The sequence below is a fragment of the Tachypleus tridentatus genome, chromosome 10 (assembly GCF_004210375.1).
Source record: "Tachypleus tridentatus isolate NWPU-2018 chromosome 10, ASM421037v1, whole genome shotgun sequence".
NCBI lineage: Eukaryota > Metazoa > Arthropoda > Merostomata > Xiphosura > Limulidae > Tachypleus > Tachypleus tridentatus.
In genome coordinates this window covers 137,638,225-137,760,120 of record NC_134834.1, presented here as the reverse complement: position 1 = coordinate 137,760,120, position 121,896 = coordinate 137,638,225, and the positions used below count along the sequence as shown (strand labels likewise).

Here is a 121,896-nt window from a genome sequence, read left to right as displayed (position 1 = left end):
TTTTTGTTTTTGTTTTAGAAATTGATACCACTAACAGAGAAATCGGTTTCAACCGTGAATATCATAATTGTATTAGTGATCTGGGTCACTTGACCTTCCTGTTCTGATGTCTTTATTTTATTATTTGGTGTGTACGCTGTCAGTAGATCACAATAATGACAGTGTGTATTCTTCTGAAAGTGATTACAATGTATTTAACCCATTAAAAGCAAATTTAGATACTAAAGGAAAAGCTCTTAACGTAATTTCGCTACGTAGATCCGTTCTCTAGTTTCGTGGGCGGTTGAAGTGATCGAGAGTGTGAATGAATTAACAAAATAAATAAATAAGAAGCTTTTATTAAACATTTTCCATTACAAATGTTTGTTTGTTATTAAGCATAAACTACACAAGGGGCTATTTGTGCTCTGACTACTTCGAGTATTGAAACCTGAATTTCAGCACGCACTGAACAACTTGGGGACGTATTATAAGTTTAAAGTTTTGTTGATTTTTAAGTTAGTAATCTATTTGGACGTGTCCGACACTAGTGGCTCAATGGTTGATGTGTATAAGAAGTTACACCGCTGAAAACCACGTTTTAATCATTGTGGTAGGAAGAGCACAGATAGATAGCCCATTATGTAGCTTTGCACATAACTAAAAACAAACAAACTTTCTGGACGTAATGGTATGAATATTTTGAATAATTATTTGATCAGAGGCATATGAATTCCTGTTAGGGATGTCAAGTAGACTACTGTATTAATTTTGTAATTATATGCATATTTACATTTCTACAGACCCTTGCATTAACTTAAAAAAAGAAAAAGAAATAGAGTTACATAAATACACGATAATTGTTTTCGTTTCCTTTATTATTTTTCTTTCTTTCATATATTTGCTCAATCACGATTGGTTGAAACCTGAACACAGTGCCTAAAACATTATTTGAGAATAGACCAACAGTGTGTAGACTGTGTACGTTATCGTAATAAATTTTCGCGTTTTGTTAAATATTATTATAATATTAGGCTTAGTACTCGCGTGATGAAGCGAAACTTTTTTCCTGGTTGTAGTGTTTTCTTAGCGTGTGAAATCTATAGTATACTTCGATAAATGGTAAGTGAGCTGTAAAAGTTTTTTTTTTTTTGCAAGATATAAATCTAAAACGGTAAATACAGTCTTCGTTATTGTTACAATCTACGATAGGTGCAGAGAAGTTCCCAATCCTAGTTTTCTTGTAGTACGATTATGACAATATTGGAAGTGAAATTAAAAGTTAATATATTATCGGTTATATCCAATTCTGGGATTTTTCAAGCCGATTTGTCGCTAAAATTTTTTTCTCTGATCAACTTTTATGAGCAGGATAAGAGTTTGCAAATAACTTTAGTCAATATACTTGTACAGCATTATACTTTGCAAATCATAGACGCCAAATTCTAGTTTCTACCTCTCGTTCAAATTGTATTTGTGTCCCATCTTAATTTTCGTTAAAGTGTAAATGGTGTTTTTTAAGTTGTATTCATTTAGCTTTGTTTTCAACGAAGTTGTTTAACTTTCGGTTATTCAACTTATTGATTGAAATGAAATGACCAGCTTGTTATTTCATTGTGTGGTTAATAATTTAGTTGTATATACTAGCATTTGTCAAAGAAAACATAAAAACGAACGTTTAACGATTGTTAGTTTATCGCACTGAGAGTAAGTACTGCTACAAGTAATAGTAATACTTGTATTATATACAAGTTATACTATATCGTGCCAGTGCTACTGAATATTATTACTAGGTCACTAGTACTAGTTATTAATCTTAACAAAGGGAATGTTGTAGGTAGCAGCATCAATTGATAATGGCCGCCGTTAAGGGTTAATGTAATTGGGATGCGTCACAGTTCACTGCTAGTGTTAAGATCTTTACTCATTTTGATTAACGCGAATGATACAGGTGAAGAAATGCTTAATAATTTATTTAAATTTACTGACGATATTAAGGTTTTTGGGTGTTAATAGTACTAGCTGTGACTGCGAGGAAGAGGAGGGTGCTTCACAAAAGGATTTGCATTATTTGGTGAGTTAGGTGAATAAATGGTAGATGGTTTTTGATTATAACAAATGCAAGGTATTTCTTCTGGGATATCATATTTTGAATATTATGTCGGTAGGGATAATCTTAATGGTGTTATGAAAGAAAAAGATTTTGGTGTTTTAGTCGATCATTTTGAAGCCATTTAAGCAATGTGCTGTTGCTAGTGATACTCATAAGGCAAATGGAGCTTTGGATTGTGTCTCCAGAAATATTGAATATAATATCATAAGTCTAAAGAGGTTATAATATCATGTGTAAAACACTGGTTAGGCCACATTTTGAATGTTGCATTCAGTATTGGGTTCCTTATTTCAGGAAAGACAGAATTATTTGAAAGGGTTCAGAGTATTGCTACTAGTATGATACCTGGGAAAGAAAAGTTGTCATACAAGGATAGTTTGTGTTCTTTGAAAATGTCTTGTCTTAAAAGAAGTAAAGATCTAATTGTAAATGGAATTGATAGTGTTTATGCACAATCTTTTTACACAAATGAATAGTGAAAATGGTAAGACTATTCAAATAAAGTGCAATAAAATAGAAAATCGGATGCCCTCTTTCCATGCTTACTTGTTATATCCTCTCTTTCAGAAATTGCTAATAGTTTTGTGACATTCAATACTATATTTATAATCAATAAGAAGCTAATACTTTCATCTATCAAATGTATTGTTTTCTCTACAGAGAATTGTTCGTGTTGCTTTCAGTCAATCTTGATTCTCTTAGGAAAATGCTTTGACTAATTTAGTTGAATTTGTAACAGCTCTTGTTGATTAGTTAGAAAGCTGGACAAATTGTGATACTAATGAGATATTTCTCTTTTTGGATGTTGTTATTCCTTGTTCTTTGGTGCCTTTAGTCAAAAATTAATTTAGTGCAGTACTATTATTAGTAGGAAAAAGAATTAAGTATCATTGACAGTTGAGAGGAAAAAAAAAGGATGTCCAGGTAAGGACTTTTATTTCTTGTTTTTCAGTTGTATTCTTTGTAAAAGTAACTGACTATAAAATGTAAAAATAGGATTTGTGTGCATATTGACAAATTACACTGGCTTAAAAGTAACTTTGCTACGTGATCGAAGTTAATGAAATCCTCATATTTGCTGAACTGATTATAGTATCTTTTATTTTTTTCAAATTTGTTCCTGAAATTTTAAGGACTGCTGTTATTTAAGCAAATAACTTGCACAAATATTTGTTATTACAGAGGCCTCTATATCACACCTTAACCATATGATTATGATCCACTTACATTGTAAGTAGGTATGCAGTTCTCATGAAAATTCTTTATAAAAATGAAAGCAGTTGATAAAATAGTTTTAAATTTGTCTTGCACAATCCTAAGACTGTTGTTTTAAAAAATAAAACAATTAAATTTCATTTTTTCTATTTATGATAAAATGTTATTTAATATAGTTATATGTACTCGGAATCAGAATAGATCACAAGCACTGTGATTTTCATTTCAAGGACAAAAACGCCATTTATTATAAAACAGTTTTTGAATTTCATTTGCATAATCTAAAATTTCTTAAATGAATATCCCCTTGGGGTGGATTCCTGTACATGGTGAATGGACCTCCCAGGGAAGGTTCTTTCAGGTTACCTCCTCTGGGATCTAAACATCCATCCACGTGTTTGCCGTGCATGGCAACCCATGAAGGGGAGGAGAAGATCCTGGTGGTTGAGGGGTCCAACCCTAACACACCATTTTGGACTCGAATTCCTGTAGATGGGTGGCCTTGGGATGGCCACCCTTAGGTCAATAGGCTGGTCCACTTGGGCTAGGGTCGACCAAGTACCAGTGTTGGATGTTCTCAACAGGTGTTGTGGACATTGTATCTGATGCTGGTGTTTGGGTATAGTGCTCATGATACCCTGGCATTGCTGCAGTGTCCTTGCTTGACATTGTAGTACATCCTCTCGTAGGGCTTCATGGTGGGTGGGGTCAGTGGGCACCAAAATCTTCACTTTCCTATGGTTCCTCCTAATAAAAAATTTAAATAAAATAGTGAAAAACAGTCAACAGGTAAACGACCATGTCTTGAAGTCTTTGATCAGCAATCTTCAACATCTGTACCACCAGTTTTCCCATCCTACATTCTCTTTCAGAAAATCCTTTTAGGGCAAAGGCCCCTCTTTTTTATTCAGAAGGGACTGGAGGGACTTGCTGGCTCTCCAAAGTCAGTAAAGAAGCTTCAATCTGGAGACATATTGGTTGAAACATCCACATCCCAACACAGTGAACTCCTCTTGAATTCAAAGGCAATTGGGGATGAACCTATTGAGGTTACCCCTCATGCTATCTTGAATTTATCACAAGGAGTTGTTGTTGAGAGGGATTTGAAGAATGTCCCCGAGTCGGAGATTCTTGCTGGTTTCTCCACTTAAGGAGTTTCTGCAGTTAGGTGCATCTCCACTCGCAAAGATGGAGTTACACTGCTGACACATATCCTCATTTTGACATTTACATCACCACGTGCTCCTGCCACCATCAAGGCAGGTTATCTAAATTGCAGGGTATGGTCGTACATTCCAAACCCTTTCCGATGTTTCCAATGTCAGAGGTTCGGCCACTCAAAGATGTCATTTTGTGGTTCCCTGACATGCGCTCGTTATGGTGGCAAGGACCATGATTCCTATGAGTGTGACATGGACCCACATTGTGTCAACTGCAATGGTTCTCACCCTTCCTACTTTTGTTCTTGTCCTAAATGGTTGGAGGAAAAAGAGGTGCAGCATTTGAAAATGACTCATAACATTAGTTATCCTGAGGCTCGGAAATTGCTGCTGCACTTCATTCCACAACTACAGTGGGAGTGCAGACAGATCTCTGTGTGCCTCCAAGAGAATCATTCTCTAAACAAATGAAAAGCCTTATGATCTCCATGGTTAAAAAAGTTGATGAATCAACTTCTACTCCCATCTATGTTCCTATACATTCCAACAAACACCAAGATCCACATCCTTTGGTTTCAAATACAGGCATTTCTTCACATACATCTTTTTCTCCCACCCCAAGATGCAAAACAATCATTCATTCACGTCCTCAGACACTGGAATCCCCTTCCAACAACAAAGACCTGCCCAATCGACCCAGGACAGGATCCATGGAGGTCAATAGACCTCCTCCGAATAAGGACAGTAAGGAAAAAAAGACGTGGTCATAAACGGAAGGGTTTTTCCAGCCACTTCACCTATGCATCATTAAAAATTGCCACCTTGATACAATTGAACTGTCGAGGTTTACTTTCTAATCTGGATGACATCAAAACACTGATTGCTTCCTACCATCCTGTATGTCTTTCCTTACAAGAAACATTTCTGAAACCTGCCGATTTCTGTACAGAAATGACAGGTTGTGTGACAGACGTGTACATGGAGGGGTGGCACTGTTGGTTGATCAGCATGTGCTTACCCTGTCTTTGTCACTCAACACACCCTTGGAGTCCGTAGCCATCCGTGTTTCCTTGGGTCATACCCTTGCTGTTTGTTCTCTCTACCTGTCACCTGGAGAGACATAGCATCAGTCAGATCTTGATGCTCTCGTTGAACAGTTGCTGTCTCCCTTTCTAATCCTGGGGGACTTTAATGGACATCATCCCCTCTGGGGAAGTGCTGTTATCAATAGTAGGGGTCGTTCTGTAGAGTGTATGCTATCTAATCACACCCTTTCTCTTTTTAATACTGGTTCTTCCACTTACTTTCATGCACCTAGTCAGTCCTTTACCACTATTGATCTCTCAGTTTGCTCCCCTTCATTATTCTCCCAATTTTCATGGAGGATTGACAATAACCCCCTAGGCAGTGATCATTTTCCTATACTTTTGAGAGAGACTGGCCGTGGTCAATGCTTCCCTACATGTCTGCCCCTGTGGAAGCTGGATCATGCAGATTGGTCCACTTTCACTGCTCCCCCAGAACTTGATTGTGCCATCGTCTGTCAGCCATTAGTAGATGACTGTGTGGTGGCAGTGACTGACTACATTATACAAGCAGATGCTCAGTGTATTCCTAAAACCTCGACACGTTTTCCACTATATCCTCGTCTGTGGTGGAATTCTGCCTGCCACATGGCATGGAAGGCTCAAAAATGGGCCTGGGATACTTTCCGTAGATATCCCACACTTTCAAATAGCAACGCTTTCCAGTGGGCCCGTGCACATGCTAGGTGGGTAAGACGTCAAAGCCAGAAAGAATCTTGGATTAAGTTCACAACTAACATATTTTCTACTACCAGTTCCAAGGTCATATGGGACAGGGTTCAAAAGGTCAGCGGGTATGACAATTTTGTTCCCCTCTCGATCTTACTCTCTGATGGCCAAGAAGTAGCTGATACCCAGAGCATCACCGATACTCTAGGTGAAAACCTTTGCTGGGTATCTTGCACTTCTGCTTGTTCCTTCACCTTGACCATCAAGACTCAGGCAAGACTCACCTCTTTCCTTTCGAACTGTCTCTTTGACTATAATCATCCCTTCACACTGGTGGAACTGAAAATGGCCCTTCATTGGTCTGGCAGTACATCTGTTGGATCAGATGATTTACACTATGACATGCTGCGCCATCTATCTCCTGCTTCTCTTGATATTCTTCTAATTGTTTTTAATCGGATCTGGCAGGAGAATGTTCTTCCTAATGCCTGGCTCCAGTCTATTATCTTATCTTTCTCTAAGCCTGGGAAAGATCCCAAGATTCCTTGAAACTACTGTCCAATTGCTTTGACGAGCTGTCTCTGTAAGACCTTAGATAGGATGGTTAATACTCCTCTTGTTTGGTTCCTTGACTCAAACAACCTCCTCTTGCCCACCCAGTGTGGGTTCCGATGGCAGCACTCCACCATGGACCATTTAATTCAACTTGAAACATCAATCAGAGAAGCCTTCCTCAAACGACAACATCTTGTATCAATATTCTTTGACATAGAGAAGGCTTATGACACAACATGGAGGTATGGCATTTTGCGAGACCTCTATACATATGGGTTACGTGGCCATTTACCTATGTTTATTAAAAATTTTTAACAGACAGGAGATTCCAAGTTCGTGTGGGTTCAACACTTTCCCGTTCTTTTCTACAGGAACTTGGGGTTCCTCAGGGCTGTGTTTTGAGTTTCACACTTTTCAGAAAAAAGATTAATGCCATAATTGAACAACTCCCTCTCACTGTTGCAAAGGGGCTCTATGTGGACGACTTTCACATCTCATGTCATTCATTGAATATGAGATATATTGAACAGCAACTACAAACTACTTTCAGTCATGTACTGAAGTGGACCATGGCAAATGGCTTTACTTTCTCTCTCTAAAATCTTTTGCATGCACTTTTGCTGCCAACGGGGTATTCACCCTGATCCTGAAATCCGTATCGGTGAAATTTCGCTGCCTGTGGTTTCTGAGACCAAGTTCTTGGGGCTTATCTTAGACCATAAGCTGACCTTTATACCACACTTAAAGCAGCTACAGGTCAAATGCACAAGAGCACTGAACATTCTCTGTGTCCTCTCCACCACCAGTTTGGGAGCAGATTTATGTTCTATGTTAAAGACATATTGTGCTCTTATTCAGTCGGAACTCGACTATTGATCACTGGTCTATGGCTCTGCCAGACCCTTGGCCTTAATGATGCTAAACCCTGTTCATCATCAAAAACTTTGACTCTGCACTGGGGCTTTCCACACCTCCCTAGTTCAGGGCTTATATGTAGAATCTCGTGAACCTTCTTTGCACCTTTGCCTCTTGCAACTGTCTTTACTATTTTCTTCAAAACTTTGTTCCTTACCAAAGCATTCCACCTGGGTTATGTTTTCCTTCCTCAGTGGGCCATACTTTTTCAGAACAGATGATCTGCCATTGCTCCTTTTGGCATTCGCATCCAGGAACAATTGGATGAATTGGGTTTGTCCTTGGATAACATTGCAGAATCCACTGGTCAGCCCATTCCACCATGGCTTCTTACAGTCTCCAAATGTGACTTTTCTTTAAGTCATCTGAGAAAAGCAGATACTCCCAATTGGAAGTACCGTCTTTTATTTACTGAACATCTTTCGAACAATCTTTCCGTTCCAATATATATGGATGGTTCCAAATCAGGTGACTCTGTGGGCTCTGCCATGGCTTGTTGCGGTTTGGTGTTTGTGCGCAGAATCCCCTCTTCAGCTTCTGTGTTCACTGCTGAACTGAGTGCCATTTCTCTTGCCGTGGATCATATTGAAGCTAAGCAGTACTCCAACTGCACTACTTATACTGACTTGCATAGTTTTCTACTGGCCTTGGAATCGCTTCACGTTGGTTCACACCCTGTTCTCACTGATATTCAAAATCGACTGGCCCATTTGTCATTAACATCTACTTCTATCCACTTTTTCTGGATACCAGGCCACGTAGGTATTTGTGGGAACAAGCTTGCAGACACAGCAGCTAAATCTGTCTGCTCTGGCACTATCACCACTTAACCTATTCCATACATGGACTATGGTCCTGTATTGAAGGCTCGGCTCCATGCCAGCTGGCAGTCAACTTGGAGTGAGCAAAGCAACAACAAGCTGTTCCAAATAAAACCCTATATTGGACTTTGGCCGTTTTGCTTCCATAAGGATCGGAAGGTGGAAGTTGTTCTGACTAGACTACACATTGGTAACAATTTTTTAACTCATAGTTTTCTTTCATCTGGAACTGATGCACCAATGTGTAGTTTGTGTAGCACTCAGACCACTATAAGCCACATTTTACTTTCTTGTCATCGTTACGATGCTCAACGACGAGCCTATTTTGAACATGTTCTGTCCCACGGTTTGTCCATAACATTAGACAGTGTTATTGGTGACAGTAACACTGTCCACCTTGATAAAGTTTTTTAGTTTTTAATGGCCATTAATCTTTTTAATGTCATTTAAGTGTTTTATATTTTTTCATTAAACCTTTTTTATTGTGGTTCCCTTTTAAGAGTTACAGTTCGATTTGAAATTAGAACATGGCTGTAACATTAAATAATTCAACACCAGGACTGGAAAGGCCAATTTCAGGTGACTGACGCTGCTGTTTGAACTACCTGTTAGTGGTCCTGATGAGTTATTATTACAATTTTGCTGCATGTCTTTTAAAACTTTTATTACTTTACCTTTTGATAATGGACGTAATGACACATAACCCTGAACCAGGACTGGAAAGGCCAACTTCAGGTGACTGACTGACTGTTCTTGTACTTACCTGTTAGTCTTCCTGGCAGGTTATGATAATTACCATTGTGCTACAGAAAGTTCTTTACAACTTCTATTACTGTACTTTCTCTCTTAACATTGTAGACTAGATGTCAATATTGGTTTTATGGTATTTATGTTTTTCAATGCTGTTTTGTTTTACTTTCATTTCCTTTTATGAGTTTTACTACATTTACTTTTACCTTTTTACTGGAAGTTTGGTACAGATAGCCTAGCTGCTTTGTGCCATAAAACACTGAATCAACAAATCAACCAACCTAAATGAATATCAAATCTTTTTAAAAGTAAATGTTTGTATTTTGTTTTCCATTTTCTCTATTATATTATTAAGTTTATGTATTTTAATCAATACATAGTGCAACAAAATGATTAAATTTAAGAAATAGAAATGTGTACATTCCTTTTTAAATTTTTTTACAGATTGTTTTGTGATCTTCATTTTTCTCATAAGCACAATTTTACATCTTCATCTTTTCACTTAGCTTATTTTTAATTTACCTTTCCAGTTCTTTATCTTTTATTTTTGATTCAGGTATGCCAACCTGTTCCTGCCAACATGATCCTGTGGTTGTAATAATTATTACAGGGCAATGGTAGTCCACAAACTTTCACTAACACTTGAACATGCAAATGATGCTATCTTGTTTAGATATTTCCACAAGTCAAACTTCATTGAGTTAAATGTATACAATCATAAAATTTTCAAATATGCATTTATATGTGTATAAAAAAATTATACATAATTAATTAAAATAAAAATGTAAAACTTAAATACAATGTGTTTAGCAAACTAACAAATATAAGGCAAGAAACATTTGCCAAACACAAGGTACCCTTTAAAAGAAAACAGTGGACTAAGCTTCTTTTCTATTTCATGCTATAAATCCATTCACTAGTAGAACTTTTCTTTAGGCTATAATTGAATAGTGGAAAATCTCTTTTCTTATTTGTAACAATCATGTCATTCAACTTCAAACTGTCCTCAAGAAACATTGCTTTGACTTTTCAAGTGGGTATGGCTGATGTTTAGCTTAGAAGTATTAGAATGTTAAACCTCTGTTGAGAAACCATTGGAAATTTTCCAGATGCTAGTACAAGATAGGTTTGACTTCAAACTTCAGTTTGACCTCATATGCCAACAGTCTTTATTTTGTATTCAGTATTTTATAATAGGTCATAAAGTTTAGACTTGTAACTACAATCAGATCAAGTGACAGGAAAACCTATAGCTTTAAATCTTTATTTTTAATATAAAGAAATAAAACATAGATAATATAAAACTAATAATACTCAATAATAGTAATTTCATTAAAATACATTCATATTAAAGTGGTTTAATTAATTTTGAATATAATTCAGTAAATACATACAGAAGGGGTTTAAAAATGGCAACATTGACAAAGGAGTTAAAACCACCCTCTCCATGTTCTTGAAGTTTGCAGCTCTTATGATGAGCTAATAAACACTTTAAAACCATATTGATTATAAATATTCTTTGAAAGAAAAAAAAATTTAAACATCATACAGGCCTCAGATTTCTCTTGTCTGCTTCTTTTTTTTTTATGCAGAATGAGTTAAAATTATCAGTCGGTTGTGTAACAGGATGAGTGCATTTTTCCAAAGGAAATATAAATATTCAAGGTAAGAATATGTGCTCGAGTGAATGTAGTAGATTGTAAGTGTAAAATGTTAGTGTGAGAGAAAAATAACTAGATGATTATGTATTGCTTCAAAACAAAAACTTAACTCGTGAGTGAGTTGTTGCTGTGAACAAATGTGCTTTTTTTGCATTGGCCATACTTTATGTAGCAATAAAGTCAGTAAAACGAGTGCAAGGTTGGTTGTAATTTATTTTCTCCAGTAAATGAAATATTTTAGATGTAACTTGATTAAAAAAAAAAAATTAAAATGCCATGTTCTTTACTGTAAAAATATCAGACATCTGAAAATATATTTAGGGTGGTGGTGACAGTAAGCAAAGAAACAAGACAAAAGACTAAAGTGGAAAAAAAATTTAACTCACCGTAAAATGTATTGTAAGAATAGAGATTAGTCCAAAGATAATTGTTTAGAAAAATTACCAGTGGGAAAAACTGAAAATGATGAATTGTTCTGTTAAGAGTGTCAACAATTTTCAGAACTTTCAGATTTATACTTGTCCTTAGCTAAAGACATTATTGTAAAATACAGAAAAGAATTTTTGAAATACTGCAATAAGTGTGACAAACACATGAAATGTATTGAAAGTATAGATGGTTTAGACAAACCCATTGAAATGCAGCTTGAAAAAAGCGTAAAGAGGCCAGATGATGGGGGGGGATGTATATAAATGTTTATCACAGCTTACTATATGAGGTGTGATAAAAAATTCTAAGACTTCTCTTTTATTCTGAAGAATAATCTACATACATCAGTATTATATGCTATCCCCTTCAAAGTAATCTCCCCCAGATAATAGACGCTTGTTTCAGCATTCCTTCCATTTTCAGAAGCAATGCTGGAAGTCTTCAGCTGTTAAACAGAAAGTTCTGCTTTCACATTATTATGGATGGTTGGAATGTTATCAAATCTTTCCTTTAATGTCAAAGGAATGTATTTTATACCAATAATTCTTAAATGCAAAGGTGCATTGTCATGAAGAAACCAGTGACCATTCTCCCATAACTTGTGGCAGTTTCTTCTAGCTTTCTCCCTCAAGTAAATTAAGGCCTTTTTATAGTTAATTGTTGATCACTTCAAATTTTTTCTTTCTCCTCGGTGAATATTTCATCAGTGGATGATGTTGACAGTCGCCTAGAACATGGGTTATATTTGACCGATTCCCAGCCATCTTAGAAGCGTTCTATCCACTGGTACTTAAGCAGTCATCACCAAAGGCAGTTCTTAACATTTTGAGGACTTCTGTCCTATTTTTCACCCAAAACATTGCTCTTCTTTTTTGTCCATTTTTATTATGACAGGGGCAAGAGATATGTCTGTCTTTGAACATGTTTTTCTCAACACAACATAAGGTCTGGAGAAATGGCTTTTGTGGGGTAGATCACTGTTTGTACTTTGTACACATCTCAGCAAAGCTCACTGCCTCTGTACTGGCACCTGTAATAGAAAAAGCTTTAGAATTTTTTTAATCGGACCTTGTATAGCAAGAGGAAATAATTCATTCGGAAAGTTTTTTTTATTTCTAACTACAAAGCAAAAATAATAAAGTTGGGACAAACCATTTGAGTGACAAGGCATGTAAAAATTTTTATATAAGCACTATTTGGGATTTTAAATATGGAACAACAGAAAAATGTAAGAAAGGCCAAATTTATTAGTATCATCATGGATGGATCTCAAAGTAATGGTTAAACAGAAGTCAGTTTATGTATGCTATGTACAACAAATGGAGAATTGAAAACCAAATTAGTTTGCATGGTGGCATCTGATCATGGAAATGTAGCTGGAGTAAAAGAGGGAGTTTTGGAAAGGCTTAAATCTGGAAATTACACTAGTAAGTCTTAGTGTAAAGCTTGTTGGAATGAATATAGGTGGGGTGTTTGTGAATCTTTGTGAAACATTATTACTTAATTATAAATTACAGTAAGTGAAATTTAGAAGAAATGAGTAATGTGTCAATTTATTTGGACTTCACACAATTTAAAGTTAGATGTTTGAGTCTAAAAAGATTGTTGGTATCTAGGTAAAGTTAAGAATGTCTTGAAAGGCATTTGTTAGTTATTTCCTAAAACAAAGTGAGAACTACACTAAGTTGCAGATGCATAGGATAAATTAAAGCACTGTGATGGTGTTCAACAAATATGTTGGGTAGTAAACAATACCAGAGCACTGAGAGCTGTCCTAAACAACTGTCAGTTAATACTTTATAATTGGCTAGACAATTTTGCTATCTGATGGTACAGTTAGTTCTTTTTTAACAGAAGAAAAGGCTGACTGCTGAAGTAGAAAACAAGGTGAACAAACTAAAGGAAAAGTTTGTAAGTATGAAAAAAAGGTAAAGCAAAATATTGAAAAAGTCTACATGAAGCTTAAATGGTGAACCTAGAGGGCCAGAAATAATTATGCTCAGACAAGAGACATCATATTGGTACAGAGCAAATAAATGTTGGCATTTATGAGTTTTTATTAGCAGTAAATTTCATCTGGAATATAAATTTTTAAAACACTTTGAAAGAGAATCACACTCATCATCATGAATCATGCTCTTTGTTCAACATATTTAATTTTGTTAATTTTTCGAGGCACTTATGGTTTCCATCTTTCAGTACATGATTTTCATCTTTGAAGTGAGGGTAATAGTGTAAAATGGGTAATGTAATGGATAGTGTAATGCTAGAAATGGTAAAATTATTAATTAAGACTATTACTCTTGTCAGTGCATAATATTTGCTGGAAGAGTAGTTGGACTTAAATGTACATTGCTAGAAATCTCAACAGACCTGTTGTAGATGCATATGAAACACCTTGATTAATGAGGGTCCTGAGTATTTCAAACATATTTTAATCCTAGTAAACATTAGGTTGACAATTTCTTCATTAAAGGCAGAATATGAAAAGAAACTTACCAAACTTAATAACGTTAAGACAAGGACAAGAATATCTAAATCAAGAAATTTTTGCCTGTACTAGTAAGAATTAAGATTAATTGGCTTACATCAGAATATTATAACCCAACGAAAAGGCATTGTGGAATGGTTAAACAGTTGCCATGAAATAAGATGCACCAAAAGCCACATATGCTCTGGTTCTAGGTAAATGTGGCAAACAAACAGCAGACAGCCTCTAATGAAAATGAGTCTGAGTAAATGGTGGAAAATTAAGTTAGATATATTTAAAACTTAAAATATTATAAGGATAACAGTTGGATTAAAGTAAGACTAAACCAAGAAAATAGAAGTAAAAAGTGTTGAACCTATACAAATTAAACTAGTGTTCAAGGTGTATTTAGTATTTACAAAATTATCTACATTAATAAGAATAGAAATATTGTTATACATAATCTTTGTTTTAGTCACTTTGTTGGTACTTTGCTTAATTACTTGTACTGCTTTTACACAGTATTCACAATATTATAGTTTTCTATATTATAAACAATTGAAAAATGTAGGACAAGTTGACAAAGGAAACAAGTTTGAGTCCTGGTTTTAGTATTATAACATTTTGATTATAGTAACTGGAGGATAGTTATTAAATGTTTCAGTAAGAAAGCATGTTGAATAAGTGAGTGATTGTCAAATAATAAAGACTTTACTATAGGTACAATTAATTAAACTTATTTTGTGAGCTAATATTTCATGATTGTTTAGTTTTTTCATAATAAGTGTTAAAAGCATATGATTATAGATAAGTTATTCATGTCAAGGCTACTGAGATTTCTAGAAGGCTTTAGTAAGAGATATAAATAGCAGTGACAACATTAAAGAGAAGAGTCTAAAGTAAAACAGATGAAAGAAAAGTTAGTAAAAATAAGGTTAACTTCCATAAGAGTGAATAGCCTAATGGTTGATATATTAAAATGAGATTAACAGTTTTATGATGTTTTAAGATAAAAAAAATTTGTGTTGCAAAGTGTTTGTTTAGTGTAGTTGAACCTGTCTGTGTGGACTTTTGACAAAATCCAGACAATTACATACAGTTACGACAGAAAGTGTTCATACCCCTGCGTCCTGAGTGGTTTTTTGCTCATAACTCTAAAGGTATCACGAGTAGGCTAATAGAAGTATTTTATATTATAAATATTATACTAAAACACATTTACATAAATTTTTATGTAAATTAAGAGAAAAATAAACTGTTTATAAACAAATAACCAAAAACAGAAGGAGCAGAACGTGTGAAAAAACTGATATTCCCGTAACAATTCTGTTTGGTGAATAAACTACATTATACCATTCCAGAACTAGACACTTGGTTCATAATTATCGGAATTTAGCCAGCAAAAATTGTACATCCAGCAATTTAGTGCCATCTCCGTCATTATCTGCTTGGTCATCATGGCATACAGGAAATAACTGTCCAGTGATTTAAAAAAAACCGAATTATTGTAAAATACAAGTCTCGTGTGTCTCTTTCCGGTATTGCTATACAACTTAATGTGCTGAAATCTACTGTTCAAAGCATAATTGCCAAGTTTAAGCTTACAGGATCAACTGCTCACCTCCCTTGTTCTGGACGCCCCACCAACATTCCAAAGAGAACCAAGAGGAAGGTTCTCCGAGAAGTTAGTAGGAACTCTCGTTTAACACATAACGACATACAGAAACTGGGGTTGAAGTAAGCACCTCTACAGTTCTGGATTCAAAGCATGCTGTCCACGTAAAACTCCATATTTAAAGCCTGTTTATTTAGAAGTACGATTGAGGTATGCAAGAATGCATGTAGATAAACCCTTTACCTATTGGAGGAGTATTCTTTGGTCAGACGAGACTAAAATTGAGCTTTTCGGCCACAATGATGTTTGCTATATTTTACATAAGAATGGGGGAATGAAATCTTCCAAAGAACACTGTCCCTACAGTTAAACATGGAGGTGGCTCAATCATGCTATGGGGTTCCTTCAGCTCTTCTGGTGTAGGCAGCCTTTACCGCATCAACAGAATCGTGAAAAAAGAATAGTACATTGATATATTATGCACTTATATCAAGAATGATGCTTGGAACTTGCTGCTTGGGTGTCGTTGGATCTTCTAGCATGACAATGACCCTAAGCACACATCGAAATATGTGCAATCCTGGTTGCAGAGGAACCATAGAAGCGTTCTGGAGTCCCCATCGCAGTCACCCGATCTCAACCCAGTTGGAAATGTTGGGCATGAGTTAAAGACCAGGGTTCATCAACATCATTTGAAAAACTTGCAAGAGTTGGAGGCTTTCTGTAAAGAAAAGTGGGGAAAAAAATACCAGTCGAGTACTGTCAAATGATCATGGAGGGCTATGAGGAGGGATTGTGCCAAGTAATTCACGTGAAAGGCTACACAACTGACCATTAAAGTAGACGCACAAACACTTTCTGCCCCTTCTATGTTTGGTTATTTGTTTATAAACAGTTTATTTGTCGTTCAATTTAGATAAAAAATTTATGTAGATGAGTGTTAGTACAATATTTATAATATACTCTACTTTCATTATCCTAATCATGATACATTTTAAGTTATGTAGAAAAAACTACTCACGATGCAGGGACATGAACACTTTCTGTCGTAATTGTAGAAATATGCTTGTATACAAAATGCACACATTTATTGGAAGTATGCCTAAATATGAAAAAGGAGATGAATATAGGATGTTCAGGATATAATTTCAGTAACTCATGAGGCAGTGTAAGTGAGATATGCTCTGATAGTGTTGTGATTGAAAAGAAAAAGAGAGAAGGAAAGGAATAGTTCAGCTTGCAAATGAATTTTGAAGCAATTGGCCTAAGTGGAGTTTAGACAAGAAGAATACAGTATAGTATTTTGAGATACAACTATAAAAAAAGTGTAAAGAGTTTTTGTATATACGGTGAACTTGTTTTGAACGTATTAGTTTAAAAAACGGGTGGAGTGCACACTGTTCGTTTATTGTTAAATTTATTGCCAAATCACAGATTCCAATTGTAAAATAATTTTTAGCCCAACACACCCATTTAACTTACTGTATATACTATAATAAAGTAAGTTTATCTGACAGTAATACACATTTCCTTGAATATATAATTTTTGTATGTTTTAACATGTTGAATGATTTCACTTTTTACACTGTGAATTGTCACCTAAATTAGATTTTCCATAAATAATGAAATTCAATGAAATTATTCTTTTTCTGTCTTGTGAAATACTAAATGATTAATCATAGTTTGAACCTAGTAATTGATTTTATAGATGAAAGCGAGATCTTGTTTACAGAAAGTAGTGAGATCCTATGTAATGACTGTTCATAAGAAGGATTTATTTATTGACTCTTAATAGTTTTGACAGGTTAACCACATCAAAACAGGTCAGTGGTCAAAGGCCATGTCATTGCAATTATTGATTTGTGTTTAAAATTTTATTAGACTATGTTATTAATTTATGTCAATATGTTTGGTATCAAATTGTAGATTATAATTCAAATATTAATACTCTCTCTTAGTTAATTTTTTAATTTAAGAGTAAATATTATAAGAACACATCTAAATATTGACTTTCGTGAGGCTCATGTTATGTTGAATGCAACACTGGTTCAGATTAGATGTTTGTGATGTCAAAATACTAAATCTATAGTTTTATATGAATTATGAACTCAAATTACCAAAACTGGCAAGCTAGAATATAAGATAAGCTCCTATCATTCCTATATACTAAGATTTGCTTAGGTACTGAATGAGACATGATGATCTTGCCATTCTCTTTCTGTGTTTGAAAATGGTCCCTTATATACACTTACGTCAATGCATGTAATGTGAATAACCAATCAAAAGCTCAGAATGTTCATGTAGTTGCTTTTAAGATGTTTTGAAGCCACTTTATACTTTCAGACCTATATTTTATATTTCAAGTATGTAGGTTGTCTCTTTAGTCTGCTTGATATTACATATTTTTTTTGACAATATGACAATTACTAATCTGATAAATTACAGTGGAATTCTAAGGTACCATTATAGTTATTTATTTTTGTTATTTCAAATGTATGTATAAAACCTAAGAAGGAATTTTTTTTTTTATGTCCACATGTGAAACATGAATAGGTTTAGTAACTTACAATAAGCAGCAGATGAGTACAAAGGTCATTATAACTAGAAAATATAGTTGTTTGTTACACTTACTTATTTACTGTTCTGTTTTAAGAAAAATAAAGTTATTTGTAAGTAGTAGTAGTAATATATGAGCATATATAATGTGTGATAATTGAAATATTAATGTATTTTAACAAATACTGGTTCACTAAAGTACAGCTAAAACAAGTCACTTGTTTTTAAAGGCTAAAGGTCAGTTTTATAATATTTTATATGGTAACACATGTGTATGTGTGGTTTGTAATGTTAGCCAAGCACAACTGGAAGGTAAATATAAAAAGAAGAAAAGAAAAAAGGTGTGTGTGTGTATATACCGTGTTTCTCCGATAATAAGACCTACCCATAAAATAAGTCCTAGTGTGATTTTTTGGGGATAGTTTTAATATAAGCCCTACCCTTAAAATAAGCCCTAGTTAAGAGTGGCAGGAAGAGGAAAGAAATAAAAAAAAATTAATTTATTAATTAGTTTAATAGTTAGTTAATTTGTTTAAGTATTAATCAGTTAGTTTAATAGTTTAATAATAGTTTATTTTAAATGGTTAGTTTAATAGTTTTACTTTGTAACTTCATTTTTTTAATATATCTAAATAAGACATCCCCCAAAAATAAGCCCTAGTGTCATATTTTGGAGTGAAAATTAATATAAGCCCTGTCTTATTTTCGGAAAACATGGTATCTATCTATATATGTATGTATGTAATTTTATGAGATTTAAGTTATTTAGACTAAACATTTTTATTTTTGTGTTAACTTGTAGTCATTCTACAATGAAAAAAGCACAATTTATATTTATTTCCTAATTTCCTGTGGTGTTTATGATACTGGTCAAATGTTCAGAACCCACAGGGTTAAGGTAGAGAGCAAATAAATTCTAACTTAAACAAATGTTTGAAATGTATTAAGGGAGGTTTCAGAGATAAATAATTTTTCATCATTTTGGGAAAAAAAACAAAGTTTCATAATAACATAAACCCCTTCCTGCTCTGACTAGTAATGAAAGAGACTTAACAAACAGTGAGTAAAAATACTTCATTAAGAAACCATGTTTTCTTTTTACAAAAAAAACTTAATTTTTACTAAAAGTCTACCAAATTTTGTGAGGGTGCATATACTGCATTAAATGTTATAGCATAAATATTTGTGTATATTACACAAAGCCTGTTGCAAAAGGATTAACTGGTTGTAGTGTGCTTTTTTTTTCTAACTATATGGATATGGTAGGAAAAAGCACATTAAAATTTCATTAAAATTTTATTATCAATCTGTGTCAATAAATGTAATATCAATATATAGTTAATAAATCATTTTAATAATTTTTTTTAAGTTTTAGTTTCTTAACTTCTAAAAGAAATTTTAAGTAAATTCTCAAATTTTACTTTTTGTAACAAGCAGCACTAGATTATCTTAAGATACACATTTGAATCATCACTTCACTACTATGTATGCTTCTTAGTTTTAATGTATAGTATAGACTTATACATTTTGTTAAGGTATAATTTGATTTGTTAATTTACAAACTTGTTTTACTTGTATATAAACAAATAAGCCTAATCCATATGCCATGATCTGTTCTTACATACTGTATTTTATTAAATATCAATAATTCTTTGTTATTTGCTATTACAATATTTATAACCTAAAGAAATAGGTTTTAATTTGATTTATGAATAATCCTAGGTTATTCTCATGATAACTTTCAATTATTCAGAATACAAATTCAAAGCTGTTATTGCAGAGTTCAACTTTACCAGCTAAAGGAAATATTTTAATGTACTTGTAGTTTTGTTGAAAAGCCACTTAAGTTGTAATCACTAAGACATATGCTTGTTAATTTAAATATTTGAAATAAATATCCAGTAAAGTACTAACAACAACCCTGGCAAAAGTAATTGTCAACATTTTGAGTCTTCATTTGCACCAAATTTTATTTCTATATGTATTTATTGTTATAAACAACTAAATCAGTGGTTCTTAACCTGGGTTCAATCTAACCCAAAGGGTTCAATGAGTCAGTCTCAGGGGTTCGGCATAAGTCAAGACACACATTGTGCGTGTGTGTCAGTTCCATTCACCCCACTCGTATGATTTGTGATATCATGCTTCACTTGGCCATCATTGGCTGCGGCTGATCACGTCACATCAGTTGGCTTTAATGTCTGTGTTGTAGGGAAGTTTGTGTGCTTAGCAGTCAACTTATGACTGTAGTAATCGTGCATCATTTGTGATTTTTTTTTCCTAATCTTTCAATCCCTTCATACTAACTATGCCAAGCAAAAATAGAAAGTGGTCGGACGAATACGTACGATATGGATTCACGTGTATAACAGAACGTGATTGGAGTCAGCGTCCTCAATGCATGATTTGCAATGCTAAGTTGAGCAATTCTAGTCTAGCACCAGCAAAACTGAGAGAACACTCCCTAAAGCTGCATGGAAATGGGAAATACAAGAACACAATGCTTGCTGAATTCAAGGTAAAGAGAGCCAGGTTCGATGAAAAGGCTACTTTGCCTGTTCTCGGCTTTGTACCCATCGACAAACCGATCCTCACAGCATCGTATGAAGTTGCATACTTGATCACAAAGCAGGGCAAATCACACACCATTGGTGAATCACTCGTAAAACCAGCTGCATTGAAGATGGTGAATATGGTACTGGGAAAAGCTACTGAAAATAAGTTATCCCAAATTCCTCTTTGAAATGACACCATCAGCAGCAGAATAGATGATATGAATGATGACATCTTGGCTCAAGTAGTTGCAGATCTGATTTCAAGCCCAGCAAAGTTCAGCCTTCAACTCCATGAGATCACCAACGTTTCCAATCTAAGCCAGCTTGTTGTATTCATGCGCTATGTGAAGAAAGATGAGATAAAAGATTTTATTATTTTGTAAGTCTCTTACAACAATAACTAAGGCAGCCGACGTGAAGAAACCTGTGAATGTCTTCTTGAAAGACGACGATTTTTCATGGGATATGGATTTTACAGTTTGTTCGGACACAGCTCCAGTCATGCTGGGACAAAACTCTGGTTTTGGTGTGCTGGTGAAAGCCGATGCACCACACATCATTGTAATGCACTGTGTTTTGCATAGGTATACATTGGCAACAAAATCCTTGCCTTCAAAACTGGCAGAAGTATTCAAAATTGTAGTGGAATGTGTGAACTTTGTGTGAAATAGTACCCTGAAGCACTGCATCTTCAAAAAGCTGTGTAATGACATGGGCTCTGAATTCGAGGTACTTCTGTACCATTCTAATGTTCAGTGGTTATCCTGGGGAAAGGTGCTGAATCATATTTTTGCCATGCGTGTGGAATTAGCCTTGTTTTTGTGAGAGCACCAATATTGTCATTCAGATTGCTTTGAAAAACCTGAGTTCATTCTCATTTTAGCATACATGGCTGATATCTTCAATGCTCTCAATCATCTCAATCAACAGATGTAGGGCAGTGGAGTCAACATAATCAAAGCGGAAGAAAACCTGAAGGCTTTTCAAAAAAAGCTACCGTTATGGAAATGACGAACAGAGAATGATAACTTTGCAAAATTTCCCTTGCTGGATGACTGTGTAAGATTGAAGATGTCTGAAATCGGAGACGTTTCTGTACTCGGGGAACTTAGATGAGCTCGCAAAGTCTCTCGACGGATACTTCCCCACTAAAGAGTCATATCCAGTATGGGTGAGACAGCTGTTTACGTTTAGTGTTGTGACAACAGATGTCAATGATGAATACCTCAACGAAATCATTAAACTTCAGCAGAGCCAGGTTCAACAGCAACTTTTCAGAAGAACAATGCTCTCAATGTTTTGGGGTCACCAAATTGTAGTGTACCCTCTTATTGCTAAGAAAGCCCTTGAGATACTCATACCGTTTGTTACAACGCATCTTTGTGAGCAATCCTTTTCGAGGATGATAAACATAAAAATGAAGAAAAGGAACAGACTTTGTTGCTAAAATGACATGAGAGTGGCACTTGCCAAGGTGAAGCCGTGCATTTCTGAACTTGTTTCTGAAAGGCAACAGCAAAAGTCACATTGATTTGCAGTAAATATTCATTGAGTTATGTTTTTGTTTTTGTGTGAAATTCATGTTTTGTTCTTTAAACACAGTGATATTGTGTGCAACTGATGCATGGTTCATTTTGTGCACTAGTAAAATATCTACTTATGTTTTGAATTTGAAAAAATCATATTTTATTTTTCTAATTACGAAGGGTTCAGTGAATGCAAGTATGAAACTTCTGGGGTTCAGTACCTCCAACAAGGTTAAGAACCACTGAATTAAAGTGTAAAATTTAGGAATTTGTTAGATAAGAAAACAAAAATTATTCTGTAAAGTATACATGGTAGAAGCTATGTGTTTACTAAGTGATTTTTTTACTTTATGTAGATTTAGTAATTACATATGGTTTAGAGAGCAAGAAAACAATGAAATTGAATAAAAGCAGATGTAAACTGTCAGGAGCCTTATGCTGTTCAGGATATATAATTGTAATTTTCTCTTACAATCTATTGTCATTCTACTTTTTTTTTTTATATGTTGGTTACAAGGTCAGTTAAATGCACCAAACTTGTACAGTGTTAGAGTAGAGAAAGTAATATGAAGATGTATGAAAACAAAATGTCATTCATTAAGGAGGTTCCTGAGATTATACAAATAAAATTTGAAAACTGAGGTGAAAAATGTATTTTTAATTCTAAGATGAAAATCACCTTGCACTAAAACTAGTCAGATTCTGATTCTGTACATTCATTGACAAAATTTTAGTAAAAAATACTTTATTAAAAATTTGATTTGTTTTTTTCTCCAGATAAACTTGTTTGTAAAATTGTTTGAAGATACACTTAATTTTTAACTTATAGTATATAGTTTCTTGGTTACATATTGATTGCATGGTTGGTCAAAATGACCAGTTGTATGTAGAGAACGTTAAGAAACAATGAGATCATCTTTTTCATTTACTTTATTGTGTTTAGAGTGGAATTCAGAATTATTTTCCTAAGCTGTTTTATGAATTTGGCATCAGTTATGATAATAATTCACCATGTTATGCTGCAAATAGCAAATATTTAAAATTTGAAACAAATGACATGTAATTTTCACATTTCATAGGTATTAAAATATAGAAGATTTGGTTATAAATATTCAATAACAGCAGTGGGAACTTGTAATAAAATGATTACTTGTATAGGTACATTCTATAATTTTTTAGTTTAGCATGCTTTTTTTGTTTTTTTAATAATACTGCATAGATTATGGATAAAGTAGATCTAACTAACAGAAATGTTACTTTCTTGTGTTTTATCTTAAAATCCATTCTTAAATAGTTAAGTAGGGTAATTAGATCACACTGCAGAAAAATGAAAAATGTTAAGCTAACAAGAATGAAATCTTACTTGTAAGTAGGAATCTGTAGGGTGCATGATTTATTGAAATAACAAGAGTTAAAAATATTGTGAAGGCTTATGTGAGAATCTGCTACACAAAATAAATGTATTGAGATTTTGTGTTGACTGTTTAGATGATGTTAAGAAGTAAAGTATGAATCACAGTTTAGTTTGCTTTCTTTAGCAGGTAGTTTATCAGTGTTGTTCATTTAACTGTGTGAATTAAGTCATTCATGTTTAGTTTAATTATGAGAATATTTTATGCAAACACTAAAAGTAAGCTAAAAATTGTTGATTCATCTTAATTACAGGGGAATTTTGTATAAAAACTAAATGTAGGAATCTATTAGTTGTGCCTCTTTTTGTCTTGCAGGTAGCCTGTATGATGAGTGACTCACCTCTTTCTTTTAATATGGTTATCCACTTAAAATTCTGAATGCTCGCAAAGAAAAAGAATCGGGGAGCCAGATCTTGGGCTAATGGCAGCAGAGTCTGGAGGAACATGCCAACCAGTACAGTTAGAACCATTTATTCATCAGGTTGGCTTTTATCAGTTAAACTCAAAGATTAAATATTTTGTGAATTAAAAAAAAAAAAAAATTTTGTTAACCAATCTTTTGTATAAATTAATGGTAGGGGTAAAAGTATATCTGTGTGCTGTTTTTTTTGTTGTTGGTGGTGGTTTGTGAAAGTAAGACTTTTTATACTGTTTTCAAAATGTTTATTCTTTTCAAACTTAAATTTTATTATATGTAAAAAAATGGCAAAATTAGAAATATTATTAGATATGCCTTATTTATATATAGGTAATTTTGTTGTTTTTACTACTATGTAAATGTGTGTACAGGGATATAGCCATTACTTTTTTGTTAAGTTGATGACAGCCTTTTGGAATTTGTTTTAGTCAGAACATCTGATTTAATTAGTCTTAATCTAGTTGACTAAAATGGTTAAACATTTTTTCTAATCTCAATCTGTGTATAATGTCTTCATAACAATCATAATTAAGTCAGTTAAAAAGGTTAAATGTTTTACTTGATAAAATAGTGAAATAGTTTAGTTCTGTCTTAATTTTGTGTGTGTTATTTTTAGGTAGAGCCTTCAGATTGGTGGTGTTCCATACAAACAGTCATATAATTAATCAAGTCATGAAACAAAATTTACTGCAGTAAAACTTTTCTCATATTTTTGCAGGTTGTGTAATAGTGTTAGTAATAGCTTGCTATATGTATGTTATGTCTTGTACAGTTTCTATTTCTAGTTATTTTGACCTATCAAATCGTGATAATACAACCTTACCAGTAATAAGGTAATAAAGAAGTAAAAATAATGTATTTGTGTTTAGAGAATTACGGTGCATATTAATTTGTAACAATACAATAGGATGTGTAAGGAATTTTAACATAAACCTAAATATCTTCTCCAAAGTCTCGAGGTCAGTTAACCTGCTCAGGCTATATTTCGGGTTATTGGGAATTTCAATCTTGACTATCAGCCGAATTCCCAGTATAGCGGGAATAAAAAAAGCCAACATTTAAACGAGATCAAACTAAAAATAAATCAGCCAATCAAAATAAAGGTAGGTTGTGAGTGCAGTATTAATATTATTTTGCAAATGGCAGCCTTCTGTTAGCACCAATTTCATTGTTTTTGTGAAGATATTTGCTAGTTTTTTACCATGAAGCATAGCTCTCTGAAATCGAGCACCTTGAGTGAGAAAAGATAAAGGCCTAGGATGTATACAATTGCTGAGGTATTGCAAAAATTAGATGAATCAGATAAAGATGAACAGGAATTCAGTTAAACGTATCCTGAGGATGATTTGGAATCAATTGAAGACGAAGAATCTGAAAGTGACGATGATATGCCTCAAGCCAGGGGGCATGGTCCTCAATCAGCTGATGGTAGGGATGATGCAGATTTTCCAGATGCAGGTTGGAGTAATATTTTTTCTGAACCAGAGATTGATTTACAGTTTGATGGTAACAATGCAGGCATGTCTGAAAATTGTGTGTTGTGTGCAGTGAAAAACATTTCAGGTATAAAAGAAACCACCCTGGATTACCATACAAGAACATTTCTTTCAAACTGGTCAAGAACTCAGTTTGGTGCTTCCTCTGCAAGAAATATCTTTGCATAAAATGCAGGTCAACATGCTGGGAGATTGGCACACCAAGTTTCAGTATTAGTACTAGATTAAAGGTAAACCTGTTACAGATAATATCCTAAAATTTTATGTTTTTGTGTAGTAGTTTTCAGGTAATTGCTGCTTCTTTGACACTTGTTTTTATGCATCTTTTCTGTGGAGCTCAGGCCAAGGGGACAATTTGGCTTCCTTGGGTTGGGGCTATTAGGGTTAAATAAATAAGTTGAAACAAATACATGTAAATAACAATAGTTAAAAAAAAACTATTTTTTGCTTACAAATTCAGAGAATTTCGTATTTTAATCATTAGATATCAGAACCTAAAGAGAAAACAGCTTTAGGCAGTAATTAAAGTGTACTAAAGCTAATTATAGGACTTGGCTTCAGGGATGGGATAAATATTTCAACATTTGGGAATTCCAGTGACTATGAACAGATAATGAAGCTTTCCTACACAATGTTTTAGAACTTCTTGCTACTCAGAGGGTGATGTCCCAAGGTCTAGAATTATTAAAGGGAAAAAGTTATCATGCTTCGATAATTCCAGGATGCCTTACCTTTTACATCAAGAAGGCGCTCAGTCCAGGTCTCTTTGTTGTTGAATGCTGGAGCTTCTTTACTGGGTCCACTCCCATCATATCAACATATTAACTTGCCATGTGCTGGGGGTGATGAATTTTGTGGCTGATAAATTGTCTTGACTCAACAACATTCTTCAGATAGAATGGGTATTGCATCACAAGGTTTTCTGTTGGATTTGCTGTTGATTTGGGATATTGATGATTGAGGTGTTTGGAACCCATTGGAACACTCAACTATGGGCATTTTGGTCTTTGGTACTTTACCTTTGAGCATGGTTAATAGATGGATTCAGTCAGTATTGAGCATGATTACACTGCTATACATTTTCACCAGTTCCTTTGTTATCTAGCAGTGCTTGTTATGATTCATTTAATTCCCTTTCATGTTCTGTTGATAGCACTAAATTGGGTGGCATAACCCTGGTTTTCACTTCTGTGGTACCTTCAGGTGTGCCTATCTCTTCTGCTTTCTCTTTGGCCATCTCTGTTGCAACAGCCACAATCTGACACTGAAACTCAAACTTCATGTACTGAGGTTATGCAGTCCTTCCCACAGCATTGCAGTTTAACTTCTAAGGTTGCCATGTATCTGTCTCAGTCTTTGCATAATTTCATGATGGAAATTTTTCTTTGGAAATAACACATATTCACAATGGTATGTTGCAAGGTAAAACCCACTTTATTCAGACGTGCCAACCACAATGAAAAATATTCAATTCCCAGTTTTCACTGTCCTCCTAAAGTCATTTAGGGTCTTTTGTCCAAAATGACCATTTAAGTTAACTAATTGGGATAGTGAGGCAATATCACATGCTCTTTCTCAACACTGCACTGTGTGAGCCCTTAGTTTCATGTGCCATGTATTACCTTTCATTAAAAGTTAATTTTTGTTCTACTGGCATGAAGAGCTTGCTGGTCAGAGTTGTTTGAACTGTATATGCACAGGATGCTTTATCATTCTACTGACATTTTCATGTACCCAGACAGGTCCTTATTTATATTACTCAAGATACTGGCAGCCAGGAAAGGGGATAAATACTATTCAACAATTAATCTTACTGCTATTTCCCACATCTGTGACTGATTAATTCCTTATTGTTATGTTTAGTTATGTTCTTGTGAAGTGTTAAGTTGCATTTGGAGGTGTTAGACAACAACTTTTTATTCAATAGGCTCCTTCAGTTCCTGGGGATTTATCCCTGGTTACTTGTCAAGGTGGGTGTGAAAACTGATCCATATCACTTATCCTATTAGAGGTAAGGAAAATAATTTGTCAAAAGGTGTCCTAAAGTAATTGAGCCTTTTTGTATGGATTTTGAAAAGAGAATTATTTGAAACTTACAATACAACTGTGGTAACTCGCAGGATAATGTAAGTGAATTATTTACTGATACTTTTGTGATAAGAGAGAGAATAATAGTTTGACTTGTCAATTGGATTCTAAAGTCATTGAGTTATCATGAGTGTGCTTTTTACAATAAAAGATAATTGTTTATAGTTTAAGATACAACTGTAATATCCATATGTAAAGAATTTTTTACACCTTTGACTTGTTTTGAATTTATTTTAAAATAAGTGGAGTGTATCCAATCTGTTTACTGTGAATTTCTTGCAAACAAGTCAGACATTTACTGTAGAAAGAAATTGATAGTTCAGTTATATTTAAAACTTTGACATTTAGTGATCTACCTAAGATTATGCAGTGGTGAACAGCAGTGAAAAAAGATGTGAATGACCCACACACACACACACACACACACAAAACAACAACAATGGTGAAAGTAGTGTGTAAATGACAGTTACACTGTTACCATGTCAGAGTATGATAAATGGGTAGAAAGAAGTGAACATCTTGATTTAACAAAACAGTGAATTATGAGAGTTTGTTAAAAACAACAAGAGAGAGAGAGAAGAAAGAAAGACTTAAGATGAAAAACTAGAAATAGAGAAAATAAGTGCACAACTTGAGAAAGAAGAAAAGGAGGGACTGCAAATAGAAAGTATAAGAATGCAAATTGAGATTAAGCTCATTTTACAGATAAAAGGACACTAAAATGACAATGGTGTGAGGGCCACTCAACCCAAGCTGCTTAGACGTAATGAACAGAAAGATTACATGGATGCTTTCCTAGATAGATGTGAATGATTTACACAAAATCAGAATGGCAACAGAGGTGACTGGGTAGTCTGTCTCGGTTCATTTCTCACAGGAAAAGGTCTATGTGTATATGCAGGCATCGGAAGATGTCATGGATTATATTAAATTAAAAGTGGCTTTTCTAAAATCATATGAATGTATAGAAGAAGGGTTTTCATCAGAAGTTTAGAGAAGTCAAACCTGACACTGGAGAAACTGTATTTCAGTTTGTGCAGGTTTTTAAGGAGATATAGTTTACAAGCTGGATTGACAATGCTAAGTATGAAAATAATTTTGATGGACTGGCAGATCTACTACTATGTGAATAGTTCATGACCGTGTGCTTAACTGGCATATAACTGTTCCTAAAGAAGAGAGCACCAAAATATGTAGACTAGATGGTCAAGCTTGCACAGCAGTATATAAAAGCCGCTGGAGGGGAGTATAACTGACAAATCCAAGAATATCCAGTTAAGTTGAAACCAATGGGTTGACCAGAAGTCTGTGAAAGGTGACAGGAGGATAACAAACAGATGGGAGAAGAGATACCAGTCTAGTATATGATGACCAAATTATAAAGTACATCTGTGTGTGCTAATTGATGGGACAGTGAGAAGTTTTTCATATAAAAAATAAAGGATAACCATATTAAGTGGGTAACCTGGGGACTATGGGTATAAAAATGCCCATCTGTAACATGGTGATTGGAAATATACCAGGTAGTAGATATTTGGAGGAATCAGACATAAGAAGACTGATAAAGCATCTGCAGGCTGCACTAGAGCTCAAAAGAAGAGCAAACAAAACATCAAGCTCCTACAAGTGGCAAAAAGTAACATCCTGAATATACAGGAACTGAAGGTAGCGCAGAAGGAAGACCCTTCACTGCAGAAATTTTAGAACAATGCCCTAGAGAGTGTTGAGCTCAAGACAAAATTGAAAGGTACTGAGAGAATAGATGATCAGAAGAGAGTGCTGCACCATATATATCAAAGCTTTTATACTGGGGAAGTTAAACAGATTGTAGTACCATCAGAATATTATTGCATTAAAGTGAGGAATTTGGCTAATGAATTGATTGTGGGAAGACACCTAGGAGCAAAGAAGATGACAGACTGAATCACCAGCAAATTTCATTGGCTTAAAGTCATTGGAGATGTGAGCAGATTCTGCAAGTCATGACTTCTGCTAAAGAACAATATCCTTTAAGAGGAGATACCTTTCATAGAAGAGCCATGCATAAGAGTAGCTGTGGACGTGATTGGAACAATAGTGCCTGTCTCTAACAAGGGCAGCTGGTATGTGCTGATAGTTGCCCACTCTGAAATCTTATCCAAAAGCCAGTGCACTTTTAAAGATAGAGTTGGAGAGAGTAGCAGAAGCCATCCTTGAAGTGTTTTGCAAAGTAAGCTTTTTGAAAGAAGTCTTGAGTGACAGATGGACCTAGTTTACTTGCAAACTAATGCAGGAGGTTTTACCTCATTATTTGCATGATCTGATAGTGTCTTCCTCTGAGTGTTTTCAACTACCCCCTGTAGCATTTTTAACCACATCTATTAGATTAAAGTATATATATTTATGACCTATTATTGTTTCTCCTTTTTTGTCCAGGTTCCATCACCTTATTTTTTTTGTAGAGGATCCTACTCTATTGCAACTGTTGCCCAAGCAAGTGTGCTTTTTTCAAACCAATTCCACCGTAGTGATTCTTTAGTAAAATATACTTTGTGTTTCAACAGGCTTTGAAGAGGGGAGGAATTTCATAAGACCATCTAGAGACAGACTGATTGGTATTATTGTACTATGCTAGACCTTTACTCATAGACTTTCATGAGTAAAGTGCATATCATTGAATTGAATAAACTGCAGTTGGCTTGCTTTTAAAAATTCAGGGAATTTGATTCGACTATTGCTCTGTTTCTGTATACTTGTTTCTCGGGGTTTTCTGCTTCCCCCATATTCTACTAGTGGAGTTAGGGAGTCTTTACCACACACACTTTCCAGTCCTTAGGCAGTGTACAGAAGTTACTCCTCTAGAGTGTTAGAGCAAAATTCCTTCACTCTTGGAGAAGTTGGTAAAGTTGGGTGCCCTTCTTCCTGGACCCTGGATGTTTTTTTCTCAGATATTGAGAGGAGAAGTACAAACTCAAGTGGGAACTTGCTCATAATACTACTTCAAATTTAATGCTACGCTGTTTGGTTGGGTTGAACATGGCCCTTTTTTTGTTCAATATTGGTTCAGTACACCAATCATGAAAGTAGGTTCATTGTCTCCTCATAATTTTGAATGCAGAATGCTCCCATCCTGGATCCTCAGTTGAGCACAGTTTATTCCATGTCCTCCTCATAATTCTGGGGATAAATGGAATTTACCTCACCCAAATGGTGAGAATGAATGTTAATTATTCCACACTGTATGAGTTCTGTTTCCTCAGGTTGAGTATGGCATACTGGATTCTGTCATTTTGTCTTTTGAGGTGTTACCTTTTGAACTTCTTCAAGTTAAAGACAAGATTTCTCCACTTCATTGTTGCTTACCATCTCCTTATGATTCCAGTGGTTGGGAACACATCACTATATAGCTACAGGTTGGGATCTACTCACAAGTGTGTGTACTGCAGTCCAAATTCTCTAGCCACCATCATGGGATTTAGAGATCATGGCCTTATAATTCCCACTCATGTGCAGGGAAACCTTGGCTATCTGGTTGGGGGCTGGCCAGTACCCACTCCCCACTTGTATCATCCTGTGAACACCAGATAGTTATGTAAAATAAGAGTTTTTGGTAAAGCAAGTAAGATTGTTTTCAGATAGTTGTCATGTTGGACTAGAAATGTTTAAGCTTTGGGAAATTCTTATAGAACAAAAGTACCTTGCACAGTGAGATTAATGCATTTGAAAAAAAAAACTACAGCATTGATTGAATTAGCACTGAATGGGGAATAGTTTCAATTGGAAAAATAATGATACATGGGTATCATAAGGAATTTTTTCATGGTAGAAATAACTATGAGTTAGATTAGTTAGAGAAAAAAATAAGCACAAATAGTTATGAGGTAAACTAAAAACAAAATTAATTGATAAACTTTATTTTGAAAAATTAAAACAAAGGAAATTTTATTTTTAAAACATGAAAACTAAAAAATTTACTAATTAAAGAAAAATTATGTAATCTAAGTTGCACCATTTTTCTTTTCTTTTTTCTTTGTGTAGTCCTTGGTAACATCGAATGGCATTTTCTAACACTCATTGGGCATTAATCCTGAGTTCTATGTCTGGATCGTGATTTATAATTAAGTCTGAAGCAGTTTCCACTGTCCTAAACATTTTTTCAAGTTCCTGTAAGGGAAATTCTTTTTACTGCTCTCACTAGCACCTTCATTACACTCTGGACTTTCTTTTTAATGATGTCTTTGGAAACATCCCTAATTTCAGACCCAAATCTGCAGGAATTGCTTGTGTAATGAGGTGTAATGTTACTCTCGGTAACTTCGAGCCACTTTTCACTGATGTTTTTATGGCATTTCTGATGTTGTAATTTTTCCAGAATTCAGTCAAAGATAGTGCAGTTTCTCTAGTTGTAGCCTTTATTGCTTGAGAAAAGTTTTGCCTCAAATAATAAGCTTTAAATATTGCAATGACACCTTGATCCATAAGTTGCAGTAGAGATGTTGTATTGGGTGGAAGAAAATTTAATTTTGACATTTTCATTAAATTCGCAGTGCATTATCTAATAACAACAAAGCTTTAAAGTCTAAATTGTTTTCTTTGCAGTAACGTTCAACTGCAGGAAGAAAATAACTTGTGTTTGTGACCTATGCTTTTTTATTTGATTGTCAAACAACCGAGTCTAAGGGGGGGTTTCTGCAAGGTACACAAGCATGGGTTTTAGTTTAAAATTGTCAGATGCATTTCCACTTAACAAAAAAGTCAAACAATCTTTTGATGCTTTGTAATCTGGCTGAGTTTTTTCATTATCTGATAGAAAAGTTATAGAAGGCATTTTTTCAAAAAATAAACCTGTTTCATCAACATTAAAAATTTGGTTATCTTTGTATCCACCTTTTTCAATTTCTGTAAATTTATTAGGAAATTTTTCAGCAGCATCTTTGTTTTAACTTGCAATTTTGTCTGATGCAAACATATAATGATTCCTGAGAGTTTATTTGAAATGAAAGAACCAACCACGACTTGCAAAAAATGTTTTATTAGTTGTCCGTTCTCCATTGTTTTCTTTAAGGGTATTGAAAAGGCTCATAGCTTTTTTTGAATTTCCATCTAACTTGAAGGAATTCACTTCTGATTGCAATCTTCTGTCCACATTGATAGCAGATGTTCCATATTCACCGTTACAGAGCTCCTTTTCTTTATTATTGTTTTTGAGGCAAAAGAGTTGATAGCCATTCCATACTCTGTACTGATTCTTTTCTTTTACAATTTTTCTTGCAGATGATTCTTTTTTGTCTCGTGAGGTTTTGTCAATTGAAGCACCTTTTTCATTGCATTGATCATTTCAAGTTTCTGTTCTTGTGTCAGCCATTTACGTTCCTTTTGGCTCAATATCATCACACTTTATTTTTCTACTCATAATAAAGGGATCTCTGTAAAAAAGATCACAAAAAGGATACACTCATGCTTAAGAAGTAAAAGGTGAACTAAAACTGCCACTGGAAGCAAGTGATGTTCAGATTTATACCATATTCTACTAGTGGAGTTAGGGAGTCTTTACCACACCCACTTTCTCTTTCTGTTAGTTATTAGGACTTATATTTATATAAATATAGCTGCATGATAGTGAATCATTCAGTACTAATAGAATCAGCAGTTGCAAATTATAAACCACACTGTAATGAATCCCGTACTGATTGAAGCAGCAAAGTGTGAGGTATTGCTCTAAATTTATATGTTTGTGGATGGTAAATGTACATACTACACACTATGTTTTACATTATTAGTGTCAAAGTTTAACACCTTTCTAACTTTCTATATTTCAGGTTGGTGGCAGCTCATCAATGCTTCGGCTTGATGATTATACTTTATGTAAGCCACTGATTCCAAGGGAATTGGACTTTTTATGAGAGTTTACCAGAAAAGTTAAAAAAATTCACCCCAGAATATAAAGGTAAGGGACAGGTATTAGTCTTTGTGTATAATGTGAATATTTACAATGTGTTATTTTCTTGTGTAACAGTAAAAGATTTGAAAAACATAATTTCAGAGTAAATAACATCCCTACTTCTGTTATGTTTGTGTAAGGTGTATACGTAGCAGTTTAAATTTTACTCGTACTTTTAACCACTTAAATTTCAAGTCTAATACTTTGTTGTGACATATTATTGAGGAGTAATGAGTTGTTTAACTTTGAAACCTAAGCTGTTTTGTGGTTAATTTATATATCAAATCTGTAAATTTGTGGAATGTTCTTACTTAATGTTATTTATTTGCTGGAAAATTTACTTAAAATATTTACAGTGTAGGTTTGTGATTGAGAGTAGTTATATATAGTTTTGAATTTGATGTCTTAGCTGTTTGTTGTGGTATAGGAAAGAGCAGTCTATCACTGGATTTTTTAATTATTTTTTTATATTCCTTTTGTAATTATGTTTTAACTTACCACAGGTTTTTCATTTGAGTGTCAAGTAACTTGATAGTAGCAAGCAAATATTCTTAAAGGTTTGGTCAGTTATGAAAAGGTATTAATATTTTCTTCAAAGCTAATAACTTGTAGGTTTATGAGCAGCAACAAAGAGTTTGGTTAGGAGGAGAAAAAAATTACCTCATTTTACAGACAGGAAACACAAAAATGACTATCCATAGGATATCCTATTGAAAATTTCTGACCTAATTATAAACTAGCTAGAAAACTAAACAAACAAAATGATAAATATTATGCTTTATTCAACAAAATAATACTGTCCATTATCATAACAAACCTAACTTGTTAAATGTCAACAAAAACACTCCTGGTGATAGATGAACAAGCAAACAAAAAAAGCAAGTCTATTATAGGAATTACGAGAAGTTGTTAATTAGCAGTTTCAGGTAATTTCAAGGTGATGCCAGATTATGGTTCTGTTAGTTGTAGAAATTTATTAGAAATAAACAATTCAAATATAATACTATGCAAAAGCAGTAGGATAGATCCAAAAATTAATTTCAGGGTAATTTCAGAGAATAATATCAAAATTTTATTAATCTTTATACTTAGTACAACAGAAACTCAGTGGAAGTACTTGAGTGCAAACAGTTGATATTTTGTGTCCTCCTTTAGCTTTAATAACTGCAAACAGTCTTTAAAGCATTGTTGCATCATATTTAAAGTGTCCTTTGCTGTTTTACTACAGATGTTTCTAATACACTTTCATAAAGTTTCTTTGGAAGTAACCTTTTGATTTGTCAAGTTTTTGATGTATCAAATCCCAGATCTGTTCATTTGGGCTGAGATCGGGGCTCTTGATCTCTTGATCAGTGCAGTTTTTGTACATTTTAGCTAATTATAGTCTCTTGACAGTATTTTGCAATTAAAGCAAAGGTTTAACTGCTACACAACCAAATATTCCATTCTTGTTTTGTCTTTTTTATACTGTAGATCTGGATACATTTGTGTCATTTGGTGCATAGTCTTTTTATCTTATGCTTGAGATAAGTTGCAGTCTTTCTTCTGTTCCTAAGGCTGCATAAATGAAGATACCTAACATCAGTATTATTGAGTTTTTAGGTGCTCTGCCTTTTCCTTTCTTATTTTCAAATTTACCTGTTTTGGTCTTACAGTCTGGAGTGTACTTGATAGTGTTTGGGGAGTATTTCAACTCTGCAGCAATTTGTCAGAGACTCCAACCAGCATCACATAAAGCTTTTATGTAAACTCTCTGCTCTACTGAAAATTCTCTGTGCTTTCTAGATCTTAGCATGGAAACAAAACTGTGTGTGAGTGTGTGTGTGTGTGTGTATATATATAATGTTAAACACTTTTTATTAGGGTTTTATTTGTGATTTCTTCTAGTTCCTTACTAATTTTTTTCCTATAAAGTTAAAATATTTCATGGGGTACCATAACCATTATTTTTGTTCCTAAATTTGATCACCATGTTCATTCAAGCAGAACCATTATGACATGCCTTTGGTACAAGTATATGGGAATTCTAAAGAATATGTATTCTTACCCTGCCTCATTCAGTTGTCAACATGGATCAGTGAAGCATTACCATGGTGTTGAAATTTACATTCTATAATGGCATGGAAGACCTAGCCCCATAAAGTGGAAAGAATGACAACATAAATATTTCTTGTCCCAACACTTTTGCACAGTACTGTACATGGGCTGTGCTTAATGTGATTTAAATAACACCACATTCATTACTGAAATTATCTATACAATGTTTATAGTTCATATTTGTTCTTTACTGGTTTTTTTGTGTGGATGGAATACAGCCAGATGAAAAACAGGACTGACAATACTCCACTTTTCATGAAGCTGCAGGGTGTTACCATTTGGTACTACTAGGTTATCAGCCACAACAGACATACTTCATTAAATACATTAATACATTGAGAATTAATTTTTGAATTATTGAAGTTACATTGAAGGCAGTACAAAATAGAAATTGTATATTAATTTCAAGAAAATATATACTGGAAGTTTATCAAACTACAGAAAGACAATCATACCTAATGACATAATAAGTGGTTTTAGGGGTGAGTCACTGTAAATGCTCTATTGTATAACTAAGGTGTCATCATGAATGAACATATTAGAGCCATTTGTGTGCAACAACTCTTTCTAGATAAATCTGATAAGTATAGACTTTCTGAGTTAACTGTTCTGAAAACGTGCATGACCTCTTGCTCCTACCTTCACAACAGATAACATTAATGTCTGAATTTTATCTGAAATTAGTGTTTTCAAGATGTTACAAAAATTTAAAAATGGAGTTTTGCAGAATGTTAAGAATTGTTCAAGTATAATATATGTTAGGAAAAAAATTCATGTGTTGTCAAATTCTTTGTGAAGCTCTTCATGATTATTTTGCACTAATTGTAATGATTTATAAAGGTATGATATGATTTTAGTATATAAATTAGAGAAAAGGTTGTAAAGGAAGAGAAGTTAGTTGAAATACAAATCAGCAGCCAGAATAGAATTATTGGCTCTGTCACTCCATTGAAACTGCTTTTAACTGTAAATAGTTTTGTAAAATAGTTTTTTCTCCAGTCTCCAAGAGTAGAATTCAGCATCCAGTGCATTCTGTCAGAGACATCTTTTGGAGCATAAGGCAGGCTTAGGACACAGCATGAACAATTGTTCTTTTTGCACAATATAACTGGCCTGGTAAAAAAAAAAAAAAAAAAACTATATGGCAGACTTCTAATATATTTATCCATTACCATTCATATGTACATACATTTATATACACTGCTGGCCAAAATCTTAAGGCCAATGAACATAAAGAAAAAATGTGCATTTTGTGTTGTTAGACTCAACCACTTATTTGAGTAGAGCTTTGAAAGATGAAAATAAGAAAAGGGAAGATAAAACACTTTTTTAGCATTTAACAGGGAAAATGTGAACACTATGAAATTAGCCTAAATACTAGCTGGTCAAAAGTTTAAGACCATGCTGAAACAAAGTGTTAATCGGTAAACACGTAACAAAATTTAGTCATTTGTGTTCAAACATTAGCGTTGTCAACATCTCGTGTGGTACATTGAGTAAAAACATGGCAAAGGCTAAAAAGTTGACAGAATTTAAACGTGGCAGAATTGTCAAGCTGCAAAAGCAACGTCTCTTTCAACATGCCATCTAACACAGGAAAATCTGTAGGTTTGGGATACATGAACTGTTTCATTATCAAGATCTGTTGATGTATTTGTGTCTAGATTTAGACTTTTTTCTGCTGTTATTTTCTACCATAATATTGGCAAATCCAAGTCCTCGTGTTCATGAGCAATGTAACAATTTTTCCTATCAGGGTCTTTCACAGAAACCAATTGTTTAATGAAAGATTTTGTTTTCAATTTCACCTCAATGTGAAAGAATGCCAAGATGTTTGATTGTGTGACAGAGAATTGGCCCCAGATGCAAAACATCTTCAAACTGTACATTAATTGAGTGCATGCAAGGTCATTGTCATAAAAAGAAAGAAAGAAGGGGGTTTGCAAATCATGGTGGGGAAATAAAATTAAAATTCGAACAAACTTTTTTCTATTATGGCACAATTTGAAATCAGCAGGCACATAATCTTTAAAAAAATAAATTGTAGCCTTAGTGAGCAGAACGCTTTAAGTAAATTGTTGTCAATCAAGTACCATATCTGCAACACTTTTCCTCCTGTTCAAACTCAGTTTAGATGAAATTGTACAATTTTTTTCAACATTGTAAGGGGATTCCTGATAAAGTTTCATTACAGATTATTTGGTGCATGTACCTACTTTTTTTAAGAAATAAGTCAAAAACAGTTTCACATCACGCCAAAATGAGAAATGTTATAACATAAATTCTTGCTAAAATTAAAAGTTGTATGGCCTTATTTGATAACATCTTTTCCTTAAAAATGTACATTGTTTTTTCTACATTTATTATTCTCAAAGAACTGTTGTAAAGTGAGTTTAAAACAGAATTTCAAAGTGAGTCTTTCTAGTGAAAAATCATTCATTTTTTAGAAAAAGTGACTTTTGCTGCTATCAAATTTGAACTATATATTATGAATTGAATTGTTTTCTGACAAGGAATTGGAAGCCCTTTTAACAAAGTTTGTTACATACAAACTTGCAGAATTTTTGTAGTAACTCAATCTTTATATTCATACTCAAGTAAAACAAAACTTGTGCAAGTTATAAAGTAATCAAAAACATCTAAAATCATGATGCCAAGAATTACAAAATAGAAAAGTAACTTATTTTAAAGAGTATGAAACAGTGAAATAAAAAATGTCAGGATGCAAGTTATAGCAAGAAAGAGGTAGACTTACCAAGTTATGAGGCAAGATCCACGGAGAAGAAATCAGGAATACACTCAAGACACAGAAGCATGTCAAATTGCTTACCAACATTCTGTTAGAAGTTGAGAGTAAGTTTATGAAACAGAAACATATCTTTCAGTTTGTCAAGATCCTGACTGAACAGCCACTCTGCTAGTACTAACACAAAAGTGTTCCAAAAAAAGGTGAAAAAATGTCATATTAACCAGAAAATTGAAGTGTTTCAATAAAAAGAAATACTACCTGGTATAGAAATAAAATTGCTGAATCAAAAATTATGAAAAAATTATGCATGCTGTTACAACAAAAAGATTCATTTGTGGTAAAATACAGTAACAGATGACAAGTGAAAATTTGGATACTGAGATAAAATGCTCCCCTTGCATTTATTATCTAGGGTCCATGAAATTGCTAATTTGTATGTCTTTATGATTTGTGAGGTAAAAAAAACAACAAAAAAACTGTTAAATAGTTTTCATGTATGTGGAATTTAATCCACAGTATATTTGTAAAAACAGAAAAGTAACCATAAGAAAAGAATTTCAACATTTCTTGAATGTCATTAATATACTTAAAATTCATTTACAGTTTTTCAATATGAAAGGTCTCTATATTACAGCTATTTCCATTTTCTATCTTGGCACAATATATATCTTCATGTAAATGCCTGTACATATGGAAGAGACCTCCTAGCATAGGTTCTACCTGTGAACTTTTTTCTTGTAATTCAATTATTCATCATGCATTTGCAGTACACATACTCCCTTGCAAGGGAATAACCTAGTAGTGGAGTGGTGTCTGTGTTACAACAACATATTGTTGTGGCCTTGAAGAATGCTTGTAGACAGGTGGTCCTTTGGATGCACCACTTTCCTAGAGTCAATCATTTTGTCATGTGGAGCTAGAGTCAACAGAATTCTAGTGTTTGACATTTTCAAATGGTGTTGTGGACATTGTCTGGTGGTGGTATATGGGTATGGTGTACATGAAATCCTGGCATTTCTACATTATTCTTTTGACAGTGTAATAGACCTTATTTTTTGGTCTGCTTGTTGAATGATTTTAGTGTGTATTGAATATTTTTGTCTAAATGATACTAAAAATTTAAAAAAAATCATTGATAAACAACAAAGAATGGAAGACTATAACCACTCTGATTTCATCTCATGTTATTCCTGTACATCATTTTCTGATATTATATTCTCTATTAGAAAAAACTATTGCAAATATTTCTCTTTTTTTCATTCAAAAGTGCTTAGAGGGGCTTGCTATTTTTTCCAAATTAAGATTTGAGGGAATTTTAGTCAAAACAACATAGGACATGATGGTAAACTCTTAAAATAAATATGTATTTAGGATATATCTATTGAGATTACTTCCTATACTACTATGAATTCATCTGGAGAAACTATTCCTGAGAGGATTCTACATTGAATCTCTTGAGCATTGAAATGCACTATGCATGCAAAAATGGAATACCTGATCTGGTTAGAGTACTGATTTTGACATTTACTACACCTTATAATCTTCCTGCTGTTAAGGCAAGGTATTTGAACTGTATGGTCATGCTATGTATTCTTAACCTTTTCTGTTTTCACTACCAGTTGTTTGAACACTCAAATACTTGGTTATTTAAATAATGCTCTTTGTGTAGGAAAAGACCACAGTAGTAATGAATGCCAGTTAGTCTCATTGTGTTAAATGCTTTGGTTTCCACCCCTCAAATTTTTAATTGTGAACTAAATAGATTGAAGAAAGAGGTACAATAAATTAAAACCTTCACCCTCTTGCTATGGGTAGGTCAAAGTGTGTATGTCAATCTTTTACATAGTTACATTCAATTTTCAATTAATCTACTTTATTATTGATACATGTGAATAAACTTTGCATTAAAACAGTTAAGGAACCAAAATTTAATACTGTATAAAGTTTTAATTAATCTAATTTGCTCTGTAGGTCTTCCCTCTTTTTTACTTTAACACCCCTTTGAGAAACACAAAATTTAATGTAAATTACTCATTATAATATAGTTATTACACAGGCAAAGCATAATTTTTATAGCCTTTAATTTTGTTTATGGAGCCACAAACTAGAAAAATTGAACCTGATTGCCATGTCCATATTTCATATTCTCTCTTTCACAATTTGCTAACAGTTTTCTAGAATGTTTTACTCTCTATTATTTATAACTAATAGAAAGCCAGAGTTTTAGTATGTCAAATGATGTATTATATCATGTTTTTTCTGTACAGGCCATTGTCTATTTTGTCATTCAGTTTCAAATTTGCTCTTGGTGCATTCACACGACAAACTTTTCTGATTTTTAATAGCTCTTATCATGGGGTTTAGAAAGCCAGGAAAACTTTGATTAGTTATAGAACATTGTTTGCTTTCTGTGTGTTATTCTGTGTTCTTATGTGCAATATGTAATTACATAAAAAGAATGTAGTATGGTAGTACCATCAGTATAAAGAACTAGGTTGAAGTCTTGACAGTCAAAAAAAAAAAAAAACAGGAAGACCAAGGTGTGTTTTTATTTATATTTCATGTTTCTTATGTGTATTCATTATTTATTATTACAAAAGTAACTAAAATCTTTTAAAATTAGAAACTAGTATGTTAGATCATGTCAGATAATGGAAAAAAGCATTATAAAAAATTTTTCATGATGTATACTTGCAGGCAGTAATATATTAAGTAATTTAATACAGTAATGTAAGTTGCACATTGGCCAAGTGATTTACAACCTGGTGGGATTATTAGTTAGACATGTTTCAAAGGGCAGTAAAACAATAAAATTAGATACAATCTGATGTATACTGCTACAAGCTCTAAATCATTTATGGTAAACAGTTGTAGTTTCATTTCATAATTTGCAGTAATTGTAAAAAGAAAAAAAATGGATAATTTGGACTAATTTTTTATTTTTTCATGGTAGTTTCAAAGTCGATCAAACTGACTGAATGGTATAGGTTTAGGATAGAGAAAATAAAAGATAAAATATAAAGTTCTACTTAAAACAAATGTTGGTTATTTAATTGGGAGGTTTTAGAGATTAAAGAAATGAAATTTGACAGTTTTGGGATGAATAAAAACATCTCTAATCATAAAATGAGAAAATCACTTTGCACTCAGATCAGTCAACACTGAATCCATGTATTCATGAACAAATGTTTAGTAATTGTAAAAAATTCAAAATTCTAATATTTGGTCTGCAAAAGATTTGTAATGCTTACCCAGAGCATTTAAAGTTATGGTATTGAAACTGATCTTCATTTTTGGGTCACGTAATGAAACAAAAGTTAAATATTTCTTATCCTGACGCTTGTTCTACTGTCTCTGGGAGTGCAGACAGGTTTCAGTTTCTCTGACAGTCTTTCTCCATATTAAAGGTTTTCTTCCTTCCACAGATAAGCTAGCTGAACAGTCCTCATATACACAAAATCCCACCCCACCTCTGACAATGGTGAATGGCCAGGTACACCTTTATCAGCCCCAGGGTACAGGAGCATTATGTGGACACTTCATTCAGTGCAGTCATGTTCAGTTGATTAGAACCTATGTCATCAATCCATGGCAATCAGTCAACCTCTCACAAATAAGAAAAAACTGTAGTCATTATCACAGATGAAAGGTTCTCCACCTAGATCACCACCATATTCTAGAAAAAATAAGTACAGTGGAATTATCAAGGTGTACACTCCAATTTAGATGAAATTAAGGTTTTGATCAGTTCTTATCATTCTGTATGTATTTCCTTACAAGAGAGAATCCTGTAAAATGGTGGTACTGTCACCATTTCAGTGTTTCTTCTACAGGAAAGACTGGTTATGTGGTTCATGAATGTGTGATGCTGGCTTGCTGTCTAACAAATACTCTCTGACTGTATTTACTTTGTACACAGCTCTGAGGCTGTTGCTGTCTTTGTCTCCATTGGTCATGTTACCTGTCACCAGAAGATGATTACAATTGGGGAAAACTTGAGGATCTTAATGAGTAATTATCTCCCTTTTGCATTGTAGGAAGTTAATGGGCACAATTCCCTTTGTGGAAGAGATTGAGTTATGGAGTGTCTTTCTTCAACATGGAATAATTTGCTTATTTTAATGCCCCAGGTTGGATATTTATTGCCATTGATATATCCACATATTTCCTTCTTTCTTTCTTATTTCCCCTCGGTGTGGATTCGTGTACGTGGTGAGGGGACCTCCCAGGGAAGGTTCTGTTCTATCTGGTTACCTTCTCTGGGATCTAAACGTCCACCCACGTGTTTGCCGTGCGTGGCGACCCGTGAAGGGGAGGAGAGGATCCTGGTGGTTGAGGGGTCCAACCCTAACACACCACTTTGGCCTCAAATTCCTGTAGACGGGCGGCCTTTGGGTGGCCCCCCTTGGGTCAGTCGGCTGGTCCACTTGGGCTAGAGTCAACCAAGTACCAGTGTTGGAAGTTTTCAATGGGTGTTGTGGACATTGTGCCTGATGCTGGTGTTTGGGTATAGTGCTCACGAAACCCTGGCGTTGCTGCATTGTCCTTACATGACTTTGTAGTGCGTTCCCTTGTAGGGCTCCATGGTGGGTGGGGTCAGTGGGTACCGAAATTTTTTCTTTTTCCTATGGATCCTCTAAAAAACTTAAATAAAATTGTAAAAAAATAGTAAATGGATAAACGACCACGTCTTGAATACTCAGAACAGCAATCTTCAACATCAGTAACACACGTACCTCATTTTCTTATATTACATTCTCTTTCGGAAAAACCTTTAGGGCAAATGTCCCCTTTTTTTATTCAAAAGGGACTAGAGGGACTTGCTGGCTCTCCAAAGTCAGTAAAGAAACTTCAATCTGGTGACATACTGGTTGAAACATCCACATCCCAACACAGTGAACTCCTCTTGAATTCAAAGGCAATTGGGGACATACCTATTGAGGTTACACCCCATGCTACCTTGAATTCTTCACGAGGAGTTATTGTTGAAAGGGATTTGAAGAACGTTCCTGAGTCAGAGATTCTCGCTGGTCTCTCCACTCAAGGAGTTTCTGCAGTGAGGTGCATCTCCACTCGCAAAGATGGAGTTACACTGCCAACAAATACCCTTGTTTTAACATTTACCTCACCACGTGCACCTGCCACCGTCAAGGCAGGTTATCTCATTTGCAGGGTTCGCCATACATACCAAACCCTCTTCGATGTTTCCAATGTCAGAGATTCGCCACTCAAAGACATCTTGTCGGGTTCCCTGACATGTGCTCATTGTGGAGGCAAGGACCACGATGCCTATGACTGTGACATGAACCCACATTGCGTAAACTGCAATGGTTCTCACCCTCTTACTTTCATTCTTGCCCAAAATGGTTGGAGGAAAAGAGGTGCAGCGTTTGAAAACGACACATAACATTAGTTATCCTGAGGCTCGGAAATTGCTGTTCACAACTCCATCTCGGACATATGCTGCTGCACTTCATTCCACAACTACAGTGGGAGTGCAGACAGATCTCTCTGTGCCTCCAAGAGAATCATTTTCAAAACAAATGAAAAGCCTTTTGACCTCCGTGGTTAAAAAGGTTGATGAATCGACTTCCACACCCATCTCTGTTCCTCCCATACCTTCCAACAAACCTCAAGATCCACGTCCTTCAGTTTCAAATACAGGCATTTCTTCTGATACATCTTTTTCTCCCACCACAAGAGACAAAACAATTATTCGTTCATGTCCTCAGTCACTGGATTCCCCTTCCAATAACAAAAACCTGCCCACCCAACCCAGAGCAGGATCCATGGAGGTTGATAGACCTCCTCCGACTAAAGACAGTAAAGAAAAAAGACATGGTCTTAAACCGAAGGGTTTTCCAGCCACTTCACCTACCCGTTCTCAAAAATGGCCACCTTGATACAATGGAACTGTCGAGCTTTATGTTCTAATCTGGATGATATCAAAACGCTGATTGCTTCCCTCCATCCTGTTTGTCTTTTTTTACAAGAAACATTTCTCAAAACTGCTGATACTGTCTCCATTCGGCAGTTTTCTCTGTACAGAAATGACAGGTTGTGTGAAGGTCGAGTACATGGAGGGGTGGCACTGTTGGTTGATCAACATGTGCCCACCCTGTCTTTGTCACTCAACACACCCTTGGAGGCTGTAGCCATCCGTGTTTCCTTGGGTCATACCATCACTGTTTGTTCTCTGTACCTGTCCCCTGGAGAGACATATGATCAATCAGATCTTGATGCTCTTGTTGAACAATTGCCATCTCCATTTCTAATCCTAGGGGATTTTAATGGATATCATCCCCTCTGGGGAAGTGCTATTATTGATGGGAGGGGCTGATCTGTAGAGCGGATACTCTCTGATCACAATCTTTCTCTTTTCAGTACTGGTTCTTCCACTTACTTTCATGCACCTAGTCAGTCCTTTACTGCTATTGATCTCTCAGTTTGCTCCCTTTCATTATTCTCCCATTTTTCATGGAGGGTTGACAGTAATCCACTAGGCAGTGATCATTTTCCGATCCTTTTGAGAGAGACTGGCCATGGTTGATGCCACCCTACCCATGTGCCCCAGTGAAAGCTGGATCAGGCAGACTGGTCCACTTTCACTGCTCCCCCAGAACTTGATCGTGCCATCGTCTGTCAGCCATTAGTAGATGACTGTGTGGTGGCAGTGACTGACTACATTATACAAGCAGATGCTCAGTGTATTCCTAAAACCTCGACACGTTTTCCACGATATCCTCGTCCGTGGTGGAATCCTGCTTGCCACTTAGCACGGAAGGCTCAAAAGCGGGCCTGGGATACTTTTCGTAGATATCCCACACTTTCAAACCGGGTTGCTTTCCAACGGGCCCGTGCACATGCTAGGTGGGTAAGACGTCAAAACCAGAAGGAATCTTGGATTAAGTTCACAACCAGCATATCTTCTACCACCAGTTCCAAGATCATATGGGACAGGATTCGAAAGGTTAATGGGCACTACAATTCTGTCCCCTCTCGATCTTACTCTCTGATGGTCAGGAGGTGACTGATGTTTAGAACATCGCTAACACTAGGTGAAAGCTTTTGCCGGGTATCTAGCACTTCTGCTTGTTCCTCCACCTTCCTGGCCATCAAGATTCGGGCAGAGCGATCACCTCTTTCCTTCGAACTGACTGTTTCTTTGACTATAATTGTCCCTTTACCCTGGTGGAACTAAAATGGCTCTTCATCGGTCTGACAGTACATCTGGTTGGACCTGATGATATTCATTATGACATGCTGCACCATCTATCTCCTGCTTCTCTTGATGTCCTTCTGATTGTTTTCAACCGGATCTGGCAGGAGAATGTTTTTCCTGATGCCTGGCACCAGGCTATTATTTTACCTTTCTCTAAGCCAGGGAAAGATCCCAAGATTCCTTCAAACTACCGTCCAATTGCTTTGACGAGTTGTCTCTGTAAGACATTAGAAAGGATGGTTAATGCTCGTCTTGTTTGGTTCCTTGAATCAAACAACCTCCTCTCACCCACCCAGTGTGGGTTCCGTCGACAGCACTCCACCACAGACCACCTAATTTGTCTTGAAACATCTATCAGAGAAGCCTTTCTCAACCGCCAACATCTTGTATCAATATTCTTTGACATAGAGAAGGCTTATGACACAACATGGAGGTATGGCATTTTGCGAGACCTCTATACATATGGGTTACGTGGCCATCTACCCATGTTTATTAAAAATTTTTAATGGACAGGAGATTCCAAGTTCGTGTGGGTTCAACACTTTCCCGTTCTTTTGTACAGGAACTTGGAGTCCCTCAAGGCTGTGTATTGAGTGTTACACTCTTCAGTATAAAGATAAATGCCATCACTGAACAACTCCCTCTCGCTGTTGCGAATGGGCTGTATGTTGACGACTTTCACATCTCATGTCAGTCGTCAAACATGAGATATATTGAGCGGCAACTACAAACCGCCCTCAATTGTGTATGGAAGTGGACTCTGGCGAACGGCTTTAATTTCTCTCTCTCCAAAACTGTATGCATGCACTTTTGCCATCGACGGGGTATTCACCCTGATCCTGAACTTCATATCGGTGAAGTTTTGCTGCCAGTGGTCCCGGAGACCAAGTTCTTGGGGTTTATCATTTGATCGTAAACTGACCTTTATACCACACTTAAAGCAGCTTCTGGTTAAATGCACAAGAGCACTGAACATCCTCCGTGTTCTCTCTTCTTCCAGTTGTGGGGCAGATCGCTGTTCAATGTTAAAGGTATATCGTGCTCTTATTAGATCAAAACTCGATTATGGATCAATGGTCTATGGCTCTGCCAGACCCTCGGCCTTAAAGATGCTGGACCCCATTCATCACCAAGGACTTCGACTCTGCACTGGGGCTTTCCGTACCTCTCCAGTTCAAAGTAAATACATTGAATCTCATGAACCTTCTCTACACCTTTGCCATTTGCAACTATCTTTACAATATACTTTGAAACTTCATTCCTTACCAAAGCATCCCACCTGGAAATGTGTTTTCCTTCTTCGGTGGGCAGTACTTTTTCAGAACAGACGATCTGTTATTGCTCCATTTGGCCTTCGCATCCGGGCGCAATTGGATGAATTGGGTCTGTCCTTGGATAACATTGCAGATTCTACAGGTTGGCCCATCCCACCATGGCTTATTACAGCCCCCAAATGTGACCTTTCTTTCAGTCACCTAAAAAAGGCAGATACTCCAGATTGGAAGTACCGTCTTTTATTCAATAAATATCTTTCAAACAATCATTCAGTTCCCATTTATACAGATGGTTCCAAATCAGGTAATTCAGTGGTCTCTGCTATGGTTTGCTATGGGTCAGTAGTTGCATGCAGAATCCCTTCTACAGCTTCTGTGTTCACTGCTGAACTGTATGCCATATCTCTTGCCCTGGATCATATTGCAGCTGAGCAGTACTCCAACTGCACTATTTATACTGATTCGCTTAGTTCTATACTTGCCTTGGAATCGCTACACGTTAGCTCACATCCTATTCTTGCTGATATTCGAAATCGACTGGCCCATTTCTCATTAGCAGCTACTTCAATCCAGTTTTTCTGGATTTACCAACAGGCCATGTTGGTATTTGTGGGAACGAGCTTGCAGACATGGCAGCTAAATATGTCTGCTTCAGCACCATCACTCCTGTGCCTATTCCGTACATGGACTATGGTGTTGTCTTCAAGGCTCGGCTCCGTGCCAGCTGGCAGTCCACTTGGAGTGAGCAACGTGACAATAAACTTTTTCGAATCAAACCCAAAATTGGACTTTGGCCATCTAGCTTTCATAAAATTCGGAAGGAGGAAGTTGTTCTCACTAGGCTATGCATTGGTCACAGTTTTTAACTCATCATTTTCTTTTATCTGGAACTGATGCACCAATGTGTAGTTTGTGTAACACTCAAATCACTATCAGCCACATTTTACTTTCTTGCCATCGTTACAATTCTCAACGACGGCAATATTTTAAACATATTTTTTCCCAGGATCAGTCTGTAACATTGGACAGAGTTATTGGTGATGGTGACTGTCCACCTTGATAATGTTTTTAATTTTTTAATGGCCATTAATCTGTTTAATCTCATTTAAGTGTTGCATATTTATTCATTACACCTTTTTAATTGTGGTTCCTTTTTTACAGTTTTAATCTCTCTCCTTCAATTTGACATTGGACAATGGCCAGAACATTAAATTAACTCGACACCAGGACTGGAAAGGCCAACTTCAGGTGACTAACGCTACTGTTTGAACTATCGTTTGAACTACTCGTTAGTCGTCCTGGCGAAGTTGTTATTATACTTTTGCTGCATATCATTTCACACTTTTACTACTTAACTTTTTAGTACTGGCCATATTGACTCATAACCCGGAACCAGGACTGGAAAGACCAACTTCAGGTGACTGATGGTGGTTTTTATACTTACCTGTTTGTCTTCCTGGCGGGTTATGATCATTACCATTCTGCTACAGGTAGTCCTTTACAACTTTGTTGACTGGATGTCAACATTGGTTTTTACGCCATTTTCTGTTTTAATTGCCATTTTGCTTTTATCTTCAATTACTTTTACAAATTTTACTCCATTTACTTGACTTTTATCTTTTTACTGGACATTTGGCTACTCATTATTACGATTTTGCTATGTATCTTTTAAAACTTTTATTCTTTTACATTTTGATAATAGCTGCTATGACACATAACCTGGAACCAGAACTGGAAAGGCCAACTTCAGGTGATTGACGGTGGTTCTTGAACTTACCTGTTAGTCTTCCTGGCGGGTTATGATCATTACCTTTTTGCTAGAGTAAATACCTTACAACTTCTTATACTCTGCCTTCTATCTTAACATTGTAGACTAGGTGTCAACATTGGTTTTATACTTTTTTGTTTTACATTCATTTCCATTTATGTCTATTACTACATTTATTTATTTTTTATTTATTTTTATTTTTTTACATTTTTACCGAATGTCTGGTGTAGATAGCCTCGCTGCTTTGTGCCATAAAACACTAAATCAATCAATCAATCAATCTTTCTTATTTCTCTGGGTAGTTGAGAACTGAATTTTCCCATCATTCCAAGGAATATTGGCTGCTTTTAGTACCATCTGACTGGGGTAATAAGGTAGAAGCTGGAGAACTAACTGGTTCTCCTTTACAATTTTCTGAAAACTTGATCTATTGTTGTTAACTTGCCCTTTTTTAACCTGTGTGGAAGCAGTAACTTATTGTACTGTTTGAGCAGCTGTTTGCATTATCTCTGAAACCTCAACATGTTTCTTGCAGTATCCTTGTCCATGGTAGACTCCTGACTGTCAAGAGGTATGGAAGGCTTAGGAATAGACCTGAGACATCTTCTATGGGCTGAGTTAAACTGATTTATGAAGGATAACAAGTCAAACACAGAAGATAAACTTTCTGAAGTTTTTAAAGAAGGATGGCACTCAATCACTTAAGAATATCTGTACAAACTCATTGGATGCTTGCCATATTTATGTGAAACAGTACTGAAATCTAAGGGAATGCAAACTAAATATTATCATCCCAGAAATCATTGATTTCTGTTATTTTGGGTTTCATTTTATTGTTCGATTATTCCAGAGAAAGTTATTTGATCATTTTGTAGACCAATTGTAATAGGAAGATCTAAGAAACTACAGCAGGTGCACGACACTTTTTATGAGAATATGTAACTAAAATAAATAATAGTTAAGGTATTTAAGAAAGCTGGTGTTAAAAATAGGAGGATTTGAGGTCATATTCGAATAATCTCCTTGAGTGTGTTCTAAAAATGTAGTTTTACATATTTTTCTGTTACTTAATAAAAGATATAACAAATTCACAGCATTTTAAAGGAGGGTCACTTTTTTGTCTACTCTGTAAAATCACTCTAAACTGATGTGTCAATACATCAGTTTATCTAAATTGCTTTGAGATCTCTGCCTTGTGTCTCTTGATCTTTTGGTTTTTATTTTAGGATTTGGAAAAAGTAGGATTTTTCCAGATACATTGCATAGAACTCTTATCTTTTTTAAACCTGGGAGAGTGTGTTTTATGTTTTTTTATAGCAAAGCCACAAAGGGCTATATGTTTATCCCACTGAGGGGAATTGAACCCCTGATTTTAGCATTGTAAATCTGGTGACGTACCACTTAAACCTGGGAGAGATTCCAAGATTCCTTTTATTATATAACTATAGCAATCTATGTAGTTTAAGAAATTTTTGTGTTTCACTTCTTGAATAAAACAATCTCCTCTCCCCCATCCAGTGTTATTTCTGCAGATGGAAATTAAATGTAGACAATAAAGATTTGACTTGAAACATCAGAGAAATCTTCCTTTGGATGGAGCATTTTGTTTCTATCTTTTCTTATTTTGAGAAGGCATATGACATAATTTGGTATCTAATGGGACCTCAATTCATATGTGTTGCACAATGATTTAGTGATTTTTATTCATAATTTTAGCGCAATTATTATTTGGAGTCTGTGTATGATCAACGTTATTCCAATCGTTCATACAGAACCTTAGAATCCTTCAGAGTTGTGTTTTGGGTGTTGAACTTTTCAGCATTAAGATCAATGCCATCTTTGAACAAACTTCATTATATAGTTGTAAACAACCAGTATCTCAATAGATTTTGTGTTTATTTCATTAAATATGAACCATACTTAATGGCAGCTTCAAATTGCATTCACTTGATTTTGTTTTAGTTTGTAAACAGTTTTACATTTCTCTATTGGTGTTTGCACCCTGATTCTGAATTCCTCCTTAGGTGTACCATAATTCATATGGAGTCTGAGACAAAGTTCTTGGGACATTTTTTGTTTTTCTGTAAGTTGACATTTATTCTGGACATTCTGCAGCTTAGAGTCAATTGTACAGTTGACTCTATCATGCCTTTATTTAATTTAAGCTGGGTTATGGTTCTTTTGGTGTATGATTCAGTCATGGACTCTATTTTGAAGTTATTAAACCCTTAGCATCATCAGGGGCTTTCTGTACTTCTTCACTCCAGAGTTTGTATACTGAATCCTATGGAACTTCATCTCTGGTGTTTGCAACTTTTTTGCAATATTCTGCAGTGCTATGATTTTTATTCCAACATCTCATCCATTGTTGCACCTCCATATCTCATTTGGCTGTATTTTTTTTGCAAATAGATAGTTTATTCCTGTCTTTACTTTTCATCATCAAGCACAGTTTGACTGCAAGGGTCTAATGTTGGATGATATTTTCACCATCTGATGATTTTTCTATCCCACCATAGCTTGTTACCATCCCCACCTTTATTTGAGTCATATAAATAACTTGGAAATTTCATATTGAATGTACTGGCTTGATTTTGTGAGTAGCCTTAATTTTTCTTCTGTTCCCATTTTTATATGATAAGAAATCAAATGATTGTGTTGCACTAGAATAATTTGCTGTGGCTCTGTAGTTGCTTATAGGATTCCCTGTAATTCTGTTCATACTGTTGAGTTTTTTCCTGGATCATGTAGAAGCAGAGCAGTATATTATTTGTACAATCTATACTGACACTTAGCTCTTTGAAGTCCTGGAATCACTTAATGTCGATTCTAATTATTTTGGACATTTGAAAATTATATACCTAATTTTCTTTGTCATCCATCTGTTTAGTTTTTCTGGATTCCTTGCCATATTAGTATTTGTGTGAATGAACACAGTCTACTCTGGTAGTGTCAACTGTTGACGGTTGATACGAGGTCAGAAACATCACAAGGTTTTCCAGATAATGCCTACTGCAGTTGTATGGGAGTCTAACTTCTATGGGAACCTCAAGGAAGAAACCCATCTTAACAGGGCTCAACATTACCCAGTCTTCTTGCACATCAGTTTCTTGTACAGAGAGTAATTTGGTAACATGTAGGTTTCATGACAAGGAAATTAAAGTTATCCATGCTTTACTTTCATGTTATCATTGTAAACATATTTTAACTCATGGTTTTTATTGACCTTTTCAGCTTTTTATGGAATATAGGTTTTTTGATTGGATTTGAGGTTTTAATCTTGTTTCACAAAAAAAGGGGGGAGTTGTTTTTGTTGCATTTTTATTCCAGACTGTTTTGTAAGTTTTAGTCTGTTTTCTTTGTTTTCTAACTCAACATTTTTAGTATAGATAGCCCTTGTGCTTTGTCATAAAATCATATCAACCAATCAACACAGCTTCATTTTAGTATTTTGCAATATTAGTGTATTTGTTTATAATATCAAAGAAATTGAATGCTGTAATAAAATCTGTTATAACAAGTTAAAATTCAGTTTTTAGCCTTGCATAGTATAGAAACAAACAGTTTGAGTATATTCAGTTATACGACATAAAATTCATATGGGTTTCTTTACACATAAACTAAATCCAAATAAGTTTATGAGTATCTTTTTTGATAGATTGTTTAGGCAGAGTATTTATGATGAAACTTTGTAGAATGGACAGTGACTACTTGTGGAGAGACAAGTGTAGAGGATGACATTTCAAAAGTCTTCTGTTTTTTATCTTCAAGTCTATCTTGTTTTGTCAAAAAAAAAAAAGCATTTGTAATATTATGATCATCTTCAAGAATTTGAAAAGTTACCAAATTGTTAGCAATATTTTCTAGTGGAAAAATGCTTACACTATTATATGAATAAAGGCAGGATAGAACTGTATATTTATGAATTGAACAAGTTTGATATTGAAGCATGTAATAAAATTATAATTTGTGTGTGTATTAGATGTAAAGATAGAGGTATATAAGATTTAATAATGAAGCATGTAATATAGAAAAATCTTTATTTTGTACCTAAGTTTTAAGTTCCACCTAAACCACCCTCAGGCAACAATCATCTAAGTTTAAAGAAGCAAGGATGAAGTTGTTTGGTTTGTTAAATTAGATGCACTTTATATATCTACAATCTTTTGTACAGAGCATCTTTTCCTTGGCTACATTTCCAAAGATGAATTTATTGACAGTAATTCTAATGTTAGTCTTGTGAACAATGGTCAGGAATAGGAGACTCATTATAATGGAGTATTTTGCTCATGCTCTTTATTTATTGAGCTGAAATAATGAATTTTACACCACACATAGCCTTGTGAATGATGTAAGAATCATTTGGTTTAGAATCTTACCTTTAAATATAAAATAATTACTAAAATATTGATTTGAAAACAATTCTCAACTAAATTTGCAGATAAACTTTATTGTTCAAAATCATTTTGATATTTTTATTCATTTCTATAGTATGTTTCCCCTTAAAAGTAAAATACAATAAACTTTTTTTTAGTTTAACACATTTACTGATTTTCAAAATGTACAATGCTTTTGAATATTTCTTAATACCATCAAACAACTGTAAGGAAAACAATTCTTTTGCAAGAAAATCTTTGTATTTTGTACTTAAACTTTTAGTTCTGTTTAAAGCATCCTTGGGAAATTATAAAATCATATATTCAGAGGCAAAGATAAAGTTGTGTGGCTTACATCCAACATAAGATTCCTAAAATGCTTCACTCTCATGTTTTTTCCATACATTTACATGCTCTAGTTGTAACCATGGTGATGTGGGATCTACAGTGTGACTGATATTACAAATACTTGTAAACTAAAACATAGCCAAGACTGGGTCAGTTTTGTATGTTGGATATATAATGTGAGTGTATGTGCATACACACATCAATTCAAATTGTGATGTTAGCCAGGCATGACTGGAAGTCAATATAATGGGAAATAAGAAAAATATATAGTTCTATGAGATTTAAGGTACTTAAGACTAAACATTTGTATTTTTGTGTTATATAGTAATTTTATCATAAAAAAATTCATAATTTGTATTTATTTCCTAGTTTTTTTTATTGTTACAAGGTTGGTTAAGTGTCAGACCCTACACAGAGTATAGAAAATAACAAGATATGAAGTATTGCTGAAAACAAACCTTTGAAATGTATTTAGGAGGTTTGAGATTACACAAAAAGTATTTTTAATCATAATATGAAATCACTTTGCACTCACACTAGTAAGAAAACAGACTATTCTCACAAAAAAAAATATTTAGTAAAAATATTTCTTTTAAAAGATCTGATTTTTTTTGTAAACAAAATACTTGTAATCTTTACTAAAAGTCTACCACATTTTCTGAAGATGCACATAATGTTTTAAAAATTATAGTGCAAATAGTTTACATGTGCTAAAGAGTTAAAATAACATTTCTAAGGCTACCTGCTGCTATCACTAATTTTGAACTGCCCACCAGGCAATTTGCCTTCAGCACTGGTAGTAAACTGTTGCGCTACTTGAGTGTTAAATAAAGTGTAAATATACTGTTTGTTATGTTTTTAATATTTAATTGCATAACTATTTAATGTTGAAGATGTAAAATCACTTTATATATTGTGTTACATTGTAGTTTGTAACTTGCTTCAGTGTTTTCTCATATTTTAAATTTTAAATTTACTTTTCTGCATTGTGCATGTGTTAGATTTGTAACAGTACCTCTCTCTCATTTTCCTGAAGTTCTGACAGGCACTTGAATGCCTTGAACCTACAACTCTGTTCATTGGAAAAATGGTTGCTAAAAAGTATTCTTTATCAACTGACTTAAAGCCACCCTTTTAATAGTGTGATAACTTGCAAATGTAAATATTCTAGTTGAATATCAGTATATAGTAACAAATATTAATAATTTATTGCAGTATCCAAAGTTAGCAAGTATCAGATTTTTATTTAAAAAAAATACAAACTTGCTTATACATTGTACTTTTTATGGCATTGCATAGCATTTTAAAACGTGATTAATCATGTATAAACAGACTGCAATTGCAATATAGTCTAAGTGAAGCCAATAGGAGAAAAATTGTTTTCACAGTAACTCTACTGAATCTGTTATGTACCTTGGACATTTTTGTGTTTAAGTAATATTATCAACAAGTTTTGAAATGAACCCATCCATAGTATGTACCCTTGTTCAGAACAAACCTAAAATTGTTATAGGGTAAAACAGCCAATATCATAATGTGTTTTTTGTATGGTGAATTCAAAAGTTTAGCTGGAAACATCAAGTGGATCAGTTTAGCTTTATGAAGCTAAGCTAACTATAATAAATACAGTAAGTATACATTAATAATTACACATATGTATTCTTAAATGTACTTTCCTCCTTTCAATCATAGAGGTATTACTTGACTGCAAGGACTTCTTCCTTTGCTCATCTATGTATTGATATGATTTTTGTTGCTTTCTTCAGTCTAATACTTAATTGCCATTGGTGCTAATTATGTAGTGACACTTTCCATTTACATCAGTGTGCTCTCTGTATTGGTACTATGTATAAAATGCCTCATTCAGGTTATGTTGTCATTTTTTTCTCAACAAAATGTCACTGATGGGGTTCCCAGTACTATGATCATTTGGAGATGCTTTGAATGTTCTCTGTGTTAGTATCTAGTTGATTTTTGTTATTTACATGGGGCCATGAGGCTTCAGTTGAAGATGATTCTTGACATTTTGGAGGGAATTTAGATTTTTTTTCCTGCACTTTATTTTAGTCTGTTGACCTTTCAATCACTCTGTCAGATAGTCATGAGTTTATGGACTTGCAGTGCTGGAATCATGGGTTTAACTTTCTATAGTGGACACAACAGATACACTAAGGTTACTTTGCTATAACAAAACAAACTTATCTCACCAAATGTTGTTCTAATCAGTGGTAATCAACACAGCATTTAAATGACATATAGAAGCAAAATAGGAGGCCATTTTGGGATAAGGTGCCTTTGATTTGTTTCCTTCAGTTGGTTTATTTAAGGATGTGATGTTTTGGGTCTTTCCTCAGTTACTTTTGAGCCTACACCTTACTTGATGGTTGAAACGTGTGGGAGTGAATGTTTAGTTTTCTCTCCATCCACAAACATTGTTGTTCATATAAGGAGGTTTACTTCTTAGTTGTGTAACAGGACAGTTTTGTCTTATTCAACATGTTTGTCAGAACTTCTTGCTTACCCACCACAAGGTGGAAGCATTTGCTGACCCTCAAATAATACAACTGCTCATCACATTTTAGGATTCTATAGTTAACTTAGATAGTTCAATATCCTCTGGTAGTGCAGGCTTAGTCTATGGATGTCAAACTCTAAACTCAAGCTTTGTTTTTCCTTCACACTTGTGGAAGATTTTCAGGATCACCAACTTTGGAAATGATCAGTTAGAACCATTGTTAGCATTTACCTTGGTTCAATCATCAGCTTCTACATTTATCCAGACTGTAGTTTTGAATTGCAATAGCTTTTAGGGAGGGTCATAGTTCTATCCCTCTTTGTGGTTCTGACCCCATCACCAGCTCATTGGTACCCGGAATAAATTGTGTCCAAAAGTTCCACTGCTTGATTGGATCTCTGCTAAAGACACAGTGATTATTGTATGTCTTCTAGGTCTGAGAGCTCTGCTTTTAGAATTTCTGGTTACATGGTAAACTTAATCATAAATTTTTGATACAAGATTAGTCCTTCAGTTCACCTCTTCACCACTATCCACCCAATCTGTAGGGTTTCTAACAGATCTTTGGGATTTGGAATTTTGTTCTGGGGTTAGTAAGAGGGTCATACTAATTATTCCAGGGTTTTATTCTTTTCCATTGATGGGCTTAAAAAGACAGGAGATTAGTGTCCACTCATTGATCTTTCTCATCTATATCAATGCTTAGATTCTCCAAGATTTGCAAGTTGCACATTTCTCAATGTGTGTTGACATGTTTTTACTGCAGTTGTTGGTGTCAAAGCTAATTTTATTTAACTACTGTCTACACATTGCCATAGCAGTGGTTTCCTTAGTCTGAATCATTCTTTGATCTTGGAGGCTGTTAAGTTGGGACAATACTAAGGTACAAGTTTTCTACTTGTCTCTTATCCAGAGTTCCATCTCTTCTGGGGTGGGATGCATATACCAATAGTAAAGAATTCTAGGTTCTGAGCACCAATGACAAGGCTTCCCTCCACAATATTCTTTTTGCTCTTCAAAAGGCAGTGGATGAGGGTCTAACATTTAGAGAGGAAAATCACCAGGCTTTACTCTGATAATTCCGTAGTGATGTCCAGGGTTCTGCATTTTTGAATCTTGAACCTCTTTTTTTCTGGATCACTTCTATCATATCCCCCTACTTACTTGCCATGTTCCACAGGTAATGCCTGTGGTCACAAATCAATTATCTCAAGTTAAACAGATTTTTGCAACTCTTATTGGTGAGTTGGTCTGGTGCTGGAAGAACAAACTACTGGCAATTTGGTTTCCACTACCCCACCTTCAGGCTTTGGCAATGGATGCATTCTGTCAGGACAGGCTTCAACTTTAGGCCTTCCCTCCAATTCATATGCTACCCATGGCACTAAATATGATTTTTTCCAACCCATTTGTCTTGTTGATAGCATCAAATTGGCAGCTACAGCCTAGTTTATGCTTCTGCATCACCTTCTTTAGTGTCTACTTCTTCATAAGAAGCTCAAGCAGGTTATGCAATTTTTTTTGTACAGTATCAAAATTTTATTTCTAAAGTCACAATGTATATGTTTCAGTCTTTTCTTAGTTCCACATTGAACATTTATCAATGGAAATGACACAGGTATCAACAATGGAGTTTTGAGAGGAAGATGAACCCTTTTCAACCAGAAGTGCCAACTGTAACTCATTTTTGACCTGGTTCTTTGGCAAGGGTTTTTGCATCTTCCACAATAGCCCTTTATAAGACAACCTTATCACCTACAGTTCCATACTCACAACAAAATATTCTTCAAGTCCCCAGTACTCTCTGAATTCCTTAAGTTGCTTTGGATCTTTGGTTCCAGTTACCTAATTGATAAATTAAGATTGTTACATTCCCTTTTTCAGCACTTGTTTGTGACCTGATTCTCATTTGTCATGTATCACCTTTACTTGAAGGTTTATTTTTTGTAGCTATCGATCTACAGACATTGCCGATTAGAATGGTTTGTTCCATTTGTCCACAGACTGCTTTCTCATTCTGTCTGTCCTGATATCAGTTCTTATTCAAGATGCTGTCAGGCAGGAAAGGGAATAAACACTTTTACCAATTCACATGATCACTATTTCTGACTTCATTGTCCAATCAGATTTTGATCGTTGTCATACTCATTGTGAGTCTTTAAGGCTTTGTTGCCTGCAATAATGGCTTTAGAGATGCTAGATAATGACCTTTCATTGAAGGTAAAAAATCTTATGCAAGTCATGTCTAATCATATTTATCTCATTTCTTTGTCCATAGTAGCCCAGTTGAATTGCCCATTGGAGGACATTGTGTGTACTGAGATGTGGACTTCCCCCCAATATTTTTAGATCACATTATTTGCAAGATCTGGCAGAATCTTCACTAGAGTGTTTTTGCCTATTTCCTGTAGCTATCTTAGCCTCTTAGGGATGAGTAATTTCTTTATTACATTTTAAGAGTCCCTTATCTCATTTTTACAGGATCCCACTGTGCAGTGAGTGTTGCCCATGTAGATGTGCTTTTATCAAACCAATTCTATACCAGTAGCCACTGATTCAGTAGATGTTAGACAGGTTGCAACAGGCTCTGCATAAATGAAGTGTTTCATAATATCACCTAGAGGCTGTGTATAGTATGTTGGACTACTACTAGTAGACTATCAAGAATAAAGCTTAAGGGGATCCTGCCTATCCCTGCTGATTGTTGGATTCTATTAGCAAAACTAGGGAGTCATCACTGGTTTCCATTCATTTGGCTTGAGCATGGCCCTACTTTTTGGTTAATATTGGTTCAGTAACACTGTTCATGGAACAGGGCCCATTAACTTATCTATTTCCTCAACTTTAGTTAGGATAGCCTGCAGCTTTTTCTCTACCGTGCAAACTCTACTTATGAATTGAGCATCCTCACTTTCAGCTTCCTTAAATATGCATAGTATTCCAGGGTTCTCAAATAAAACCCATTTGTAACATCCATCACACCTAACAAACTGTGAATTTTTAACCCCTGAACTAAATTTTTGTATTACTTGCATAATTAAAATCAATACCTTCATACTATGATTCAATACAAGTAGCTTGTTGATAACACTGTTAAGTCTGAATTTGACAGTTAAATGGTTTTTAGACTATATTTATTACATAAAAACAATGTATTTGTCTTACAATTTCACTGCAAGTTAAATTATAACTCAGCCTAAAGAACTATCATGCCTACTAAGCTGAATCTAATGTTATACTGTGTGTTACACTACTATAATCTAAATTAAAAGCTTATACCTGCTATTTTATTCCATAATCTTACTAAATCTCCTTTTTTGTTGTTCAACTCTGATTTATATAAAAATAATAAAACCAAATAACATTAAAAAATCCACAATATTACTAAAACCTAGTTTTGTAATGTCTTTTCAAATAGCACCCTCTATCTCCATTTCAATCATTGCTTTATTATACTATCGACACATTAAAGTTTATCTTTGGAACAATTACCTGGTGATCTGTGCTCATGGACAGAGTTAAAATGGTTTTAACATCAGTCCTCAGATTTTTATGCTGATTATGAATGAGTAAGTTAGGCTCGGTATGGCCAGGTGGGTTAAGGCATTCAGCTTGTAAACTGAGGGTTGCAAGTTTGAATCCCTATTGCACCAAATATGATTGCCCTTTCAGCCATCTGGACGTTATAATGTGACGGTCAATCCCATTATTGATAAAAGAATAGCCCAAGAGTTGGCATTAGGTGGTGGTGATTAGCTGCCTTTCTTCTAGGCAAAATTAGGGATGGCTAGTGCAAATAGTCCTTGAGGCTTTGCATGAAATTTTATATGTACCTTTCCAATTCCTATTTTTCATGTACCATGTACATTTATGAAATTTTTCATGGTAGTAGAAAGTATAAAACTCTGTAAAATTCCACTTTATATTCTTCCTACCTGCTTTAATGAGGAGCATACACTTTTACTAAATTCAAACTCTGTTCTCTTTGCACTACCAATCCCGTAATTGTTTCATTAACAAATTGAACTTGGTTACCATTTCCAAGCCTTTGAAGATAATGGGAGGGCAACACGATGACAAGAGTTTGCTACTCCTTCGTACAACCAATCTTCATATACTCTCTATCTCTCTTCACCCTTGAGTCTTGTTTTAGAAATGCATACTGTATCCAGCCATCTTTTCTTCATTAGGTTCACAAGCTCTTCAATTTTGCCTTGTAGAATTCCTGTGTTTATACTTGTAATCCTTACTCATCTTTAACTTTTGATCCTTATCTGTTTCTGTGGGAGCTGTCTTGTTGTGGTCTTTCTGCACACATTTTTAGTAGTATGTTAGTCACCAGCTTGCTAGGCTTCTCCTAACTTCACCAGAGCTCTATTTGCCACTTCATTGTCAAGGTTTCTGATAGGCCATTACAGTAATTGTAATGACCACTAGGTACAGAAAGTCTCCATCAAATCCCCTACTGGAATTATTACAATAGTCCCAAATAATCATGCATGTACAGTTATTTATTTTCAGGCACTTTTCCCCTTGGTGTGGATTCCTGTACGTGGTGAGGGGACCTCCCAGGGAAGGTTCTGTTCTTTCAGTTTACCTCCTCTGGGATCTAAACATCCACCCATGTGTTTGCTGTGTGTGGCAACCCATGAAGGGGAGGAGAGGATCCTGGTGGTTGAGGGGTCCAACCCTAACGCACCACTTTGGCCTTAAATTCCTGTAGGTGGGCAGCCTTGGGGTGGTCCCCCTTGGGTCAGTTGGCTGGTCAACCAAGTACCAGTGTTGGATGTTCTCGGCGGATGTTGTGGACATTATATCTGATGCTGGTGTTTGAGTATAGTGCTTATGAAACCCTGGTGTTGCTGCAGTGTCCTTGTTTCACATTGTAGTACCTCCCCTCATAGGGCTCCATGGTGGGTGGAGTCGGTGGGCACCGAAATTTCCCTTTCTTTATTATGGATATTCCAATTCAAAATCTTAGTAAATAAATAGTGAAAAAACAGTCTATAGGTAAACGACCACATCTTTTGAGCAGCAATCCTCACCATCCATACCACCTGTTGTACCTCATTTTCTTATATTGCACTCACTTTCAGGGCAAATGTCTCCATTTTTCATTCAGAAGGGACTAGAGGGACTTGCTGGCTCTCCAAAGTCAGTGAAAAACTTTGATCTGGTAAATATTGGTGGAAACATCCACATCTCAACACTGAACTCCTGTTGCATTCAGAGGTAATTGAGGATACATCTATAGAGGTTACACCTCGTGCTATCTTGAATTTATCACAAGGAGGTATTGTTGAGAGGGATTTGAAGAACATCCCAGAGTCGGAGATTCTCGCTGGTTTCTCCACCCAAGGAGTTTCTCCAGTGAGGCGTATCTCCACTCACAAAGATGGACTTACGCTGTCTACCAATGTCCTCATTCTCACTACAACGAGCACACATCAAGGAACCACTACATGACATCTTCGGGTGACCGAACTGTTGACACTGGAAACATTAGAGGGTTTGGAATGTATGGCTGTACTCTGCAATTAAGATAATCTGCTTAGATGGTGGCAGGTAGACATGGTTTCTTGACGTGTGCTTGTTATAGTGGCAAGGACCATGAGTGTGAAATGGACCCTCGTTGCATCAACTTCAATGGCTCTCACCCATCCTACATTTGTTCTTGCCCTAAATGGTTGAAAGTAAAAGAGGTGTAGCATTGAAAATGATTCGTAACATTACCTATCCTGAGGCTCAAATTGCTGTCCATCACCTATCTCTGTCCCTGAGATACATTCCACCAAACTGCAAGATCCACATCCTTTGGTTCCAGGTATAGGCATTTTCTTGGATTCATCTTCCTCTCTCACCCCAATATACAAAACAATCACTCATTTGCATTCTCAGTCACTGGAATCCCCTTCCACCAACAAAGACCTGCACACTCATCCCAGGGCAGGATACACTCAAGTCGATAGACCTTCTCCGAGTAAGGACAGTAAGGAAAAAAGATGTGGTCATAAAAGAAGGGTTCTCCAGCCACTTCCCCTATGCGTCATTAAAAATGGCCAACTTGATACAATGGAACTGTCAAGGTTTACGTTCTAATCTGGTTGACATCAAAACACTGATTGGTTCCTACCATACTGTATGTCTTTCCTTACAAGAAACATTTCTGAAACTTGTAGATACAGTCACCTTCAGCAGTTTTCTCTGTACAGAAATGACAGGCTGTGTGATGAATGAGTACATGGAGGGATGGCACTGTTGGTTGATCAACATGTGCCTACCCTGTCTTTGTCACTCAACATACTCTTGGAGGCCGTAGCCATTTGTATTTCCTTGGGTCATACCATCACTATTTGTTCTCACTACCTGTCACTTGGATAGATGTATGATCAATCAGATTTTGATGCTCTCATTGGTTAGTTTCCATCTCCCTTTTAAATCCTGGGGGACTTTAATGGACATCATCCCCTCTATCAATAACAGCACTTCCCAGAGTTCTACAAAAGCAGTGAAAGAGGGCCAGTCTGCCTGATCCAGCTTCCACCAGGGCACACAGGTAGGGTGGCATCGACCACGCAGACTGGCCCTCTTTCACTGCTTTTGTAGAACTTGACTGTGTGGCAGCAGTAACTGACTATTATACAAGCAGCTGCTCAATGCATTTCTAAAACCTTGATACGTTTTCCACTATATCCTCGTTCATGGTGGAATCCTGCCTGCTACATGGCACGGAAAGCTAAAAAATGAGCCTGGGATACTTTCCGTAGATATCCTACACTTTTGAACTGCATGGCTTTCCAGCAAACTCTTGCATATCCTTGATGGGTAAGACATCAAAGCCAGAAGGAATCTTGGATTAAGTTCACAACCAGCATATCCTCTACCACCAAAGTCATTTTGGACGAGATTCGAAAGGTCAGTGGACAATATCACTCTGTCCCTCTCTTTATCTTGCTCTCTGATGGCCAGGAAGTAACTGATATCCAGAGCATTGCCAACACTCTAGGTGAAAGCTTTTGTCAGGTATCTTGCACTTCTTCCACTTTATTAGCCATCAAGACTTGGATTAACGAGATTCCCACTGTCCATATCTACTGTCTAGTGAAACCACAGCCAAGGGAATGGGCTTGGAGAAATCACTGGTGGGCCATACTTTTTTAGAACAGATGACCTGCCATTGCTCCTTTTGGCCTTCGCGTCCAGGCAAAATTGGAAAATTGGGTTTGTCCTTGGATAACATTGCAGAATCCACTGGTCAGCCCATCCCACCATGGCTTATTATACAGATGGTTCCAAATCAGGTGACTCTGTGGGCTCTGCCATGATTTGTTGCAGTTTGGTGGTTGCTCGTAGAATCCCTCTACAGCTTCTGTGTTCATTGCTGAACTGTATGCCATTTCTCTTGCCCTGGATCATATTGAATCTAAGCAGTACTCCAACTGCACTATTTATACTGACTCGCTTAGTTCTCTACTGACCCTGGAATCGCTTCACGTTGGCTTACACCCTATTCTCGCTGATATTCAAAACCAACTGGCCCATTTGTCATTAACATCTACTTCTATCCAGTTTTTCTGGATACCAGGCCATGTTGGTATTTGTGGGAACGAGCTTGCAGACACGGCAGCTAAATCTATCTGCTCTGGCACTATCATCACTATGCTTATTCCATACATGGACTATGGTCCTGTATTGAAGGCTCGGCTCGTGCCAGCTGGCAGTCAACTTGAAGTGAGCAACCCAACAACAAGCTTTTCCAAATAAAACCTTATATTGGACTTTGGCCGGTTTGCTTCCATAAGGATCGGAAGGTGGAAGTTGTTCTGACTAGACTACGCATTGGTAACAATTTTTTAACTCATTGTTTTCTTTTATCTGGAACTGATGCACCAGTGTGTAGTTTGTGTAATGTTACACTCAGATCACTGTAAGCCACATTTTACAATGTTGCCATCATTACAACTCTCAACGACGGCACTATTTTAAACGTGTTCTGGCCTGTCCCAAGGTTTGTGCATAACATCATGAGACATTGTTATTGGTGACAGTGACACTGTCCACTTTGATAAAGTTTTTTGTTTTTTAATGGCCATTAATCTTTTTAATGTTGTTTAAGTATTTGATATTTATTCATTACATCTTTTTAATTGTGGTTCCCTTTTAAGATTCACAATCTATCTAGTTTGATTTCAAATTGGAAAATGGCCATGACATTAAATTATTCGACACCAGGACTGGAAGGGCCAACTTCAGGTGGCTAACGCTGCTGTTTGAACTACCCGTTAGTCATCCTGGCGAGTTATTATTACAATTTTGCTGCACGTCTTTTAACACTTTTATTACTTTACTTTTTGATACTGGCCATAATGACCTAAACCTGGAACCAGGACTGGAAAGGCCAATTTCAGGTGACTGACAGTGGATCTTGTACTTACCTGTTAGTCTTCCTGGCAGGTTATGATGATTACCATTTTGCTACAGAAAGTCATTTACATACTTCTATTACTGTAGTTTCTCTCAACATTGTAGACTGGATGTCAACATTGGTTTTGTGCTTTTTCTGTTTTTAATTGCTGTTTTGTTTTTACCTTAATTTCCTTTTATGAATTTTACTACATTTACTTTATTTTTAACGGACATTTGGCGTAAATAGCCTAGCTGTTTTGTGCCATAAAACACAAAATCAACCCAACCTTTATGTAAACTTGTATAATGTGAATAACCAGTCAAAAGCTCAGAATGTCCACTTAGTGGTTTTCTTAGTCATTTCCAAATATAAGATTGTTCTTTCTTTCAAGACGAGCCTTCTTGGTGCTGAGCTCTTAGGCTGTTTGATTTTTTTTTATACATATATACAAATACAGGTTGTTAAATTATAATGGAATACTATGGTATGGGTGAAGTAATTTATTATTTTTTTTGGATATTCAAATGTATATGTGAAATCAAACAAATGTTTTGCATCCTCTGTGTGAAATGTTTCAAGTCTTGGCAAGCTTTGAGATACATATACAAAGATTGTAACTAGAAGAGATAATTTGATTTACTTTTGTATTTACTATTCTATGTTTTAAGAAAAATAAGTTTAAGAACTTGTATGTAAATATTAATTACACACACACACACACACACACACACCATATGTTTGAAATGTTTGTATTTTGCAAAATACTAGTCCACTAAATCACAACCAAGCTTGGTCACTTTGTAAAGACTGAAGGTCAGTTTTTTATTTAGATATAGTAACACAAATGCATGTGTTTCATTTCATTAATTTCTGGATTATTAACCTTGCATGGCTGAAATGTCAATATAATAAAAAATAATAAATGTATAATGTAATGAGATGTAAGCTGTTTAATCTAATGCTCCTGTCTTTGTTATAATCTGTTGTCATTCTGTAACAAAAAAAAAAGCTCAATTGATATATGTTTTTCATTTTATATGGTGATTACAAGATCAGTCAAATTGACTAAATTTTTATTTTCACTAATGAATGTCTGTACAAGTTCAAAGTGTTTTCTTTAGACACATTTCATAAAACTATTGGACATTATAAGGATTTCTCATGTGAAATTAGAAAATTTTCTGATATATAAGTGTTTCTAATTTTAAAATGAAAATTACACTACATGTTGGATAGACAACATGGGAAAATAAATGAGAAAAACACTGCTTAACAAACTTTACAACTTAATTTAAAAAAATCTTAGTTTGTGAAACCATTGTAATGTTTACTGTTGTTCTGCCACATTTCATGACCATACTCTTACTTATTTAAAAGTAATTAATCAGAACTGATTACAAAAGATTTTGCCAAATGATGCTAACACTTACAATTTACGTCAGATTTCATCTTGCCAAATAATGGTAACGTTTACAGTTTACATCAGATTTTATACACCATGCAACACTAAATGCATAGTGCTCTCTGTTCAGGACCACTTAAAAAACAAATAATTGTAATTCAAAATGTTTTCAACAAGCAGTAGTAACATAATTCAGATACAAAATGCATTATTTTAATGATTCACAAATACAATTTAACAAACTTTTTATCAAATGAAAACTTCTAAAAGAAAACAATGAAAAAGTTCCCAGATATGTGGTTTTGTGCTTAAGTATTCTGAACATTTCATTTTATTCCTTTGTTCATCCCTTCAAGAGCTCCGTCTAGTCATTTTAACTAAAAACCATAAGTTACTGCTCACATCAGTTTGTTCACTGTACACTGATATTGGATAAAGTAGGTTATAATTTACATTTATCTTTGCCAGTAGCCATTTTCAAAACTGGGCTTCATTAAAATTATTCTGCTCATGACATTGTAAATGGGAACAAAACCTCAACTAGAAAAAAGTCGTATGAGAGACAAGATATGGCTAAATGTGTTATGAAGGGATGATATTTTATTAAACAAGCCTACACTTTGGAATACTCAGGAAAATTCTGAGTAAAATTTATAAGTGCATTATTTACAGGGAAAACTCCTTACAGCAGCATATAATTTCATTTCTCTGAAAAGTGATCTGCTGTTCTGAAATGGTTAAATTATTGTTTGAATTAATTTTCTCATGAAAAAAAGTGAATGTTTAATTTGATAACTCTCTGAACATTCCTGCACATTTGAAAGATAATGGTTAAAACTTATTATATGAGGATTTGATTTTTTTTTTCAAATAAAAAGAAATCAACATTAAAAAAATCCATAGGATACAGTACTTTGTGTAACTGGATTTTATTAATAGAAAACAACTTGCACTGAGTTTTAAGTCAAGTTTCTTGTGTTTAATAATTGTACAGCATATGTGATTTCATTAATTTTCTTTTTTAATCTTTACAATATTCAGTTTTTGTTTCAAATAGGTATCATTGAAGTAAAGTTTACAGAAGATAGTGATGGTTATGTGACTCTCGCAGCTTATCCACCACAAAAGGTTTATCATCAGGGACTTTCGTTAAGTGATGGTGAGCTGTATCGAGAAAAGCATGGAAAGAATCGATTGCGGCACAGGTATGTTTTGTGGTGTCATGGAATCATAAATATTCATTTATTTAAAATTAATTAAAATACTTGATCATTTGTAAGATAGTTTGCTCTATAACAAAAATAAACTGTATTTTTAGGCACAGGTAAAACTGTATTTTTAAAGAATAGTAAAATACATCTTAGGCATTTTCTTTTTTTATAACTATGTAGAGAAAAAAAAAAAGAAAACCTAGATGAATATATTTTCAGTTTGTAATGAATGTCCACTTACTAAAGTCTTGTAACTTTAGTAAGAGCTGTTTACAAAATTTCTCAGAACAAAGTTGATAACTATCTTATCAATAATCAGTGTGAAAGGTTTTTATAAATCTGCTGAAGCACATTACAGTCCATATGCTTCCTTATGCTTTAACCTATTTAGCTTGAGTAGTCTATGTCAATGGATATTGTTTAAAATACCTACATTTGCATGTTCCTGTACTTTAGTAATTTTTTTGTTTTAACTAATCAGTTGCTACTGTTATTTTCAGGCTGCGTTGAAATGAGCTTCTGTTGTGGCACATTAAATAGGTACCTTACTCTGTAAGTTAAATAGGTTGGACAGTCAGAAGGTAAAATAAGCAATACTATCAAAGTGTGTTAATTTGACCCACCTTTGAAGTGTAAAAGTATACATATTAGAACTCTGAATTTATAAAGTGTATTTTTTCAACATTTAGCAGGCTTTTTTTAACATTAACTTTTTCAAAATGTACTTCTTCTAAAGATTTTTGTGTGAATTTATGGAACCTTTACTTATTTCATTTGACTGAAAGATGATTTTTCCTGCAAAGAATAAAAATTCTTATTTTGCATCTTATAATTTTCAAGTTTTATAAGAATAACCTCTAGATCTCTTCCATGAATTTCATAATTTTTGTTAAAAATAGGGATCTTGTTATTTTTTCTTCTTTAACACAGTTATGAAATTCATCAATAGAGTGAAATGAAAAATTGAACAAAATTAAGTTAACATTTATATCAAGTTTTATAAGGCTGGATTCTTTGCAGTAAGTATCAGCAGTTTGTTGGTGATCAATTTCAATTATAAAAGAACAACACTACCTACTTGTTTAAAATATAATATATTTAAAAACAAATCAGATATATGGACAAACATTCTTTTATGCTAGTAGTTACCATAGTTGTATCCAGGGCTCTTAATTTAAATATTTCTTCCTTTTTTTAATTTTATTTATCAAGGTCCACCGAGGTTGGTTCAGTTACTTCGGAACACAATTGAGGAGACAAACTTTAAACTTCATCACAATATACTATGTATCATTAAATTCACGATCGTACAATCTAAAACTAGAACTCTTTAATGATATTTAGACAAGTTTGATACCTCAACAGAAGTCCAGAGCATTCCAAACAATACTAGATATTCTGTTGCAATAATAGTCAGTTCAACCAATGAGAACTCAAAGTTTTGGCAACATGACAAATAATCTTAGTATTGTAAATATATAACAATTGAACTTATCACAAAATAACACTTCATAAAATGACTAAATATGGCATTTGCACAATGAAAACTATCTAAATCATGATGCTTGAATTAAACTTAAATAAAACAGTTGTGTATATCTAACAGTAAACCCCTCTTCAAGAAAAATAATTTTTTTAGTATATTTTGTTCATGCTCACAATCTATTCCTACAATCTACACCAACATTTACAGTCACTTTGATGGCCTCAATGCAGAGCTGGTAGTCCTGGAGGTATAATGCCCACCCCATTATTCTTGCACTTTTAATTTTGCATCTCTGGATGTACACAAGGGGATAATGGTCCATCTGGATGATGAACTCGTATTCCTGTAGAGGTGGTTATGGATAGAAGATGTGATGACTAGAAGCTCATTCAATCACAGAGTAGTTCCAACTAATCAACATCTTTTTACTGATGTACTTTATGGAAATAGTCCATCTTTATATTGTTGTAAAAGTATTGCTCCAATTCCAATGTCTCGTGCATCAACCTAAATGATAAATGGTTTGCTATAGTCTAGGATCTAAGGATTGGCAAACCTCCTGACTTAGACTTTTTAGCTTTTGGAATACCATCTGCTGTGGTTGTACCCAATTCACTTTATTAGGTTGAATTTTCCTCGTCAGGTCAGTCAGTGGTGCAATGGCTTCAGTGTGGTTTTGAATGAAGTTTTTATAGTATCCTGCTAGAGCATATTGTATGCATCTTAGCTTCTCTTTCATGAGTGTCTGTTGATTCCCCAATTTGGGTCTGACCTGTTATCTTTATTTTTCCTTACAACTCTCTTGAGTTTTTTTCAGGTAGTCTTCCTGTATAGCTGGTCAGAATGTCATCCATATAATGCTGAATGTTGGTGCTTTTGGGTAAAATCTTTCTCATTGTAAAGTTGAATGTTGCTGCTGAGTTGACTAACCCAAAGAGCATCATTTTGAACTGATATTATCTGTCTGGTGTCACAAATATTGTCATCTTTTCATATCATGTCTCCATCAGGATCTGCTAATATCCTTTACTTAGGTTGACCTTGGTAAAGAATTTGGCCCCATTTAGCTTTGCCATGATAGTCTTTGGGTTACCGATAGGTTCAGGATCAAACTTCATTACAAGGTTCAACTTTTGTAAATTTATGCAGAAGCAGTGTGAGTCATCCCCTTTCCTCATGATTATCACTAATAAACAGTAGACTAAATTCAAAGGCTCAGTAATTCTTGTTTCTAACATACCCTCAATTTTTTGCTTGACTGGGTCTCTTACCACATAGAGCATCTGGTAAAGCTTAGCCTTGACTGTATCCCTGGTTATGATCTCAATTTTGTATTGTGTAAGGTATCTCTTGCTCGGTCAATCTTTGAAGATATCTGTATACTAACACAGTAGATCATGTAGCTATTTCTTCTGCTTACCAATAAGTTTTTTTACTGCTGTTGATGTTTTTGCACTGTCTCATCCACACCACATGGTCTTAGGTCTAGTAGGTCTTCATATTCTATGCATCTCTTTATGAAAGCCACACTTGCAATGTCCATTTTTGCCTCAATCATTACACCCATTAGGGCTCCTCCTGTTTTGAAGTATCACTTCAAATGATTGGTGTGATGGATATTTTGGTCTTCACATCCTTTTCACTTTTCAGTCCATTCTGTTGATTAATTCCTGCACTTCAAAATTATCCTTTTACATGATGGCAAATTTTTTGTTGTGTGGCCTTCTTGTCATAGAAGTGTTTTTGACTGCTTTAAACTTCATACAAACTCACAAGCTAATTAACAGGTGTCCTCTACTCAGTATCTGAGGTCTAACACATACTAATTTGTGTTCCTCAATTCTGATTCTTCTCCTCCTATCCACAGTTCTTTCAGTACTTGAACTAAGCCTTATACTGTCTTCCATACACTAAATCAAAGGATGAAAATTTTTTACTTGTCTGTAGGACTTTGCTGTAAGCATATAATATTGCCTGTGAGTAGTTATTCCAGTCACATGGTCTCTCCTGGCACATCTTCAGCATGCTCATTAAGACTTAATTCTCTCACAAAGCCCATTATATATGAAGTTGTGTAGGGTGTCAAAAAGCTGCCTGGTGATGAGTTTGCACACCTCTTGCTTCAGTTCTTTTGTAAACTGGGTCTGTCTGTCACTCACTTTTTCAGGAAAGCCAGCTGTACAGAACACTTTCAGGACAGCTTCTGAATAACATGTCACATGGTCATCTACTGTCAACAGTAGAGATTGGCATTGTTTATATGTATTTTGGTCCAATCAAATGTACAACTAGTTTTTGAATAGCTTTTCTATGAGAGGCATCACATCTAGTGGTGCATTGGCCACCTTCACTCTAGGTATTATGTTTGGCAGATGTCACATGACCTGCAGAATCTGGTCACATCTTCAGTGACTTCTGGCCAGTGGGAGTTGCTGGTGATTCTGTATACAGTTTACATTTCTTCTACATGTCCTCAAGACACTGTCCTAAAGTTTCTGTATTGAAGGGCCTTTCTTTTATGCTTTCTTTAATACCCTTTGAGAATTGTAGGGACTTCTCCTGCATGGTTTTCTTATTTTGAGTTCTAGTGGTGACTGCAGTTGTCTCATCAATCGTCTGTTTCTGGTTCTTCCAGATTTCTACTGCTTGGTATATTAACAATTAGCAGTGTAGATGGATACCTTCATACACACATGGCCTTAAGATCTCCCACATAGTTTGGAATATCCACCTTTTAGAAATATTACCCAAAGAGAGAATACTGTCCCAAGAGTCAGTACATACAGATGTACTTTGCCTGTCATCTGGTCACCAGATACTAGACTGGTTCTCACAATATTTCTTAACACTAACTTTCTTGTCCCTGACATCATCTTCACCTGTAACTATGTTGTGATTTGTTGGTACCTCTTTATGTTTATCACATACTCCAGTCACTACTGATGGTGTTGACCCATTTGCTAACATGATAATAGTATTTCCTTCTTGTGATGAATCTAAAAAGTTGTTTACATTTCATTTCTTATGGTAGCAACACCCATTGTGACATCCACTCTTTTATTGTTTCTTGACAACACCAATTTTGTGGGTAGCCTCAGCTGCTTTATATTGAAATTTCTGCTACTTCAGAATTGCACTTCTCACAATTTTTCCATGACAAGCATAGTGTTTCTTTATTTTTCTGTTGACTTCTTGTGGTCTTTGGTGGCATTCCTGGTTTAGACTTGTTATTCTTGGACTTGCCAATAATATTTCCTCCATAGGCTTGCATATACTGTTCTGATAGTTTGGTGATCTTGTATTTTTCTCTTAGTACTCTCTCATTTAGGAACAGTAACATGTGAATGGAGTATGAGATCATGAACTGTTCACATATTAGTTGATCTGCTAGTCCTTCTAAACTATCTTCACACTTGCTTACATCAGTCCATTTTGTGAATTATTACAAATTGAAATATAGTTTTACCAGTGTCAGGTTTGACTTCTCTGTACTTTCAGTGGTAAGTTCGTAGTGCTTCAATAAGGCCATTTTTTAAATTCTCATATACTGTGGCATCTCCTGATGTCATGTCTGCATATATTTGGAACTTTTTCCTCTGAAAATGGGGGTGAGACATACTGCCCAATTCTCTTTTTCCCAGTTCTGACTTTTAGTAATTCCTTCATGCCTCTCCAGCAAAATATCTATGACATCTTTCTGTTCAGCAAATTTTGGACAGCTTGTGTTGACTAGCCATGATCCTGTTATAATTCTTAGGCCCTTCATCTTTTTGTTGGATGAACTTGGCAATTTCAGTTTATACTCTGATTCTCTCTATCTCCAGTCTCTCTTCTCTTTTCAGTTCTTTTTCTTTTTGGGCTTGCATTTCATGCTTATGTTCTTTCAGTCCTTCTTGTTCTTCCTCTCTTCTCTGCCTTTCCTTCTCTCTCTTTCTAGGGCTTGTTTTTTTAACAAGCTCTAATAGATTGCCATCTTTTGAGCTCAAGTTACTCACCCCTCTATTCACTTGTCAAAGCTAGCTGGCATGGTTATATAGCGTGGTTGACTTCTGGAATATTTTCTCCATCAGTAAATCTGTGTATATAGACTTCTTTGCTGTTGTATACATCTTCTACTGCCATAAGTCCCTGGTGATCATGACTGTCAGGTTTTCTAAGGTCAGATTCTTCACAGTAGGTGTCTGTGACTTGTTGGCAATGCATTTCAACTATAAACAAATAGTAACACAGTTCACTTGTTTTTTTAAAATAAAATATTAAAAACAAATCAAATATACATATATATATACAAATGTTTGTTACACTTTTCATTACTATAGTTGTATCCAGAGTTTTAATTAATTATCTTCTGTCATCAGAGTCCATACAGGCAGATCCAGTTACTTTATAACACAACTGATGTGACAAATTCTTCTCATCTTTGTTAGTACAATACAGTCTGTGATAATTTCACTTTAAATGTGACTGATGTACAGTTATACACTCTTTATTAGTAAATTTGTGATTACTCTGACTAAAACTAGAACTAATGACTTTTGGATAAGTATTTATGATCCATTAGAAGTCTAGAACATTCCATGCAATACTAGATATTCTGATACAATAACATTAAATTAAACCAATAAGAAAATCAAAGTTTTAGCAACATGATGCAGTAATTTCACTATTGGAAACAATGTTTATTCATAATAATAGAATTACGCAAATGATTCATGAAAACCAAACAAACCAAAATTTATTGCTTTTACAAATAATAAATATGCCATTTGCACTATATAAATTATCTAAATTGTAATGCTAATATTAAACTTAAAGAATTGTATGTATCAAACAGTGAATAATACTTTTTTAATGAATAATTTCCTTTTCAAAATAAGAAATTAAAACTTAGTTAATATTAAAACTTAAATTATAATCTACATTTTGCTGGTAAGTTTATTGAAGTACACTTATAATAAAATGTTTAACTGGTTTTTATTCCTTAATAAGACGTATCAGTCCTCATCTTTGGTTGAACTCCTTTTCCTGTAACCCATTCTCAGCTAACGTTTTATATTACAACTTGAGTTTATTTTTTCTTGTGATAGTTTTCCTTCAGGATTGCTTAACAGTATGCAAGTTGTATAACATAATCTTTTGAGACAGTGTAGAACCTAATGGTCTATCTTGGCTGATCCATCCTCTAAATTGAACTAAAACTATTAAATAAATAAATAAGAATCTTAAAGTCAATCCTTATCAGTCATATAGATTTTGAGTTTTCCTTTAAACTTACTCTTACTGCCTTCAAAACATCAAAAGGCAACCCATTCCAAAGGCCAAGCACCTTATTAGAAAGCTGTCTTAGCTGAAGATGATTCCTACACCAAAATTTATACTTCTGCCCCCTAGTCGTATTCTTAATGTTAAGTATAAAAAAAGATGATACATTAACACTATCATTTCTCTTTACAATCTTAAATATTTCAGTCAGAACCCACCACCACCACTTTTCTTTCTTCAAGAGAACCAATTTGAGAGATATCAGCCATTATATCATAGGTACCATTCTAGTGACAGTTATCTGAAATGTTTCCAACATTTCAATGCCTTTCTTAAGATAAAGCCAAAGACAGAACACAACATTCCAAATGTGTCTTAACAAGTAACTTGTACAATGAAATTATAACTTGTATTTAATATTTCTGTAAATACAGTCTTAAATCCTATTTGCCCTGCCACTAGCAATACCACACTTTCTTTCATAACACTCTTAAGGTTATTCTCATCTAAATTTTACTTAAATTTAAATTATGATAACCTGCATGTATTATACTGCAGTTATTGTAATTGAAACCTATTTAGCCTGTTCACTAAATGGTCTAAATCCTTTTGTAAATCAGCAGCAACATCTTCACAGCTAGCAACATCAAGACCTTAATATCTGCAAATATAAGTAATTTACTCACCATTCCTTCATCTATGTCTACATCAAAAAGAGTAAAGACCCTGAGACTGAGCCATAAGATATTCCATTACAGCCATTAATCCAGTATGACTGAACTCCATGTGTAACAGTTCTCTGCTTTCTTCTGTTAAGCTACTCTTGTCCAATTTACTTACTTATCTGCAACACCTATAGAGATTTTTTTTTTACAGGCCTTTTATATAGCACCTTGTCAAATGCTTTCTGAAAATTCAGATACACCAAATCTACACTCTTACCCTCATCTACATATGTAGTAACCTTTTGTAAATAATGTCAAAAGATTTGTAAGGCAAAAATTTCCCTGGGTTAAACCATATTGACTATTCAATAAAATTGTGAACTTTGTTGAAGACTTTGCAAAAACATATTTTACCAGAATTTTCAAAACTTTTTCCACAACTGATGTAAGACTAATGGATCTATAATAACTGGGACAATTTTTATCATTCCTTTGAAAAGAGTAGTTACATTAGCTAACTTCCAATCCTCTCTTACTTGCCCATTATTCAAGGACTGATATAAAATGTAGCAGGTGGTCCACATATCCAATCCTTAACCTTTCCCGAAACCCTTGGAGAAATTTTATCTGCCTCAGGAGATTTATCGTTCTTTAAACTTCCAAATTTTTTTCCCTAATCAGATTAGAATTAATGTAGTCATCTTGTTTGATCTTGTTTCTGTCCATCAACTGTTCAAGATGTGGAATACTGCTTAAATCTTCATTAATTAAATCTGAAGAAAAAAAATTGATAACCCAGTCATCTCATAATCATCAGATACAAACCTTTTTTTTATCATCTCTTAGGGGTCCTACCCCATCCTAACATTTTGTTTACCCTTAGTGTATTTAAAGAAATCCTAACTGTTAATTTTTGTTTTCAGACAACCTTTTCTTGTGCATCCTTTTTGATGTTCTAATTTCCTGTTTCAGCAACTTTCCTTATTCTCTTTAATCTTCTAAGTCTCTTGTAACACCAGTCAATTTAAGTTTCTTACATTTGTGATTTTGTTTAGTTTTACCTCTTATCTTTTTGAGCCAATTTGTTTTTACTTGCAGCTACCATTTTCTTTCTGAGAAATGTCTGCCTTGAATATTTAAAAATTTACCACATCAGTATTTCCAAGTAATTCTTGTTGCATCCTGTCGGAGTTTGTCTTTTTAAAATTTGTAATTAACATGTCTTTATTCCTTATCTCCTTATGCAGCACAACACTGAACCTGACAGAGAAATATCTTATACCCAGATACTTTCCAATATTCACTTTCTCAATCATTTCCACATTTGGAGTCAACAATAAATCTAAAATAGGTTCCTTACTAATTGGTGAAAAAAGCCATCCTGAACAGTTTAAAAAACCTTTTGACCTCATGATTTGACTCTAGCATTTCCCAATCTGTAAGCCTGAAATTAAAATTACCCATATTTATGATTTCATTAACAGCTGGAATCATAATCTCATTGTAAAGTTTGTCACTAATTTCATCAGTATCATTCGATGGTCTGTAACAAGTTTTCATTAAAACATTTTTCCTTTCTGATAGAAACCCATTTGGATATGATCTTCTTGTTATTATCTTTACCCTCAACATCAACAGGATGTAACTCAGTGATGTCGAGAAACCCCACTTGTAGAGAAATATATATGTAAAAAGGGCTCGCTTGGGTTGAGAAAATATTTTATGTAGAGGAGTAAACAAAGTTTCGACCTTCTTCGGTCATCGTCAGGTTCACAAAGAAAGAAAGAGGTAACTGATCGGAAGCTGACCACATGTTTGAAAGGGGTTGTGTAACTGAGTGTCGGAATGTAGAGGGCAGGCTTAGATGTTTGAATATATAATTTTATATTATTTATTATATTATTTTTTAATATAGGTATAAAGGTGTTCCTTTGTATTGGTTTATTTTGGGCTTAAGTTGTATAAGTAAGGCTTCTTTAATTCTGCATTTGTTTGTTTGTTTCTTTATTTAGTATTTGAGTGTTTTCTATGGTTATGTTTATTTGACTTGCAGTGTTCAAAAACATGTGAAGGTAAATTTTTATGTTCTTTAAATATGGTTTCCATTTTTCTACTTGTTTCTCCAATATAGAAGTCGTAGCAGTTATCACATTGTATTTTATAAATAATGTTGATGTGGTGTTTGTCAGTGTAATTTTTGCACAGTATAGACCTCAGTTTTATGCCTAGTTTTTGAATAAATTTGGTATTAACTGGAATGTCATGTTTTGTTACTAGTTTTTGCCAAATGTCAAAGGAATACATCCAAAAAGTTCCCCTTTATATATTTTCTGCTCTGTCAGTTATATTCTCTGCCTATGCAAAACATAATCTAATTATTTTCTCACTATTTACCCTATAGACTGTCCTATCCATATGTATTGTCAAGGAATCATCCACTGCTATAACCTTCTTATCATCCACATTCTTTTCTAACCCTTTTGTTTTCCTTCCCTCCAGTAGTTTGTTTAGAGAAACTTTCCAAGAGCTGAAATATGTTGCTGAATAGAATAGGCTCATTACAATTAAATTTATAACTTATTGCCCTAATAGTATTTTTCTAACTATGTGAAAATAATTTAGCTGATATATTCATTATGTGTAAATGCTTAAGCTACTCTTGAAATCCTGCTTTTATTTCCCACAGTCAGTATACACATCTCTATCTGTTGCCTCTAATCTAACTATGATGGCCTCCAGCCCACAAACTCTACATACAAATTGCACATCTTCATTACTAGCTTCCTTAAAGTACATGCTAGTTCTGGATTTCCAGATAAAATCCATTCCTTGCAACCCATTACATCTAACAAACTGTAAATGCTTAATTTCTACACCAGTTATAACCATTGTTTTTATACTTACAGCCTGAAAATAGATAATATCAAACACCAATAGTCTATTTTTAACATTGTTACTATTAAGGCTGACACATAAGAACAAATCATTAATTTTTTGTATCACTCTGATGTAATAGTTTAGCTTCAATTATGTAGAACTTAGAAATATAACTTTATTAGAAGTAACAGTAAGTTGTCTTTGTATATGTAATGTTAATAATATAATATATTTAGCCTTATAATTATAGGCTGAATTTAAAAAAAAAGGATCTAAGTTAAGAGTAAACAAGTTACCCCTTAAAATATGAGACAATAAACTAGTTTTTAGATTGTGTACTAAAACAGTGCATTTAACCTATTTTAAGATCTACCATCAAGGTTAAATATACCCAAGCCTAAGTTATTACACATATTAAGCCTATTTTAATGTTGTAATAAAATTTACACCACCAAATTATAACACTGAGTTGAAACTTTGACTGTCTTACTTTTATTTACCAATCTTACTACATCTAATTATTCTTGTGTTATTTAACTCAGATTACTACAAATTATAATATTAATATTAAATAACCTTTGAAAATCTATAAGAATGTAATTTTTCCTTTTCTTCTGTCTTGTGTATTTCACTTGATTTATTGCACAATATTTCGACATGTGTATCGGTAAAGCTGTAAGACATCCAAAAATGATTGTAGGCACAGACTTGTAATCCCAGCATAAATCATCCAAGTTTTCTGAAAATATATTTACACACAATCCCTGTAACTTTATTGTACATCTTTTAATTCTTCTTAAGACTGTAGATATAAACTACAATTGTCACAATACTGTAATTAGTTCTCATGGACAGTAGGCAAGAACCATTTAACTTTTTAACACTCCATGTTTTTCATGTAGAACTTTTGAGTTTATTCCTACAAGTTTTGGGTATAAGATATAAAGCCTGTGACTGATATATAACTGTGAACACAAGCTCTGAGTTTTCTGCATTGGGCTATGTCACAAATCCTGTCATTTCTTCTTCTTGTGACAGGCATCTATTTTCTTTTTTTTTCCTTCTAACATTTGTGCAACCCTTTGACATGCAATAGCAGGTATAAGTCATGCAAGTCTTTCGTCTAAGACTGTTGACACTTTATTTATAATTGTTTCATAGTTTTTTTGTCTATTTTCTGTTTTTTCTTTTAAGGTCCATTTGGAAGTATTAGATATGAAAAACTGCCACAACATTGTATATGTGGGTTACTGAAAATGCACATGACATTACTAAAGCCCTCTAGTGGCACAACTCTATGTCTGGAGACTTGTAATGCTAGAAACTGGGTTTTAATACCAAAGGTGGACAGAGCACGGATAGCCCGTTGTGTAGCTTTGTGCTTAACTATAAACAAACAAGCAGTATTGAAATTATTTAACTATCATTAATTAATCACACTAATATCGAATTCACTGCTGAAGAAACTAGTACTCCTGTTATGTATTTTTATTTTTGAAAATCTCATTTTTTGATCCTATAATTCTTTCAGGTATTATACAAATTTGCATAAAATTTATATATATATATATGTGTGTGTGTGTTTTAAGTACAAGTTCAAACACTTTTTGGAAATCAGTGAATATTTGGGAATTTTATATAACAAATTCTAAATTTTGTGAAGATAGAAAAAATACCATAAGGAATGATTAGCAAGTTGTTTACATTATTTAGAAACATAGAATCTCATCTTTTGAAAGGTTTTTAACTTGAGAGGGACTTATCTGTTTTCAAACCTGCAAATGATGATCATTTGTTAAGACCCAACAGGAGCTAAATATATGTAAGGTGACTATAAATAAAATTGTAATTAAGCATATATAGCTTTCAGAAGCTTTAGGAGTACATCATTATGTTCCCACAACTTTGTGCAGCAGAGCTGTACATGTTGGTTTGCTCCTGTCTGTTCTTTCATCTGTTTTGGTCTTGTGGACAAGATATCAGGATTAGAAGGTGGATTTTCACCACTCTTATAGAATAGGTACTAAATAGGATGTTCTGCATCTGATCAACATGAGCCAAAGGCCAAGTATTAGTGGTGTGGGAAAAATTTTCATACTTGTGGACATAATATTTTGATACAAGGTTAATGGATATTTATCATACTTTATGCAACAACTACAACATTCAAATTTTTAGACTTTTTTTAAAACTTCTGAAAAACATGGGTTAATATTCAAAGTCAAAACATTACTGTTGTATAAAACATTCCCCAACCTTCTAGATAATATTTTAATAAAAGAATTATGTAGTTCCTCTTTTGTTGGTTTCACTGATATTCATTAAGTTCTGTACCTGTTTAACTGTAGGAGGTCATGACTCACTTGTTATGGTTGAAGGCACATTCACTCTTTGACACTGTTTGTGTTTTGGATAGTGTTTTTATCTTCACATAATTAGTTTGCAAAATCTCACTAAAGATTATTTAAGAAATGCCAGGAGACCTGGTGCATGTGGAAATCTACCTCCTTAACATGTCAGGCAATAGTCATTGTCTCCTTGCCAGTTTGCTTGTTGTTCATTTAACAAATGTGCCATCACATCTAGTTTTAAAGTACTAGCACATCCTGGCCCTCCTAAAATCTTATCTGGCACTTCACATTAAAGATTAGCATACCATCTTGAACTTCACACTATTAATGAACAAATATAATTCAAGGAAAGTGTTCCACAGGATTGCAATGTATATTAATAACTCCCTAACAGGCTCTGCATTCATTGTAGATATTCTTAGCCAATACACACCACTTTACACAATTATCTTCCCTGTGCATTTGCTTCAGAGATTTGCATACCACAAACACTTCTGCATAATAATGATGTTATGGAGTGAAAGCTTTCACCAATAGGATAACAACAAACCTCTTTATGCAGTGGGGTCCAGGTGGGTTAAGGCATTCAACTTGTAATCTGAGGGTCGTGGGTTCGAATCCCTGTTGCACCAAATGTGCGTGCCCTTTCAGCTGTGGGGGCATTATAATGTTACGGTCAATCCAATTATTCATTGGTAAAAGAGTAGCACAAGAGTTGGCAGTGGGTGGTGATGACTAGCTGCCTTCCCTCTAGTCTTGCACTGCTAAATTAGGGATGGCTAGCCCTAGAGTAGCTTTGCACAAAAAACAAAAACAAACCTTATGCAGTAACTACTTCTATGCATTTATCTATTTTCATTCTTTTTTTCAACACTGAACACATCAGATACGTTTCTTTTTCAGTTTGGGATTTGCAGTGTTAAGGAACTTAATTTCACTCTCTTTTTTTCAATAAACTCTGGACACACTAATTTATGTAACATCTAATATTTATTGGAATCAATTATGTCCTTACCCATGTTATACAATAGGTATGGCTTATGGAGGGATTTTATCTGGGAGTAACATAACAGTCATTGTGAATAGGGTAGTGGTTTCCCTTTTGTATCCAGGATCTTCAGTTACAGTCCTTTCTTCAGGAATTATTTCTTTGTTTTAAGGGAACAATGAGGAGGCCAAATGTGATTGTTGTTGTCCCATACTTCTTAAACCAAACCTTTGCTAATTTCATTTGCCCTTTTCTTGACCAGTTACATTCATCCAATTTCGAACCTCACCCTACCTCTCTATCTGATTTTTATATCCTTGATTATAGTCTTTGTGAATGAATTGAAAATTTGGTTTTGCCCTCCAGTACCCAATGCTTTTGTCTTTTCCTGATCCATTGTACCATACTTCTTTATATCTTCTTTTCTCTGTATCATAAGTCTGAGGTACTCTACTATGCCTCATAATTTTGTAGGCAATTTTCATTCTCTTCATGTCTCCACTGGGATCCATTCCATTTTTACTTTTCTGTCAACACAGGGGTCACTCTATGTTTTACTTATGGATTTTCTCTCCAGTATTTCTCTTTCCCTCAATTTTTATTGTTTCCTTTTCCTCATCCTGATTCTAAAATACATCTAAAGGAGGCAGGGTTTGTCAACAATTACAAAATTTCCCTCACTCCCATACTTATGGCCTGGGAGTATTATTATTATTAAACTCATTTTTGAGCTGTACTCAGCCTTTTATCAGCCTGCAAGGTAGGGAACTACTAGTCATCATCAGTCCATTCATTGCTACCTCCCCACTGTCAGTCATTTCTCTTACTTTTACCTGGCTGTTTGACTAGTGGACCAACTCTTTCCACCTTTACTGGTTATTGGGTGGTCTTGTGTGCAACATTGCATCTTTATCAATACTGTAGGGTGTTTTTCTTCTCAGTTCTTTCTACCTTTATTCAGTCCTTCCTTATCTATAGACCATCTCACCCTGTTTCCATATGTGACAGGGATCTCAATTTAATTTTGTATGCTCTTTTCTTATGCCCTCTTCTAGCCATTGGCAACCTGCAACATATACCACCTTTCTCCTAAGATATATTTTCTCTTCTTGCTTTTGATTGCTGTCTTTTTATATGATTTTCTATCCTGTTCAGTTTTCCTCCTTTAATTCTCCAGCTGCTTGGAAAGGAGACCTGGTTCTTTCTTCCTATATTGCTTCTTTCTGTTTCACACCTATATGACTGAGCAGATCCATCACAAAATGATGATTTGAAAGTGCAAAAACATTGGTGGAGAGCCTATGCTGCATAATAATGACATGGTGCAATCGTCCAATTCACAAGTTACCTAAAGGCTAGTAGTGTACAAATCTAAGATGGACACATGGGAAAGATAGGTTAAATATGTAAGAAGGTCAGTATGCATGAGAAATACAGTTTTAGGTCAGGAAAATGTTAACTTCTGTGTCAGTATTTTTGACAGTTCTTCCTCCTTAAACACAATTGTTTTACTGTACCAGTTTTCAACTATATCTTGGAAAACATTACTGTCTGACATTCTGCATCTACAACATCCATTCATCACTGGCTGTGTCATTATGAGAGACATCCAGTGTTTGATGGCTTATCCCAATCTTACTCTGCACTGAAGAAATTCATGGACAACATCCATTTTAAGCAGGTAGTCACTCAGTGTTCTTACAAATCGTGATATTGTGTGTGTAGACTATATCTGTGTATCATTCCAGTCAACTATTCTAACAATCTCTTTATACACACCCAAATTTAACCTCAAGAATTAAATACTCTATCAACAGGTACAACATCATCAAATTGGAGAGGGATTTAAACATACAATATGACATTAGTGAGGTCATAATATAAACACAACTTTTATTTGTAATTTATATAACATGTCTATGGGGCATGCAACTCCAATATCTATGAACATTTTTTGAATTTTTAAATAATATTTTAATATTATCGTGTCATGATTATTTAAAACAAAATTATTCAGATAGATTATTTTATTTTTAACCTTTTCATGACTGGTACAATACCCCATATAATTTCTCCTCATCATGGAAATAGTTAACCACCTGGCATGAAACTTAGAACAAACTTACTAAATAGTTGGGTTTAAAGCATTCATATAACATGTGTGCCATTTTTCCGCTGAAACGCGGATTTCCGTGGTTTTCAGACGGGCAACGATCACCCACGAGATTCGTGTAAATTCGAGGAGAAAATATGAGCAATTTGGGGGCCGGGTAGGTGGTTTTTGAGAAGAAATCGTATTTTTTCAATGTTTATTGCAGAAAAAAAAAAAATCTGACCGCCATCTTGGAGGCAGTTTCGTTTCGTCTCATTGCAGGTCTCGTGGGCTGATATCATGTGCATACCAAACGATAAAATATTCTCTATGCTCCAAAGAAACAACAGCGATTGAAATGTTTAAAAGAAAAGATGTTCATTTTGATCCTGTAGACAAGAGAATGTGTAAGGACATTAGATCAGCAGCTTCAAAGTATACCTCAAAGCTGAGGGAGAATCAGAATAAAAGGGCAGAAAGGCTTGAGGCCTATGGTTCTGTGAAATCTGGCCCAGCCACCTTGGCTAAAGAAAAAGTCCAGAAAGCTGCAGAGGCACAGAGAGCTACCCATTTAGAGAAGGAGAGAAAAAAAGCTTGGAAGAGAGCACTGGAAACCCTTGTCTCAAAAAAGAGGAAAGTAGCCAAGATTGATTAAAGGAAATTAAGTGATTTGAAATTTGACTGTAATTTATGCAGCAGAGCAGAAGTTGATATCAGTGACTGAAAAACATTTTATTATTATCTGCAGCATATAGTGCCAGTGGTTTATTTTAAAGCATATCATTAATTTTATTTTGAAGCAATGTCAAAGCTTTCCTTGATTTGCTGTTTCAGTTTGTATTGTGAAAGAATGAAAAATATACTGATATTGAGGTACCAGTAATTTACTGACAAGATTGTATAGATGAACAAGTTTTACTGTAGGTAGTCATGTAGAGTAATTTTAAGTAATTTGAAATTTTAATGGAATACATGCAGCAGAGCAGTAGTTGTTGATGTCAGTGACTGTACAAAATTTAATTTCTGAGGCATATCACTGATATCAGTAGTTTAATATTGAACCATATCAGTAGTTGAATTTTTAAGCAATGTCATAGCTTTCCTTCATATGCTGTTTTAGTTTGTATTGTCAATTTGTGAAAGAATGGAAAATTCACTGACATTAAGGTACCAGTAGTATAATGACAAGATTGCATAGATGAACAATTTGAACTGTAGGTAGTCATGATTAGTCAAAAGAGTAATTTTATGTGATTTGAAAATTGTATGGAATATATGCAGCAGAGAAGTAGTTATTGGCAATGACTGTAAAACATTTAATTGGCAGCATACCAGTAGTTGATGATGATGTTATTGATGACAAAAAGGATAATAATGAAATGATTTGTTTATGAAATATTTACTGAGTTATTTTGACTTTATTAACTCATATTACTAATATATTTTGATTTAGAAAAAAATTAAACTGAATAAATAGCAAATAATCTTAAATTTCATTTATCTACTTTTTATTTTATTTGTTAATTTTAGATATTTTGATATATCTTCTAAAAAATGAATGCAAATTCAAAGAATAAATCAATCTGCTAAAAACTGTAAATGAAAGTTTACACTTTTATTTAAAAAGTTTTCATTTAAAGTGTTTAGTCTGGCACCAGACTATATACCTTTTCCTCTTTTTTTCATAAATGTCATTGGCATGCCTGATATAATTTAATTAAGTTTTTGATTTTTTAAAGTTTTGTGTTGGAAAATTTTCAAAACATTTTTTGTGAGATGTTTAAAAATATTAAGAATATATTGTTGCATTTTAGAATTAAATTATTTTTAATGTTGATCAGAAAGATTCATTTTATATACACTGCTGGCCAAAATCTTGAGGCCAATGAATGTAAAGAAAAAATATGCATTTTGCACTGTTAGACCCAACCACTTATTTGAGTAGAGCTTTGAAAGATGAAAATAAGAAAAGGGAAAATAAAAATAAAAACTTTTTTAGCATTTAGTAGGGAAAATGTGAACACTATGAAATTAGCCAAAATACTAGCTGGTCAAAATTTTAAGACCACACTAAAATGTGTTTAATTAGTAAACATGTGATGAAATTTAGTCATTTGTGTTCAAGCATTAGTGTTGTCAACATCTCCCACTGACATCTCCTGTGTTACTTTGGGTAAAAACATGGCAAAGGCTAAAAAGTTGACAGAGTTTGAACGTGGCAGAATTGTCAAGCTGCGAAAGCAAGGTCTCTCTCAATGTAGCATCTCTTGTGAGATTGGGCATAGTAAAACTGTTGTTGTAAATTTCTTAAGACTTGGAGAGATATGAAACAAGAATTTCAAGTGGTTGGCCCAAGAAAATTTTGCTGGTGTTGAGTAGGAGGATTTGACAGGTTGTCTGGCAAGACTCCAGTCAATTGTTGAACCAGATTAAGGCCCTTACAGATGCAGAATGTAGCTCAAGAACAATAAGACAGCATCTACAAGAGGAAGGCTTTAAAAACCATAAACGTCTTCAAAGGCCACGCCTCCTTCCACACCACGAAACAGCTCGGTTAAATTTGCTGAGAAGCACCAAACATGGGACGTAGAAAAGTAGAAAAAGGTTTTGTTCTCTGATGAGAAAAAATTTAACCTGGAGGCTCCAGATGGCTTCCAACATTACTGGCATTATAAGAATATCCCACCGGAGACATTTTCTACACAACACAGTGGAAGAGGTTCCATTATGATCTGGGGTGCTTTCTCTTTCCATGGAACAATGGAGTTTCAGGTTATACAGGGGTGTCAAACAGCAGCTGGCTACATTGGCATGTTGGAGAGAGCATTGTTATTGATTGAAGGCCCTTGCTTGTGTGGAAATGACTAGATCTTTCAGCAAGAAAACGCTGCAATTCACAATGCCCACAGGACAAAGGACTTTTTCATGGCAAATAAAGTGATTCTTTTGGACCACCCAGCGTGTTTGCCCGAACTGAACACCATTGAAATTGTTTGGGGGTAGATGGCAAGGGAAGTCTATAAAAATGGATGTCAGTTCCAAACAGCACATGATCTTTGTGAAGCCACCTTCACCACTTGGAATATCATTCCAGCCAGGCTTCTGCAAACATTTATATTGACCATGTCAAAGTGAATGTTTGCAGTTATTTGCAATGATGGCTGTGCAACTCTCTACTGAGACCTCTTGTTGGGCATTTCCTACCCTGTTTAGGACTTTTTTTTGGTATGGTCTTAATCTTTTGACCAACTAGTATTTAGGCTAATTTCATAGTGTTCACATTTTCCCTGTTAAATGCTGAAAAAGGTTTTTATTTTTATTTTCCCTTTCCTTCTTTTCATCTTTCCAAACTCTACTCAAATAAATGGTTGAGTCCAATAACCAATATTCATATTTTTTCTTTATGTTCACTGGCCTTAAGATTTTGACCAGCAGTGTATTTAATCAATTTTAGCTTCATTGATATGAATTAATATATTTGTTGGTACTTTATTTGGCAAAGTGTAGTATGTACCACTTTGTGCTATACATTATAAAAAATACTGTGCTGAAGCTGACATTTATCTGTGAACTACAAGCTTACCCATTACATTGGCATTTTGTTAGGCTTGCCAACAATATTTTTAAAAATAATATTCTTGGTAGAATTAAAATTGTATCTGATAAATTTTTTTTTCAAGTAACTATAAGTTATTATATTTGTGTTCATTGTTTGAACACTAAACATTAAGATAATATTCAGTTAATGAGGATTTGAGTTATCTGTTTTGCTGTTATCTACCATACCCTCTAAACGTAATAAGACTTATCTGATGTCTGAAAAGCAAATTTCCAGAGCTTTTAATATAGGAAACATGCAAACATTTTTTAAAATTAAAACATCTAAAAACGTTTTCAAAGTCTTCTGAACATTCAATTAAAAAAACATTTTCTGGTGTGTTCTAATTAGTTCTGTCTGAGAGCTCATTTATGTGATTTTTTTTTCATTTTCTGATCATTTTAACAGTTTAAGTAAATGACATTGTCAAAAAATATGCCAATTCAACTGTTTGCTTGTTGTAATGATAAGTAGTATCTTATTTAATATTAATGTTTATTTGCCATGGTTAATTTGTGGTTATTCAAAAGGAAGAGTTCAACTGTTTACTCATTGTAGGTTTATGGTTTTATGTATATATATAAAGTAATTTTAATATATTTGGAAAATGTTATTGATAACATGAATCTCAAAAAAATTAAAGTTTTTTAAAATACTTCAAGCTTTATCTTAAACATCATTAATTACAGTGTTTGCAAATATCTTGTACTGACACTTCAGTTTATCTACTATCCATAGATTTTGTTTGTTTGTTCAGTATTATTACATTTTTTCTACATAAGATATACCTAACTGGAGCACGTATCTTTTCTTATTTGCTTGGGATATGTGTATGAACTAATTTTCTATTCGTTATGATGATCTTTTTTTAGTATTTTTTGTTTTGAGTTTTTACATTTTAAAAAACAATATTAAGTGCTGAATATTTGTGTTGTGATGCTTGTAAAATATTTTCAGTTTTATCAACTTTTAGTGAACCTTCCAGAATACGGCTTTGTCAGTCTGGCACTATTGAAATTGAAAGTGAACGGGAAGAAAAAGACTTAACAATATTTGAAGAAGGTGATGAACCTGATAAAAGAACTAAAAGTATTCACAACCCATGGGTTCTTCGTTGTCATCGAGAGCAGTTAGTAAAAATGCATGCAACTGCATCTGCTTCAAAAACTTCTAAAAGAAGTATGGTGTTTGTTTTCTTTTTGCTACACTATAGTACAAAGTTATTTTTGCATTTTGGGATATAGTGTTACACGGTCCCAGCTGATTTAACCAATTTCATGTTATTGAAAAATTATTAATCAATTAATTTTAAGTACACTCGTATCTGTTTTTATGACGTCTTTCTTTTTTTCTTATATTTGTCAGAGTATTTTCTCGATTACTTAGATTCATTCATATAACTCATACAGAATTAGTTTATAACACTAATAAGTTGTCTAGTATAGAATAAGCTGTTTGAAAAAGAATAGACATTTTAATTAGTATGACATAACATTTTTACCTGTAGTTTCTTGTTATTACAAGATGTGGCACAAGCCCTACTGTTACTGTAATACAGCTGGCACATCAAAAGTTAGAATTTTACTATAACATTCTTTGCCATTTATTAAATTTTCTAAGTATTAAGTAATTAGTAAACTTGAAAAATTATTTCTTAAGTCACTAATAAAATAACTTTCTGGGAAAGATTTTTTATTATTATTATTATTGTACAAAAATTTGTTAAAGTTGTACTATGAAGGAGTAGTTTTGGTTATTTACCTTTATTTTTTTTTGTAGTTTACAGCATTCACCCAAATATATTTTAGTATAAAAATGTGCTCAACTTTTGATAGTGTCATGAAACTGTTTGGTAAAAATAATGGCTTAGAATCTTAGAAACATTCAAATTTACACTTGCAACTTTAACCTAGAAACAAAGGTTATCCAAATACACATTATTAATCAGAAAGTCATATTCATATCTTTTGTACAGAATACTTGAACATCCCAACTTATAATCAGTTTAATTTTTTAGATTTTCTGAGGAATATTCCAGGTGTCAGTTTTTGAGCATTTTATTTGCAACATGTCATTCTTTAGAATTCATTCTATTGGAGAACCTGACAAGTAGGTTTAAATACCCTTGTATATTGGATCTAAAGATGGGTACTAGGCAACATGGAGATGATGCCTCACTTGCTAAGCAGAAAAGCCATGAAGCCAAAGTTGCTCTCACTACATCAGGAAGTCTGGGTGTCAGGATTTGTGGTATGCAAGTAGGTATAGACATCATCTTGTAACAAATTCTGTAGGCATTTCAATGAGAAGGTAGTATCCTTCTGAAAATCATTTTAAAGTGGACAATAATAATTATATTATTTTAAAACAATGTCTCCTAATCATTCTGTAGTGTGCTGGAAAATTACAAAATTCATAGGTCCATTTCAAGAATATTATGTTGCTTTATTTATTTTTAAATCAGATATTTTGAAGCCAGCACTCTTTTGTTCAAGTTTGTAGATAAATAATAATAATAATAACAAGAAGTTTTGTTACATTAAATTGAGTAATTAGAAGTTTATTGAATAAATTATAAGACTTTTTTAATGTTTCCATCAAAGTTTTTAAATATTTAAGTTTGGAAAAAGCTAATATCTAATTAAGTTATTAAGAAATATAATTTTAACATTAGTAATGAAGTCTGCTTTTTGTCTTGCATAAAACAGTTTGAATCAGGAACAATATTAATAGGCATGTGTAGCTGTTATACTGGCATCTGTACATGGAAAAGAATTTTTCATAAGTTAAATGTACATGTTTAATAAAAAATTGCATCACATTAAATTCTTATTACTCACTGTAATATTGTCTGTTTTAGTATGCTCTTTCAAATGTGTTCACAATAGTTTTAATGTTTGATTTGTCAATGATACAAGTAAGTCAGATGTAATGCTTTAGAAATGTATAAGTTAAAATAATACATATAAACTTTTTATACATATATGGTGAGTGTATGTGAACTGCCTGCAAGAAACTTTCCTAAATTTAGCACTCAAAATAGCTTTAAGAAATTAATTTACAAGCACAAGAATTGTTTTAACGAGAACAACTATAAATATTCTAACTGTTAGGGTTTGTTTTAAATAAACATTATAGTTTCCCTTTGAATTTTTTTATGGAACTGTTGTAGGTTTATCAGTTGAATTCAGGCCGATTTCTTTGTCACAACAAATATTATGGCAGGAGCTTGACAGTGGATGGATTCAAACAGGCTTTCCGCAGGTTTCTTCATAATGGTCAGCATATTCGTTTGGATGTCATCCCGTTATTACTAGATCGTTTAGACAAATTATACACTGTTATTGAACATCTTGACACGTTCCCGCTTTTACACTAGCTCCCTTCTTATTATTTATGATGGTAAAAAAACTCAGGATGTCACTTCTTGGAATGGGAACCAAGATGCAGGTAGAATGGTTCATGACCAAATCCAAGGTAATGGCAATGACTACTTGAATGATGATTTCAGTGAGTGTGAAAGATCACTCAAAATGAGAGAAAATGTGGGAGCTTGGGGCAAACCATTAGATAGTTGTTATACGGACGTCACTCAAACTCTTTCTTCTTTTCCATGGGAGAGAAAACTTCTGTGCCCTATTGATGTGCGTATGATTGATTTTGCACATTCCACCCATTGTGAACTCCCAAGTGATCGCAGACTTCATGAAGGGCCTGATGAAGGTTACCTTTTTTGGGCTTCAGAATGTGATTGCTTTACTAAAAACAATTTTGCAAGAAGAAGGGTGATTTAATGTTTTTTTGTTTGTTTCTTCTCATGAAATATAGAAACCAGTGATAAAGATAAGTATGGTGTTCAAATTCTGAATTGAGATTTCTTGCCTTTGTCTTCTCACTCAGGCCACTCCAAGAACAACTGTGAAAAATAATCTATGTATAAATAGCAAAGATACTTATTACAGAATTATTGGAACACATTGTTCTAAATTTACATTTAGAAAATAAATTCTTTCCTTAATAAACAATAGTGTAGATGACCCTGTAAATTGGTTTAATTGTAATGATCAAATTATAGAAAACAAATTTATGACCTGCAGTTAGTTTCTATGAAACATTTGACTTTATTGTTATTTTTTGACAACTTGTTTTTATGGAGTTCATGGAGTACTTTTTACATGTATCTAAAATTGTGTGTCCCAGTCTTTTGTACTGACCCTAAGTTAAATTGTTAATATCTGAAATTAAAAGTTTTATTCATTTGGCATCAAAATGACATTTAGAATTAAACAATTGTTTCTGTTTTTTGTAAAAGTTTTAAGATGTGAACTATTGAAATCAGACTTGAAAAATGTGAATATTTTTGTTTGAGGCAATTGTTAAATTAAAGTAGTTTTAAAAGTTGAAGTATGTAATAAATTCCTAAATAACAGTAACAGATAAGATTAAACTCCCCAAATTGATTGAACAATATTTTTGTAATTGTTTTTATATTTAGGTTTCTATTTATTTATTATGTACAGAATCGTAAAGATAATTGTCTGTGTCTCCTCATTCAGGCCACTCCAAGAACAACTGTGAAAAATAATCTGTGTAAAAAAGCCAAAGATATTTATTACAAAATAATTGGTACAGGTTAATCTAAATGTAAATTTTGTAAAACAAATTGTTCTTTCCGAAATAAAAAAATAGTGTAGATATACCTTGTAAATTATTAGTAACTTTATTTTCAGTAAATGTTGTTTAAAGCTGTTAATTCTACTAAATATTTAAAATAATTTATAAATCATACTTTAGAAGAGTGTAGACTGAATGAAAAATATGTGGATAGACATTCTATGAGCTTTCATCAGTTGTATACAAACATTTTGCACTGAGGCAACACCATAATAAAATAAGGAATTATAGTTTGAAATTGTGGTAACGTTTCAATTTTTGTATTGCAGGTATTTAAAAATGTGTTTGTCAACACGTTAAAAAAGTTAATGTGTAAAATGTATCTGTGTGATAGTTGTATTCAATAATATGTATGTGGGCATTATTGAAAAAACAAATGTTATACATGGTAAATATACTTAAATGTGTGTTGCTTCTAAACATATCTGTGAAGATAGTTTACTAACTTGATAAACTGATAAAAGAAAAAAGAATAGAGTGCTTGTGAAGAGAATCATCATTGCTGTAAATTAAGTTGATTTTTTATCAGAATACTTGAAGAAAAAAGTATGTTGTTTAACATGTCATTTAGTCAAGAATTAGGGAAAGCTTGCATTCTTCCCATTGAAAATAGCCTGCTGTTACCAGTTTTTGTTTCTTAAATCTGGTATAAATGTGCAAGTTGTTTTCCAAAAGAGAGAGGATAAATTGCAATGATCTGCCTTTCATATATTATTTGTTGTTTTATTATATTTGGTCTTTAAAATTTAGAATAAGCATTTACATAATGTTATATAGAAATCCATTCAAAACTTTTTTTTTCCATCCCTAAAAGGTATTTGCATAAACCAGAAATGTTTCTGGTATACATATTCAGTGAATTATGTTGGATCAATGTATATTCATGAAATTGTCTCAAAAATTGTTTGAATAACACATTTTAAAATCTATTAGAAAGAATACAGTTCATATAATTAAAAGATCAGTGGTTTTTACTATGTAATAATATTGAGATTGTATTGTTGATTTGCAATACACTGTTCTCAAAATTTATTTAAGTATTGAAGAAGATAGTTCTAAAGTGGAAGAAAGTGCAATATAAAAAGTCTTGATTGCTATTCTGAATTGAAGCACAGAGTGTTTGCACTACTTGAGGTGTTTACTTAGGAATATCCTTGGTCGTGACTGTCGAGAGAGGTTTGGATGTTACTAGTTACTGTCGTTTACTCATGGTGTGTATTTATCTTTTCAACTCTATATTTTCACTCTTTTAAGAGGATTACTTTCCATGAACTGCTGTTGTATGATTTTATGCTGTTAAGTTTTTGTTAATTGTTTAGCACTGATGTAATAACAATAGTAATACAAGCACAAACATTAACTACATCTCACTGTTAAAAAGTTAGATTCAGATGAGAAGATGTAAAGGTGTGAACCTTCAATATCTTTTGAAGTACACAAATTTTAATTTAAATTGATTAGTAAATATTGTGATTTAGTCTTTCCACAATTATTTATAATCAAAAATGCTTTTATAAAACGTTTTTACTGATGTTTTGAGATGATAACTTGTAAGGTAAACTTTGTTTTGTTCTGTAATTAGTCTAGCTTTCATTTTATTGCTAATTAGGTTCAGTAGTCTTTTCTGAATAATTGTTTAACAGTAATTACTTGTTTATAATGACAATTTTAAGCTGTCAGTACATACTATTTGTGGAGTAAAACAACAGAACTTCCAGCACCTAAATGCCATGAGCTGTCTAATAATAATCTGTTAATAAGAGCAAATTGCTTTTATATTTTCAAATAGCAAATGAAATTCATTTAAGATGTTCAGTTACCAGAATCTTTTATTTTCAAATATGAAGCTTTTTTGTGGGTTTTAATGCTAACAACTTAGGAAAAGTGGAAGTTTGGTATAATTCTTTAACTTGTAAAGATACTAAGTGGCAAGTGAATAATTTACATATTCTTCAGTTTTAGCTTTCTGATTATAAATTCTGTATGGGTGTACTTGTGTGCTTTTGATAGTTTAGATCTGACTCAGTCTTTATGCATAGTAGATATCATTAGCTGATCTGATTTTACCAATGAGTTACCAAAAGAACTAAAATGTATTGTGATAATAGTAATAACTGAAAGATAGTAGTTTAACACGGAGAGTAAACATCTTTGCTGTTTAATATTACTGCTAAAGTGGGCAACTCATGACCCCTGAGACTACATATCACTCACACACCTGCACACCTGCTTCTTTGGCTAAAATGTGTTTCATAGTTCATTTTTATTAAAACATCTCATTTCTGGCTGATACTGATAAATGGGGGGTTGTGGACCCAAATGGTGTGATGAATAAGTTTAGGTTGCCCACCAAACTTTTAAATACTTCTTTCTTATAAGATTGACTTTAAATCTGATAGTTTTAACTTTTTAGAAAGCTTTCTGTACATCCACTATTCTGATAAGCCTTTATACTAACTGATGTGTCAGAAAATGTCTTTTAATAGTTCTACTTGTTTGATACTCTTACTTTTTTTTTTCCAGATCTGTGATTTAAGACTTGACCTACATATGTAAAGTTAACTTATTCAAAGAAATCAGTTATCCTGTATGAATTGAAAGGTAGATAATCTCAATTTTACAAATACCCAATATAAAAAAAAGCTTCATCATATTACTAGCCTACATGGATTGTTCAAATATTATCTTGAATGTTTATGTTCAAAATGTTTGAAAAGAAATATTTTTGGGCTTTGTTTATTTAATTATTAAGATTGTTCGTATTTACTAGGATTTGTACATGCAGCACTTGCCATTATCTTTCTGAAAAAAAAATTTTACCCATTGTATTAGTTTTTATTACTGTCATTTTTTAAAGTAAAATGTTAATAAAAGCAACTGTCAAACCATTAGTTTTAATATAAAAAGCACATGACCAGTAATTTAAATTTTATTTTGTTAAGGTAAGTCAGTGTTGCAAAAATTTGTTTGTGTAAATTCAAATGTTATTTCTTTATGTATTTTTTAAATTATAAAATGTTTTTAGGTACCTTGTGTTTGTGGGGGGGTATGTTGTTTTAAATATTTTTTAACAAACAACTGGCATGCAAACATTAGTGTGTAAATTAGTATAGTAGTAGCTTTACAGTATTTATAACTGTTACTTTGATGCTTTATAAAGCTCAAGCATTGTTGGGTTTTTTTTGTGCATGTAATAATTGATAGTGAATTAAGTTTGATTAAAATTAATCAAATTTTGGAAGTTTGTGCATCTTGATAGTTAAAAAAGTGTGGATTCTCATGAAAATTTCAGCAGCTAAAAAAGCTGGTGTGAGCAACTAGTTTATTAAAGCATTTTTTTTACCATGCTTCTTAGCTTTTCTTTCAGATTTTATACCAAGTAGTATTTCTTTGTTATTTACATGATTTTCAGAATTTGTTTTGTGGATTGCTCTCAAAATGGCTAGAACAGAAGAAAGCCCCAATTATTTAATTAATAAAATTTTGTATAACTGTTAAATATCAAAGTGTAGACTTCTACTTGTCTTTATAATGTTTTTCAGGTTAGCAACAAAATTAACTTATGATACTTGAAAATGTTCAGCTGCCACAAATAGTTTTGTTGATAACCGAAAATGTGAAAGATTTTTTAATGGTTGAAAATTTTTAAGGTGTATATAAAACATTGATATTGAAGATTCGATATTACCTTTTTAAGTTTGTAAAAAAATAATGAACTTCACTTTTCTTTGCAATAAATGTTTGATACCTCGTATATTTACAAGGCTTAGCCAGTGTATTAATATTTTCATGAATCTAGCACTTTGTTTCACATTTATGAATGTATTGTTGAGATTTTGTGGTTGGAATATCATAAAATGTATTTATATATTATGTGAAACATGAAAAAATTTGAAATTTATTTATATTGTAATTTGTAACTTAGTGCATAACTAGTTTTTACGTAAGATTTGTAACAGTTCTTCATGGTGCATTTTGTCCACGAGTAGAAGAAAAATGTCAGAACTGTTCACATCGTGTATTAAGTTTGTTTTCCATGTATATTTGAACAGTTGTTGTACATGTAGTTTAATTTGTAAATAAATTAATTGTAGTAATATCAATAGTTGAGTTTATAAAAATACTTTAGTTAACATAATAATACCTGATCAAGTATATTGTAAGAACCTGTCATTGAAACCAAAGGAGAATTATTCAGTTGCATTACATGTAACCCAGTTTCTTTGACTGTGTATATATGCATAAAACCCTTTTAGTCCCTCAAAACAGCTCTATTTCTAAATCACATGAAAGAATGATTATATTTCAGTATTAATGACCCATTATACTCTGAACTGAAAAGGTTTTAAAGCTATTCAGCTTCATTCTCAATTTACGACTTAACTTTTTAGTGAACAAGCACTTTGTATTCCTAGGAATTAGAAATATCAGTCTTATATGATTGGCATTACTGAAGGTCTTGCATTCCGTGTGAAAAACCCTTATCAAAAAACGTCATGTGATCTCTAGGAATACAAACAGTGGGCGTACCAAGTATATCTCTTTTGTAAATAAGGTGGTAATGAAGGAAATGATATTTGTATGATCTGTACGTACAAAGCTTATAGAAATATTTTTTTATGTTTTAACTTATTTCTTCAAGCTAAGCCAATTCAAACTTTATACACATTTCAAAGAAACCAGTCACAAAATTTGGAAATATTTCTTTTACTTTTAGCTCGTGAAACATACTTGGAAGAGCTTTTGACGTGAGGAATTTAGCTTTTCATTAAGAGTTTGAGCAATAAATCATTGTTTTTCGAAAAGTCATCATTTTCTTAATATGTAGTTAAGTAAGCATGACACTTTTAACAAAATATTACATTAAACATAACATAGTGTACAGTATGGTTGTCTTTGCACTGCAAAATACGTTTTAAGAAAGGTACCGTGCAAAGTAATGTACATTAACGAATTATCAAGGGGCAGTTAATGCAACTAAGTTGGGAAGTCTTAAATTTGTTGACTCAACCAAAGAAATTCAGATAACGATGTTCCAGTTTATAAATCATAGTAACAACAATTGGGTTATTACTGAATATAGTAAAACGTTTTCTATAGCCCAAAGGACTTGTCTTAAACCCAACGGAATATGACAAGAACATAATGTTTAGTGGTTCCAACACTCAATATTGAACATAATGGTTCGCAGATATCCCTCTTGTATCTTTTCGCGAAATTCAAAATAAACAATATTATGGTTTTCAATGTATTTAGAAGTGTTACATTTTGTTCTGTGGCATGTAAAACGCAGATTTCCTTTTTTTTTTCTAAACCCAGAATTTAAGACAACTACAGATTCGTTACTTTGACAAAACAAATTCAAATCCCTTGTATATTGTTTAAACAAAGGTAACAATCTAAGAATTTTTTATACTTTTTATATATTTCTTGAACTCGAGTCTGAATGTAGGTACTTCATCATTTCAGTACAAGCATTTTATTTTCCATTGAATCTATTCTGTGCTTTAACTTGCATAATGGGCCCGACATATGTGGTTAAGACGTTCGACTCGTAATCCGAGGGTCGCGAGTTCGAATCACTTTCGCACCGAACATGCTTGCCCTTTCAGCCGTGGGGGCGTTATAAAGTGACAATCAATCCCACTATTCGTTGGTAAAAAAGAGTAGGCGGTGGGTGGTGATGACTAGCTGCCTTCCCTCTAGTCTTACACTGCTAAATTAGGAATGGCTAGCGCAGATAGCCCTCGAGTAGCTTTGCGCGAAATTCAAAAACAAACAATCAGTATATTAACATTTAATTTCAAGAGAAAATATTAATTTTATTTACATTCAATATTAAACTGTTATCACATGCTATCCCAGACTAGCCACCATCTGTAACCCCTAACAAAGATAAAATATCATCATTCCTTGGCAGCTGTTTAAGTTGCAAGGAAACAGGGGTGCTGAAAAATTAAAATAACTTTACCTCACCCCGATTATGGATAGATAGTTGAAAGACTTTGTGGAATAATAATAATAAAAAACAACAACAACTTAGACTTTAGATTCGCAAAGGAAGTCAGATAGGTTCGAGATAACGGTCGTCCAATCTTGGTTCAACTCTAAGAAAACTTCTACCTTGTTCAAGAAATTTATTGAAGTAATTAATTATTTAAAAATCGAATAGAATAAATTTAAATAGGGTAGTGTAGAACAACAAAATAGAGGATATCACGGGATCCAAGAAAAGGGAGATGCAGTATGCGAGAAGTTGCTGTGGTAGTGGTGAGGGGCGGGGTACTCTGAGAAAAATCCATTTTCATTAGTTGGACGGCGAAAATTTTACCTAAGCTTTGAGGTTAAATGGAAAAAAATAATCGTTAGTAAGACAACACAATATAGGTGAATAACTACAATGAATTAATTACGAGGATATTTTTAAAAATTATAAAAAATGCTCCGATTGTCCGTCAAGAGCATGGGGACAGTGCTCTGATTTACTTAAGGTATGGTTTTGAAGTTTATATTTCCCTAAACTTTTATGTGTGCATTTTTTTTTGTACAATATAGAACAATGAAATATCTTTCTTCGATATCTTGTACCCTTTGAATCTACATCTTGTGAGATTCTCGCTATATAAATATTATTTTCCTGAAAAGGGAATGACAATCTTGCACTGCGAAGGGAAGGATTTCGCTTTGAACCGATTATGTAGGTGCTCAACAAGTTTCCTATGACACCACGGCTTGAATATGTGGCGACACGTTACTGTAATAGTAATGGAAATCATTCTTATATAATACAGTACCCGAAGTGGGCAGAGAAAGATAGCCCATTGTGTAATCTTATGCTTAAAAAGGAACGGAATATTTTGTTAAAGACTAAGTCGAAAATATCAATAAAACAAGAAGAGTGTCTGTAACATTTTTAGGCTAAGCCTTTTTTTTTCTTATACTGGGTCCTTTTCGGCTTGCACCATAGAAATTCGTACTATATATGTGTTCGTTTTAATAGGGCTGCTGAACTGTTACATGTATTTTATATAGCAAACCAAGTACAGTATAAAGAGAGTGAAACATAACTGTATGTTTTCTAACATTTACACATGTTTGAGGAAATAATTATTATCACATATTGAGCTAAGAGACTTTTCTATTATTTTTCGTAGCTCTAGCACACTTAGTTTACTTTAACACAATGTACCATTTCTGAATCTTGAAAACAACAATACTTTCTCTTTATTTTCCTCCGTGTAATGTGTTGATTTGTTTAGAGTTAAGCACAAAGTTACATAATGGTCTGTTTGTACTTTGCCCATTATGCCATTAATCGAAATCCGTTTTTTAGCGTTGTAAGTCTACAGGCATATCGCTCTGCCACTGGGCGGCCTGGGTAAAGTGATTACTTTAGTATGTGAACATTAAACTGAAATGAGAATAATATATTCTCTTTATTATTATATTGATTTATAATACTTGTTTATTTAACAAATTTATTTTAGGATTGTGCAATGGTCAAAATAAGCATAAGATCGAGGATGGGCTCTCTTATATGTATGGAACAAAGGAAGTTGTAATAATGCTATAGGATAATTGAAAGCTTGTGAAGTAACTATTAGGTTGAGGAATAATTCGTGAGCGTTTTTAAATAATTTCATTCAAGCATTACATGCAAGACTATACAATACTTCAATGCATGAACACATTACACCCAAAACATTTATTATGATACTTTATTTCATGTAATACCTAGGTATATAGTATGCATTGTTTTAAACGAAATTGCAAGAAATTAAATGCGAAAAGCAGCTGGTGTCGAAAATGCTCGATTTTGTCCACTTGACAGTCCATTTATTGAGCTGAAAATGAAAGCAAAAATTAAAGACATATGAAAATCAAACACACCATCTATTAGAGCAAAAAATTATCTACCAAATGACATGAAATATTTTGCGAAAGCGTTTCATTTATGAATATATTTGTTTAACTCGAAAAAACGCTCACGAATTATTCCTCAACCCAATACAATAAAGAAAATTGGTCTTCACAGGCAAGAGTGAAATTACAGTTAATTGTCCGTAACAAGATGGGTTTAGGAGCAATGGGCGTGGCGATCACACAGGTACACTTATTTGTATATTTTATTTAAGGGGAATTTATTAACATATGTGAAGCTTCGGATAGATAAAATAGAAAAGCAATGAGTGCAAATGCTTGCCTGTTTAGGTAACAGAAAGAAGCGACATCAGTACTAGATTCTCTGTGGAAATTTTGTATAGATTTGTAAGCTTGAGGACTTGTACATATTTCTGTGTTTTTTGTTTGTTTTTTATGTTGGTATTTTATATATGAATTATTGTATCGTTGTGGAAAAAAGTTCGCTTGAATTTAAATTAACATCTTCCCTTTTATATTTCTTACGGAAATTGCAGCTGTCAAAACGTGCTTAAATCAATAGCCCCCCTGCATTCCTTTGCTTCAAAAAGGAGTGTAACGTACATTTAAATGTACAAAATGCAAGTAAACTATTTTTGAACTATACTCGAAATGCTTTAGGAAATATATATATAACTATATAAGCGAAATTATATGTTTATCTATCTCCTAATGCCTTGCGCACCATTTTACCAATCACCACCAAATTTGGCATAGTGACTCCTACAGCCCCCAGAAATAACATAAAGGAACACAATTGCCATCAGGTTTCTCAGAAAGAAATTTATTTAATAACATAACACTAATTTTTGGATTTTAATTGAGTTTCTGTCTTCGTGTCACGCTCTTTTTGGTAATACTAAACTATATATATTGTCGCTTAACAATAAAACTATTACGATATTGTTGTTTTATTTTGAACGCGTAATATACTTGTTGATTTGTGGTTTATTTTTATTGTGTATGTTTTTAATAACCTTGTAGATATAAAAGCAAACAGTGTAATTAAGAAACTTCTCAAGTTAGTCTAGGAATATTTTCAGTCAATCAAAGAATTGCGTTACTATTCCAGACAAGTCTTAAAGATGCAGAAGAGCTAAAGGAAGATGTATTTGTCAAAATTATTAATGGTTCTGTTAAATAGCAGTTTTTTCATTTCGAAATTGTTTTGTTCGTGATATAAATCATCAATTATTTAAAAAGTTTCCCTACAAGAATTCGCCCACACCTCAATTGTCAGTATTCCACTTACAGATTATGTTGTAAATTATCTAGCTGAACTCTTAAATTCTCTTGAATAACTAGGGATGACAGGACGTATTCTGAATTTACAGTTTGATATACCATTAATGTTGGATCTCATCAAAACTTGTTTATATTGTCAGAAAAAGGAACAACAGTCAATATGGCGGTATAACAAGAAGCTGTAATTTAAACTGTGCAATTTTTGTTTTGAAAATTAAACGCACATATCATAATATATTATGAAAATTAATTTTTGTTTAGATAAATGTTCTTACAAGTAAATTTTGTTGTGTTCAAGTATCTATTTCAAGTAATTGGGGCATATGTACGGGAAACGAGTAATTCATCTAGTATATATATATATACACGTGCAGGAATAAGTCCTTTATTATAAATGAAGAATCTAATGTAAGTGCAATTTTCATGTATAGCATTTGAACGCAATACAATGAGATAATTAATTTTTTTAAATGTTACCTTATACAATCCATTATCGGGAGGGTGTTGTGTGTGTTTTCTTATAGCAAAGCCACATCGGGCTATCTGCTGAGTCCACAGAGAGGAATCGAACCCCTAACTTTAACGTTGTAAATCCGTAGACTTACCGCTGTACTAGTGGGGGACTATGGGAAGGGAACTCAAGCTAATAGAACCCATTATTTTGCATTGTTACTATTTACATTGTAGATGGTGCATACATAAAGCTTATACAATACACATGCTTTTTACAATAATATAATTACGTGTTTCTCTTGTTTGATAGGCCAAAGATGGCTAGTGCGTCTTACTGTAAATATAACGGTCCATGGTTCGCGCCCCATTGTAAAGAAATTTCGCTTGATACTTTGGAGCAGAGGATGTGATATAAAAAGGATTATCAAATCTCAGTATTCCATTATATTAGCCGAAGAATAATTGCTTTACCTTTGGTATGTTAAAGACGGCTACAACAGATAGCAATCATTTAATTTTGCCATATTATCGTGAAGAAGAAAGCGAACTCTTCATGTTTAAATGATTTTAGAAAATTTTGCACACATTACTTCCATCCCCACCTGATCCGATATAAAAACTAACTTCTGTCTAAATTGCTTACTGCTTCCAGTCAGCAGATCTTTTCGTATCTCACCTTTAACCTATTGTGAGAGAAGTAATTAATACTTGCTCTTGCTTCATTTCTCTGTCGTTATGACACAATAAGATTACGTGAAATTATGCCTCAACTAAAATAACTTCCCACTTGCCGCTTGAGAGATAGACTCGCATTATTATTAAAATTTCTAATTAGGAATTTTAAGTGTCTAGTTTGATCAACATTCCTAATTGTACAGTTTACGTAGTTAAAAGAAAACAGGACGGTTAGTATAGGCATGAACACTTTTACTAATAAAGCAGAGAACAACCTTTCGACCTTCTTAGGTCATCTTCAGGTTAACAAAGAGAGAGTTTGCAACTGACCGTTGCTGGGCGCATGTCTTAGGGATGAGAGGGTAAACGGGTACAGGATTGTATTGGGCGTTGCAGTTAGATGTTAAGTTATTAATTAGTATAGGTATAAAGATGTTCCTTTATATGGGTTTAATTTTGGGTTTAGTTGTTACATAAGTAAGGCTTCTTTGATTTTGCGTTTGTTTATATTTGTTTCCCTACTTAGTATCTGAGTGTTTTCAATGGTTACATTGTGTTTATTTGACTTGCAGTGTTCAAAAACGTATGGTGTTTTGTGTGTGTTCTTTGTATCTGGTTTCCATTTTTCTGCTTGTGTAAAATATGTATATAGGTGAGTGTTGTCTGTGATATTACTATGAATATATACTTCATCAGGCTAGCCGACTTAAAGAAGAACAAATTGAAGCATTGGACATAGAAACGTACTATTATCACAGAAACCTATTTCCTAGTCTCTATGTTACAAGGCTCTATTACCGTGAATCTGGCCTCATACCTATTTTTTAACTTCTAAAGTTATTGGACATGATAAGAGTTAATTTGCATCTATCTCTATATTTTGAACTTCTGAGGAAAGGCAGCCTATCGACGACGCCCTATCACCTACTATCCACCCTAAGAAATTGACTATCACTCTTATAAAGGCACTCCCACTTTGAGTGCAGAGAATATTTTGTGGTATCGGACAGATTCGAACCAGGCTCACCAGAACCAAAATTCAGAATGCTACAAAAGGTCCAACTGACGCCTCTTGAGAAAATTTGGTTGGGGTAGAGACAAAATGCGCAAAAAAATCATTCGTGTTTTTCTGAAGGTGCGTGTTACATCATAACTATCAGTTATGAACCAACAATATCGGGTTAGAACCAAACGTGACTTAATGGTAAAATTAGGAGTTTATTATGCTGCAATTCGGGGTTCGATACCTGTGGTCAGATGTTTAGCTTTGTGTTAAAACATCTAAACTTCGCGAATTTTAATAACATTTCCTAAGAATATGTAATGTAGATTAATAAATCTAATTTATTATAGTTTTTTCGAGTTGGTATATCATTTACTTTCTTTATTCTAACAATTAAAGAAATTATTTCAGTGTTTTTAGTTAAAACAAATCAATATTTATCATACTACCTGGTTTAAAAGATCATCGTAATTTATATTTTCTAGCAATTATGTTTTATGTATTAGCTCAGTGTTTTCCAAATTTTAAATATCGGCGTCGTCCCCTTCACTAACCGAAGTTTCTTTTCACCCTTCCTCTTTTAATTAAAATAATTTTCGCGAGTGATAACACCAAAATCAATAATTTATTTACCTGTTTTTAATCATTTTTAAATAAAAAAGATGCTTGTAAGGAGTGAGCAAATGCGAGAATAAAAAAGCTTTATTTGTTTGTTTGTAGTTAAACACAAAGCTACACAAAGAGATATATTGCCCTATAACTTGGAAAACACTAGCCTGGCCTGGTGTTTAAGGCGCTCGACTCACAAACTATGGGTCGCGGGATGGAAACTAGGAGCCAAGCATGCTCGCTCTCTCAGCCATGGAAGCGATAATGAAACTGTAAATCCTACAAGTCGTTAAAGAAGTCTTAAAGTTGGCAGAGGGTTCTACCGTTTTGGTACCTTTCTTTTGGTTGATAGTTCAAAATTACAGTCGGCGATTTTAGTAGTATTGCCATATATAATGCATTAGCTTTTAATTTTCTAAAATGATTTGAAGATATTCAGTTGTGCTTCCATCTCACCTAGTATAAATATTGTAAAAACGTTTCTAAAGCTGTTAGCCCGATTTTCTCTATACCTGCACAAGATATTAAACTCAGTGTCCCAAGTGTCTTAACAGTGAACAAAAAAAAAATAATTATGATAAAAAAATTTTTTTCGAAATCAACTAAAGATTAACCTGTTTTTACGATAATTATTAAAGTTATTTAAATCGATAGGGGGCACAACTTACAGCATTTGTTTTCACATATCATTAGAATACTTGTTTTTGTTAATTTCGCGCAAAGCAACCCGAGGGCTATCTGCGCTAGCCGTCTCTAATTTAGGAGTGTAAAACTAGAGGGAAAGCAGCTAGTCACCACTATCCATCACCAACTCTTGGACTGCTCTTTTACCAACGAATAATGGGAATCATCGTCACATTATAACGCCCTCATGGCGAACATGGTTGGTGTGACGACGATTCAAACCCGCGAACCTCAGATTACGGGTTGAGCGCTTAACCACCTGGCTATGCCGGACCTGAATACTTATTGCTAGGAATAAGTGCTGTATAAATAATAACAATCTGAAGAGAAATATGTAATGTTATAAGTACATAAGTGATTAAAATTCTTACTCAAATAGTAAGCCATGGAATCTCTGAAAGGGTTACTTCTCAACTAATAAACTTATAAGGGTGGACGTTCATCGAAACTGAGTTATGCATTTCACATTTTGTGGCTGAGAATGCGTTTTGAGATGTTAAAAAAAAGAATACATACTTGAAATTTCATAATTCATATAATATTTAATATAAATGAAAAAATGTATTGGTTACCCAGGTTTTAACATATTGTGGATGAATCACGAGTTTACTCGTGTTTCATGCAGGGCTCTGAAACGTTGAGTTTGAAAGTAGTCGGACACGTTTTATTTTGTTCCGGAAGGTTATTAGTTTTCTGATTTGTCCTTACAATGTCAATATTTTTATAAATGGTTTCTCGCAGAAAACGTGATGTATTGAGTGAAGATGAAATAATTACCGAACTACTTGATGATGATTCGTCAGATCTTCCAAGTGAAGGTGAAGATTCTAATGTGGATGTGTTTGTAGATCATTCTAACAGTGACTCTAGTTACAGTGATGAAAGACCTCAAAGATAAGTAAAGTTATTGTGCTCTCAGCTGGTTCTGAATCAGAAAGTGATGTTGATTCTACAAATATTCCAGGTACTGATTTGTTTTCCCATTGTGATAATCGTAATTGGTCAAAAATAGGTATTCCACTGAACTTGGAAATTTTGAAGGACATCCAGGGTTTATTAGACCCCAAAACGTATTGCTGCTATGACAAGTCTAATGTTTAGTTATAACCTGTTTGAAATGTTTTGTCAGGAAATGTGTACCTACCATAATCAAACTGCAGAGAAACATAAAATTTCATCTAAAGGACTTCAGAGGTCTGAAGTTACCCCTATAGATATAAGGAAATTCCTAGGCCTTATTCTACTAATGGGACAAATAAGGAATTATGACTGGAAAGATTATTGATCAACAGATCCTCTTTTGATTAGCCTGATATTGTTTTAGACAATGATCCTGAAATAGATTTGAACAAATTTAGACCTTTTGGAATTTCAATGATAAATCAGGAAATGGATGAATCTTCAAGCATACTCTTCAAAAGTCAAACACTACTGGATTATTTCTTCAATAAATACTAACCAAATCAACAGTTGTCATTGGATTAGGACAAGATTCCATGGAGAGGATGTCTAAGAATCCGAATGCACAACCCTGCAAAGATTGTAAAATATAGCCTGCTGGTGAGAATTGTGTGTGAGAGTGACACAGGTTATATACAACAGAGATTTATAATGACGAGGGAAAAATTGGAAGAAACTATTATTTCAGTTCTTGCTTCAATCTTGGATTGTGGCACCACGTATATTAGGGCAATTATTACAACACTACTACCATCTGTTTTTGTAAATCTGCCAAGCCTGAAGTTTCAACAAGAACAAAAGGTAAAACATCTTTCCGTAGAAAAGGTGGTGTTTTCATTTTTTAGAACGAAAATGGTTTCAACCATTCAAAATCAAGAGTCTATGTCTAAAGTACATTAGTACTTTATCTAATAAATCGTGGTCTTTTCAATTCATGTATAATCTACAAAGCTCTGAATCAACAGAAAAATAAAATATAAGAAGGTCCTTCTTTCCGTGATAAACGAATGGATTACTGACAAAGAGAAAGAAGGGTTATCTGAAACTAGAAAGGAATGAACCTTGTCCATTATCTAAAGGAGAGCTTTACATAAAGATCCCCCAGGAAGACTATCTAGTGACATGAAGCAACATATTCTGTGTTCATTTTATCTACAGGAAAAAAAGAAACTTCCTACTAGAGCTTGCAGAGTTTGTACTGCCCATGGGAAAAGAAGTGAAAAGCTATACGGATGCAAGTTTTGTGTGATTCTACTCCATATAGGAAAATGTTTTACAAGATAACACACTAAAAATTTAATAGGTATTTTCATGTACATGCTCTGTAAGTTTAAAATAAATAATAAAGTATAGTTGAGTTATGAACAAAATAAAACGCATCTGACTCTTTCAAACTCAACGTTGTAATAAATGGCACACAAAGATGACCTGTATGAAACATGAGTAAACTCATGATCCGTCCGCAATGTGTTAATATGCTTTTTCTTTTCCGAAAATATGTCCGGAAGTTTGAAGTAAACTCATTACTGTAAAGAATTTGGTTACGCCTAGCGAACTTACCGATGACGTAGTGTTTTACTGAGCATCTGTCAGTGGCGTATTTAGGTAGGGGCTAGATGAGGCTTAGTACCAGGGCCAATGGTCTTAATGAGGACCCATTGATAATTTTATTCTGCGTAAAATTACATGGGATGTAGGGCTCACAAAATTTATTAGCTTCTGGGCTCACACAGCCTTAAATCTTCCACTGCATCTGTACCATAATATTATGTTTTGGAGCTGATTTTTGTGTACTCTATCACTGTTTTTTTATTTGTTAATTATATGTTACGTATTAAGATTTATCTCGGACAAGCTAGGAATTTTACTTTAAAAGTTACTGAAATGGCGACATGTATCAAATTTATACTAGCCAACAAGATTGATACACACAATTTTCTTTTTCAACACAAATATATTTTAACATACAAATAATAATAACACAAATGATATTAATGGTTATTACAAATATTGGTTTATATACAAGAGTCCCCCCCACTGGTACAGCGGTAATTCTTCGGCATTACAACTCTAAAATCAGGGATTCGATACCCTTCAGTGGACTCAGCAGATAGCCCAATATGACTTTGCTGTAAGAAAACACACATATATACAAGAGTTTTGCAACCTTACCAACTATACTGAGTCTTTATCTGGTCTAGAACTGAATATTTTATTGATGGTCCAGGTTCACAACGATCAAATTACTTATGAATTGATATAGTTACACCTCCCCTAAGCTAATGCTGGCTTTTCTTGGCTGGCCTCACACCGGTTACAAGCTGACTTTTTCTGGCGAAAATATTTAATGTCCTCCTAGAATTACTAACGTCCGAAGTAATTCACTGAGGTTAAACGATTTTTAATGTTCGAAATCAATAAACATTCCTGGTTAAATTTCTGGAGTTTTGCGATTAGTAAGCGTTTATCACAATTATAGCTTCTGAGACCTATATCACACTAATTGTAATTGTTCAATAATTATCTTTTATTACTGTCTTTCGGCTATCTGCTGTTATACGAATCACGCGAGTTTCTTGAAGTTTCAACAAGAGCGTTTTGGTAAAAGAAATGTAGAATATTATTGAAAGTAAAAATAAACAAAGTTAGAGAACTGGCGGGACTTGCTCAGTATGCAACCAACAATACACGCAATATGTAAAAAAAAAAAATATATATACTGAAAAAAACGTTGACATCAAAAATAAATCCGTCACTGTATGTTCATTAATTTTTTCCTTGCAACACTGCATTCATCGCTAGTTTCAGCCACCACTAGCTCAGCAAAAGGTTTCAGGGCTTATAATGTTAAAAACTGGCTTTTGAGATGGAAGTGGGTAGAACACAGTCAAATGTTTAGCGTGGCTCTTAATAACAAAAACAAAGTACTAGTACAACTGATTTTTTGACATCATACGATTGTTTTTTTCTCACTATTTGTAACAAATTAGAAATTCAGAAGAGGATGTGCAGACATAAGGAAAAATTTTGATACTTGGTTTAGTTATATTAAACAAAAACTTAGAAGTCGTAAAGTGTATGAGTGCTTAGAATATTCAATAAAATGATTCAACTACAAATCCACATTCAGTAGGTTTTCTTTTGTAACCACGTATAATACATTAGATTTCAAACTTTACATGTTTAATCTTAGCAAAACTGCGTAGTTGTTCACATCCACTCGCCCCATAGAATATGGTATTCTGTCGTTTACCATTTTCTTTGTCTGCAGCTCATAAAACATATATATGTTTTGTAGCATCTACACTTCCTCTCTTCAAATGATATTAGTAGCTTTCTGCACTATAATGTAGCAAGATCCATTTTTTCAACAAAATTGTAAATTAAGCATGCGTTGCTTGTAATTCAAAAAAGCTTATAATTTTTGTGTTTTGTAAAATTATTATGTATATTATATAAATTTGTAAGTAAATGTAAAGATGCTAAGTGACGTATAAACGTAATTAAACCATTAAGACTTGAACAAAAAGTATTAACAGTAGTTATTTTCAACACTTGGAAGTTTGTTTGAAGTTTATTGATGCAACAACGTCGTATCATTGTAACAGTATGTTGAGTATCATGTAGAAACAATGCAAATTATAGCGTTTTATTACTTAAACAACTCTTACAAAATCTGCAACTTCGCAAATAAGTTTAATTCGCAAACAAAAGTAAATACTAACTGACTTGCGTATATCTATTATCTCAGCGTGTAGTTGAAAACAATATTTATGGCAATTAACTTAAAAATTAATGAACTAATTACTACTGTACTCTTAACTAGCGTTTCTATCTTATTCTAAAGCTTCAACTCAAGGTTCGAGATGTTACTCAACTCGCCCCCCAGTGGCTCAGCGGCATGTCTGCGGACTTACAACGCTGAAAACCGGGTTTCGATACCCGTGGTGGGCAGAGCATAGATAGCCCATTGTGTAACTTTGTGCTTACTTCAAAACAACAAACAACGTTACTCAACTCGTTACGTCACATCAAAATTTGAACTCTCTCTGGTGAGCAACACAAACATCTAACTTAGCCCACAACAGTGTAGGTAACTAGATAAGTAGTTCATAAGTTTGTTTAACAGCAAAATCACAGTTGCTTGGCTACCTGTCGTGTCCAACTTAGTAAATGGATCCCGGGAAACGAAGAAAAACGCATGTCTTAGTTTTTTAACTTGTGTTGTTCTGAGTTTTAAAACCGACATTTTTCACATTAAAAACTTTCCTATTACGCCATTTTCATAGTGACAGCTGTCCAGAGGTTCAGCGATAAGGCTAACATCTTATAACGCTAGAAAACGTTATTCATTGTGTAGTTTTGAATTTAACAACAAACAAACAATTAATAATAATAAATAAACTTTTATTTTTATACACTCATATTTTTGTTCTTTTGTTAAACAAACTGTTTTATGATTACCTAAATCAACTTCCTTTTTATTTATTCTCTCTTAGTACGGGTAAACGTTTATAAACTGATTAGTAATATGGTTGTTCATTAATGACCGCTTGGCGGCATTAATTGAAACAACTTGAAAACGTTGTGTTTTTGTAGCCAATGCTCATTACTACAGTTCACACTACTGTAAATGTGTGAACCACCTCTGTATGACTAACTAAAGATTACAAATACAAATATTATGAGCTCAATTTAATCCTTCTTAGGAAACAGTCAAAAAACTTTGCTAAACACATTTTCTAACCTTCTGATATTTCGCACTAAATCTAAGTACTGTTTCCAGCTTAAACATTTGTAATGCGTATTTTTTGTCTGTATTTAGTAACGTGAATATCATATATAGATTTATAGTAACTCTAGAAACTGAATTCTATATGTATCATCTAAACTTTGTATTATTGAGATGGTAGTTATAAACCAGATTACAACGGTATAATTTATCTGGTCGACAAATCATAGTTTTATGATTTGCTAAATCACTCTCTTTACATACATTGTTGCTATACAATGGCATTTTATTTTTTCTGCTTTTTTTTTAACTGTAACTGAAGTCAAGGCTGTTAATGTACAGGTGCATTTTTGAAGTTTACTTTCAATGAATCCGCAGTATGTGGAGAAAAAAATCACAGCAAATACTAGGCACAATTTCTCAAGTATTTTATGTTTAATGTTAAAATACATGGCTGATCAAAAACACTTTAATACTTTTAATGATCTGTACATATTTAAATTACTACCAGTTTCGTTCTCTACCTGCTGCATCCAGTGGTATTGTGTTATTGCATTATATAAGCATGACGTCCTTTCGATAAGGCCATGTTAATGGTGAAGTGAGAAGAAGAAGCAGTTGCACCAGGACCCCGGTCACTTGGGAGTCCTCATCGCAAATAGATTTTGAAATTTTTATACATTATATGCAGTTCTATTCATTAGAGGGGCAAAAATGTTATTCTACTGCCTCGGACCCCAATTGACCTAAATTCGCCCTTACCTTTCAGAAATGTCACCTCTTACTTCCTCAGCAATATGGAAATATGCATTCGATTGGGCAAGATATTCGTTGTTTCAAATAAAATATATTTTAAAATGAAAGAGAGTTTGACTATGGTTGATTAATTTTGACTTGTTATTTTTAATATTTATGATACCTAATTAGTTTGTTTGTCTTGAATTTTGCGCAAAGCTACTCGAGGGCTATCTGCGCTAGCCGTCCCTAATTTAGCAGTGTAAGACTAGAGGGAAGGCAACTAGTTATCACCACCCATCGCCACCTCTTGGGCTACTCTTTTACCAACGAATAGTGGGATTGACCGTCACATTATAACGCCTCACGGCTGAAAGGGTGGGCATATTTGGTGCGACCGGGATTTGAACCCGCGACTTTCGGATTACGAGCTGGACGCCTTAACACGCTTGGCCATGCCGAGCCAACTAATTAGAATTTAGAACTACAACAAATTTACAGGCGTGTTAACTATGTATGAGAGTTGTGAATTCATTTTACAACAAATTATATTTGTCTGTAATCGAACATTAACAGAGTTACTTATTTGAGGGTAGTGTTGACAAGCTCGATCATAAGTTCAGACATATCCTCATTTTTAATATCTGTCTATAAGAAACAGTCTGAAGTTCAATAACATCTGGGGATCTTTTCAAAAAATTAGCCCTGCTAATTAGTAATCTAACGCTAGCAATTAAGTAAAATTTAAAATGTATTAATTTGAAGAATCGTTCTTTCTTTGGTTTTCAGACAATGTTATGTTAAAATTGAAATACAACTGCGTTTTTATATTTTATTTAATTACTTTCTATATAAGAAAAGTAGTCAAGTAAACAGACCTAACAGCAGATTAAATACATAAATATGCGTGTATTCAGTCTTAGGCCAGTGGACTCTTTAAAAGAAAGATTTATTCCCAGTTTCGTTCACTCATTTGACGATGTGTAATTAAAAAGGAATGCGAATAACAGCTTTAACAAAATACTATATATTTTGTTTTATGTAAGTCCACGGAAAGGAATGGTCACTTTTATTTTAATGAACCAGTGAAGTGTGTATTAGACGAAACATTGTTATCCTGTATCTCAGAACGGCTGTTGTGGGTATTAACACTGTTATAGATAAGGAGAGAACGTTATTTTTTTTTATTTTGAATTTCGCGCAAAGCTACTCAAGGGCTATCTGCGCTAGCCGTCCCTAATTTAGCAGTGTAAGACTAGAGGGAAGGCAGCTAGTCATCAGCACCCACCGCCAACTCTTGGGCTACTCTTTTACCAACGAATAGTGGGATTGGCCGTAACGTTATAATGTCCCAACGGATGAAAGGGCGAGCATGTTTGGTGCGACCGGGATTCGAACCCGCGACCCTTGGATTACGAGTCGAACGCCTTAACCCATCTAGCCATGCCGGGCCTTAAGGAGAGAACAACGTTTCGACCTTCCTAGGTTATCTTCAGGTTTAGAATTGTTATCCTCCGTATGCACACCTATTGATGTTTAGTATATGGAATGACCTTAAAAAGTATTTCAGTTCATTGTAAGCAAAAGATTTTATTTACATTAATTGTTATTAGCTAGCTTGTGGGAAAGTAATCGGTATTACCAAACACTATGTCAGATTTTACAGATTGTCCTTTCATGCACACGCAAGTGGTCAAATAATCCAAAGAAGCTCTATCAAAGTTAAAAAAAAATAGTGGTATCTCCAGATTGTACATGTTTAGCGTTCTTCTAGTTTAAAGTTTTACAACACGTTTTATTATTAGTAGTACAGAATGTCAATATTCCAAAGAATGGTCAAATAATCCAAAGAAGCTCTATCAAAGTTAAAAAAAATAGTGGTATTTCCAGATTGTACATGTTTAGCGTTCTTCTAGTTTAAAGTTTTACAACACGTTTTATTATTAGTGGTACAGAATGTCAATATTTTTCATTCGTGATAGTTTTTGGTACAGTATAATTTTACACAGACAGATAGTTTAAATGCATGTACATAAGCACAAATACACAAATGCTATTACTACATGCCTGTACTATAGCCAAGTTCCGAGAGAAGACCGAAAGTCAATGGTAACTGAATATACAGTAAATACATGATGTACGGTTTCTGTTGTTGTACAGTGGAATCAGAATTAATATATCGGGAAACTGTTATACGGTGAGTGTTGTTCAATAGTAATTTAAAACGTATTTTCTCTTTGGAATGTTAAGTGATTAGGTGTTTTCCAGAATATAGACACACAACCACCATAGGAAATAACCTTCTTGGAATATTTCATAGTACAAGTTGTCATCTGTTTAATGAGTGACAAAGTGACTGATTCATGAAATGTAAAAGAAAAGCTATATCTTTCATCGTAAGAAACAACAAAATTAAGATATTTTAAGAACTTTTTATTGTCGTCACAGTTAGTTTATAGATTTCATTTTTCCCTAGAATCTTCAAAGGTAGATTACACGCACATTATTTTTGATAACTCTAGAATAAAGTCATTTATCTTTACTGTATCCCATAAAGTTTCATCGAAAGGCTCTGATAAATTTAAATGTTCTATTTTTTGATTAAACACAAATTGAATAATAAATGCATTCACTCTCGTAATTGCAGGTCTCAAATATAACCATACACATTAATCATGATTTATCATGTTACAAGAACGATGAGTCTGGCTAAGATTGTTGATTTCATATGCTTCAAACTGTTCTTTTTTTTATATTAACAATATCTGAGCCACTCAAAACTAAAATCACTCATGAAATAAATTTGTAACTTATTCATAGAATAATTATTGGTTAACAACATCTGTATATAGAAAATCCAGAGTGTTTAATAACACTATGTTCCAACAGTAGCTTGATTCAGAAACAACTCAAGTTTAAAGTTGAATCGATATTTTTACTTTTACTTTTGTAGTAAATTTTATGTACAGGCTTTAGACTAGGTGATTTCATACTACATTTTTACTTTAGGCTTATTATACCAACAATCACTACATTTATAAGGTTTCACGGCACCCTCTTCACAGCCCCGTTGCACCCGGTCACTAAAATCGTAATGGGCAGACATTAATCTATTTTGTCCGAATAAATAAATGCATTTTGGCTTTTATGACACCACCTATTTCGAGAAATCAAGCGTGACGTGACACACACATTAGATTACAGTGACAGAATGGGCATTCTGTATAAGATTTTAGTAATCGTGTTAATTTTCATTTCGCACATGGCAATTTAATAGAATTGATATTCATTTTGACATCTAGTAGTAGTGGTGTTGATGTTATGTGTGGATCCTATTTTGGCAGAATGGATATTCTGTGTAACACCTTAGTAGTTGTTGATGTTTTTAATGCACATCACTGTGAGGAAATGGATATTTTTTGTAATATGTTAAGACCTTGCGTTGATTTTCTTGTGCACCTTGCTGTAACGGAATGAGTATTCTGTATAACATGGCAGGAGTTTTGTCGCTGTTCTATATGCATCTTACTGTGACAGAATCGATATTATATACAACGTTTTACTAGTTGCATTGATTTTCTAAGGGAAAATCACTATGACAGAGTTGATATTCTGTTTAAATATTAAGTAGTAGTTGATGTTCTGTGTGCAGATTACTATTTGAAAAATGACATTCTGTTTAACACGTTAGGGTGTTGCGGTGATGTGTTTACACATTACTGTGTCAGAATGGGTATTCTGTATAACATGTTAGAAGTGAGATTGATATTATGTGTGAACATTATTGTGATAGAATGGATATTTTGTGTAACATGTTAGTATTCACGCTGATGTTCTTTATGCAAATCGCTTTCACTTGATGGATATTCTGTATTACGTATTTATAGTAGTTGATGTTCTGGGTGAATATTACTGTACCAGAATCGATATATGGGTTATCCATCGATATTCTGTTTTACTTGTGGCTAGTCACCTCTATCATCTTCAAAAGAAAAGAAAAAGCACTTTAATGAAATCATATTACCTACTTAGAATGCCTCTTTTTCTCCATTAAGATGGTGTAACCTTTTGCACTTATGCATTCGATATTGGAACATAACGTCTTTCCAATTGCTTCCTTAATCTTTTCATGGAATGTTTTGTACTTGCCAATTATTCGCTATTTCTTGGCATTGTTGATATTGAAAATATTTCTTTTGTTTGTTTTCATTAGTTTCTTTTTAATGTCCTTACCTAATCTTTTATACATTTCTGGGTCTTATTTCTATAGTCTTTCTAGTCTCTATGAGATGTAGAATACGTCATTCATTTGCTTTTACTCTTTTTTACTTATTTCCGCATAACTTCTTCTGTTATTTCAATAACAGATTATTTCAGTTGTTCTCAAAGAAAGTCTATATCCTTTATATCTACTAAGAAGTTGAACGTGTTCTCTACAGTGACCATGTCTTTCATCTTAAGATCTGATTTAAGGAAGATAATATGATGTTTTGGTTTCTGCTCCGACTTGAAACTTCTTTTATCGTAAATTGTTAATAATGGATATGTTTTTTAAATTTTAGTAGAAGTTAAAGTTCTGAATGCACATTTATGTTAAGAGATTGTTATTATTTTGTAACACATTAGTAGTATCGTTGATGTTTTATGTTTATATTACTTTAACCAATGGATATTCCATATAATACATTACTAGTAGTTGGTTATCTTTGACACATTATTGTGACAGAATGAATATATTTTATAACGTGTTAGTAGTATTTTATGTTCACTCTGCACATTAACGTGACATAATAGATATTCTGTACAGTATAGTAGTAATTGTTAACGTTCTGTGTGTATCTGACAGTTACAGAATGTATAATGTGTTAGGTGTACTTAATGTTTTGTATTCACATTACTGTGACTGGATCGGTTTTCTGTATAACAAAGTTAGTTTTGTGTACAGATTACTGTGAAAGAAAGAATATTCTGTATAACATGTTATCATTTGTTCATGTTCTGTCTGCAAAAGTTATAGTTCGTATAACATGTTAATAACATTTGATGTTTTGGTATTACTATGACCGAATGAATTTTCACTTTAATATACTAATAGTAGAAATGTTTTCTGTGTATCCAGTGTTAAGGAATGGATTTTCCATATGAATTGTTACTAGTAATTGATTATCTGTGTGAATAGTAATAAGAGAGGATGGATATTCTGCATAAAATACTGCCAGTCGAGTTCATGCTCTGTGTTTACATTACTGTGACAATACAGATTTTCAGAGAATATGTTTAGTATTTAATGATTTTTTTTATAAACACATTAGTGTAACAGAAAAGATTTTCTGTTCAATTCTTAGTAATAGTTTATGTTAGTGTGCGCATTACTATCGCAAAATGGATCTTTTATAACATGCTAGTAGTCGTTTATTTTCTGACGGAAAGAATGTTCAGTATGACATGTTAGTAGTCGCCTTCATTATTAGCCGCGACATTGCGGCTTATAGAACGACTCTGAGGTTTTTTTCGAGTACAAATCTTTAGTTCATACTCTGTCATCTCTTGACCTATTTGAAATCTAATTACAATTCTAGAGTCGGGAGGGGAGGTCAAAACCTTTTGACTGGTTTACTTGATAATGCCAAAGTTTTCACTGTTTAATTTACTGTAATCAAAGAATTTCGTTACGAGGGTAGGCTGGTAGCGTTCCTCATGAGTAACACAATTAAGTGGGGTATATACACACGCGCTAAGCTTGGTACTGATGGCGCACAAAAATACAGCTAATAAAAAGGGATAAAAGTATATCACATTATATTACTCTAATCCTGCATGAAAGAATTTTAAGTTCCGCGGTTATTGAGGATTGCATTTTGTTTGTGTTTGTATTACTATGACGGAATGGATATTCTGTTTAATATGTTAATAGCAATTGATATTTTTTTTGCAAATCAGTGTGACAGAATGTATATTAAATATAAAATGTTACTCTAAGTAATGGCCTGCGTGAAGAGGTCTATGAGACAATGAATATTCTACATAAAATGTTGACAATCGCATTGACAATGTCTTTTCCCTATTACTGTGACACATGTTCTGTATATTATGTTAATAGTCGCATTGATGTACTGTTTTCCCGTTACTTTGGGAGAATGGATATTCTGTACAATCTTTTAGTAGTAGATGATTTTTGTTTACACATTACAGTGACAGGATAGATATTCTACATGTCAAATTACTAGTAGATGATATACTGCGTGTACACTGCTGTGACCGACTGGATTATCAATATAACCTGCTAGGACTATTTGATGTTGTGTGTTGAAATATTTAGCCAGAATGGATGTATTATATAAAAAAACAAGATTTTCAAAAAGGAAGTAGGGATTGGGATGACTGATACTAATATTTCAAAAGCAATGCAAACAAAATAATGAGGATCGTTTTTAACATTAAAAATGGGATAAATTAAACTCAATTATGATTGAATAGTTATATATATATTTCTATATGTTAAGTCTTACTTCTACTATTATGTAGAGATGATACAATGTCATTCCTACTATCTTGTTTATATTGTGTTTGAAGGATTAATATCAGTCATCTGTACACTTAATTTATTGTTCTGGAAGCTATTTTCTTTGCCTGTTTGCTTGTTTTTTAATGAAGTTTTTCAATAGACAGGAAGTTATATTTATAACCAAATTCTAAATACAATGAGGTTCCAATTGTAATATTTATTGTTTGTATATAATTGGTTGGCAATTCCTGTTTTACCCTGTACCTAAATTTGTTTGTTTTTTAAAGAAACACCAAATTTCTGTAGGAAAGCTAGCTTCAAAGGGTAATGATAACAACATTTACACTAGAATTATGATTCTTTTTAATCATTATTAGTTAATAATACTGCTTAAAACTATGACATCTTAATGAAATTGGTTGACACCACTCTTTTGGTTTTTGAGTTTTCATTTAATAATAAAAGAAGCAAACGAAAGAGGAACAAAATAATCTAACTTTTTGCTATGATATTTATAGACATTGTGATCCTATCATTACATAGATATTGTTATATTAACAGACATTGTGATCCAATCATTACATAGATATTGTTATATTTACAAACATTGTGATTCAATCATTACATAGATATTGTTATATTTACAGACATTGTGATCCAATTATTACATAGATATTGTTGTATTTACAGACATTGTGATCCTATCATTACATAGATATTGTTGTATGTACAGACATTATGATCCAATCATTACATAGATATTGTTGTATTTACAGACATTGTGATCTAATCATTACATAGATATTGTTATATTTACAGACATTGTGATCCAATCACTACATAGATATTGTTATATTAACAGACATTGTGATCCAATCATTACATAGATATTGTTATATTTACAAACATTGTGATTCAATCATTACATAGATATTGTTATATTTACAGACATTGTGATCCAATTATTACATAGATATTGTTGTATTTACAGACATTGTGATCTAATCATTACATAGATATTGTTGTATTTACAGACATTGTGATCCAATCATTACATATATATTGTTATATTAACAGACATTGTGATCCAATCATTACATAGATATTGTTATATTTACAGACATTGTGATCCAATCACTACATAGATATTGTTATAAAAGGAAACACTGTATAGTATTTTACGGTTCTGATGACCTATTAAGAAGATATTTAAAATACTGTTTCGGTGAACTATCTTAGCCATCGCTGCATAGGCAGTGCTACCAACTGCCTGGTAATATGTTAGTAGTTACTGATGTTCTGTGTCAAAACTTCTGTGAGCGGGTGGATTACTTTTTGTATAACATTTTAGCAATAGTTGATATTTTGTGTTAATATTTCTGTGACAGAATGAATATTCCGTATTATAGTATAACATATTAGCAGTATGTGTTGTTCCGTGTACTCATCACTTTGGCAAAGAAAATATTATATATAACACTCTAATAGTAGTTGGTGTTTTGTGTTCACATTATTATAGAAAATCCATATTTTACATAACCCTTTAGTAGCAGTTGATGTGGTGATATAGATATTTTTTATCAGTTTAGTAATATGTAATATTCTCTGTGCACATTTCTTTCATGAAAGGGATGTTCTACACAGTATTTTAGTACATACTAATGTGTTATGTGTATGTTACTGTGACAAAATGACTATTCTGTATAACGTCGCAGTAGATGTTCTTTGGACCCGTTACTGTGACGTTATATATATTCTGAATAACAACATTAATAGATACGTTGATGTTTTATGTTTACATTAATGACAGAATAGATACTTCCTATAACATATTAGTATTAACTGATTTTTGAGTTCGCATTACTGTGACAAAGTGCTTATTCTGTGTAACATGTTAGCAGTATTTGGTATTCTCTCTGCACACTGTTGTGACGTAATGGAAATTACTTATAAGAATTTTACTAGTTATTGATGATCAGTGTGTACAGTAATGAAAGAATGGTCATAAAATTCCGACAGTTGCGGAGATGATCTCTTTTTATATTACTGTGACATAATGGATATCCTCTATTAGTACTACTAGAAGTTCTGTGTTCATATCTGTGATGGAATGAATTTTTTTGTATAGCATTTTAGTGGCAGTTGGTAATTTGAGTAAATGTTACTGTGACGGAATGTCTATTCTGCATAACATGTTAGTGTAGTTCGTTTTCTGTACGCTCATTTTTTTCACGGAAGAGATATTCTGTACAGCACTTTCTGGGTGCACATTACTGTGACGGATTGGATATTTTGTCTTACATATTAGCAGTAGTTGATGTTCTGTGTGTATACTTCTGATGCAGAATACATATTCTGGTTTATTTCTTGGTTGTTTATTTGTAAAATTTCACGTAAAGCTACACGAGAGTCATCTGCGTTAACCGTCCATAATTTAGCAGTGCAAGGCTAGTCATCACTACCCACCGCCAATTCTTGGGCTACTCTTTTATTAACGAATAGTGGGATTGTCGTAACATTATAAAGTCCCCACGACTAGAAGGGCGAGCATGTTTGGTGTGACGGAGATTCGATCCCGTGACCTTCATATCACAAGTAGAGCGCCTTAACCACCTGGCCGTGCCTGGCAACTTCTTGGAAGTCACATTGTTTTTTGAGGGAAATTAACATTTTTGTAACTTATTTGTAGTCATGTTTATGTTTTAAGTACACATTATTGTGACAAAGTGGATATTCTTTAAAACATGTTAGCAATCGAGTTGATATGTATGTCAAATGAGTATGGCAGAGTGGTTAGTTTGCTTGCCATATTATCTCATGAGGAGTAAGATCCTTTATGTATGTTGCAGTTGGTATTGCCTTTAAGATATTAGTTTGATGTAGTGGATATTTTGTCTGGTATATTGTGTTAGGATTAATTTTCTGTATACCATAATATTCTGTTACTATTGATGTCTTATATAAATTATTATTGTGGTTAGATTGATGTTCTATTACCTCTCTTGCACACACACACTCATATATATATATACACATACACATATTAGTGTGCTCAAGTTTATATTAGTTTACTTTAGTGTGGAGTAATGGATATATTAGTGTGCTTAAATAAGTGTTCCTACTAAAAGTGTGTCGTTGTTGGTATTCTGTTTATCTAACGAGTTTTATTATGCCAGGTTTGTTTTTCTGTTATTGAATAAATAATGATTTAAACACCAAAAAAAATCTAGGAACAAATCATACTGTTAGGAACACTCTTTTAAAACATACATATGATTGTCAAAGCGTCAAAAGGTTTCTCAAACGTCTCTGGCATTAAGAGTTGAATGTGGTTTAAATTTCTCGAACTTTAAAACTTAATTATTTGTAAATGGATATTGATAAACTTACAGAAACTTAAACAGTAACACATAAACCTGGGAGACGAGTAAAAAATAACTTTCCCACACACACACGCGCGCGAATACCTTTTTGTCTGTATATTATATGTGCTGTATACATATATATATGCGTATTTAACCTTAGTGAATTCACGTGAAATTGATGATGCGTCAGTTCCAACACACTCCTATGAACTATTATGATTCCAGTTCAACACGCTGTAAGTGACTTCTGGAGAATTACATCTGATTTCTCTGGCTTCATCAAATCTGTGTTCCTCCCAGCTGTGCCTACAATATTCACGCTTTCAGGGACCAGCTGAGGCCTAGTCGTTACTATAAGTAGCGCAGAGTTAGTGTGGACATCCTGTGCCTTGATGACATCCAGTTATCATTACTTGATTAACTCTGCAGATTATATACGGATCTTTCTCAATTTTCCCTGTCGAAGAGATATAGATATTTAAGATTCCTTTTTAAAATTAGCTTTATTGGAGATTCATTCGTCTGTTACTGATAAGATACAGTTCTTTACCTGAAAGAGGTCATGTCATAACCAAATTAATTGAATCACTGTCAGTTGAATAATTTGACTCTTTTGTTTTATTATAAGAAATTACTCAGTTGAATACTGAACAGCTCGCTGACAAGAATAGTTTATTGAAACAAGTTGTGTAATTAACTGGAACTGATATTACTATCTTTCTTTAAGTCCTGAGAATTCAGCGAATCATTAGGGACGAATAAATGCATTTACACAAAATTCATTCGAAATTTGTCAAATGATAGAAAAGGTTTTCACATTTCTGTTACGTGAAATTCATCGAAGAGACTGAACTTGGTCAAATGCTAATAAAAATTCTTAAATATTTAATTAGGACCCAAATCAAAGGAGCGAATCAGCTCTTTACCTCTTCAGTAACAATTTAAGAATTAAACTAGATTTTTACAGTATTTAGTATGACATTATATTCTGCTTGGTTGTTGGTAACATGCCACAGTTTGTTTTTGATTTTTTTTAATTTCGCACAAAACTACTCGAGGGCTATCTGTGCTAGCCGTCCCTAATTTAGCAGTGTAAGACTAAAGGGAAGGCAGCTAGTCATCACCACCCACCGCCAACTCTTGGGCTACTCTTTTATCAACGAATAGCGGGATTGACGGTAACATTGTAACGCCCCCACAGCTAAAAGTGCGAGCATATTTGGTGCGACGGGGATGCGAACCCGTGACCCTCAAATTACGAGTCGCACGCCTTAACACGCCATGCCGGACCAACATGCCACAGAAGTTCCATCACACAGCTGTGCGATGCATAAGTACCTGCAAGTCTTAAAGCACGCGTTCGTCACGTGCTGTAAAAATATAACGCGCGAAACTTGGTCTTGTGACGCGAGAAATTTTACTGTGTCCAACTGTAATCACGTGCCTTATAGTTACTACTTGTCAATGACATTTTTTTTATCAGTAACTCTTATGTGAACCGCAGCCTAACTCTAAACTCACCAACTTTGGTTTGGTTTGTTTTGAATTTCGTGCAAAGCTACACGAGAGCTGTTTGCGCTAGCCGTCCATAATTTAGCAGTGTAAGACTAGAGGGAAGGCAGCTAGTCATCACCACCCACCGCCAACTCTTGGGCTACTCTTTTACCAACGAATAATGGAATTGACCGTCACATTATAACGCCCCCACGGCTGTTGGGCGAGCATGTTTGGTGTGACGGGGATTCGAACCCGCGACCCTCGGATTACGAGTCGAAAACCTTAACCCACCTGGCCATGCTGGGTCTAATATTCTGACTTCAAAGTTTTGTTCACGCATAAAACAAATAATGCGTTTTTAAAGTCTTTTTAAGTTTTCAAGAAACGCAAAGTTTCGCTAGGTTTACCTAGTATCGTCAGGTGAGTATAACTGAACGATGGAATAAAATCGTTACGTTTTATAGTACCAAGAGTGATACTACATCGTTGGCAACAATGTAAAAAAATTGAGATACAAGTATTAAACAGGGGAAAAATTAAAATAAATATAATTTTACAGCTGAATATTGGTTAACGCTAGTTTTTTTAAAAGAAAAGGTATTATTTGATTTTTCTTTTATTTACATTATTTTCTTTGTCTATCATTTTAACTTTCGAAACAAATTGAGCCTTGTGTTCAAACACAAAAGAAGGACCTTTTTAAGTATTATCTAGCGATGTAGTATCTCTCTTGATACTATAAA

The 121,896-nt window shown here is 33.8% G+C and overlaps 1 protein-coding gene across 1 annotated transcript; it reads left to right on the top strand.

Annotated features, from left to right (window-relative positions):
• Positions 1–917: 917 nt before the first annotated feature.
• On the top strand, positions 918–94,873 carry LOC143230431 (inositol hexakisphosphate kinase 1-like). Its single transcript, XM_076463974.1, is given in 11 exon segments — positions 918–1,101; positions 13,207–13,263; positions 23,802–23,967; positions 33,287–33,355; positions 33,357–33,414; positions 66,624–66,771; positions 87,070–87,275; positions 88,179–88,354; positions 89,269–89,460; positions 89,462–89,827; positions 89,829–94,873. Coding segments are annotated over 9 exon segments (1,332 nt in total). The 5' UTR covers positions 918–1,101; positions 13,207–13,263; positions 23,802–23,907; the 3' UTR covers positions 89,886–94,873.
• Positions 94,874–121,896: the final 27,023 nt, after the last annotated feature.